The following is a 101,888-nucleotide window of genomic DNA, read 5'->3' as shown; positions in this document are numbered from 1 at the left end:
AAACACAGTAACGTTGCACTGACTGTTGAAGGCAGTGAATACGAAATCATGTGGCTCTGAGGCCTGATCTTTTAAGCTGCTCCTAATTAAATGCAGCTTTGCTCTTACTGGATGCTAAGGGCTTTCCAGGTTACCACCCGTATTAAATGAAAATTAGATACTTATCTGTATGAATGTTGCAAAGTTGATTGAAAAAAGATAATGTGTGAAGTCTGTGTCAAAAAAGAATATTGCTGATTCATTCTAATGTGCTTAGACATTACTGAACTCCAATGGTTCATCAGTACCTCATAGTACAGGTCATAATCTTTAGCAGATAAATGCTTAATCCAAGATAAATCGCAATAAATCCAAATGAGATTAGACCTTTACAGAAATATTCAATGAGTGGTGTAAAAACGTGTTTGAGTGACTGTGATACATCAGTGGGAGTCACTGACTAAATTATGTACAGAACTTCAGAGAAGGTGCAATAATAGTTAAAAGAAAAAAAAATTACTGATAAGCGTCACTTGGGGGGCTGGTGTTGAGTTTTGTTCACCAGCCTCACTTGTTAACAATATTCTTCTGATCTGCAAGTCTTCATGGTTTAAATCAGTGCTCTGTCAAAGTCACCTACTTTCTGAAACAAATGTTTTATTTATCTCCTCCTCCCCACTCCTACTATTCTGAATCTGAATAAAACCTGCAGGAGCCTTAAGGCTAAATCATTCAGTGCGATCCACTGGCATTTTCATCCCCTCTGTATTTGGTAGCTTATGATATCTGGATGATTTAAGTACTTATAGTAAGGCACATCTTTGTATAGTATTTTAAAAAATAAAAAAGACATAATAATTAAAATTAATAGTATTATGATTGACTAAATGCCTTATGGTTAGAGCTGGACAAAAAGATAAGAAAAACTGTTTGCTGCTAAAATCTGAGATTGGTACAAAAGTCTAGAATCTTTGCCTGGAAGAAATTTTGGCTGTCTTTGCATGTGACACAAGTATAACCTCTTAACCTGCCCACTACAAACAAAATCTGCTGTCTTGAAGCAGAAGTATTGCAGGTACATTTTTAGAAGTTTTTTATTCTGTAATAATAAAAACTCCAAGAAATCCTAATCTAAAAAACTGTGTTGCCTTACATTCAGCAATTAAAAAAAAAAAAAAATCACTACAAGAAATCATTACTTAATAAATTGTAACATGAACTAAATTAAAATTCTGAATGAAGCTGCCCATGTAAGTCTGAGTTCCATTAGTATTACTGAGCATACTCGGAGTTGTGATCCTGGGACACTGGCTTCATGGGAGTTTTGACTGTGTGAAGAATTAAAGTTTGTATCTGATGTCCTCAAAGCCTCTGATGTGTTTATAGTTTTTATAGGTCAGTTGCAAAGAAAAGCTTTGTAATGGCTTGCCTTGAAAAAACACTTATATTCTCTTTCCATTGCTTAAAATACATAAATAATTACTTCTGACAACATTTGCTATTTATTCTAAAAACAGTGCATACCATAACAATATATTGATCCAGAATGCTATATTCTGAATAGGCAATTTCATCATTGTGCTCTAATAGCACAGTGAAGCTATCAGGTTTTGTCACCATCTGACTTTAGCTAGTCCTGCTGTTTCATCATAAAGTAATACAAGCAAAATTCTGTATGAGGTGTTACGATTTTAACAGTGAACTAGGTAAGCCACTTCCCATTAACAAATCACACCCCCTCCATTCTATCCAGGTTTCTAAACTTCTGTAGATCCTATTGTTGGTTGCTCAGATTAGACAAAGAAACGGGGCGGATTGTGGGAGGAGTAACGTGAATTAGATGCTCAGGTAGAGGCAGATAGAGGCACACAGACAAAGCAACACAGGTGCTTTTCTAATTCACGTGTAGAATGAGCACTCGCGTCCTCTGAGTTGAGACTTCACATCATTTTCATTGCCTACAACATACAACTCATTTTTCTGAAGAAGAAACGTAAGTTCTTATTTTAGAAGGCGTTTTTGTGGTTGGTTTTGTCATGTAACTGAGGTGGGAAGTAACACGAAAATGAACGATATCTTTTACTTTACATAGTACGTATCTAAATCGTGCGTTAGCAGTATTCACTTGTAAGAAACATTCACATTTCTTCATATTTGAGCAGATCTACATAGAATTCTCTTTTCAGACTAATGATATCATGCTTTATACTTCTCAAGAGTACAGAAGACTTTTCTGTTACTATTTTCTGTTATATTTTTAAACAGCAGTTAGGAGCATCTCTGAATCTAAACTTGTATTATCAAGAAAATGCCACATAATGATCATCAGTTGTACCACAGTGTAGACCTTTTGCTATGCCTGTGGAGAAATATTTGCACTAGTAACCAGATCCTGTAGGAATTATAAAATGGTACATAGAAGATTTTGGAGTATTAAGTATAATTTTTTAAACTTTTTTTTTTTCCAGATCTAAAAAATCTAGGTAAATAACTGAAATACCATATAGTGCAAACTCAGTATACTGCAAATAAAAAAGATGTGCAAGAGATGTCATTTTCTTTAGGTATGGATAGCTTCAAAGTGAACTGCTTTTAGAAAAGCTGTTGTCTAATGGGGTGATACCTTATCATTTAATAGATTGATGCCCTTTTCTTGACTGTTGTTTGCAGGTAGACTTCTCCACTTTTAAGAATATCAATACCTCTTCAAAAGAAAGTTGTAGAGGCTGTAAATCAGGAAGAATTTCTGTAATTCTGTCAAAATATACAGAAGGAAAAGATACAGCGCACCTACAAGTACAGCAACACTACTCTGGTACAGAGAGAAGTATTTTTGTATCAGTATGCTGTTTAGGGGTAGATGATTTTTAATACAATAAGAGTTCACTGAAAAAGTCAAATTTGTTTCCGGGGGGAAAAAAAAACAAACAACAACACACCTTAATTTTGCTTTGTCTGTGTTTCTAATAATTGCATTTTATATCTCCACTTTTTATAATAATTTATGTATTTCGGGGGACGCCTGCACAAAGTTTATCACAGGTCCTTTCTGTATGTGATAGTGTGTCTCTAAAACAAGAGGGTTTTGACCTAACTAATAGACAGATGAAGACAAACAAACAAATTGCTGCAATGCTAATTTCTGAAACAGATGGCTCTGATCCAGTATTTGCTAGCAAATGTAATTCATTGTCAATCTAACACAGAATCATGTATGTCTTTCTGTCATTCTGCATGTACAGCATATAGGGAGAAATCTGGCTCAGGATACTCCACCCACAGCTAAATTTATACACAAAGAACTGAAAATCAAAGTGCATAAACAAGTAGAAATTCTGCCATCCTTACTGGAAACTGAGATTAGACCACTGTTTTGAAGTTTCAGGTACAGATCTTCAAAAGGCCTGAGATGTTAGGGCTATAGTCTTTCCTCACTTTGCGGTAGAAATACCCTTGAAATTAAGGCTTACAGCACAAGAGTATACCAGGCAAACCACCCTATAAGCTTTTAATTTTCTAGACACAACACATTTTATTTCCAAGGACTGATATTTTGTTACCTGCAACCAAGCTCGCTGAAAAGAAGTCAGTAAAAATGTAAGTACTTTTGCATCCAGACTCCTGACCAGGGCATTCAGTTGAGACTGTGGGTCTAATTCAGCTTTCTGAGACAGTCTATCTTTACTGTTCGTGTATCTTCAGCTAAATTTAGCCTAATGTTAAGAATGACCTACACAGCAAGGAAATAAACTGTTTGAAAAAATATAGGACAAAGCTTATGTTTAAGGGAAAGCTTCCCACAATGTTCTATTTGTGGCACACGATCATACATTTGTGTCACATCATCTTATCCTTTCCTTGAGCATTGATTGAAAAAGAGGCTTTTTAACCTACTCAGAATTCTTCTTCGTACATCTTTATCAGCGAGGGTCACGGACCTGGCCAACACCAGGGGAAGCACCTCCAAGCAGGAAATCAGAACCAACCCCATCCTGCCTGCTGCGCTTCATTTATTTTCATTTCCAAACCGTGAGGCACCTGGATGCGTGGCAGTCCTGGGAGGGAGCAGAGCTGTGCAGACCCGCTGGGTACGTTACCCCGGCTCCGGTGTTCACCTTCACGCCCCCACCCACGGGGGTCACCCCTCCGTGGGGCTCAGCGGCCCAGGCGGGTGCCCTCCCACCCACTCCAGATGCCCTACGACCCACACACACCTGCCGCCGATCCCGCATCGTTCCCGTGAGGCATAAAAAGCCCTTCCCCGATCGCCCGACCCGCTCCCCCTCCTCCACCCGGGCACTGCCGCTACCGACATGGCGCCGCCGCCTCCTCACGCCGCTCCGTAGCGCCGCGCCCCTCCCCGCCCCTCCCGGCTGCGCGGGAGACCCCGTAGCCGCCACCGCCACGTGCTGCCGTCGCGCTCTGCCCGCCCGCGCGTGTCTCGTGCTTCTCCCGCGGCGGAAGATGCGCGTCCAGAGCGCGGTGAGGAAACACCCCCCCTTCTGCTGCCCGCGAAGGGCCGCACCGGCAGCTGCGGAAATTAGGGGGGAACGTGGTTTTCGGGGATCGCAGCGGGAGGGGCGGTGCCTTTTGCCGCCGCCATTCCCCCTGCCACCTTCTGGGTGGGCTGCTGCGGCGCGGAGGGAAGGCCGGCCGCGGGCGGAGGGGCGGGGGGAGCCCCACTCACAGCCCCGGCTCACCCGCTCAGGCGGCGCAGCGGTAAATCCGCTCTTGGGGCGTCGAATGGCGCCGCCCTTGGGAGTCGCGTCCGGGCCGGCCCCGGGGAGGATGTGGAGGTCGGGCGGTGGTTCCCGACTGGGCTGGGGGGGGAGGGGGGCGGCTGGGCCGCCGACCTCGCACCGCCCCAGGTGCCTCGCTTCCGCTGCTAAAAAAAAGTCTTTTAAAAAGATGCGGTAACTTTGCATGGTGTTTCCTAAACTTGTGTTTTGGGAAGGAAAAGAGATGCACCGAGGGCTTCTTGTGCGATCAGCGGAGCGCTCCGCCCCCCCCCGGCTGGGGGGGTGCGGGCAGAGGCACCCAGGGTAGCTGTGCGGTGTGATGCAGGCTTTGTGGCTGACCATCTTTTAAGGACTGAGTAGGTTTAGAGGTTTGATTGCATCACATGTGCGAGAACCAGAAAGAAAAAGGTTAAATTCACCGGCGTAATGACTCTGCAAATGGTTTCTCTTTATTTCAGTGCGTATATATATGGTGGCGAATTGAAAGAGTTTCAGGCTCAATCGAGTTTACTGTGATTAGCACAATTAAGGTGTTTTTAATTAAAATTTTTACCCATGACAGTCTAGTTTTAATTGCATAGTACTTACTATGGAAGTTAGCATCGGTTTTGTGCCCGTAGCACTTTTTCCAAGCAGTGAACTTGTAATATTAAGTATTCCAAGACACTAAAAGGGTAGCTTTGATATAGCTGAAACTTATGTTTGTTTGTTATTCCATGTAATATAAAAAAAGATACTGCTAAAGTAAGTGTTATCAATGAGCACCTGCGTTAAAAGAATACCTTTCTCCAAATAATTTTTCTTTGAGTGCTTTTTAAATGTGATGGCACATGTTGAATAAGAGGTGTAGACTCATACTGGCTGGGGAGACTTGGAAGTAGGGCTGCTGTGGGGATAAATCATCTTTTAAATTTTGCCAAAGCAAGAGTAGGATAATTCATATCGTATTACTTGTTCAGTTTGTTTATCGGTTCTTAAGCAGGTCTCCCACTGGCTTCATTGGAAGGTCATTGTACACAATGGCACCCTCAGCACCATTTAAGGCTTCTATTGTCTCTTTGTGTTAGTAGAAGGCCACATAACACTATTTAACAGGTACATTGGAGGCTTAGTTTTGTGCCAACACTTGGCCTTTTCTTGTAAAAAGGGCCAGGGAGAGCAGTTGAGAATTTTTTTAATAAAATTAAAGCGGTTCCCATTGTTTTAATTTAAAAGGTCTGGAACAATATTGGAAACCTTAAACAAGAACCCTGTTCTAATGGTTGAGAAGCAGAACCTGCAACATATTCAAAGCAGAAATGAAATTGATAGTCTAATTTTACTATCCACTTACAAAATAGTAAGGAAGCCTAAATGATTAAAAGTAAATTAGATTTTTAAATTAGGTGATGTTTGAAGATGTTAGAGTATTACTACATTTATTTCATTGTTAATATTCTGAGATGTTTTAGGAAAAAGTAAGGAAAGATAAATCATACCAAAATAATTTAAATGACATTTTTTAAAAAAATCAATTATAACGTGAGCCTTATTGCTATGCAGGGGAAGAAGCCTTTGCACAGAGATAAGTCTTACTTTACTCCACCTATTGAACAGAAAAACGTAGACTAGGGATAAAGTGCTTGTCTGGCTTTGGCAGTAGAGAAGCCTGGAAATGATCTGAGAAAACGGACATTCCTGCACCATTCCAGTTCAGCATTGTTAGTGAAGTACATGGCGCAGGTGTGTATGTTTTGAAACACGGTTAATTGGGGCGGGAGGGTGGTATTGCAACACTGATGTTTTAGCTGCATACTGAAAGGACTTCTTATGGTTTTGGCTCAGTACATCAAATTTAGGAGTTTAAAAAGGATGACTTTTAAGTAGAAAGTGTGCTGTGCCATTAGTTAAGACTGCATTATGGGTTCAGGATACCCTGGTTTTGCAGAGGAAAAAGTGAGATCCTACAGTCAGAATATTCTGAAAGCTACAGGCAGGACAGCAATCCAGTGGTGGCCCTGCAGACTCTAATTTTTAAAAAAAACGGTCATGGGAAAAACATTGCTGCAGGCAGGGAACTCTTCCTGGGTAGTTTAAGGGTTACATTGGGCTAATGTGTAGTGATGCACCAGAACAGAAGTTTTTTAAAGGCCTGTCACTTTGTATTAAACGTAAGACCATATTTTTGAAAAGTAGAATTTTGGTTCCACATAGCTGCAGAAATAACTTTCTGAAAGATGGTTCCTGCTAAGATTTTGCTAATCAGAAATGGTTGACATATCTCAGTAGGGCCTTGGGTTTCATGCCAAGAGTGTGTTAAGGAGAGGCAGAAGTTGTTAGCTGCAAATCATTTTGCTGTTTGAATTCTGGGATTGTGGGTGGGAATTCCTTTTTTTACCTATTTTTATTTTGCCTGGGTATACCTGGGTTTATTACAGCTGGGAGTTAGCAACTTCTTACTAATTTTCTAGAAATAGATGTGTAGCAAATAAGTTCTTAAGTAACTCTTGTGTCAGCATTTTTCTTTGCTTGTTTCTATCAGCATTAACTAACTGTTACTGTTCAAATCAGCCTGGTACCAGTTTTGAAGAGTGGCAAAAGTAATGAGAATGGATGTATTTTCATGGAATGGTAGTATATAAGAGGAAAGAAGTAAAACTTTAATATTGCCAGTTAGATTCCTATTATCTGTAACTGCTTTTTAGCCTTAAGGGAAGTTCATACCTAACAGTAAAATCTGTGTGAAATCACATCATATTTTTATACTGGTCTAGCTGCCTGGATAAAAGAAAAACATGCGGAGTATAGCACTATTGATGTAGCAACGTATCAGGATCCATTTGTAGTAACTGTGGATTTGTTCAGGATGAATGCGGGGAGTATATAGTAATTATAATTCTGGCCCTGTAAGAATAATACTGTCCTAGGCAGAAAAGAGAGTGTCTCAAACCTAATGACAAAATATGCCTGTCATACAAAGTTAAATCTGTTTTCTTCACTTTTGCTCAGTTTTTGAAGAATCTGGGTAGAAGAATCCTGCATTCAAACAACACAGGAGTACAAACAAGATGTAGGATTAAAGAGCAAGCTGAAAAATCATGACTAAACTCGGTAACAGTGACAAAGTAATTGTGGTCACTTCCAATTAGCCTGTTTACTTCACAGTACAAATTCAGATTTTTCGAAGAAAGCATACATGCTGGTCATTTTTTAATTAGCTTTCCTTGATTTTTCTTACATATCTTAATTAAAAGTTTTGTTGTAGTTGTTAATTATGATGTACTTGTTTAGCCTTTTGTTTATTCTTTGTTCTGTTTATGAATGCTGTCTTCGAACTGCATTGCTCTTACTCAAACATCTTGCATGATAGTTTTCCTTGGGGGTTACGGAAATGATAATCAGCCTTATGCTTGCTCTGTTTCCAGGTGCCAGTAAGAGAGACTCTTTGAAAACGATAGCTCAACAAACAGACATTTTGGGTTCTACTGTCACCTAGTCCAGTTTGTCAAAGACAGAATTATAAAGCATTAAATTGCTTATCACTAGCCTGAACTGCTGGTGAGGATTTTTTTGTATTTCCCCTTCTATTGGACTTCAGAGTTATGGTTTCAGTGGGTTTTTTGGTGTGGAAGGAGGGCTGCAGTGAGGACCTAAATGTTGTACTTGCACCCTTTTATATTTTGTCAGGTTTTTTTTCTCCCCAAACTGTTTGCAGTGGGCACAGCATAAAAGCACAGAGAACCCTTAACCTCTCAAAGTAACATGTCAAATATTACAGTATATTACTGGATTCAAAAAGCAATTGACTTGTGAACCAGGCTTGGTGAACCATTTTACTCACAATGTCTTTTCATTACTTATTCAGATAATTGATGCAGTGTTTGAAGTCCCTGTAGTGCACAGAAGCATCTGCAATTTCACTGCCATAGTAAACTATTTTTTTTAAAGAAGTAACATACTTCTGTATCCTCACAGTAGAGAAAATATGCATCCTTTGTGTCCATAATGATTAAAGTTAATGCATGGGAGATTGGGTTTGGGATTTCCATAAATTAAGGAGTTTTTCCCACCTTTCAACAGTTGGGTTTTAGTACTGAAAAACAAATGTAGTTTGTGTGGGTTTTATGTGACTTTGGTAAAAATAAGCATTCTGGTACTTCCCCCCGATTATAAAAAGTAGTAATAATAAATGGTATTATTTGTAAAACTGCTGATACTTCTCCAGTTGAAGAATACATTGAACAGATGCCTCCTATTGCCATCCACTTCAGTATGTTTACTGGTGCTTCACACAGCCTAGGTCATATTCTTGTTTTCGTGTTTCTAAGTGCTCCTATAGCCTCTTCCTTCTGAATGCAGTCAGCTGCTCCCTGATTTGGTTTACATGCTCTTAGTGTCTCCCTTGGGTTCTCTCCATTCACCCGTCTTTCACAACAGTCTCTGCAAGCTTTGTTAATCAGCTCATCCATTTGCATTAGAAGGTGGGTTTTTTTCAGTGCAAGAAAAATTGTTTGCACCCCTCACTGCATGCTGTCATTACCTAGTTTGGGGCAAATTTGTCCCTGTTTCCTAGTTTATTATCAAATTTATCACTTGCTGTACTTCTAGATAATGCTACACTTTTCTGTGGTGTTTTTTTTTGCATGTGTGTCCATCTATGTTATCTGGCCCCTTGCCTGCCTTTATAAAAAAACCTTACTTTTTCTTCTTGATTGATTTCTTCCACTTGGCTCCTTTCATTTTCTTCACTGACTAGTAGTTTTGTCACTTCTGGGATTTCATGCACTATTTCCAACACAGTTGACTTTATTTGAATCATTGTCCTCCATACTTCTGTGCAATGTATAACTAAAGAGCCTTTGCATCTTGTTGTTGTTGAAGTTAGTCTGTCCTTGGTTTTCAGGTCTTTTTTAGTTACGCACACAGACTTGCTATAAAATAAATCCCTATGCACTGATGCTTTCTTATGGGTAATATATAAATTATGGATTTCCTGACCTTCCCAACAAGCATGTTCACTGTATATACTTTTGTGTTTACTTTCTCTTACAAATGCATAATTCCATATTTCTTTTAGTAAGGGTTTTTATACCCAGCTCATGCGTTTTGACATCCTTGCCAGTTTCTTTAGTTGCAGTAACCCATGTGAAGCTACTTTTGGCAAAGCTGTGGTTCATTGCTTATGCAGAACCCCACATTCTCGAAGGTGTATAAAAATGGTTGTTTAATAGAAATAATTTTATTGGAGGAGCTTTCTAGGTCAAAAGAGAAGGCCTGGCACCCTTGGGGTAAAGAAAACTTGCCCATCTCCTGTGTGCATTGCCCACTTAAAACTTCAAAACATCTGGAAGGATTTTCCTACCAGATACAGGATCCTAAAGTGCCCTGTCTGCTGTAGCCTAGCTGTAGGTTACAGAAGACTTGTCTCACCTCCTCATACATACCGATTTATGGCAGTAAGAACACCTCAGCTAACTTGATTCAGCTTGTTAAAGGGATATGCTGAGTTACCTGGTGGCTGGCTGTGTGCATCTTTCCATGGGTTTGCAGAAGGGTGGCTGCTGTGCTGTTTAGGGGAATGTGCAAACTGCATTGGGTTGCTCCAGTTCAAGTTGTGCTTTAGAGCTGTATTAAGCACCCATGACTTTGCTAGAGAGGTTATTACTCTTCCTAGATCTGAGATTAGCAAGCTTCATTTACAGAAGTTTTGGTATAAAGCTGGTCTGATACTCATACTCCTGTTTCTAGGTCTGTTACTTGCAGCAGTTTTTAGTCATTGCTCCTTCTTCAAGTAGCTATGTGTTTTGAAGAGCCTTTTTTTGGTTTTGTTCCTAGTTTTCTAAGAGAAGTCTTTATCCTAGCCTGTTTGGTTGTCTGTTGGTCATCTATTCCCTGCTTAACAGCTTTCTAACCCACTGGCAAGTCTTGAATGGGTGACAGAAAGATGGAAGTTTCAAAGATTCTAAACTACTACAAGCCTAGCAAAATCAAACATCCAAGAAAAACCTTAATTTGAGCTCGTCCCTTAGAACAGAATTGCAAGCACTGAATGCTGAAGCCTTAGAGAAGCATAGTTTCTATGGGACAAGGTTCCCACTAGCAGTCTTGATATGTAGGAGATTTTCTCCCTGCTATGATGAGAAGAGATAAAGCACTTTGTATACACTTATTGACAGCCTAGGTAGCATCTCATAATCCAGGCAATTTAATTCTTGGTTGAATCGTGATGCCTGTTTTCTGTTAGTGTTTGCAATACTAGCCTTTCTGTTAATGTACTCATTGCTGGATTTGACTGCTTTAAGGAAAACATCAGCTTTGTGTCTTGGAAGAGTCATTCAAATCCCTCTCCTTGTGCACTTCCTTTCACTCAGTGCTCCACACCATGGTTTGTACTTGGCTTACTGGAGCTCTTCGCAGGATCTCGCGTAAGCAGAGGGCTTGCAGTAGTACTGGCACTGCTCTCTGCATTTGTACTTTGACATGGTGGCAGCCAGATGAAATTAATAAATACAATAGATGAAAGTGGTCAGGGAATCAAAGATGAAAAGAGATCGGTGGAGAAGGAAAAAATAGCATTTTCTGAAGTGGGTAGCACATTGAGCAGATTGATTTGGGTGGTTTGTTTCACTTTTTCCATTCTCAGGGGAAGAGTGTAGTGTTTGACCAGAAAAGCAGATTCTGGCAGAATGGTGTGTCTAGAAAAAGAGGACTAAACCTGAACTTGTAGAAAGATGTCCTGGACATGACTGTATGTTTTGCTGAGTGTTGGGATGTATCCTTAGTGTCTCATAGTCCCTCTGACCTGCAGAAATCTGTAGGTTGCTCTTGCAGTAGTTGGCTAAGGGATCTCAGAGTCCTGAGTAGGACCTGTGTGCAGGTGGGAGGAACCTCAAAGAATGTCCACCAGGCAGTGTGTAGTAGCTTGTCACAGCGGATGTGTGATACAGAGGAAGGAGCAAGAAGATCAAAAGCAACAAATACTGTATATTTGTTGTGCAGTTCCATGTCATACTGGGCACTTTCTAGTCCAGGTAATTTACGCTGGCTGTGGATTATGTCAGGAGGTTTTATTCTTCAGGATGATTTGTGAAGCTTATCTTCTCAGTAAGTCAGAGTACTGTGATATCTTAATACAAACAGGACAGCCAAATTTCCCACTTCACTGGTGGGACCTTAGGACAAAGAAGTTGCCATTCCACATTTCCCACAGCTGGCAATGTGACTGGAGGGGTGAGAAACTTACTTTCCAGCACAGATATCTTCCTCTGGCAGCAGAAAGGACAGAAACTGATGCCAGACTTCTCTTCTTTTGTCCTCCACTGGTATGTGGGGGAAGATATTAAGGTCAGCCCCAGGCTCTGTGTGCTGTGACAGCGTAGGTTGTTCCCTTTACACAGATGGTCTAGCTAATGAGAGTACATTGCTGAACAGAGTTCTGAATCAGGGTTATTAACACGCAGAACTAACTACCCTTTATGGAGCCACATAGTTAAAAGATATTATCTGTAATACTAGGATGCTGCATCTACTACAGACTCACTTTTTGTATCTGTGTGCATGTCAATTCATCTAACCTGTTTACTCTACAAATGTTTGACTGTCAAAAATCCCAACCCTGTATTTGAGATGTATTATTGGAGATTACAGCTGGAGGTATGCAACCGATTGTCCTTTTCTCCATGCACTTTCTCAAGGGTGGTCTCCTGAAAGGCTGATTTTTTTTTATTCCTGCTGCCCACTGTGTCCCAACCCTGAGTTTAAATAGAGCATGTGGACCAAGTGCCAGGGCTGCAGGTGGGACTCATCAGGGCACTCAAGACCCAGGAGTACACCTAGCAGTGGCATGGCCCCAGGTCTTCCTCCTTGCTTGACTCCCTGAATCTCATGCTGCTCTCTGCTGATCATTCGACTGGAAACCTGCTTGAAATTTTGCCAGGTTATGTTGCTTATGTAGCGTCAAACAATGCATTTGGGATCCTCTTGTGGTATGGGACTGTCATCGGCTGACGTGTTTTTTCCTCTTGTTCTGTTAACCCGTCAGCTCTGATGCTCAGCAGTCATGCTTTAACAGAATGGTTAGGCTGAGCTGCTGGACAGGATAGGAAAGTGCTGATGAGCAAATTGGGTACACCAGAGCATATGGCCTGTCCATCTTAATCTGAACCTTACAAGCAATCTCTTCTGTAGAAATTGTTAAGTTTTTTCTGGTTTCTTAAATAGCTGAATAAAGCCTTCAGTAAGCTTGACTGCAGTGTTTTTAAAATTGTTTCTATCAGGGTCTTGTGGAACTATTCAGAGCAAGATACTACTGCATGTACTTAGATGTTGGGTTTTTCCCAACATTTATTTTTAGTATCTGGTCTTATATTGGTTTGCATAGTTGATGTAATTGTGTTTGTGAGATGCTTTCTTCATTCATTACTTAAAAGCTGATGACACATGTGCAATAATCTCTAGTTTTGACATATTTTTTTAATGAATTACTGTTATGAGCTTATGATACAGAAGGAAAGGTTAGCCCTGCTTTCCACATGGAACAGCAAGTGATAAGATTTGTGGAATTCATTACTTGAGGAAACTTTGCATCTGTCAGCAACATGTGCAATGCTGCAGTCTTTATCATGGAAGTTTTCATAGTCTGTGGTGTCATGGGCACAGGCCATGTGTATGGAGGCTCTTGATGAAAGCTGGAGTCTTGAATTTAAGTCCTGACTGATGGCAGTGGAAAGAGCAAAAGAAAGTTTGGTGTATGTCAAGTAATTTGGGTTGCTGAAGAGCGTATGTGCTAGTAAGTTTCCTAAGCATTGAAGTCTTTGTGTGCTAGCATATGGCAGCTGAGAAATGACAAGGCAGGAATAAATAAAGCCATGTCATCATTCACTAGCCTGGGATAGTCTCAGAACCAGCTGAAGAGGGTGGCTTCCTGAACGGATGATAACACCTAAATTCGCCTCATTCTGTGTTGACCGTCTTCCGGTTACCATTGAGGTCAGTGCGAGTAATTGGTTAATAGTTTCATTGTGTCTTAATTTTGAATAGTGCCATTAACCTAAAAGGTCATGAGCTGGAATTTCCACTATCAAGCCACATCATTTTGTGGTATATGTCTATACTATATGATATTTTGACAGAAAGCAAAAGATCATCCAGGCGGTAGAAGCTGAAGGAAAGAAACTGGGGAAAGAGACAAAATAGACTTGCTGTAGGGATTTTGCCAGTTGTTGCTGTTGAAATTTTCTTTGTAAAATGTTCCACAGCATTACTGATCTGTTTTTCCTTTACCCACAGAAGTAGGGCCTCTACCACAGCAGAATAAAATCTAATCTCTTATTTGACACTATTTAAAAAAGTAAATACGTTCTTTGCCCACTTAAGTGTATGTTGGTTGTCCATGCTCACTTGAAACATTTTTTAAGTTATTTTTTACTTGATACAAGCTCTGTAGGCATTTGAGCTATGGAAAATGTTAAAAATAGAGGACTGTTTCATTTATTAGGTGAGATTAAAGTTCCTGCATTGTTCGATGTCAGAAGAACAATTAAGTTTTATCTGAGCAGAGCAGGGTGTCCCTAGATGCAGGTTACAACGCATCCAGTGATACTATTAAAAGAAAGATCGTTTGTTGTTGCATTGGGGAATCCTTATAACACATCAGGAAAACTGCCTGGAAGAATATAAATGTGTTCAAGCAATGGTGTGAAATACTCTTAAACTGCAGGGTGATGGCCTGTAGCTGGATAGGTTTTCAGGTAGCTGTTTTGATGTGATTGTTGCTTTTTGCAACAGTCACAAATGGGATGTACTGGAACCCTTTTTTTTCTTGAGGCTTCTGTTGTTTGGAGTTATGGTTCAGAATCAAAGCTTCTGTTACTGAAGGGAGCATGTAGCCTAGAGTTCATGAAATAAACCTTGGTGGGTTTTTTTCTTTTGACAAGATGCTTATGTGCTTCCAGAGATGTTAGGCTTTTCTGATGTACAGACCAAGGTAGTCTTGCAAGATTTGCTATGTGTAGCTGTTACAGGTGCATTTAGTGTTGGTGTTGTGTCTTGGTCTGTGATCTGGTTCCCAGGGCTGTCTGAAGCTTGCCTTCCTTGAATTGCTACTTAATGGTTATGCTGAATTACACCGAAGAGTGCACTGTGGTGGTAAGAGCCCTCAGGGTGGCCAAAGTTTAGGTGAACTTTCATCTAGGTGAACATCAACTGGAGACCATCTCCCTTGGTCACTTGGTCAACCCGTGGTGGGATTGTGCGGGAGAGCTGAGCACGCACATGACCAATGTGATAAAGCAATGCCCATTTATTACAACTAAGAAAGCCCTTTTATAATGTTCTCCTGCACACGTGAGTAACATGCAGTACAAGTCCTCAAGATTGGACAGTTAACTTAGCCTGTGCTTTAAACCTTTTTATGATTGGATAAAAAGTGCCACATCAGCCTTGCCAGGCTTCCTGCCTTGTGTAACTGCCTCTTCCATCCCAACCCCTTCTGGGGGTTGTCTTGTCGAGTTTCTCCCCCCTCATTCAGGGTCACATCCTCATTGCATTCTTGCTCGGCTGAGGCTCTTAGTCTTGTTCTCACGCAGGATTGCTCACATGTCCATTCTCTCGCAGAAAGCCCTCTAGAATCCCAACAGGATTGGTTTGACCAAAGATGGGCTTTCTGCCTGAGTTAAGACTCCCTTGGTGGTGACTGGAGATCTGCTTAATGCATTGCTACTGAAGTGAAGAGCATGTTTTATCTTTCTCCAAAAGAGATTTCTAGAGCAGGACAGATGAGTTGTGCCTTGGAAGTGACCACTTCCCATAACTGCTTGTAAAAGGAGTTTGGAAAGACTAGCTTCCCTGCAGATGTGTAACCTTAGGTGAGGTTAATTCATCCATGCTACCTGAGGACTCATGGTCAGGTAGAGCTCATCCTGTCATACATGGTTTTTGTCCACAGCCTGGAAAAAACAAAAGCAGCCTGTGTGCTGCTTCACCTCTTACCTGCCTATTGAGTTAAGTCAGTCTGAAGTAGTGAAGAAAATATACCACCTGTGGCTGTGGAAGAGGTGGTGCAGAGCAGAAGCAGACTTGCTCATGGATGCTAACCTGCCAGCTTCTCCAGCTCAGCTGTACAGATCCCTTGAAACCCAAACATCAAATATGTATTGTTTAGTAATTGTGACCAAACTTACTAATAAGTTTGGCCTTCAATTTTTATAGCCACTAGCATATTTTGAATGGGCTTTTTTAAAAAAGTGCTAAAAATACCCATTGTTCTTCATCTGCACTACTTTAAAGGAAGCTAAAAATCTTCTGCTAAGATGTCTGACACTTTGCAAAGAGGAGTTTAAAGAAAACCATAAATGCACATGGAAATCTGAGAATTGGGTAGGAAAACCTTAGGACTTCCTGACCAGAGTCATGCAGATCCCAAGAGACTAGCTCCATCAACTGTAGAGAGCAAGAAGAGGAGCTACAGATGATTATTTTTAGTTGCCTTTCTTTAACCCCTTCCTGCTGTGTCAGAAAGGAAGGTTCAGAGTTAGCACTGGTCCTTTAAATACAGGTTTTACTCTGTTTTTTCTCTTACCCTCTCGGTATTTTACCTTTTTTGTACTCCTTGTTACAGAAGTCTTCTTTCTGTATCTAAATAATACAATAGAGAGTTGTGTGAGCCATGTTCATGAGAGCTGTTTATCCCTGAGTTTTGGGGTACCTTATTGAGGCAGCTTGTTTAACCCTTATTTCTCAAGGAGTAGAATAGAGATGTATGCAGGAAGCTTCTCAAGTCCTGAGACCTGCAAATACAAGTGTAAGCTTTGGAACAGGAGGCAGGCTTGATTTATTTAGTTAAGACACTTTAAACTTTCTTTTCTCCCTTTTAAGCAAGGGTTTAGGGGTATAGGTTGCATGATAGGGTTGACCCAGATGTGATTGAGATTTCTTTATATATGAAATTGTAATATTATTTACATTCTGCCTACTGTTACTAAAATATTCTATGCAAGTGCCAGCTGTTCTAACAAGAAGTAATTGGGACAATTAATAGCTCTTGACACTTTTTATTGTCTTTATTCTCTTTTGCATCTTCCCTGGTTCTGCATCTTTCCTGTGTAATTGCAAGTTGCAGGAGACATAACCCTTCTGCATGCTGCTTGTTGATCTCCTTTGATTTCTGCTGTACCTCTTTTCAGATCCAGCCACCTTACACTCTTCCCCAGATCTTTTTCTGATCGCTGTCTCAAAGCTTGGAAACATCAGCACATTAATCCCCCTTTCAGGTTTTTTCTTTGTTCTTGTTATTGATATTATTTGGCCTGAGTGCAAGGCATATAGCGCACTGTATTACAGATTGGTTTAAAGCAAATCCATCAACTTTTCTAAAATTAGGCAATGCTGGTTAAAAGACCCTGTTCACATTTTTTACAAGGGTTTTTGTGCTTATACATAGGTACATTAAAAATGGCTGAACTCATGTAAATCTCTCTGGTAGGTCTAGACTTCTTCAGTGTCTAGGTCCTTCCATTATTTACAAGTAAATACATTTTAAAAATGCACTTATAAATCTTTGAAAAGTCTTCATTTGCTTAGCTGAAACTTTGCTAACTGTATTATACAACATTGACAGCAATGTAGAAATGTTTTAACTCTGTGTAGGTAGGGTTGAATCCTGCTTGTGATAGGAAAGCAAACTGTAGAATTTAACATGTCTGCTGAATGCAAGTTTTAATAGTTAAATGAAAAAACAAAATCATGGGACTGAAAGCATTGAAAATTTATGTTCCTGAGCCAAAAGTAAAAAAAATTGGGGAGGGGGAAAGAATTGCCGGTATCTGTTATTGCTGTATTAACATGTTTACCTAGCAGATATGATGCCTTTCAGTTTTCAGTCTTGCAGCACTGACTGTGGGTTCTTCTGAATGTATTGAAAATTGGCCAAGCAAGATGTGTACTGTGTGACTGAGTAGATGCTGTCTTTTGCAATGCATTAGTTAAGAGCTGGGCATGGAGCATGGAGCCAAGGTGCCAAGGGCATCGCTGGCCTTTGGACACGTTGGGAAGATGCTGAATCATCTTCTCTAAACCCTTCTTGCATTGATGTGGGCCAACCTCTCCAGTTGGGCTCTACCCTGACATCCACAGAAAATCTTTGCTGAGGTTATTCACTGACATACATGTGTGTCTAAATCTGTGTGAATGTCCAGCTTTCATTTTGAAAATAAGGTTGTGGTTTGTATCACGAAGACATCTCTCTCCATCAGAGCTATTTACATCTATTAATTTTGTTACTTCTGTGCTCTGGCATGCCCCAGAGAGTGTTGTTCCAGTCTCCCAGTGTTCAAACATAAGTATCCACGGTGGGAATTGCAAATACACGTCTTCGGAAAATTGGTGTGTGATACTTAGAGCAGCTATGCAGCATCCAAATTACACATCTCATAAGGCATGAAAAAGAAAGTGGGCAAGCAACATTAAATAGCATATTTGTGCAAAAGCAGCTGAAGTGTGATCTCTGTGGGAACTGTGACTACTTGCTTAAGCTTCATGTATCTAAATTCCCCATTTAGAGTTTTAAGTATATAGGAGTGTTTTTTGTCTGGTTTTGCATCTAGTGTCTTCATTCCAAACCTGTTTAAGGAGCTAGAGATCTAACTACTCGTTTGATTTTTTTAAAAATTTTTTTCTTCTTCTGGGCACAGATCAAAAAGGTGATAATTTTTTCATGTAGATCCGTGGCATATTTAATCTCCCCAGCATCAGGAAGAATCTCGGTGCACCAGATAGTACATAGCATCAGCAGCAGAGATTGTACAGCTTGTCAGTGGGATCCACAGCAGGGGCAGAAGAGGAGGCAAGGGCAGGTCCTGTGTTCGAGAGGGTCATCAAATAAAAGAAATTAATAAAAGCTTGAAGTCATGTCAGTCATGTCTTTCACCTACTATTTCCTCAAATTGTCATACTTAAGCCTTTTCTTGTGAGTAGTGTTCGATTATCATGTCTGTTACATGTTTTATAATGAAACCTTAAATTTTACTCTTCCTCAAATACATGAATTCACTAACCTTAAAGAACAGTTAATGAAAAATGTTTTCAGTATCATGCAGTGTTACAGTCTTCATCACTCCTGCTTGTTTTCCACAGGGCAGTTGGTAGGGTGATATATTTTGCTGGCTGTTTTTAAACTATTCAGTAGCTAAACAAACTATGTTGATATTTATATATATACTTGATTGTGAACTGTTCAAATAACAGTGGGAAAACTTACTGTATAGGTAAATAACCTGCTTAGCTGTCACTTTTTCCCTCTTCCCCCCTGCTGGTCCATCCCATCTCCTGCACATGTGTACACAAAAGGGCAGTCTGCTTAACTGGACTGATTTTTTTGCTGTTGTTCCATTTCTCTTCCTGAAGTCAGACTTTGTGTTAGGTGTGGCCTAACAGTGTGGCCCAACTGTGGCCCTACCTTTTCCACCTGAGTCTGTGACATTCAGCATCACGGAGTTGCATATTTAGCTTCTCACATTTTCATGTTCTTTCATGGTTTTAAAGTAGTTCATTTTTCCTTTCTGTGTACATTTTTAAGTGGTTTGCACCCCTTCATGTTCCCTTCTGTTGCTCTTTTTAGTAGTCATGCAGTAAATTTGCCAGTGATAGGTGGTAGAGGATATTTTCAATTATTGAGATCTGCTGATGAAAAAGGGCTGTATGTGAGCTCAGTAAAGTTTGTGTTGATGTGATGATCTTGAACTGGAGATTTGTTTCTGCAGAGGTTCTTGAATTACTGCATAGGGCAAACCCTAGTGCTCGCATTGTGTAATGTCCTTTCCCAGCCCGTTGTGTTCTGTTAAATCACTGTAGTTCAAATCCATCTTTCTTAGTCTTGCATGCCTCTCCTTTGTTCCTCATCCACCTGCACCATCCCATCTGTCAAACAACAAAATACTCTTTGATCAGAATTAAATATTAACTTTATGATAGAAATGTCTTAGGAAAGAATAACACAGTTCTGGGTGTGAATGTTTAGTCCTCTGGAAGAGTGGAAAATGAGGTGATGGAAAATGCCAGGTTGTAGTTCACAGGCAGCAGCACTTAAATGGTTTGCTGTAATCATATTAGGATAGAATTAAACTGAGTTCTTTATTTTGTACTGCAGTGAAATAGGGCTGTTACTGATCACTTTTGTCTCCCTCTTGCTTTGATTAGTGTGAAAACACAAGCAGCAAAAATTACAGGAATTCTGCAGCAGTGCATGGAGAAACTGGTGTGAGAGGATCTGAGTTGGAGTTTTGTGTCCTTGCACATGAGAGCTCTGGTGCTTCCCTAATAGACTGAAAATGAGACCACTGCTGCTTTATAAGAGGTCTGTTCCAGCCACATTGCTCTACAGCTTGGCAGATGGTGGCATGTGAATGGTTTCATATTGATTGGATGGATTTGCCTCAGGGTAAGAGGAGTGTGGGTCCTTAAAGATGCACTTCTAGATTATTTTTTTTTCTTTGGGAAAAAAGTATTTATAAAACACTTCTCTTCCTATCAGAGGAGTGTGTGGTAATCAAAGCACTGAAGTTACCTGGAAATAAAAAGTCCTTAAATAGATTATCACAAAGACTGAAAATCCAAGAATACTTATTTACTAAATGATTACGTTTTTACATTAGAAGAAAGTGACACTTTTAATTAGTGTTCAAGGCATATGGTGAATGAGAAAATAAGCTTATTTCATGCAAACAGAAATCGATGCAAATAACCTTTCTCCTCATATAAAAAGGAATGACTTGAAACTCAATACATATTCAAGAAGGTTAAGTCATTACTGCATCACTTTAATATTAGTTAACGGCCAACAAAGAAAATCACTACTCTGCATATACTTAGTCAGCAAGGATTGCTATAAATGAAAGAATTAGGTGATGGTACTTTGTAGGTGATAAATCTGAAGAAGCCCTTGTCCATATAGTGCATTGATTCCTTAACCTCAGTAAATAACCTTTGGGGCTCTGTCTCAGCACAGGTAGTTGCCAGAGATGCCTTGATTCTGCAGTGATTCATCCCAGCTGGTAAAGACATTTTGTGATGTTCTTTGTTTAGTGTTCTTTCTCACACCTCTGTTTTTGTGCTTCAGTCTTGTAAATGTTGTTTGTAAAGCCTTCAGTATGAAATGACTTTTCAAATGTGTTTGTACAGCACCTAACACAAAGATCCAAATCTCATTCAAGCCTCTGGGTGTTGCTGTGGAGTGTTGAGTGAATTCATATTTTTTTTATAGTAATGGACGTATTCCCTGAAGTATTTGACCCTAAATAAAGCACACCAAAAAAATGCCCAAACTTAAATAGCTTGTGGACATGTAGGAATGGGAACAGTTTGATAACTTGGGGGACTTGGGTGCTGTTAAACTGGATCGTTTTAGTGCATTTCAGTTTTGTGCTCTGCATGCAACAGTAGTTTCATAAATTCATTTAAGCCAAAATACGTCAGAGCAGTATCTTATCAAGTTGTCTTCAAATTTGCTTGAAGGTATAGTTCATATGTTCTAACAGACTCTTCCTACATGTGAATTATTTACATGCTGAAATTTGTTTCATGTTTCCATGAAAGACCACCATTGTGCTGAACTTGATGCTAATTTTGTTTCTTTTGCAGTACAGACCATTTCTAAGGGTGTGCTCTCCTTTTTAATTGCACTTTGTTCTCAGAACTGGTTGGATTTTATCACTTAGTTCATTTTTGCTGAATGAAATACTCCTGTATAAATTTTAAGGTCCCTTTAAAAAAAAAAAATCAATGGTAAAAGTTAAATGATTTTAGGGTATTTGTGTGTGGGCTTCCTTCTGGGGAGGAAAGGGCATAAAACAGTGCAAATTTTTTTTTTTCCTCCTGCTTGATAAGTGCAGAGGGGATTTATGCTGTATATCACAACCAGCAGCTATTCCAAGAAAAATCTTTAAGATGGTTACTTGAATCTGTGTACACTGCCCACCTGGTGGTTATGGAGTGAACTGTTACTTTAAAGAATAGTTTAAACAACAGCCATGTTTGGGGCAGGCTAATCTTGCAAAGAGAGCAGTACATATAACAGGAGTCTACAGTGTGATAAGGGGAAAATTCAGCTCACTGACTAGATGTTTTAATGTGCGAACTCTAGGGAAATAACATATTGACTATTCTGTTGTGCGCAAGAAAATTGAAGAACCCTTTGCAGACAGAGGGCTTGCAAAGGATTCTTTCTGTTTCTCTTAACCAAAATCTGTGGCAAGATGTTTGAAATCAGCAGGACGCTTAATGCTGCTTTGTTAAATAATGAGGTAATATTTTGTCACTTTTTCTGGGCAGCATCTGGTTTTTTTCTCCTTTTTCATGTGTTTGGGAAGGATTCAGTTTAATCTTATGAAAGTAAGAGATTTTTTTAAAAAATCATTCTTCAATTTATTATTTTTTTCCTTTTGATGCTTTTGGAGAATTGGGTTGTCTTTTATTTGCGGTTTCAGTCGGCTGCTGTTGCCTAGGACATTATGCCACGTAAGGCTTCTAAACTGCACAGAGTAGGTAGTTATTAACGCTGAATTGGCTTCTGGTATAGTCCATCTGGGCTCTGTATGAGAGAGCTTGCTAGCGGCTACTGATGCTAAGATACCCGCAACCTTTGGGATGTATGCGTGGTGGAGAGGGGCTCAGTGATATGAGATCACTTCTTTTAAGGGAAACTGTCATTAATGAGTCAAGAAACTGCTCATTTATGGTAAGGAGAGGGAGGGGGGGGGGCTGGGAAACAACCCTGTGATTTCATTTTGATATTGGATTAGCTGTTTAAGACAAGTTTCTTTTTGTGGGAATGGAAGATTGCATTAAAAATATGCTTTGCTCAGGGGTTGCTAGCTGATGCTGGAGAGACTGTATTGAGAATCTGATGCTTTACAAATGTCACAACCGTGATGCGGTGGTCAGTCCCTTACCCTGAAAGATAAATGGTACTATTGGAAACACGAGAATAAGGTTGACTTTTTCAACAATAGGATTCTGCCTTTGTCTTTACAGAGAGAGGCCTCTGAGGACGTTTGAGCGTTTGTTTTAGTGTTCCTTGGAAAGACTGCATGTGTGGGGTGCTTTTTGGGAAAGTGGTCAGTGTGCAGAGTACTTGGATTTATAGATGGATAAGATAGCTAATTTTTTAGAGGAGCAGCGTGCAATTATTGTTTCAGAAAAATGGCTGAATCTTTTGATATGCATAACGAATTTATAGTAACAAAGTAGGCTGAAGTTGAAAAGACTTAAAAATAATTTCTGGGTGCCTTTGGTGTTATTAACCCCTGAAGAGACCTTAAGTAAAAATTTGCATTACAAATCTAACTTTAATATTCGATGTATATTTGCACAAGAATGTATGGTAATATACTAGCTCTGTAGCATTTTTGATGCCTGTGTGTTCAGTTTAATAGATCACTTAAATATTTGAGTTAAGAAATCTATCTTATGAGCTAGTTTTATCTTTACTAGTTTTTACCAAGCTACAAATGTGCTCAGAAAGATGCATGGTGAGAGAAATCCTCTGCAGCCTTTTACATTGTTCATATTTTAATTGAATTCAATGTTCATTCCACAAACAGATTGTATGGTGTATTTTAAATGCTATTTTTTCCTCCTTGATTGGTTTGTTCATAGCTAGATTTTATAAGCTTACTGTATTTCATTTGTTTTATTTGTGTGTTTAGTCTGTGTGTGTTTTGAGTGTCTGTGGCTTAAAGAAATTTTAAATGTACAGAAAGTCAGTTCAGAGCTTAGCAGTTCTGAGGGCATATTTATACTTGAAAAAAAACCCTCAACCTTCTAGAAATCTGATTACATTTTTGAAAATGGTTTTGGTGGTTTGTGGCCAGGTTATTTTTTTTTTTCCCAGGAAATAGCTAAGTGAGCTTATAACATGGCCCATCCTAGCTTTTTCCATTTCTAGCTCTTACGTTTAAAAACGTTTGCAATGATACTGATATTTAAAAAAAAAAAAAAAACCAAACCAAAAAAAACCAAAACAAAACATTTTGGCTGTTGAATGTGTGAAAGGTAAAATTAAATGATTCCTATGTATGTTAATAGAGTAACACTCAGTCGCTTTAGTGGAGATGAACGTAAATTCAAGGTTAGTTGCAATTACAGGATGCCATGCCTTATTACTTTGGCCAAAACATGCTTTAGGAAAATAACTCCAAGTAAGAGAAAGAAATCAATGCTTCCTAACTTGTGAGAATTTTGAATAAACTTGCCATGGTTGGGAGAGGGTAAAATACTGCTGTTTGGAAGTGAAGTTTTGTTAGTTTGTCAGTGGCAGCGAGCGGAGGATTAATGAGTGTGCATTGTTAAGTTAAGCACGTTCCCCTCTAAGGCTGGAAAAAAAAATTTCTTTTAAATGCTCAAAGTTTGCTGCTGTTTTATTTCCTGTAGAGCTGAAGAATAATGAAGTGGTGAAATAATTCTGAAATACTACTGTCATTCAGGGGGAGTGCTTTGATAAATAGGTGTCTGCGGTGCCTTAGCGTCAAGTGGCAGCAATACCAAATCCACTTCTAAAAATATGTATTTAAAAAAAACCCTCATAGGGCCGGAGGAAGGAGAGATGGGTTGATTATTAAAATCAATAGTACCTGAAAATAAATGCAGCTTTAAATGCACGTCAAAGTGCTTTTGTTGTGCCTTTAAGCCTAGAGGCAGATCATTAAATATGCATTTCTCCGGAAAGCAACTGTCGAAAAAGATAAGGTAGTTAAAATACGCCGGACCTGGGAGCCGGGCGTGCAGGAGGTAAGAAGATGTAGGCACTGAAGCATGGCCGAGGTATGACATCGCCGCGGCCGAGGGCTCCTGCGCCGGTGGGGTGGGAAGAGGTATAAAAAAAAACCACAATAAAAAAAAAAAAATAAAAAATACGGGGATGCGTGTTGTTTCTTCAACCGGGCCTTAATTACTAGACACAAGCAGCAGTTCAGAAATCTGGTCTCTGTTGTTGTAGAGGTCACCGAATCATTAACATTGTCAATCTGGCAGCGGCTAATTTCAATAGCACCTGATGTCGCAACGCCTCCCCGCGCGGCGGCGGCCAATCAGCGCCCGCCCGCCGCTGACAGATGGTCCCATAAATGGGTGTAACGGGGAGCCGCCGCCAGGCAGTTCCAGCAGGGCTCCGCCGCGCCGCTCCGCCCGCCGCCGGGGGCTGCCGCACGGGGACAGCGGGACCGGGGCTCTCCAAAGCAGAGAGCGTCAGAATAGCTATTTGTGATTATTATTCTTATTATTATTTATTAATTATTGCTATTATTCTCGCTGCACAAACGTCTAGCACTGTGCTTTGTGGATCTTTAAAAAATAATAATAAAAATAATTCCCTGAAACCTTTTAGCAAATCTGTAGAAGAGTTGAAGCCTTTCAAGACCCAATATTTGCCATTAAGAATGGTTATGGTAGGTATTAGTAGATTTAAAATCTGATTGTAGCGGGTTTATATAGAGGTAGATATAGAAGCTAACATACAGATTTTCCCCGAATCTGCATCATTCTCAGTCTGTGTTTTCACATGAATTTAGTTTTCTGCTACTGATTTGTTTGTACATGATCTCTCCCTTCCCCCCTTCTCTCTCCCCCTCTCTCTCGCTCTCTCTCTTTCATATTTAATGTGTGCGTATCCTTTAATAAAGGATGTACTTTGTCATTTTAAGGTAATTGCGATTTCTCTCAGAATAAAGAAAAAAGCTCATTTCTAATGCAGGGCTGGTATGTGGCTAACTGAAATGCAAAAGGAAGAGGCTTTTTTTTTTTAAGAGGTGGAGGGGGGGGGGGGCAGTTAATTTCCACATTGACATTTTGGAGATACAAATGCAGAGCAAAATCCTGGTGGGGGGGGCGGGGGGGGTGGTGGTGCAAAAAAGCCTCGAGATTGGTAATTTTCTTTTGGTGGACTGCGCAATAGGTATGGTAATTTTAAAAGAGGGTGAGGGTGATTTATATGAGCTTCAGTAAATGCTGCATATTGTATTTCAAAGAGTTTCCTGTCATGACCTCATAAAAAGAGGAGGAGGCTTGTATGTGTTGCAGCGCCTAGTATATGTCGATTTTGTTGCATCGTTGGGCAGCAGCGCTGTAAGAAGGAATGTCAGCTTTTACATAACGCTCTTTTTGCTTTTGACTCTGTGAGGGGCTGTAAGGGTCCATCTTTGTGATCACAGATGGAGTGGAATGGCTTGAAAATGGTAAGTGAACGGGGAGAGCCTGCTCGTGGGGTTTTGTCTTGCTTCTCATGTGCCTCGCGAATTTCTTTTGTTCGGGGCGGCGGATTGTGAGTCATAAAATAAAATTAGAGAGCCTTGTTTATTTTTTTTTTGTGGCTTATGTCTGCCTGTGTGTGTATATATATCTATATATCTCTTTAACGTATCTAACTGTGATGGCACTTCACGGCGTTTCCATTGAACGTTGCATTTCAGTCGAGCGAGGATGGTCTCTGCTGACAGTCACGGTGTCATTGTACCGCATGTGCCTGGCGGAGCAGGCAGCCGATGATGCCTTTTAATCTCCGTTTGTATTACACCAGCCTTAAATACAAACCTAATAATCGCCTCTAAAATTCAGGTATTGCGTTTCCTATGGAGCCGGTGCTGTAGAGGATGGATGGATGGGTGGATGGAAGGGTGTGTGTTTTTTGTGTTGGGGTGGGGGCTGGGGGGGGGGGGGCTGGGGGGGGGTGCCGTGTTGTTTTGTGCTTTTTTAAATGCCGGGAGAAGTCAAAGCCATTTATGTGAAAAATAGTATTTCTATTTTTAGGCTATATTCTCCTGGCAGAGGAGCCCGGGCGTGCTCGTCTCGTCCCCTCTTTTGTGCTTTCCTTACAGATTGTGCAAAATGGCATGATCAAATACAACTGCCGGGGACTTTGGGCTGTGCCGAGCGGGGCGACCCGGGGTGGGGGCTGGGACCAAACCCGCACAATACCCATCCCTCCTGCCAGCCCCACGGGATGCTGGGGGGTGTGGGGGTCCCCCCCCTTCTCCTTAATTTAACGTTTTGCAGACTTTTGCCGCGGATATTTATTATAACCGGGGAAACAAAGCGACGGTCTTTTCCCATTCTTACAGGATTGTCTTTGTCTAGCTGCTTGTTTTGATGGGTGTAAAACAAATAAGATTAGACTGAGCAGCCGAACTGAAAGCGATAGCTGGGAGGAAAAGCCAATGAAAGGTTGCCGGGGAAACGAGCATAGGGGAAGCTGAGTGGGGGAGCAGGTGGCAATCATGTGGGAATACTGCAAACAGTGTAAAAAAAAAAAAAAATCTAAAAAAAAAAAGCAGGGGCTACCTCGATTATCTCTGCTGTTCTTTGTGGCAGTCACAACTTTAATTATTCTTTATAAATAGGTGTTAATTACATTTCTGGCTCAGGCTTACAGTGATTTCTAGAAATCTGGTTTTAAGCATCTGTTCTTTTTCCTCTGCAAAAGAGGGTTATCTTTCTTTTTTTTTTTCTTCCCCCTCCCTGCTGTGAAATTGTACGTGCAAAAAATTGCAAGGAATCCTGTGAGGCAGTATAAAAAAAAATGTAAATTATATTGAATGAAGTTGACAGAGGTATAATAGTGAACTCCCACAGCTGATAGCTTCTGCAAATCATTTCTTAGAATTTTCCAGCAAATGTCCCTATGAGAACAGTAGGTAGAATGAATTTACCCTAAGCAGTGATTTTGTGTTAAGTGATATTGGTATTTTTACAAAATCAGATGGTTATATGGCAGAATAATCAGTTCAGGGGAGTTCACCATATCCTAGGGTTTATGTGCTGAGTGGAATTTACAAAAATAATGAGATTATTCTTCTCTTCGTCTCCAGCCCCACCTTTAGCCACAGTCTATTATATCTGCTGGAGCAATATCCACTTCCAATGTCAGACTCCTTGTGGCAACTTCACTTTTTAAACTGCAGCTGAATATTTTGCTAATTGTGGTGGTCTCTTATTGTAGTGGCAAACAATAATAGGAAATAGCTATTGGTGCTAGAAGTGTTAAAAAAGCGTAGTAGACTAGTAAGTGATAGACAGTAGCGTAAAAGATATAAAAATGTGGTTGCCCAGAAAATGCTCATCTATCACACATCAGGAGGCACAAGAGAAGCAAAGCAAGAATACAGAACACGCCTTTCTTTCTGTCTTCAGATTTTCAGATATTTTTACTTTCTTCCTTTCTCTGGTGCAGGGTTACTTTGAATGCAAATTCAAGCAGGAATGGTGGTGCTTAGTTTAAATATGAATAAAAAGAAATTAAATCCCCCTTTTAATTTGCTTTGTTTTAAGTATTGCTTCTGCTGCAATCCTTTCTGTAAAGAAGTAATTGAATGGCCCTCTGAAAACTGCACTGCTTTACAACGTAGGGGCGAAGTCTTGAGGGTGTGAGTGTGTAAAATTCTGTATTTTACAGTCTGTGCATGTGCACAGAGACGTATTCTGACATGCATTGTAGTTGTACGTGAGAGTAAAATAATTTTTCTTCTGTCCAAAACAGAGATACTGTGTTCTAAATCCGTTAACTTAGTCATGACAATAAATAAGGGTGCCTTTTATTATACACAGCTGCATTGTTTGTTTTAAGAGTCATCAGCTAGTAGTTACATTTTCATTTTCTGTTCAATTTGGTGTTTCTACAAAGATTTAAAAATAATGTAATCCTTGTTTTATGGCGCACGTGTTCCTGCCCCGATCTTCCTCTTTTCTTTGTTTTAACATTATATTAATGAATACAGCCTGCATGTACATAGTGACATTTTCTTTTTGCATGTAAAAGATCACGTTGTAAATCGTCGTATAGAAAAATAGCTATTAAGTTAGTGAAATTAGCGTTCGTAGCAATCTTGATTCAAAGAAAGATGAAAATGTAAATCCTCTTTCTGCTCAGACAAAAAGGTAGAGAAAACGTAGTTGTTTTTAGGGGTGGCTTTTTAAAAAAATTGTTGTCTTGGTGAACTACTAGTCAGAAAGGATGAGATTTTACAATTGGATATTGATGCAATGTGAATACCAGCCATCAGTTTAAAATCCTGTCCTCATGTACTCTACTAATCAAGTTCCCATGCTAGGTACAGGGATGTCTATCCACTGTTGACTGGCTTGGTTGCCTCCTTTGCTTTCTTCCTCTTTATTAATTTTACCTTTTTGAGCGCTCTCAAAGTGAGCCCCAGCTGTTGTGACAAAGGATGGCTACAATGAGCTAGAAGGGGTATACTTAAAAATCCCATCTGAATGGGTTTGGAATAGTCTTCACCATCTTTATTTGGTCCTGTTAAATATTGTGACTCTATTGAAAGAAAATCCAGTTGCGTTAATCTTGCATATATTTAATGTATTAATTTTTTTGAAATAATATCTTCTAGGTTACAGTGAAATTTTTTCCTCAACCTTCCTACTTGGTATGCTGGGAGTGTACTAATTAAATGCAGGTTATTTTCTGTGTAATTGTCATACTGTTGGTACATAACCTAGAGCCACTCCACAGCCCAAGATTTTTCAAAAGAAATGAAGTATGATTGTGTCCCATATTCTGGCAGGGGGATTTGTTGTCTTCTTTGGGAACTTGCACTTTCAAAATAATTCCAGGAAACACCCCAGGCAAGAAATGGGCAGTGGCAGAGAATATTATAGTGAGAGGGAGAGAGGTGCAGATAACTTGACAAATCCAGTTGTCTGTTTTGGCAATCTGTGTCCACTAGACAACTCATTTACATGCCTGGACACATTAAAATGTACATTTGTTTGTCTGTGGGACAGCTAACTGGATACACTCCGATGCACTGGCAAATACTGCAATGCAGTATTTTTTCAATGTCATTGGGGTTTGGGGGGAGAAGTGGGCACAAACAGCCTTTTTACAAGTGCGGCGATGTTAAAAAGCATGGTACCTCTCTAAAGGGTAGGCCAGATTTTGCAAAATTTGCTAATCTGTGATGGAAAGTCACCCCTCCCCCATTGCACTCCTATCCCTCTTTTGCTCTTTCTCTTTTTCTGAGTAGGATGGAGGAAGAGATGATTTATGTGTGTGTTCATGCATGTTCCCTTCTCATTTGAATGGATGTTCAGGAAAGTGCTGGGATTTGTATGAGAAGGGAAAGGGCGTTTTGCGTAGCGTCATGCTTTCCAATTGTTTGTGTAAATGCCCAATTACCAAGAGCATAGGACTTCCAAGTAACTTTAAAAGCGAGGCACATTTTTCATTTTCCAGAAAATTTTGCGAAGAGGAGGCTAACACTTCAATTCAACAAGTACAATAGATTTAATCCTAGTAAAAGTGTTTAATGGGGACCTGTATGTTGCCTTAGCCTTTGCATTTGAGTACATTTAACCATTTGAGATTAGGAAAGTGAGGATGTTGGAGAAACGGATATTCTAAGACTGTTGGCTTGCTTTTTCCCCTCAAATGATCAATCTTTACTTTCTAAAATACTGGAATATTTTAGGTACAGGGGCCTTTGTAGGTCACTAGCTTTACAGCAAGAAGAAGAAAGGAGGGAGAGAAGGTTTCAATGTGTCAGAGGCAGTAATTGTCTAAAATTAGCCATCTAGAAAAGGCACGAAAGGCTTGGAGGAGAGAGAAGGAGGCACTAATATGTGAAACAGCACTGTGCTAGTCGGGGAGATAATGAGTGATAAATTTGAACTGGTGCAGTGGTGTGATGCCCATTAATTTCTCAGAACCTTGACTTTGCAGGTTTGTTACTCTGTTGTTCACACCTTTAATTATAACCAGTTTTGAACGATAGCTTGGGGCACTGAAGATGAGACCTTTTGTTTGTTGTTTACTTAAGTATTCTGACAGAGTTTGCAATAGTGTTGGAACATCAGTGTTAGAAATTAAATACTTTCACATGAGACTACAATGCAGTTAATTTTTGCAACTACCTAACATTGTCTTATTTGTATCATTTACATTGCTTTCATAAATTCACTAAAAATAAGCTCAGTAGAACTGGTGTTAGGTTGATCTTTATTTTCTGTCACTATAATCTGTTTTCCGTAACCTTTTTTTGGAGCTCCCAATGCATTATTACTACTTTAGGCCCCCCAAAATTAGGGAAGAAGCTCGACTGTCTGTCTTTTACCTATTGTTCTACCTTTGACTGTGTCTTATGTGAGGACTTCCCCCTCAGTGGAGAAGAAAAACTGTAAAAGTAAAGGCTGTGAACCAGTTCAGAATTGTTAATTAAATGGGATGAAAAGACATAATAATAAAAAATAATTTTAAGATAGCTAAACCTTTGCGTGTCCTCTCTGGAAATGGTTTAGTTGCACGGTAAAATACAAGCCTGGCTTTGATAATATTTAGTCATGATGTATATAAAATTCTGTAGTACGCCTTTGTTGCTAAGGCACACATGAGGTTGCGTCAGCAATGCTGTTGTGATGGGAAGTAATATGTCCTTGAATTCTGAGAAAAAAATACTTGGTTGCATTTATTTTATTCTTTTAATATTAAAACTTTTTTATTGATATAAAAGCTCTTATACATTACAGTTGGTACTTTTTTCCCAGTCTGGAGCCATGCTCCAGTATTTTTTGGAACCAGGTGGTAGCGTATTCAATGGCTTCTGAGTATTCAGAACTCTTGGAGGTAAAGGCAATATGATAATGTACGTTTGTTTTAAAACAGACACAAATGACTATGGGAGGTGGTTCTGTCATTCGCAGTGCTTCAAGAAGGTTCCACACATAATGTGTTTCTGTCCACGTAAGTGACTTTTGCTGTTGGCAGAGGGCAGCAATGCCACTGGAGCGTTTCCAGTAGCATAAGTCCTTCAGATCCAGCCACTCTGCTGCGTACCCGGGTGCGTTCACCAAGCTGTGGAAGGGAAACCAAACAGCTCCCTCTCGTTTTTGCTTTGAGGGACGTTTGGTGAGAACGTCTCGTCTGATCCTCCATGTAAAGACCAAAAAGATTGCTGCCGGAGCAGGTAACCGTGCTGTGCCTGGGCCCTGTGTGTTGGCCTGTATTTGCATGTGCACTCATTTGGAGTAGCTGATCACTTTTCTGAGCACTGTGAAGTATTTACTCCCAGGTTGAGTGCTGTTGAAAACCTTGTGTAGGGACATGATGTATGAAGGAGCCTTGTCCTTCTTACTTTTCCTCACCTTATGAATTTCTCTCATTATTGCATACTGGAGAACTAGCAAAAATAGCAGTACTTGTAACTCAGTTTAAGGTAGACCTGACTTTTCTTGAAATGTTACGTCTAATTGCCCAGTGTGGATGTGGAATTCCAGGAACTGACTCTGTCCCCTTGTCTCTCTTGCTTCAGGTCAGGGCAGTTGCCAGAAGTCCACATTTCCATACTGCGATTACAAGTGACATTAATCTTGTGACTTTGAGAATTATTATAGCTAGACTGAACTTCCTCAGAAGATTTTTGTATTGGGGTTTTTAGTATGTGGATTAATTTAAACTCTTGATGTTTATGATGTGTTTAAGGTGTGTGGAAGTTGTCCTGTTCATAGTAGTTCTGATTTGAGAGGCTCGTAGTAAACTCCATGGGCAAAATACTAACAAACGTGTACTGAGTCAAATGCTAATCTGGGGAGGAGGCCATGCCTTTTTTCAGTCCTTCTAAACTGACATGGAGGCTCTGGTAGCCATCAGCAGTTTGATGTTAAGTAGTAGGAAATTCACAACTCGACAGCATGAAATAATCCATGTTTAGGTCACTACACAGTGGTGAAGTATTAACTCATTGTGTGTTTAGGACCAGAGATACTTTGGGTTGTTCAGGTTTTTTACTTGATTGAAGGGTTTGTGAAGATGACTGTTAGTTGCTGTACTTGCATTTTTCTTCTACTGGTCATCCTTGATCTTTAGTGGTCAGTGAGTTTTTGCTGTACTCTGTGCAGAAGAACTTGTGGGCAAAGATTCATCCTGTTATTTCTGTAGAGCAGAAGGCACAGTCACGACACCGTAGAAGTAATAATGCATGTAAACAAATGCTCCTTAAATAAAAATAGTTCTAATACCGTTCCCTGTATATCTTTGTTCCAAATGAAGTTACTGGCAGTAGATGAGTAGGGGGAAGTTGATTTTTAGCAGAAAGCGTGAATGCTGGAAATTCTTCCTAATATGCATGTGCCAGCTATACTGTGGCAATGTTGCTGTTGATTCCCTTCCTGTGAGAGCAGCTGTTCAGGGAATTAATCTCTTTGCTTGATGCAGAGGGTCCTGAAAAATTCAGTGCGCAACTACGGTGGTGGCTGTGGCCATTTTTAGTGTGACTGTTGATGGGAACTAACTCCATGATCTAGCACAGTAGCATATTGTTCTTTAGACTAACTGGGCCAGGACAAAATTATCATTCTGTATTTCGTGTGCTCTGTGAGATTCCGGAGTGCACTTCAGAATTTGACATTGTGTTTGATAATTTATAGAGCACAGTTTATATTTAACTGTAGACACACTAATCCAGGGAAAAAGAGTAGTGTATTTTTAGAATCCTTTTTTTATTGTCTGTGCTTGTCATTACCCAACTACTGAAAGCAGTGTTCACAAATGTAGATGCTCACTGGGGTAGAAATTGTTGAGTTTAATTTTCATCATTAGTCTTTGCTGTATGCAAAAATGAACGTTATTTGTGTCATGTTGTTTGTGATTATCAAGAAGCTTTGTAGCCATTGCAGCCGCTGCAGGAGCCATGTTCTCTTCCAGCATTTCAACACCAGGCTGGACCAGGGCATTCAGGCTGAATGCCTCAGTGGTCAGGGATGCTTGGGTGATATATTAGTTTTAATAACAACACAATGTCACTTTTTTCAGTTTTCCTTCTTTGAGGTGGAACAGACAGATAGAGCAGATCCAGCTCTTAAGTTTAAAGAGGCTACCTATGACTGCCAGGTATTGCAAGGAAAAGCTAACCAGTAGAAAGGACAATAACTTGGTTATTTTGATTCTCTTTAGTACTCAGGTAAGCTGTTCTTACGCATTTAGGCTGTTAGGGCATTTCTGCCTAGTAATCCATAATACTGCTGCCATTTTTCTTGTTGCCTACTGATGCCTAAGCAACATGTGATGTATGGGTTTAGAGTTGGGATGGCTGGGACGTGTGGGTCCCACCCTGTTCACAAGTGCCTGTATCTGAGCAGGGGCTGTGGTCAGCAGGGGTCCTGTTGGGTGCATTAGCAGAATTGCATTTTAGCAGGAGTGTGTTATCCATGAGGTCTGCTCAGGTATTTTAAGAGGAGTTCTGAAAAATTTTTAGTTTCTTGGTGTTCAGGGTGTGTTTGTTTATACAAACAAGAATTTGGTGAATTTGAGTATAATTTAATTTGAAAACTTTAGGAGGCATCTTTGGAATAAGGAGGGTGTTTGATTTGTACTGTGGCATGTGTTGCTTCCTTAGGACAGAGATTATTAATAGTTTATGTCCAGGATAAGCCATTAAGATCTGTTAGCTTGACCTGTGACAAATACATGCATATGTACTTGGTATTTTGTCCTTCATCGATGAATAATAATAATATATTAGTAATTTATGGTAATGGATCTTTGAGCTTAGCATAGATGCTTTTGAATTTAAGTACTACTGAGATATTTATCCCATACAGTACATTAAACCTTACTCTCATTTAAGCCATTGTCTAGATACTTTTGAGACCATTGGAGTAAACAGCTGCCCCTGCATAGTAGAGGGTAATTTCTGATCATTTTTCCACCAGAAGTTTTTCTAGTCTTCAACTTTTATTATCTGTTCATGACCTCTAAGATGGCGATGGCCATATTTTGGAGTCATTTGTTGTAACTTTGTCTGACATAGGTATGTTACAGAAGCAGGAATGCCTGTGTTTCATGAAAAGATTATTTCCATGAGCAATATCAGTGTGGTATAGGGCAGTAGACTTAAGGTGAATTTTAGAAAATATGTAAATATCTTCATTACTAATCCAATTCAGTTCTAAGATAAATATAATGTTTCTTTGCAGTAAGCTAACACTTCTGATGATGGAGATAGAAACTATAATGTTCGGCTAAGTCCTGGTTTGGGGTCTGTCTCATTTAGACCTGCAAGCAGCAGTATCCATAGAAATGCTGTTGCTAGCAGTTGAGATGTACACATGTTGATTAGTGTTTTCTAATTGCATTTACCAGTGTGTCTTCATCAGAGTCCTGTTGAGGACAGCCTTAAAACATCTTGGTTGTGGTGTACGTTTTGCTAAGCCATCTATTCCTGCCTAATATAAGTCTGTTTTTGCACAAAAAAGATGGGCAACATTTTCAGAAGAACAACTTATGGCTTAGGAGCTGAAATCCTATTGCAGTGAATATTAAAATTTAAATATTGCTTTTTAAGGGCTTCTGGAAACTGTAGCTTTTGTTTCTAGAACTTCAGTAGAAATAGTGGTAGGGGGTTGGATGTTGTTAGGCTTCACGGAGAGCCTGTGCTGTCTTTGCTTTGCTCCCTTCTGGTAAGTAGATGTTAGGTTTGTAATACAGCTTTCACTGTCTAAACTCCTGGGTTGCAAATGATTTTAGATTATTTTCTTAAAGGGAAAAGCATAAACCGGAATTGTGACAGGTCTACAGCAGCTCAAGACTTGCAGCTGTCTGCTTACATGAACATGTACGTACCCGTGGGAATCTGTGCGTCAGTACAGTGCAACATACATACTCCCGAGTCAGTAATAGAATTCAGTTACAGATTAGTAATATATAACTCAGTAATGTAGTCAGTAAACTAAACAAGTAGGTAGTGGTTAGGAAACAAACTGAGCTAAAAATAAAATTCAGAAAGTAACCAAAAATATAAAGACTTTCTTGGTTTCCTTTGCTTTTATTTCGGTGTATTTTTAGGTGGTGTATCCTTTAGACTGAAGTCCTGTCTTTGATGTTGATCTTTACCATGCTCTTGTATTGCCATTATCTAGTATCCAGGCTTTTGAGAAATGCTCTCCAATCTTTCAGGGTTTGCTTCATATACTTAATGGTTTTGGTGTTTCTTTTTTATCATCCTGCTAGCACAGATTTTAAATGTTTTTTGTTAGTCACTGTTTCTTTCAAGAGGGACAAGGCAGTCACTGGGAGACCTCTTGCCTTTGCTATGCCTAATAAAGTGCAATCCATGGAGAAAGAGGATGTTTTCATCAAATTTTGGCTTGGAGTATCAATCAAAGATCGATCTCATTTTATTGTTGAGATTGTTTGTTTTTTTCAGACTCCTCTAGCATTCATATGCATCTTGAAAGAATAAGTAGTTGATCCAGATGAAAATCCAGGAGGCAGTAAGGAGGATTAAATAAAATAAAACCTCTGTAAAATTTTAGGTACAGAGTTGCCTGGTATAAATTTGGCAGACATAGAAGGGTGATTAAAGAGGAAATAAATGTTCCTTCAGAAGGCAGAGCCTGACCGCATTGCCTTTGTTCTCATTTAAAAACAGTACACTGTGGAGTGGAGGTGGCCAGTGACCCGTGGGGATGTGGGTGGGCAGGAGCCATTGATGGCCCTGTCCTGGTATAGAAGTAGGACACCTCCCTGCCACTGGCCTTTGTTAATGGACTGTGATGTGCGGGACAGAAGGGGTTTTAACCTGGGCTAATTGTGTAAGCAGTCCAATAGACTGCAGATCTCCTCTCTGGGTGTTTTTGATGATGGCTTTCTTCAGAGCTTGTTCCAGAGCGGCATTTGAATGCTGTGAAATCAAGGCTATGTTCTTCCATATTGTCATATGTAAATTATGTTTAGTGGCCCAAATGATGACAAACAAATTCTGGTGAAACCAGTCTAAATAAAGGGCTAGCTGGCTGACTTTCTAGAAGGATGACCCTAATACAGGGATGGCAGTAAACTTCTGTGACCATCACTTAATATACTATTTTTCCTTGCATATGGTTTCATTAGTGCTGCTGAGCATGTTTGCTGCAGACTTCTGTAAGATGTTTGGAGAACACTGAAGAATCGAGCCAGACACCTCTGAAGTTTCAGACATGCATAGTTTCTCCATAGTCTTTGCAAGAGGTGAAGAAGCTGGAAAGCAGCGATTGAAAATGAAGCCCAGTAGAAATTCTTAAAGAACCTCAAATACTGTGAGTTGAGGTAATACATATGATAGAGCTATAACTATATTTGGCTTCTGGAGGAATATTTTTGTCCTTACAAGTGTGCAGTGCAGCACTTCTATTGTGCTTTGCAGAAATCACAGTGCATGGAGTGGTTGTCCATGCATCTGCTCCCCAGTCCTCTGTGTTTCCTCTGGACTTTGGGGAGTACTGAGCTGTGTGTATGCTAATTGTAGTTCTCATCTCTTATCCGTAGGGTACCTGCAGGAAAAGTAAGAGGCCATATGAAGTGTGTGGTATCATGCCTTTGTTCCTGTGTTACGTGTGGTTATTGCACATGTAGTTCTGAGTGGTTTTCTCTACTGATACTTTCGTTACTGACAGTAAAATGGTTATGACTTTAGTGTCTCCTTTTTTTCCTCACTCATTCCCTTTTTGTCCTCAAAATCAAATGCAAAACTGTAGATGACATAATTCATGGGAACAGAAGACATTTATCTGAAACTTTCTCCAAAAAAGACAGGTACATTTTGCTGGTTTGCTTTTTGAAAAAGTTGTTAGCAACTTCAGCAGTTTGCCTAGATACTCTCCTCTGGCTCACTTTTTTTTCCCTTCTGCAAAACTTGAAATAAAAATAACAGGTTTTGCCTTTCTGTCTTTTTATTTCCACCGTGTTGGTACGGTGACAGTCTCTGCCCTTAGTACCCATTTGTAAATTAGTACCTAGCAAAGCTTGGTGCTCGTATCAGTTATATCCTTCAGGCACTGCTGTGATAACAAGTAATATTGCCAATAAACTTTTAATTCATTTCACTGCGGATTGGGGACAGAATATTTTGGTTTAGCATATTCATGCAAAAGCCTATAATGGACTAGATCAGGATAAATTTAGCTATTAAAGAAAATAATTTTCTTTATTTGTGCTGAAGCTTGCCTCTTAAAATGAACGCATTTGTTGTCTTCTCCATTTGGAACATTTGTGTGCTCTGTAAAAATTACTGTGGTACCCATAAATGTGAACTTGCTGAAAATGTTTGAACGCCATTTCAACCTGAGTGCAGTGCACTCTGAAACCAAGATTTTGTAAGATAACTGTATCCCTGCCATGAGAGCCGGAGACTGCTAGTTTTGAGCTGAGACTTTCAGCTGTATCTATATTTAAAATATTAAATATGACTTTTACTCGAAGGAAGGGAAAGATGGAGCATGTAAAAGTGCATATGAGTGGGGAGTGTGTCAAAATATGGAGGGTTAGATAATGATTCGTTTCTGGGATATTGGATTTGCCTCTAGGCAGATTTACTCAAAAGCCTCGTTTTCCTCCTTTATTTCATGTTCATGATGTATTTATTAGGTAAATAATAGCAAAGTCTAGTTGTGCAGTACATAAGCTTTAATAAAAACGTAATTGACAGTGAAATTTGACAGTTGTGTTACAGAGAAGAAAATCTGTACTGGAGCTGCACACAGCATCCCTTGCCTCACCTAAGGTGGCTTTAGGAGAAAACCCACATAATGTGTATGCAAGGTTCAGGTGCACCTGCTTCTTGCTCTTGCTGGAGTTGTGGTTTTGAACCAATGAGTACTTGAAAACAGTGTTTCCTTTTTAACACTCCTATGAGAAGAAGACATAATCTCTCCTGAAGATTTTACAATCCAGTGCCTCATTCTGCAAAAATGTAGAGATGTGCTTAATCTTCGTGAGGAGGAGTGGCTGCATCCGAAGGTGGGGTGGGAGTGCGCAGCTGCTGGTCCAGGGCTGAGGGACCTGGTCTTGGATGTAGTGGCATGTTCCACTCTGTACCTATGGACAGACCTTCTGGCTTTGGCATAGCTATTCCCATACAGATCAGCAGGTGGGGAGGACTGTGGATGGATCACTCAAGGCGGCTCTTGTAACTTGGGTTTTTCCTCACCTGTAAAAGTTCTTGTGGAACAGACTTCTGCTGTGGTGACTTCCATTCAAAAGAGCGGATGCGCTGGGAATTAAAGCCTGTTTTCCTTCATAGAAGGAAAATCTTTGTGAATCTAAGTTTATTTTCTCTGAGAGGTTTTGTTTGTTTCTCCTTTTGTCATTGTTGTTCAAGAGATGGTTATGGGACCTTTGCCATGGCACCATTTGTTTTCATTTGTAAAATCAAACAACTTGCAATGCTAATTAAAGAGCTTTTTTAGATAGAGCTTTGCATTATTTATCTATATTCTTTTTTCATGGGAGAATGTTCTGAATTTGTTCATTAATGAACACCTAAAAATAATATAAAATTAGGCCTCATTAATTCCTCATGAGGTGTAATTTACCATGATCACTTTTCTTGGCATTTAGGTGCTGTGAACAATTCCTTATTCACAGATAATTTTTTTAGTTCTGTGCCCTCAAAATGGATATGGGTGCATGAATTCTCCAGTTATAAGAATTTTTTTCAGATTTTGATTTGTAGGGAAAGATTGCTTGTGGTATATATGTTTAAAAACACTTCTCTTTAGTGACTATAAATAAGATTCTTAGTTGTTACCTTTTTTCCATACATAACAAATTAATTTCTGTTTATTGTGGAATATGGGCAGTGGAGTATATGTAATTCAGGTAACAAGAATGGGTGCTAATTATCTTCTGAATACAAGCTCCTTTGGGTGTATGTATGTGACAGTCTTTCAGTTCAACATGCAGACCTTCTTTTTAGACTGCTAACAAATTTTGTAAATATAAAGCATGTATATTTACATTTATCAAGCCACTGGCTATTGCTTATGCATGCAGTAGGGAGATAAGACTGTCTTAATCGGTCTGTGGGTAGTTTTCGAAGTGATTCATTAACTGTGCTTTGTAATGGTAGATGGGTGTCACATATTTACTGTAATAACTGAAGATTAATGTCAGTTAGTCTAGCTTATTTAAGCATTGTAATAGTTGTGTTTATACATACAGGTATTCTTTGCATTATTGTAGGAGCTAATATTTCAGTAGGAATAAATTGAAATTAATTGAATTAACTAAAAAAAATGACAAGTATTTCTGGAACATTATTTGTAATGTCAGAGTTGCTATAATGGATATTTGTTGCTGATATTTTGTAGGAGGGGTTACACCAAACCTTTCAGTAAGCAGTATTTTGCAAAACACTGGCAAAGCTTATGCTGTCTTCCTGAGCAGCAAAGCATTTCTTTGAAATCTGTCAAACTAAAATACCTTGTACTTCGCTGATACATTACCATACTGAGAAAAGTAGTACACCAAGAAGTCGTTTTTAAAAGTAGCAGTCTGATGAAATACATCCAGAATTTGAAATATGGGTTGCCCTAACTTATAAATTGCAGTCTCTAAATTCTGTCACAGATAGTATTTTTTCAATGTTACAAAGATAGAATATTCAAATTATTGGTGGCTAAATTATCAATGTCTATCAACAGTGACTGCAATTTGTACTGTAAAGCTGTATATAGAACATGGTATTTCAGTATTGAGAATCTGGCAAGTTGTTGTCAAAAAACAAAACAAAATGCCTCTTTATACCAGTAGCATGTGAATGTCATCACATGTGATGCTTGCACTGTAATACTTCAAGACCAGTAGTAGCTGCCTAAATTGGGTCAGAGAAGGTCTACATAAGCATAGCGATGTTGCTAATTAAGTGGCATGTATAGAGTTGTAAGTCTAATCTTCAAGAGGTAAGGGTATATTAAAAAAAAACATTGGGGTGAGGTCACTGTTGGATTTTCCACGTGTATTTTTGACTTTATCGAAATAAGCCCTTGATGAGTTCCTAACAACTTTCTTTAATTTTTTTGTAGAATTGCATTAGTCCAATGCTTCCTTGTGTTATTACCAGTAATTAAAACATAATGGAAGTTAACTGTGTGTTCAGGACACAACTATCTATTTTAAAATGTTCATATTGTGATCTAGGTATTGAATTAAAAATCTAATTCTTAGTGTTGTGGATAGGAAAAAAACAGCAAATGGCATGTTGAAATCTATTCTTTGAATAAATAATGTTACTGTTATGTAATGTGCTGACTGACATGAGATCAACAACTACTTTAATATTAAAAACAGTCATGGACAATGAATGTCCTAGTGCATGCATACTGAACTACTAACAGTGGATTTGAGCTTCAGACATGCAGGAGACAGGACAAAATGCTTGGAAAGGAGAGTTAAGGACTTACCTCTTTGTTAACATTAATAATTTAAGTCTTTACTAATGATGTGAATCAGTATGTACATCTAAAATAAGTATTATTCCTTTGTGCCCATAAGAACTTTGAATGCAAGTTCTGGTACATAAGTGCTTTTGCACAGAAATTGCTCTGTAAATGGAGGCTTAAAATTATGCAGTAAAAAAATTGCATCTGAAATACTTTATCAGAAACGTTTTTAATAATTCTTCAGCATTTCTCTCTATCCATTATCTAATTTTTATACAGCAAATCGATTTTCAGTAACCTACAACTTGGCAATAATTTGAAGGGCAAATAAGTGCCTTGATTCTCTTTTCTACTATTGAAAAATCAGGAAAACTTAATTGGAGTTGAGTGAGAGTAAGAAGAAAACCTGGCACCTAATGCAACATTAGTTTATGCCAAGATATTTTGATGCAGTATGATATGAGGAAGTCTAATTGTTGCAGAATAGATATTTTTACAGAGCAGCTTACTGTTAATGTTCTGAATGTTAAATACCTGAGTTGAATTCTGTTTATTTGCTTGGTGTGGAAGGTAAGCATACTGAAAACGTAACTAAAGAGTTTGCAAAATGCATAAATAGGACACCAGCCAGTTCTGAATCTTGTTTTCTTTCACAGATTTTAAAAGATCCAGGGTCATTGTTTATCATGGGGGACTATAGATAGCTTTTGTGTCTGTTGCTAATAATAGATGATGTACCTTCCTCAGTGCATTGTGCTGAAGTCCTGCTTCTGCTGTAACTGAAACCAGTGGTGTGGTATTCCTGTCTGCTTTAGAAGGGCAGGGTCAGTCCCTAAAATTGCAGTTTACCTTGTGGGTTTTTTATGTTGGAAAGAATAGGGTCAGATGATGTAAATGCACGCAGAAAGCTGCCGTTAACCCTATCAGCTGCTTCACTCATCTTCTGACCAAGTCTTACTGTCAGAACTGGAATTGCCTCCTCCTCCCCATTTAAATCAAGTTGATGCAGATACAGCGTATATGAGCACACTATGCTTAGCTGAAACATGTCAGCCTCGGGGTGCAAAACCCCATCTCTGCAGCAGGCTGTTAGTTAATCTTAGAACTGGTGTTTGTCTGCTGTGGGGTCATAGAGGTGCAGAAATCGGAGGATGATCTTCCAGCTGGAATCCTAGGCTAAACAGACTTAGCATCTGAAGCATTTAGTAGTATGTGCAAATAGATACATGTATGAAACCAGATTGAAAAAAGGAAATACAGCTGATAACCAGGTGAAAGGGAAAACCTTGAAGGGAGGAGTGTATGGGGCTGGTACAGTTTGACAGAGGATGTCAGCAGTGCTTGGTGCCATGTGGCTGGTAAAATCGTCAGGGGGATTCTGGTTTGGATGTGCTGACTTCTTTCAATAAGTTACTATTTTTGTGGAGTTTATTTTCAAAATGATTCTGCTGTGTAGTTTAAGGCCTTTCGGTTAAGCACAGTGTGTCAAGGCTTCTTTTTAAAAATTGTTAAACCAAGTAGCTATTCCTGGGCTTGATAATTAAAAAAATGGTAATTCAAAACTTATTTCTGCTGATAAAAATGAGCATTATTTCTTAAATGAGGTATTAAACTAACACTGAAGTATTTCAATTTAAAAAAAAAATCAGAATATAACCTATTTAGTCTGAGCCACCCTCATGCAGTTAATTTTGGAATGGACACCCCTTTTTTGATGTGTGTCCCCCCATCCTCCTGAGTTACAGGCCTGATTTGTCACAACATGTACCCCTCGATTTAAAAAAAGAAAGCAAATTAAGCTGACTATAATAATAACAGGATCAGATGAACACAAGGCTCAGAGTATGTGGTGTCTTATCCTTCAGTTGTCCCTGTCCCTGGGCAGTGGAGTCTCTTGCCCAGGGCAGCAGTTTGCATCATTAGACTCTAAGACTTTGGAGGGAGGCTGAGCCCATCTGAGGGATGCTCTCTGGTAAGAGATAGCAGTGAAGCTGCGGATCACAAACTCCACAGTAGACAGCAAAAGCCACCATTTGCATTGCTTTAATTTATCCAGAATTGAGAGTGAGATGATGTCCTTCCCTTGTCAGCACTGCTGACAGTGAAGACAGTCTGGAAACAATAGTAGAGGCAAATGCTATATAGAAAAGGTTTGAAATACCCAGGTCTTTCTGCTTCCTCTGTCTGCCTGTGCAGTTTGCAGTTGAAAACTTAGATTCTTCAGTCCTCAGCCTGCAGATAAACATGCAGGCAGCTTTACTCACGTGACCGGTGGTACTGGCTACAATGGGGCTACTGTCCTGTACGCACTTTGCTAAGCTGGATTCTTATTTGTCATTTTTTCGGAAAGGTCTATTTGAGTCTCTTCTGTGAAAATTGGAGTTTCACATTTCAAGATAGATGTGCTTGTTAAAATTCCAGCCTGCACCTGTGTCTGATAAGCCTTTCTCTGATTAAACCTTTTTGATTCCAGTAAATATCTAAAGACCTTTGTATCTCAAGTTTGCAAATCCAGGGCTTTATTATTTAAAGAGGTGTCAGTTCATTAGTGAAAAATGTAACTGGAGAATATAGGTCATCACTGGAACCAGTAAATGGTATGTCTTGGGACACTGAGTTTATTAATTGAAGGCAGTCTGAATGACAACACGTTGCAGATTGACTGTGCCTGGTTAATGTTGTTGTCATTGCACTCTGTGATACAGTTATTAAATAGGTAAAATATTTTACCTTTTCATATAGAGCCATACACTTACTTCATCTGATTTAATGGAACTATAATTTTAATTATGATTATTACCTTAAATTATAATTAAATTTCTGTGGTTTAAATTTACATTTGTGAAAATGGCTGCATGATGAAAGCAGAAATCAGCTTCGCATTAACAAAAAAAGAAGGTTTTTTTAACTGCATCTTAGTATATGCTCACAGCCAAAGACTAGCATGACCTACTTTGCAACAATAACAGAGGAATCAAGCCGGGGTTTTTTGTTGAAGTATCTAAATTGGCCATGAATGCTACCTACTCATTCGTTTGTAAGTATCTTTAAAAATAGCTATTGTATCTATGAAACTTAAGGGTTTTTTCCTCTTCTCCTCTTATTTTGATGTAGATAATTAGCACCATGGAGCCTCAGGTGTCGAATGGCCCTACTTCCAATACAACCAATGGACCCTCCAGCAACAGTAGAAACTGCCCTTCCCCCATGCAGACAGGGGCTGCTACAGATGACAGCAAAACCAACCTCATAGTCAACTATTTACCCCAGAACATGACCCAGGAGGAGTTCAGGAGTCTCTTTGGGAGCATTGGTGAAATAGAATCCTGCAAGCTCGTGAGAGACAAAATTACAGGTAAGTCCTTCATATTGTTGACTTTATGTGCATTAGGGTCAGTTTACATTTGGGGTCAGCAAAACCTCAGTGCTTCCGTTGCAAGTGCTTAGCAGAGGGAATACTGTAAATATTCCTTCAGATGGTAAACGTTTGGTTTTCAGTGATACATGCTGGATCTAAAACAGCTGGAGGTGAAGCCTTTTGTCTTTCAGCCTCAGTACAGATGTGAGGGGAAGTACAAGCACAGACAGTCTGCATGTGTGTAACACTGCACCTTCTTGCAGCAGGGCTCAGCTGATGGTGTTACTTTTTCCTGATCATTCTGATTTTTATTTAACATTGACTTGGAGTTGTAGGAGGGCAGTCTTGAGCCAACTGACCGTTCCTAATTCTGGTTTAGAACCTCACCATACCTTCATCAAATTTTTGCCTATTAACAACACTGTAAAGATGGTTCTGCATGCCCATCATAGCTTACGTACTGTGGTGATCTGAAACAGCAGTAGTCTGTAGTTGGGAGCTGCTGTTCTGGATTTCATTCAGATATTTGTGGATAGTGGTTAATGAACTGTTCCCTGAAAATGTTTTGATTTGCCATGATTTTTTTTTCTGCATGAAGTGAAACTGGTTGGTAGGTACGTTCAAAATAAGAAAAGCCTCCTATTACAGATAATAACTCAGAGATGCCTTCACTGTTGCTTAGAGATTTGGATGGGTGCTGATGCACCTAGTCTACTCTGTACCCTTGCTGCCACAGCCAGGGATTCACAAATGCACAAGAAGATGATGGGATGAACAATCAGCTTTTACAGCTTGCTTTATAGGTTAGTTTTATAGGTTGTGTGTCTACTTGCACTGTAGGTGGGGAACAGCTGAAATTTCACTGCTGTTTAGTGCATCGCCAGAGCTGTTATGTTTATCTGAGAGCACCAGCCTTGGGAAGGACGGAGTTCTAGTAAAGGAGCAGTCTCATTTCAGATGCACTCCTGGCAGCTTGGGTGTGTGCTCTGCGGACAGAGGCACCATGTAAAGATGAGGAATTAAAATGCAAATCTTGTACCGACTTCCATAACAGCCTGGCATCTGTTGGGCTAGCAGCATTAGGATGATCTGCTTAGTGCTTTTAAACATTCAATGCATCTTTTTTTATTTACTTCCTGACATATAGTAATGTTCTGGTTGAACACAAGGCACATAACAAATGTGGCAGTAGCTGCAGGGCAGCTCATGTCCTCAGTATAGTCCAGCAGAGCTTTCTTCAGCATGTTGACCATGATGTATCTATTTCAGTATATCTTCTGATTGGGCCACAGCTTCAGGGGTATTAAAAGGAAGAAGACTGAAAAATGGAATTGACTTTTATTTATTCTTTTTTTCTACTTAAAGAAAAATCCCTTATCCCACTCCAAAAATTTCTGTGCAAGTAACTCAAGTCGTCGTCTTTTTTAAGCGTAGCTGGCCCAGTATCCCAGTGTGATGCACCACACTTGATATCTGCCACCAGACCAGTTTAGCTTCAGACTGTTGCTTTTCTTTTATTCTGAAAATAATCAGAGAAATAAAATCGCAGATTGTTTCAGTTACTTCATACAGAAGTTAATACCTAACCCTTGTCTACAGGAGTCTAGTGTGCATAGTTTGAATTTTGATTGTGGCAAGGTCCTGTGATTTGTGAGCTTTTTTGCTTCACAGATCCCTCAAATTCATGGTGATTTCCTTGCAGTATAATTTCAAGACTTCAGATATTCAATGTTGTTTTCATAGAGAATTGTCTGTCTTTGGACAGAGAGCCATTACTTCATCGGCTAGGAACAGTATTCTTTTTGTTTTGTTCTATCTCCAGGCTTTTGTCTCTGTATTTGAAGATGTGAGAAATTTGCTATATGATCTTCTGACATATTCTTGGGTAGTTTTTTGCCTGTGCTTTTTCTTCTCATACAAATTGCATAAATCTTTATGATCAGTAAAATACTTTAAAGGAAACAATTTTGAAAAATACACAGATGCTTTGAGGACGTTGCCCTTAAGTCATAGCCTATGTGTTGTTTCAAAGTGATACAAGTACAAAAGAACCACATCTGAAAAAAAAAATATCCAAAGTCTCTGCCATTTTTGAAAACAGAATTTAATCTGCTGAGGTTTTCGGCTTGGTAATCAAGGCATTGTGCAACATTACTAAGTTTTAGGATGTATGTTCATCCCTCATATTGAATTCAGTTAGTAAATCGAATGCAGTTCTCCGCCAGCACCAGTCCATTTTTTTAAAGATTCTTAGAACACTGAGAGTAACAAAAAGGAAATACACTGAGGTCATACCTAGCTCATCTTTCTGGATCATCATGTAAGTGCTCTTCATTAGGCTATCTGGAGTTTTATGGTTTTTGGGAGCGGAGAGGTGGAAGTATGCCAGTAGGCTGTTACAGGAATGACTGGCTCTCAGGGTACTCTGCTTTTTTCTTGTTAAAAATCAAGGTAGATCTTTTGACAGTGAAAGCTATATTGCAGAAACAGTAAATTCTTGAGCTATTCTGGCTGAACTGGTGAAGGTCTGAAACCACTTAGATTTTGTCTGCTTTTGGATATTTCATCATTTTGAAAATTTTATGGCTTTAATCTCAGCTAAGCGTGCGCTGTTGTAGTATGCCTCTAAACAAATGTTGGAGCTTTTCCCTTTAAAAATATGGGTTGTCTTTATAGATAGTAAGTTTTTCTCCTTCTTGCTAAGGTAGAATATCAGGTAAATCCAAGAAAGCTGGAGTAAAAAGCTGTAGAGAGATTGCTTCAAGAAAAATAGAAAAGGTCATAAATCATCATCATAATTAGTTACCCTGGAAAAACCATATTAGAAAATCTTGAGTTATTTCTGAGGTTAGATGGAATTGAATTGGTTCATTCAAAAGATTCCGTTTCCCCTGTCCTGGTAAGGAATTGCACAGGTTTTGTGAAATAATGTTTAGGCTCCCAAAATGCTTTTATCAAGGAGTTCAAAGCTAAACAAAGGCTGTTAGACATACAGGATCCCTTTGAGAGAATTTATGATCTGAACTCTTATTAATTTTAGAATGGATTAAACAATATATGTCAGGAATAATCATCTGCTCCAAGTCTTTTTACAGTCTTAGAACAGTAGTAGGGTTTTTAAGAAAATTGATTCGTGATGTTACCCCTCGCTTTGGAAAGACACATGTTTAAACAAGCATATTCCTTTACTAAAAAAATATGTTAATTTGGTAGTACACCGTACTGAGTTGAATAGGAATGACAGCTTCTAAGACAGCCTTTAATTTGGTATTCAAAACCAAAATTGTAAACTTCGGTTTTGTTTGGTAGCTGCTCAGAACAGGCAGGATATACAGTAGCATTTTTAAAAGATGCTAATGACTTGAAAGAGGAGATGGAAGTCAGGCATACATTTTAATTATGGGGGAGGGGTTGCAACAGAAAAATGTTTTTTTTACTGCAGAGATTTTAAGGGAATGAGACAAGGAAAAACAGACTGAAGATAGTTGCTTTCATTTGGCAGGGGTGTTTAATAAAAGCAGAACTTGTGGTTGTAAAGTGTGCTTATTAAATTCTTCATTTACACTACCTAATTAATTCTAGCATTTTAAATTAACAGTGAAACTGGTCCCTGCTGTACCATTTCATAGCTACAGCATATTTCGTCCAACAACCCAGTTGTTCAGGTTTAATCAGCTGCTCTCAAAAAATGAGAAGGAACTTGAGTTTAAAAAAAACCTAAATGGCATAAACATTTTGGAGCAGCATTACATGAAGGGGGGGGGTGTCTTCACGAAGGAATACTATGGCTTCGGATATGAGTCTCCGTGCTTACAAGCAATGCTAAGCTGTGTAGTGTTGCAGATACTCTTTATTTCTTATTTTGTCTGAAGAATCAGTGATAAATATCTTCCTGACTTGGGCAAGAAGAGTGCTTGAATTCATCAGAGAATCTTGAGGGAAGAAATGCTGAACTTGTTTTGTCCCATGTTTGAAAACAAAAGATCCAGTCAGTGTAGTGTCTGTCGGAGACACTGTACTTGCTGCTGGCCAAGTGAGTTGTCCTTGTTGACATAGTTTGTGTGGGGGAGAAGGGGTTGTCTGTTATTAATTTTTTAATTGATTCGGTGATCTTAGATACAATTCTTAAGAGCTCAGCTTTGTTTCTCTGTAATCTTAACAGGTATTCTTCAAATGATCTTTATCTAAAGTCTTTAGATCTCAGTCTTTCATATCTTAAAACGATCTAGGCACACTGTAAAGCAGAATATTGATGCAGAATTTCTGTGCATCACAATTTATGACAGTTTGCATATTCCTGCTGTGTGGCACAATTTGATGTTCTTTGCATGCATAATCAGGAACTTCATTGCTCCTCTGCCCAAAATGCAGCTCTGTCTTTAAATTGTTCCTTTTGAATTTGCAATTCCTTTAAGATTATACACAAATATTTACATACTTCATTTTAATTTCAGGTATTTATAATGGGGCTGATGCAGACTCAGATTAAAACTGCAGTTCAGAAATAATCGTGGCATTGTAAGTGTAATACAAATATTGACGATCCCAGTGAAAATTCAGGACAGGCAAGCTATTGACTCAAAGCAGTAGCATCTGTGTGTTATCACATGTTAGGAGAAAGAAATACTGATTGGTTTGCCTGTAGTCTAGAATCCATTCCTCACTCTTCAAACGTTCAACCATACGAACCCGAAGCTAGCAAAATGGCAGTCAAATAATTTATTGTGAGAGTACAGGAAAATAGTATCTTAGAATGTATGAGAAGCATTCAGTGTTCACTTCTCCATAGAAACCTGTAAATTCCTAACCTGGGAGGATGGTTCTGCCTGTGCTGAGCAAGCTACCATGAACCCCTTCTGGTCCAGAAGTATGTTAAGTTGGTGTCATCTGCCTTCTAAAATTTTTTTCCTATCTCCTTGTATAATGAGCAGTTTACCAGCACATACCAAAAAGGTGCTGTTGTAAAACAAAGACCCAGGTTTTATTTAACTAAGCATGTTCAGTGAATGATGGCACTGAACTGGTGTTTCTATCTGGAACATGCTGTTCAGAGATCGCGTGCTTGGAGTTTCTTGAAATTTTGGAGCTTAATTAAGCAGCCTTAATTTCAGTATCTGGAATCAGTAACTCCCTTCTGAAAACAGTGGATGGAGATCTGTATCCTTGGGAGCAGAAGCCGTTAATGGCACTCTGGCAGTGACCTTACGAGGCAGGAGGTGAGGAAGCCAGGTATGATCATGTTCTCCAAGTGTATGGCCCTCCAGGAGGGAAGGTATTGGAGCTGATGGCAGGTGTGCAGTAGCAGGAAAATACTACTTAAGCTTTCCTTAGTAAACAGACAATCTAGTATTGGCCCAGTGTTTGCAGCGGGCAGCAGCTGAGACTTTTTATTTACTGGGAGGTTGTGATACCTAATAGAGTAGATGAGTGAGAGGTCACGGTGTTCATCTTGGGATCAAAGAGAGATTCTAAAAACTCATCATAATGGAAAGACAGAAAGCAAAACCAGGATTAATGGTGAAACATAATTATAGGAAAGAGGCCTTTTGGTAACATAGTTCATGATAGTAGGTTACTGTTGCACGGTTAAGTCTGCATTGGAAAGACTTGGACTGGCAATTGCAGAGATTAATAAAATTGTGCCACTTTCTCATGGGAGGAAAATATTTCTTTTATTCAAGGGAACTACTTCAAAGCTATTTATGTTTAGGAGCTGCAGATAGCGCATGTATTCACGGAAAATTTCACATACAAAGGATACCAGTGTTTTGTATATGTTTTCTATAGGAATTTTGTAAAAGGGCATACCAGAGTGTTTCCTATTGGAAGAAAAAAATGACCCATATGCAAATAAATATAGTTTACTGTGAAACACAGCATTAAGTTACCAGATCCTGAATGACCAAAAGTCTAATCTGAGCATAAACTACTTTTGCACTTGATGTCCATTTCACTGATTGTGCTTTGAAAGTCCCTTCCATTTTGAGATATTACTGGTTCAAGAGGTTTTCCCCCACTTAAAATACATTAAACAGATAGGATTATAGAATGTAGGGATTATGTTAGATAAGACTTCTAAACTCTTTAAAAAGTATGTAAACACTCATGCCTTATGGCATAAGCCCACCTAATAACAGGGTTTAGGAGAAAAATACCTTGTAGAGGTAGCTTATTCCCTTGTTGACTTGGAAGGGTTTTTTAGTAATTCTCTGTAAAGCAGCGGTAACTAGTCACTGATCTCTTGATCATTTATTTGGTACAGATCTTGTTAGACTGACTGAGTGTTAGCAGCAGTTGCTTTGCTCCAGTAGTAGAGAAGGATTAACACAACCCTTCAAAACAGGAAAACAACCTAGACTTATATGTGTTGTGATGATCACCATTTAAAAAGTGAATATAATTCTGGCATTTGGTTTGATTGCATATAAAGGCCATATTTAGTAGTGCCCCTCAAATTGGCTGTATATGGAAGCTCTGTAAGAAGCAGTGCAGTTTTCTGCATTTGACTTCTTTGAAAGCAAAAGACTTAGTAATTGCAGAAATAGGAAAAACACTTCTACAGCAGAGTACTCTGCTAGAGTTCTTTTCTCCTGAAAAATAATACCAAATTAAGTGAATTACCTTGGGATTTTCAGGAAGTGACTTGCAGATTGGCTTTGCTGTATTTCAGTAGGTGCAGGAGATCTGTATGGGAGTTACTACTTCGAGTTGAATGCACGGACAAAATCCAGCAAGGAAGGAATGGTCAGTGTAGTATACTAGGAGCTGAAAGACAAATGCCCAAAAAAGAAGCATAAAATGTGTTAGAGATGAAAAAAAAGGAATACAGAGCATGCTTCAATTTTTGGTTCTAATCTTTATCTAGTTCTTCCAAATGCATGCAGACAAAATATTAGAAGACATGAAAAAACCAGCATGCTTCAGTCTTTTAAACCTAAAATTTAGAATTATTTTTAAGACTAAATACATGGCTCTGAATGTCATTAGGGACCTTTAAGTTGATCTTAATTTGGCAGCCTAGTTATTTTTATAGCTGCTTATTTCCTGAAGTGTATCTGTTCTTGAGTAGAGATGAACCTGATTTCAGTGTTCCATATCCTATTCTGAGGGCTGCAGAATCAAGACAATCCCCAAATATTTATTATCAAAATGAACATTTGCATTAAGTATCTGAACTAAATTCATTATCACTGTGGGAGAGGGAACACAGAAATAGTAGTGAGAGTCTTGGTGTTGGATTTCTAAAATGTTTGGTATGGCTTGATGTCTGTTCCAAACACTGAGTAAAATGGACAAATTTTCATCCGGCATTTTCTTCATTGCCTCTCTGCAGTCATCTGGTGCATACTCTGTGCTGGCAAACAAAAGAATTTTAATTTCTTGAAATAAGTGTTGGGGCAAATAGGCAGAAAGCAAGTAGGCATGACCCTTGTGCTGTGAAAGAGCTTTCTAATTAACTTCAGCAGTTTCAATCCTGAGCTTGTTCTGAAGTGTAATATTAAATGCCTTTAATGCATACTTATTCTTAAGTTTTAACTGCTTGGTTTGAGTAAGTCTAGTGAGGATGGATTAGCAGTATGTTTTTTCTCAACAGCACAAGCACATCTACATGTCTAGAATTGTGACCCAGATACAAGGATATTGGAGGCTTTTCAGTGTGTAGGCTGACCTTCTGGTCTGAGACGACTCTTACATCCTTCATATTATTTGCATTGAAGGTAACTGTCTACTAGAGAACAACCAGGTGAAGCAGTTCTGTTGAACCAGACTGTCATCAAATAGAGGGTTCCACCACCCTTAACCTCCAGTGTTGTCTGTCCTTTTTCCCTTGTTCTGCCCTTCCCTCTAGAAGCACAGACCCTGTGCTTCAGCACTCATGCACAACTGCTTCTGCTCCTAACCCTTTTTCTTTTCCTTTTAGCCCAAGGAGATCAAGGAGAAAGGGTAGGAGAAAAATGAGAGAGTTCCAGGAAATCTCTGGGAGAGTGCCAGCAGTGTCCACTACCAAAATGCTATTGTCCAGTTGAGGCAGGGTCTTTCAGGGCAGCAGTGGACAGCACACCAGGAGATATGTCTCAGGGTTCCAGGGCTGACTTTACCCAGCGTTCATCTGTTCCTTGCTACTCAAGACCTTCTGCCCTTCAGCCCTACCGATGAGCAGCACAGCTGCACTGTGGAGGTCACATCTGCCTGTCTCCCCAGTGCTTTTGCTTGGCAACTTTTACAAGAACAAGTGTGACCCATGTAGAAGCAATCTAAATGGTTTTGAAAGTAACATATACCCATTCTCCCTTTTCACACAACTGCTTTTTACTAGTGCTGTTAGGAATTTCTTCTTGGCTTTTAAGATGATGTTTAGCAAACTTGTGACCAGGGTTATTTGACCTTGTTTCTCAGACTCAGTGAGCTGGTAAGTTCTTGCACCTTCTTTGTTGCAGAGCTGATCTGTCATCACATCAGCAGCATGCAGGTGCTTTTCTCTACAGCCGGAGGAGCCCTGCAAGATCTTTACCTTGACTTGTAGGAATGGTCAGCCTGAGGTCTTCAAATCAGTATTGGGATCTGCTGCCCATGGGAGTACATGTCCTCAGCACACCTGTCTTTCTGCTAGCTCAGTTTGTGCAGTCCCTATACTGATGAAACAAAGTATGTCTTCAGACTCAATTCACTTAGACCCCATCCTTCAGATCTTCTTTGCTCTGGGAGTTATTTTAACTGTGACTTGAACAAGGACCTATTTACATGATCAAGCATCCTGTTTTCTTTGTCAAGTGAGATGCCATCTGTAGAGGGCAGAATTCCTTTTGGAATATCGACTGCTGTGCCTCAAATCCTTTCCTTCTCTCTTGCTCCCAGAAAACTCCAGCAGTTCAATCCCAATGCTTTGAAATTCAGGGTATCATCTTAATTTGCCTTAGGGTTAAGAGGTGTTAATTTCTAGTTATGTTATGCACAAGAATATATGGAGAGAGGGATTTACCACTGTTTTCTACACCTACACATCCTTAATGCTGTTCACTGTCTATTCTTTTCTCCTGCTTAAAGGATAGTTTCTTTTGCTGCCTGAATTAGGAGACCAGCAGCCTTTGTATGCAGCTCAGTGGTAATTCTGTGCTTATCGTCAGTGCTGACAAGCTTCTCAGTAATCTGTTGGCTATTGGAAGTTGCTCTGATGCTCTGCCTTTGCCAACAGGCAAGCATACATCTTTAGATTTCAGCAGCATCCTACTTTGTGTCCTGTGCTTTGTTCTGGTGTGGTCACTGATAGGGTATTGCAGCCTCTGACTTTTTAAACCATTTGTGGTACAGCCTGAGTCTTGTTCATTCCCTTTTGCATCTTTGCATGCTTGTTTAGGCAGGTTTTGTCCAGGTGCCATGTTTTTCATTTTGGTGATGCTGCAGTCTTGTGCTCCCTCTCATCCCTGTGAGACTTTGATTCTAAAAAAGAGGTAAAGAAGGGAAAAAGGCATCATGTCACTACAGTCTGAGTCCATTTCTTTGGCTTTGCTCACTGGCTCTGTGTTGGCAGACTCACTGCTGGGGTTTGTTGGACATAGCTGCTGTTCTCCATTCTTTCTGAGGAGGATCTGTCATTGACATTGCAGATGCTCCTACTTATCCCTGCTAGGAATTTCAGTGCAAGTTACTGACTTGCAGGTGCTGCTGGAGACAGGATATTGGAGTAGGCAGACTTCTGCTCTGACCCAGTACTGTTGTTCTTATGACTCTCAGTATCTGCTTAATCAGTGGAATATATCAGCTTGAGGGGAAGAAAAATGAATGTTTTTATTCTTTTTATTCACAAGAGCCCAGACTGGCTTTTTTCAGTTAGATGGGTTTTTAAGGGGTGTTGCAAAAGCAGATGGACAAAAAGCTGCGTCATACTCACCTGCAAGCAAACAAATGGCAGCATCACCAGCATGATTAATTGTTACTGTACTAGAGGGGCTGCTGTTCCTGCGGTAGAAGGTCTAATGTGCCTGCTTCCCTGTATGGATAATTGTCTGTGCTCACATGCATTTTTAAAGCACCTACGGGCTTCCTCTTGCTACAGCATTCTAGGGTCCACAAAATGAGGCTGCCTGCCTATTCCTTAGGATGCTGATGGTTAGATGTAGGGGGTGTTTTAGCTTTCCCTGTTGTGAGGATGGTAGGTAGGGCATGAGAAGATAGGACATGTAACAAGAAGTATTCTTCAGCAGTTCCTTTTTTAGACTCCTCTGTTCTCCTACATGCTGTATCTGTGTCATTTCTATTTACCAGTACGTATTTCTCCCATTTCTCTACTTTTTTCTCTAAATGTTTTCCTACTGTCTTAAATAAAAATAAAATCCTGCAACCCCGAACATGAACAACTTGATCTTGACGGGTAACATTTTTTTTCCGCTTATGCTTTCCACTACACTGGAATAGCTGCTTTAGTTAGTTTTGTTTATTGGTGGGATTGTGATCCTTGTTTGTTCTAGGTAAGGTGTGTTTAGGTACTCTGCCAAACTGGAGACAAAAGGGAAAATAAGTATATTCTCCCTCTCCTCTGTTCATGACCTACATGTTCAATATTGTGAAAAGCCTTTCTACAGGAGTTGTATATCATAAAACTTCCACTGGGTTTGGCGGTGGTCAGCCAGCAAGAACAGCTTGTAGTCATGACATCTACACATGATGCATCCAGTGTCATATATGTGGATAGTGTCATAGGGGAAGGTGTTGGCTGATACAGATGAAATCTGCCACCTTTAAAAGGGAAAATACTTGCTTTTCAGTGTGGAGAATATTCATCAAGGAGTATATTCATGTTGATGTTCTTTTCAACAAGATTATCAAGATAGTAAGTGGTAGAACTAAGTAGTATGTGCACACAACAAAGTCATAATATTTTCTCCTTTAAGCAGTTTTCATTACTGCTATTACCTGCAAGTACCTAAAAGGAATCTTATAGACATTTGAAACATAGTTAAATTCCTGTTCTTGCTTTAAAGTTCTTGAAAGTTCTGTCTTTAAAGGCAAAGCAAATTTATTAAGTAGGCTCACTGCGGTCTCAAGTATTGATGGATAGCAAAATTTTTACAGGTAGCACATTTCAGAATATGATAAAGTGGCTTTACTTTTCTCAGCATCTTTCCAGATGCTGTGTAAAGTAATCTACGTAAATCTAACTATTACAGATTAACCTTCTTAGCTGTCAGGTTGCAGCTTTTATTTACGTTTTTGCTGATCAGATTAAAAATGCTGCAGACACAGGTTGTGTTGTTAATATTAAATTTTCTATTCCGGTCCCTAACAAATTACTTTTCGCTGTGCATTGGAAAAACTGGTTAGTAGAGCTCAGAGTTTAATTAGTAGTCTGTTTGAGGCAGAATAGGTATTCTGAGTCATTGTTCAGAATTACTGTGAAATTTTAGTGTTGTTGCTTTTTTGGTTTTTGTTGTTTGACAGAGGCTGAGGTACAAAACCTTAAATGTTGCTGAATTAAATCATTTAATGACAAAATTAATAAGGCTTTTTGAATTTGTAGTCAGCCAGGCTTCAGTTATTGTTGCTGCAGTATGTTATGTCCTATTTAATATCCTTGTTTTGCAAAACAAACTCTTGTTTTTCTCTGGTTTTGTGTGCTTCTGCTATTTCCTTTAGACTGGAAATGTTATTGGCACTATTTCTACATAAAATGCTTCAAGATTTGAGGATGCGCACTGGGTTTTCATATCCTAACTGTGCCTTGCCTTTCCTAATTCTTCTGCTTGTGTAGTTCTTCTCAGCAAGAGAGCATGTTCTTGGCCTTTTAACAAAAATCTCTCTCCTATAAACCAAGTTCACTTCGTTAAGCCACAACTAATTTTCACTCTGCCTGTGCAGTTCTCAGACCCATCATAAAAGTGGGGACCTTGGTCAGTGCACAGGCTCTATTGTGGCTCTGTCTTCTACTTTTCTCACCATCACTCCACCACTCATTACTATCATCTTCTCGAATAGTGGGTCTTCTCCTAAGCTTTGACTCTGGGTTCCTGGCATCACTTTTTTTTGTGCAAAAATTTGGCACATTTGCACCAAATTGTGCACATGGTACAGAATGGGATCACTGTGATCTGAATTTAAGGTTACTTTGAAGCCTGAGCAGTGAAAAATCACTGTTTCTTTTGCTTTGCTTTTCTACTCCATTGTTCACTATTATTTTTAAGTTGCTTTCCACTTCCATCTGAATTTCAGAAATACTAGTATTTGGGATGTGATACAGGAAGGGAAAATAAGTCTGCTGTAATAAAATGTGTACCTTTTCCATGACCTGCTGCTTCACACTGCCTTTTTCTTTGGTTTCAGACTGTGTCATTTTTTTACTGTCTCAATTTCATCCTCTCATGATAATGGTATTAAGTAGCACACTGTAATATTTCATATCCAGTCATAGTCTTTACACATTTGAAGTATCTATAGGCTTTTGCATCTCCTTTTAGTCACAATTTTACCAAACGTTAGCATATTTTAATGTTTTAACACACTGGACACTTCTAATCCTGTATCTTAAGGTAGTCTCAAGACTTAAGTCATTCTTGACTTAAAAACCTGGTGGTTGCTGAAATTTGCCTTCAGTTTGTTGCTTTATTTATCTCCAGGACATAATTTCTTGTTATAGTTGAGTGCACTCTTCACCATTCTTTATGTATGACTGGTGCAGTGATGCTGTATATCCCTTCCATGATGTGACATTGGCCTATTTGGGATGTAAAAGGATTCCTCCCTTTCATATATTGCATGCTTTATGTAATGTAGCAACTTCTTTAATTTCTGCTGCAGACTTCTTTTCACAATGCTGCTTGTGATTTTTTATGTGCTGGTATGTCCCTTTTTTTCTGGGTCTGTTTCTTTTTTTCTTACTGAATATTGTTTTAACTTGGCCTGTTTGTTTCTAATGTCTGTATTCTTGTGTTTAATTTGTCTCTTCTTCAGTGTTGAATTTACTATTTGTGATAGACAAGTCATGGCTGTTTCTTGTCCATTCATGCCTGTCCCCAGAACACTAGATTTTTATAGTACAGTCCCTATTCTGTTCTGGGACCAAGCGGGGAGGAGTGCAGCCGTGCTCTTCTCAGAACAGCTGCTGATTCAGAGGCTCTGTGCTCCTTGAAGGACAAGGGAGGAGAAGATGAAAAGAAGGGAACCAAGAGATGTCAACTTTGGGGAGGAATCCAGATATTTGTTCAGAAATGAAACTCAGTTGTCTTATGTATGTCAGGAGCAGTAGCTTCTGATAATGTACTTAATCAGTTTTTTGCAGTAGTATGGACCCAACCCATGCTTAAAATCCAGTTGTACATTTAAAGAAAGTTGATAAAAGTAGAAAAACAGGAGGAGAATATGTTCTGCAGCATTAAATGTGCATGTTGTTTACAAGATACCATGCACAACTCACACTGGTCCAATAATAAGGTTTCTGTCTTAGGGTGGAGGAGATGCAGTTTTAGATCCCTGTTTGAGTGACTGTTACGCTGTCCAAGTTCATCCTGGAAATCTTGATGTCTTTTGGTTTCCCTTCTCCAAATAGGAGTAAAAGTGCTTTCCTCAGTAATGTTTGAGGAAAGGTGTGTTACATAGATAAAATGCTTCCATGCTACAGTAATGGGAACTGCGGAAGTCTCCCGCCAAGTCAGCAACATCTGTCTTAAACTGCCACTTAAGGTTTGCATGCAGATTAGTCCATGTCCTCAAGTACAGGAATTACACAGCTGACTTAAAACTGTGTAGTATGCAGGTAAGAGCAGAATCTTGTTTCAGGTGAGATACAGAACATCTGAAATGCTAGAAGCCTTTAAGAGACTGTAAGGCACTATTTATGAGAGTTAGGTATGTTTTATATTGCTTGTGTGGTCAAGTTTAAAATGGAGTAGTTGCATGTTTTTGAAATGTCTGTGGGAGTAGGATTTTTTTGAAAGGATTGAGTGGTGCTGGGCAGCAGCAGGCTCTGTCAAAGCATGCTCCATGTTTTGGGTGCATGTGGATGGATGTGTGGGGCTATTCCAGAATGAGAATCACTACTGTATCTAATTTTGAGGGATAGCAGCTACTGTCAATCAGTATTTAATTTAGAAGAGAACTGCTACTGCTTCAGCATCTCTGAAAATCAAGACACTAAGTTACACTAAGGGATTTGTCAAAACTACAGGGGAGGACAAAACTCAGTCTCCTCTAGCACTGCCTCGTTAAGTCAAGCTTTCTAGCTCTGCAAGGAGCTAGTTGAATGATGTTGCTTTCTGTTGTGGGGAGCTTGCACTTGGATTTAGGGAGGGTCTTGCTTTGGGTTTGAGATGACAGTGTTCAGGTCCTGGTTGTTCTCTTCCAGACAGAGATGTGGAGGGGTTGCAGTCACCTCACTAGCACTAATCATCTGATTGCTTTAGCTACATTCATAGGATTTGTTTCACATTTTGGGTAATGCTTTGTTTTATTCCTTTTTTTTCCTAGGCTTGTTGTCATGGTATCTGGCACTTCCCATTCAGATATTAAAATTGAGTGAGTGGTGTCTGTATGTCTGGTTCATTTTCCCTCTTACCCTCTCCCCGAGGGAGAGTTTTACGTGGGATGTAGCATGCTGTTTGCAAGGGCTTCCTTTGGGGTTTTTTTAATCACGTAGCAGTGTCTCTGTTGGAGAAGGCCTGGTGCAAAGAAGCCCCTTCCACTTGGCCTTTATTAAATCTGTGTGCGTGGAGCTCCTGTGGGAGCTCATTGTGAAACTCATGACTCCCCTCGAGCCCCCCAAAAAGGCCCATCTCCTCTGCAAATAAGCTTTTATCTCAGTCTCTTTGGCACTGCCAGGATTAAGGCAGTGACAGGAGTTTTCCCCCTGCAGGTTCCTGGGGGGGGGGGGGGGGGGGGGGGGGGGGGCAGCCTTTGCTATTTGGGCTCTGATGCCTATGGGGAAGAAAGAGTTTGCTTGAGGAATCTTGTCCCATCTGAGCAGGTTTGTGTCAGCATGTACACCTTTACAGGTACTCTAGCCAGAGCTAGGCTTCAGCCTGTGGAACACAGGGATTTTCCCTGAGGTTGGAGTTTGCGTACTTATTTGTTAAACTGTAAACATGGATTTTTAGGAGGGGATCTGTTGTAAGTGGATCCCAGTGTAAGTCTGGAACCTGGATTTTCTCAGTAGGATCATAAGAAAAAGAATCTACTGGCAGTCATTCTGCTGATAGCTGTTTTTAACCAAGGATAAATTGTGTTCCTCAATTGTAGGTGCACTGTAGCATCAAGGCATATCTGGGGCTCTAGATTCAATTTCATTTAATTACAGGTGACTTTTCCTAATCTAGAAGGAGGATCTTCTCAAAAGAACTAACAAGGACACTGACATACAGTAATTTGATGGAAGGTTCCCAAACAAAACTTGGATTCAGTTATCTGCCTGTGAAAGGCAAAACCCAAGATTTTTATTACTCATCCTTCTCTAATTTTTGCTTTGAGACATTTTTCCCTAAACTCTTGCAAAAGTCATACTTATATTGTAATAGGAGGATACTTTCATGTATAACATGTATTATGTCCAAGCCTGTACAAATATAAGGAGTCTATATTCTAAATAAGTGATAGACTAAATGGATGCTGTGATAGAGTTGTGCTAAGCAAAGAACAAATTACCTTCATAGTTGGATTACAGTGAATTGTGATGGTGATGGCATTGGCTTAATTGGTCCTGGGGACACGGTGTGCAGAAGCTCCTTCCTCCCTGCTTTGCTGCTTCTCTGACAGTAAGGTGCATTGCTGGGGTGACAGCAAGTCTTCTCCTTGATAAAGGCATGGACTATGAATGAGACTGTTGTTACCGGTATGAAAAAAGCAGCTGATATGGAGCACTGAGTTTGAAATGGTCTTATGATCAGATCTCCTTTGCCCTTGATCTGAATCTTCTCTCCATAGCTTACCTCCTTTTTTAGGTAAACGGCTCTATTTGTTGATAACTGTCATAGAAACAAAATAACAACAAAAAAAGCAGGCAATTCACTTGACCCTCTTGGTACATTTTTGAATGTATTTTCTCAAGGGTATTTATGTAACCTTTTCTGAAGGTCCCTACTTCATAGTTTTTCATACAAGTTGCAGTCATTCTTTGTCCTTCCAAGAATGTGTTTAAAACACTTCTGAAATGGTTTGGAGGCTCACAGGGTTGTGCTCTGCAATGGGACTACCAGCTGGAGCAGGGCTTACCTTGAATGTCTCTTCTGCTACTGCTATTTAGAAGCTGGAAAGCATGATGAGTCTCTTGCCCATCTCTTGCTGCTTTCCTTACTAGCCATCCATAGGTGGTATTTATTAGGAACATCCCCAGTTAGAGAACTGTTAGGGAAGGTTGAGAGCATGTTCAGGTCTCTTGGAAGAGTCACAGGTGGACAGCAAGTTGAGCTCAGCTGCTTTGATAGAAGCTCACCCTGGCACTGGTTTAATCCCTGAATGTTTGGCAAGGTTGGAACAGGCAAAAATTGGAGCTGGGAGGCTTGGAGAAATCATGGTGAGCACTATTTTATCTTTTGGTCCCAAACTCAGAGTGACTGAAGGCTGTTACTGTCTGACGGCTTCTGCCTGGCTAATATGAGATGAGCTGTCAGACGTGGCCTACTTCTGAAGGAAGGGATTGTGTCAGAGAAAAGCATCGGTGCTCAGTGGTGTTCATGTTACGGCTGTCAGGCGGGCAGCTTTAATTAGGTTTTACATTTGGGCAGGGGACAACAAAACCACAATTTAAGGCAGCTTGCACTGTTGCTGTCCTATTCTGTGCTTGTTTTCATGAGTGAATGTTTATAGTCCTGACCATAGTCCTTTAATGTGACTTTGCCTTCCAGAATAACATATTTTCAAGACAAAAAGGCTGTTTCTAAAACTACTTTTAACTTATCTGGTCACAGATCAGCAATTAAAAGTTGTACTATTCTATAAGTTGCTTTTAGAATAGTTTCCAGCAATAGAAAGGCTTCAAATTTGTCTGAGAAAATAGTTTCCTTCTACTTTCCCTGTGGGAGTGATTGCGGTAGGAGCTGTATGGAGAACAACCACCAGGAACAGTGTATTTGTAGAGTTTCAGAGTAGAAGAGATTATTGAGCACTTAGCACATCTCACCAAAACCTTTCCTGGATTAATTTGTACTTGAGCTACAGCATAGCTTTCTGAAAGATAAGTCTGAACTTTCAGAACTTCCAGCGGTAGAAGAACTGACAAAATGGTTGGTAGGTAGCTAAAATAATGTTACCTTCAGTGTCAAAAACAGAGCAAATGCCTTCCCAGGAAAACAGCGTTTGTTTTGTTTCTAGTCTGGTTTCTCTTATTTCAACTGCCAAGCAGTGGGACTTGGGATACATAACTCCATGTTTTATCTGCTGGATGGGCATTATTTAAAAAAAAAAAAATCAATCTGTACTTCAGATGAAGACTAATGTAGTACTGTTAAGGTTCACTTTAACCTTTTTTGATAAGGTAGACAGATTGACCCCAGTTTCGATTGAAAGAGTTTTTCAGTACTATAGTCTATTCTCATGACACCATCACCAAGGCATCAGTATCTTGAAGCACATACACCAGCACTGGGCATGGTACCTCGGCAGCGAAGCACGCAGTCAGATCAGAAGCAGCAATTTTTCTTTCCCTTTTTGAGCATGAGCATGTGGCTTTTATGCAAAGAAGAATCACTTTAGCCCCTTTAGCACCATTGCAAGCTGAGATGTGGTTGATTATCCATCCTGTATCGGAGTCTTTCATTTCCCATTTGGAAAGTATGTCACAGTTAACTTGGTTTGTCGGGATATAATCTTGGGTTTGTGCTATCTAAATGTATATATTTGTAGTTTACTGAGGAGATTAAAATTACTTTGCACCTTCGCTCTGTCCTCTTTGTTCTTACCCTCTCATCCTGCCTTTCTGCAGTTGATAATCTTCAGAAGCAAGGAATTTGGTTTTTTCCACTCATCCATGGAAGTAAAAAGCTTAGGGCCAATATCTGTTTCCTGAGACCTGTAGAAAAACATCTTTCTGGTGATTTTCTATTCACAATTCCCAGTTAGATATCTGTTGGCTGATTTTATTTTTTTTAATCCATTTAATATGTGCCATGTTAATTTTGGTTCAGTCAATTAATAAGCAGCACCAAATCAAGTGCTTTATAGAAGACCAAGTATATCAATGCTATTAAATCGACATTCTTAAAATTTGTAAGGCAAACTTGTAATCTCATCAAGAAGTATGTCAGTTTAGTTTGACAGAATCTATTTTCCATAGACCTAATTTGATTGACATTGATTTTATTACTCCTCTTAATTCTTTATTATGAGAGTCCGGTATTGAATATTCTGTAATTTTGCCTTGCTCAGCATTAGACTGATGGACCAGTAATTACTTGGGTTATCCAGTCCTCCCTCTTTGAATTTCAGTGCAAAATTGTCTTTCCCCTATGCTCCTGGAATTTGTTCAGTGCTGCAAGAATTACTGAAAATCACAAGAGTGCCGTTTTCCCCTTTTTTTTTGGAATCTATTCTGTGCAAGTAATCCAGATCATCTCATTTAAATGTGTATAATTTTAGGAGCTCCTGCTTAACATCCACTTGGGTTGCTAGTTAGTACTTCATATAGCTTCTTCAGGTGTATATAACATGTCTCTTTTCTCTGTACTGTTACTATCTGCTGATGAGTCAGCGTGAATGTTAAGGGATCTTTTTTCTGTAATCCAAAAAAAAGCTTTTGTTACTCAAACCTTTACTAGCCAGAGACTTTTTTCTAGGTGGGTTTTTGCTTGTTTCTCTTGTTTCCTGTGATTTTTTTTTTTCAATTTAGACTAGTTTCTGTTTCCCCTTTATCTCTTAATCTAAACATGGAATTGGCCTAAACAGACTGGTTTACAAAGGCAGGTACAGGTCTTTAATTAGCGCTGCCTTTTTCATAGTTGCAGGCTTTTGGGTGTTATGTATAAATGTTTAGAAACAGGGTGTATTGAGGGTTTTTTCCATATCCTTTCTCATGGTTTGTTTTAATCTTGGTGATTTTTCGGCTCTGAAATGGATCCTTCAATCGAATATATGAAATACATGCAAATACGAAATACATGCATTACCAGCTTGGGCTTGGCTTTGCATGTGTTTTAAGACTGTCGAGTCGTTGATAATTTTTAACCCTGTTATTGCTTTTAGACCTGTTCTTCACCACATCATAGGAGGTCGACAACACATTTTCTGCAAGCTACATAAAACATTCAGAAAGAGCAATGGTAATAGTGATATATCAAGGTGTTGTTTTAGGATCATCTAGAAATATCTCTTGCCTGCCCTACTGAATCGCAGCATGCAATGCACTATTGGGTTCCAAATCACAGAAAATATTTACTATTTACAGTGCTGTTCCTGGGAAGTGTAGCATGGGAATGAACTTCAGTGTCTGTGTGGGATCCCACTGAGAGGTCCAGCTGCTTGCTTCGTGCTGCCAGATTGCGTCCAAAGAAATGTTACCCTTTTCGAGTACATGCAATAAGAGCACACGATGGAAAAAAAACCATACATGAAAGTTCATACTGCTTCACTGTATTCTGGAAAAAATCCTTCTCCATTTTCTACCAGTAACAATTTTTAGTTATCTCATATCTAGAGTCTGTGTTCTGTCTGACATAAGGTGTATTGCTCTTGAGAGTAATTTAAAATAATATTTTTAGCTGGATATATAATTTTTTTGGTTTCTTAGCTGTAAATGTTTAGCACACTAAAGCTTTATTATGTCTGCCAGCAGTCATAAAGCTTTTCACAAACTATTTTTTTTTGGGTTCATTTTTTCAAGGGATTTTTTGGGGGGAGGAGGTGTCTGTCTCCATTAAATGATGTTTTTTAGAGGAAGTGCTTGAAAATACAAAATAAACCAAACAAAAAATATCCCTGAAGTGGAAAGCTCTTAACTGAATTTTTTTTCTTCCTTCAACTTCACTGGTATGAAGTGAGGCATATGGCAGAAAGCAGCAACAGAGATTTTCTGATTGAAACAATTGCACCAAGATTTCAGTAGGCTGCAAAGGGTGTGGGATTTGAGGAGGTTTTTTAAGATAAAAGGGGATTTTCTTGAATTAACAGAAATTCAGTGCTCAGAATGTTGAACAGACTCACCATTTTTTGTGAGAATACAGTACAGCCAATACAGCTATTAATGTAACTGATAGGAAGTCATAACCAATAGCTTCTGAGTAACAAGCCTTAAATTCTGTTACAAGTTTTATGTATTTGATGTTCAGGAACACAATCATGTTTCTGTGTGCCTGTTGTCATACAATTTTTGCTTAGAACAAGGTAATTGTTCTCTTTAAACCAGGTGCTGTAGGCATGCATGCAGACAGCTTTGGTCATCATGTTGGTACTCCTTACCCTTCACCTTGGAGAGAATTTTCCAGTTGGTAGTGAGAATCAGATGATGGTATCTAGGTAATTTGAACAACATTACTGGAGAACTCCAAGGAAAGGAGTGAATGGTCTAGGAAATTTTCATATCATTCTTTTCTTGTATTGCCATTATTTCCTTCGCTACCGCTTGTGTTGTCTGTGGGTTTGTATCCATGGTCTCTTCCTTAAAGAAATGAGAATGTTCCTATGAGGAATTAATAAAAATCATTGTATACATTGTAGAGGCTGGTCAGTCCATGTGCTGTGACAGTAACAGTGGCTGGATGTGGAAGCCCCTGTTAAGACAGACTGACATAAATCCCAAGGCCTTGCTTCAGCTACTCCTGTTATCTGAAGGTCAATAGATGGTTAATGGGAAAAGTAGGGACATGAACTCTGGTTATCCAAGCCCTGATCCTTGTCTCCCTTCCTCTGTAAAAGAGGTTTGCTTCCTAGAGGAGAATTTCTAGAGAAGTCCTTATGCCTAGGACTGTTTAGGATTAAATATATTAAGGATTTGATGTGTTCAGTGGCACAGGGATTGGAGATGTATAAAATATTTCGGCATAGCATGGAAAGTATCTTTACAGTATTTTTGCTCCAGGCTTCATCCTCTGTCAGACTTCAGCTCATTGTTGGTTAATGTCGTGTAACTTGGGTGAGAATATTTTTTTTTATTTTAATTCAGCTCTCCAGGAAGACTGGATATGTTTTTATACTTTTTTTCTGAAGTTAAATTGATTGGATGGAATTGCTCCCTGGATATAGTGTACATAAAAACAGCTATTTCTTATACCTGTGCCTGCATGTGGGCATTTTAGGCATGAACTGCAGTGTTTCCATGGATTTTTAAGGTCTTCCATCACATAGTTAGCAGCTTTTAGTGCTTTGATCTGATGTTGTAAGACAGAAGCGCTCCCTGTATTTGTGTTACAGCAAATGCTGTATTTTTGGTGGCTTCTGACTTTGAGAAACACACAGATGCTTTTTTGTAGTCCAGGAGACAAAGAAACAAAGCTTTGTGCTTGGGAGGCAGGATCTGTGCCTCCAGGGTACATCAAGGCACTTGGTGTGCAGCTGCTTTCCCAGCCTCCACTTTCTCCTGGTGAGCAGGAGCTGGGTTGCCCTTTGCTCCTGCAGATAGGAATCTTCTTCCACAAGTGCTTGCCCTTCTCCTTGAGAGGGATTTTCCACATGTCTTTTTCCTTTCTTGCTGCCTGTGAGCAGGAGCACTTAGATCCCCTGCACATCAGTGCCCAGAGGCAGGTTGTCTCTCGCTTGCTGTTCTCCAGATACACTGAAGGGTGTATGAGAGAGAGCGTGGTTGAAATAAGGGACTGCTCGCCTGCCTGCTTGGGCTCGCTTATTCTTGAAATTTGATTATCTGTGTATGTGCCTTAAAAAAAAGATAATCATAAGAATTGCTGTGTTTTCCAAATGTGCAAAATAACTTCAGTAGGAGGCTTGAGAAGGGAGGGAACTGGAAGTGGCTGTCTGTCACATTGCATTAATAGAATTGATGCTGCAAAACTGTTTCTTGGCAGTCGGGAAAAGGTACCTCTCTGGTTTGGGTTTTCACAGCCCGTTGCAGACCCAGGGCTCTGTCCCTGCGCTGTGTGCACGGGTGTCTGTAGTGCTGACAGCGTGGCCTCTCGGCTCCATGTTACTTATCCCCGTTATTAATCAGGTCTCCTCTTTCTACTGCAAACACAAACACAGATCTTGCTAGTAAAACAGAAGCTGTTGAAATTATTTTGGCTGCTAAAGTGGGCTCCTGCCATCCTGTGTGCAGCAGCAGTTGTACTGTTTTGGTTTTGCCATCATCTCCAATACACAGAGGAAAGCTTTAAATACGGTGCGATTTGATCTGTCCTTTCTCCTATTTACCACTGAGCAATAAAATGAGATGTAAAGGTGGCTGTATTTCTGTCAGCTGCTTCAAGGTTGGTGTTAAAACACTGTTTCCTAATTTTTGCATTTTAAACACTTAGGAACTTGTTTATAAACAGTAGCAAAATTATGTGTGTGGGGAGGGGTGCTTATCATTTTTAAGAGGTGGCCTCATTACTGCTACGGCAGGTCAACCAGTTACGTTTATTAGAAACTACTACTGCTTTCAAGCCTTATATGTGCTTTTTAGTAAACTTCTGGGGAAAGCAGGGTAGGAGGTTGCTTTTTGTTTTTAAAGTTAGGATCTTAAGAGCAGCAATTTTAAATGTTTATCTTGTCTTGCACTGTATTAAGGAGATAATGAAATGGTGAAGAACAGCATAGAGACCATAGGGGAGAGCAGAGATGAAATGAAGTGTATAAGAAAATTGTGTTTCCACTCTTGGAAGTTCCTGTGCTTAAAAAAAAAAAAAAAATACTGAGTCCTTTTTTTCTTTGTTTCTTGTGTTTCAACAGGGCAGAGTTTAGGGTATGGATTCGTTAATTATATTGATCCAAAGGATGCAGAGAAAGCCATTAACACTTTAAATGGACTCAGACTCCAGACCAAAACCATAAAGGTAAGATAATACAAAACACATTTTGCTCAGTTTGGGAAGTGGAAAAACCGTTTCTGACAGTTCCTTCACTATTTTAACCTCCATTGTAAGGGGCACTTGACTAACAACTCCTCCTTGGAACAGTGGGAGGATGCACAGAGGATGAAACTCCTCTGAAATTGCTGCTGTTGTTGAAGGGGGGAAAGTAGCACAAGGCTCCTTAAAGTATTGCAGTGAGGCTTAAATGTAGAATAAAGCAGCCGTAGTGATACTGTTATCCATAAGCAGAGGTGAAGTATGTGACACTGTATCCATGTTACACATTTTTCTTGTGTTTTAATAAGAAATACCTTGACACAAAACTCTCTTTTAGTGACACATTAGGCGTTAAAAGTATGTTTCTCAAGTTAGAATGTCATTCTCAAAAAAACCCACCAAACATTTTTTCTCAATTTCCACATCCTTAGTTTGATTTATTCTTTCAAAAGCTGGAGGGATTAGAGATCCCACTGAACTCTCTCATTTCATTGTTGTAATAGACCATTAGTTATTCAACAACCTTCTTTAGTGGTCTCACAAGAAAAGCAAGTTTCTACGCTGTCACATTTTTTACTGCATGGCTGCTAAAGCTTTTTTGAAACAGCTTATGGAAGATTTTCCCATCTCGAATTCTGACATAATACAGTTGAATGCATGTGAATCAAAAAATTGAAGGATAACAAGCAGTAGATCTGATTCAAGTTACCTGAAACTGCTTTGATCATATTTGAATGCTGGCTATTGATTTGTACAATTTCCTTAATTTTTCTTCTGTCTTTAATTTGTATTTCAAAGCCCAAAATGTTAAGAGTATGAAAATATAATTTTTACTTTTTAAAATATTCGTTCAAATAATACCAGTGATTTTTGCATCTTGCAAAAAGATAAACTATGGTCAGTACCTTATTTGTATTTACTCTTTATGACCTAAAGGTTTTGGTTTGGACACAGTGGTATTCCCTAAAGCAAAAATATTTTTTAGATTCCTGTGTATCTCTAAAGATTGTTTCAAGCAAGTTTTTCCCTGGTCTGTTTGATTAGTGAAAAGCAGAAGTTCCTAGCTGAGGGTTATGGAAGTGTTGTTATAGCTGTGTGGATTAGAGACAGCTACTTCCAAACTTCCCTCAGACCAGCCAGGTTACATCCCATAGGATATGTATGTGGGACATGTGTCAAAATGCTTGCAGCATGGTTTTGTAGAGTTAAATAGAAGATCTTAGAGGAATATGTAAGGCAAAGCAGCAGAATCTACCGTCTTATCTACTGCTGCAGGTGGAAATACATGCTTGGACTCAACAGTTTCTGCTTACAGTGAAAAGTTGAGCAGTAAGTTGCTCTCCAGATTGCTTTTAAAGGCACATTATCAGAAAAATTATATTTTGAGAGTACTAACCTATCGTCTAAATACTTTATTAAAAACTCAGTGGAACTTGAAAAATCTAGATCAGTTCTTAATGCAGCATTTTTATATTTTGGACGTCATTCAGCGTTAGGATAGACACTACATTTCTTCTCCAAAGTACCTATGCTGCTTTGTCTCCTGTTTCTGATTTTGTGAGCCAGAGCAATGCTATTGTATTCATAATCTGCTATGGTTACAGGAAACATAAGGTACAAAAAGGCCTCCAAAAACTCCAGCCCACCTCAACTATTATTTTCATTTCTCATGTGAGATAAATGTAAAAGCTTATGCCTTCCTTTTTATCATGTACAGTAAATTCTTGTTATCCAGGAACGTCCCATGCTAAAAATACTTGCCAAAAGTTTTTTCCTCAATTTTTTTTAACTTGGTGTAGATTTTATGAGTACAAATGCTTGTTAGGTTTAGGGTTTTCAAGTTATTAATAGCTAGTAAATGTTTATAGAATACATGACATTTTGTTGGGCTCTTGAAAGCTGTTAAAAAAAAAATAATAAGCAAAGGGGTTGACCTAACGTACATGCACAGGAGCTGGGTAATTTGTTCAGCAATTGGGAAGATAGGCGTAAGCTTTTTTAAATAAAACTGTTTTCAAGTGTTTATGCAGTTCCTTAAAACTAACCCAAGGGAGCCTTGGACACATGGATGTCTAATTGGCAATTTCCAACCCAATTTTTAATTGCAGAATTGCAATTGCCTCACCTTACCCCCTTGGTTTTTTTGTATTTTTAATTATGTTTTGCTCTTAGAAATCTTAATAAATTAGGTCTGCTTCCCTGGTACTGTGTGATGGGGATGGAGGTTTCCCAGTGTTCATGCTGAGTGGTGAATCATGTGTTTTTACTGCTCCTGGCAGCGCCCGTGTTGCCAGAGATGTCCCTAGTTTCCAAAGGGTTGCAAAGTGATGCAAAATCATACTCGGCACCACTGAAGTCTCCTGGCTTGCCTGTTGCCCCATACACCCCTTTCCAGCATCTCACTGTGATTCATTATAAGGTAGAAGTATTTTAATTCATGGAATTACTATATGTATTATCTGAGCAGATTCCTTTAGTCTAGCTAGATGCCCTCTACAGTTGTTAAAAATGCACTTTCAGTGCATTAAAAAAGCCTATTTCAAACGAACATATAGGAAGGGATTTGGTGGCATATAGTTTTGTAGGCTAAAAAATATTTAATGAAGTACTAGAATAACATTGAACGGAACAGTATTGAGCATTACTTTATTCTGTTTTCTTCATGAGTGTGGTGGTTCTTTACGCCCCAGAAAGAATCTGTGATGTCCTAGGGATGGATGGATGGGCTGAACCTTGGCCTCTGCCCATGTATGCTGGGTAGCTGCAGCCCTTCAGGGAGCGTTTCTCTGGCTACCCTTTTGTTTGGAAGCTGTTTTGATGGAAAGTTGAAATGCAGAATCTGTGAAAGCCCTTTTACAGGAGCAACTTACTTCTGCTTGCCAAGGTCACCTTGGTCCTGCTGGCTGTGTCCCGTTTCCTTGTTCAAACGGTCATGGTCTCTGCTGTCCCTTGTACCTAGACTGAACATGAGCTGGCTCTGGGGGGGTGATGTTTGCACTCATTTTTTGACCATACAAGGCTTAATTCCTGTTTTAAAATAAACTATATATATGCTCTGCATGTGTCCCCAAATTCTGTCCTTTTCACTTCAGTAACATTTTTGTGGCAGCTTAATGTTCTCTCTCTCCTGATGCCTTGCAAAACAGCCATGCAGTCACAGGAGGAACTGGTTTTATAGCAGGATCAGCAAAACAGCTAGGCACAGTCTGCTCTCAGATGTGCAGACTAAAATAACTGAAGAAAGTTTTTTTTTATTATTTCATTGTTACAATAAATAATCCCTTTTCACTGTAGCAGCTAAAATATTCATGTGCATTTTATTTAAGTCAATGATGCCCTTTCAAGTCAAAGTCGAGAGGTGACTATTTACAGAATATCTGTTTGGGGAAAGCATTTGAAGGAAGTGTTGTGCGTTTGGTGGTAATAGGTTATACACGTTATGTTCCTTCTCAGCTGATTGTAGTGCATGTTTTATTTACGCCATTTCGTAGCATCATCATCTTGCGAGGGAGAAGGGCTTCACTTTATTTTTACAGCTAAAGCTTGACATAATTCTACAAAACAGCTTAGAATGAGGGAAAATACAGCATGTGTTGAAATAAATACATATTCCAGAAATTGAATCTATTTTTAGAAATTAAATTTGCCCATCCATAAAAGCATATGAAAGGTCACTGCTGCTTTTGAAGATTGCCTGGCAATTCAGTTGCATCAGATATTCTAAGGAAAATAAGATGCATGATGCATGGGGTACAGATTGCTTAAACTGTGCTGGTTTGCCCTGAAAAAAGGACAACCTCTGAAAGGATGCAAAGGAAGCATTTTACAATTTACACGGGGATTCAGGTGACCTGGCTTCATGTTGTGGGGATGCTGGAACAAGGGCAGAACAGAGTTTTGAAAGGAAGTTTGAAATCTAAAAAGAGCCAATGACCCCCTGAAGTGCAGTTTTGTGTCCCACTCTCCTTCCTTTTCTCTGTTGCCTGAGAAATAGGTTTGTTTCTTTTTTTTCCCCTCACAGGAGCAGGCAGCACGCTGTGATGCTGCTGGAGCAAAGGGAGAAGTCTCCAGTGAGGGGAAAAGGAATCTGGGTTCTCCAAGCCATTGATGCCTTCCAGTTTTTAAATCCATCAAAGCTATGGGATGATAAAATACCAAACAGATAGGATCATTCCTCTGTGGTCAGAGGCTTTCTCTAACTATTTTAATTCTCACTTAAATGAATAAATAACATAGCTCCTGCTATTTTAACGCTTCCTATTGTTAGTTCAGAATATTTATTTCTGCTTTACTCTCATATTTTGATTGATAGGGCTGAATGGGCCTACTTTAAAAACAGTGAATAGGGCTGTGGGAGAAAGTACTCCTGTCTTTTGGAAATGAAGTAGTAATGTTACTGCTCAAAGATCTTCCTGTTTATCTTGGTTTGTCTGGTGTTTTTCAAAATGCTAGATATTTCTATAAAATCTAGGCTATAAACCTGTCCATGTTAATTCTTGTAATTGTCTGCAAAACTGCAAACCAAGTAGGATAACAAGTAACAGTAACCTCAGATTTATCCATTCTGTGAAGTCATTTTTCAAAGATTGCCTTCCAGTTGTGCTCAGCGGTACAGGAGGAGCAGGAGGCACAAGGTAGGGAGGAGGAAGGCTGTGGCAGCAAACGATAGGGAAGAGCTGCATCCTCTGCACCCCATCCCAGCCTGCCTGGGAGAGGAGTTAAACCCAGCAGTTTGAATTGCAGCCAGAAAGGGATAGTTACGGTACCAGAGCTCTGGTGTTGGGTGCCCTTGGTGCGGTACTCTGCTGAAAACCCTGTGTGTTCCACCCGTATTCTCCTGTAGCCTCCCCTGAGCTGAATGTCCACCACCTGCAGCTGCTTTTCCCAGTGAAGAAATGGGATGTTGTGTAAGGCCAGGTGGTAAGGGGAGAGGGTGTATGGGGAGATCTGGGGATACTGTGATTTGTGGGGAGCTGGGGAAAACAAAATACAGGGGGGGAAAGCATAGAGATGGCTTAGTTCTGTGAGGGAGAGATGATGGAGGGTCTGGGGGGTGGGAGATACTGGGAGGAGCTGAGCGTGTTGGGCTGTGGCAGAGAGGGATTTGTGTTTGTTTCCCATGTATGCAGGTGCATTGGACCCCCGTGGGTTCAGGGGCACAGCCTGTGCCGCACCCCCTGCGCTCTCCCGGTTGTCAGCTGCCTTCAGGAACGCTGGGCTGCGTTTCCCCCGAGCTCCAGCAAAGCTTTGTAGAGGGTAGAAGTGTAAAAAGCGTGTACTCCTTTCCTTCCCTGAAAATTCAGATTAGAAGCATTTGCAAGCTGCAGATCTGGGATGCAGTTGTTTTAAAATTAAGGTAATTGCTTGTTCTGCTTTGTGGTAGCTCAGAGTTAGTCATCAGAGGGGTCATCTGCTGTGACTGCTGCACCCCAGGACAAAGCCTTAGACAAGAAACTTGAAAGATACCACAGATCTGGAAAGCCTCAACTAAATTTACTTCGGTTTTGCTCTTTAGGAGACTCTTGTCTGTGTAACCTTTTGGACTTGGTAGTGCTTGTTAACAAATCGTTCTCCACCCTTTGTGCCCATAGTGAAGCTGCGGCTCGAAGGACCTTTCGGTGCTGTGTTTGAAGGTTAAAATTTGGCTCTGCTGCTTTCAGCAGGCACCAGAGTGTCTTTACCTGTTAGTTTTGTGCATCTTCTCTTAATCGAGATTTCTCTTTCAACTGCTTCAGTTTTGCCAGTGAGTCCTTTTCATTCCACAGAGCTGGAGCAATTATTTCTTAGCCCTGCTCTTGATAAAGCTGGAGTGCTTCTAGGTTATTATCTAGGGATGTCTTCCCTGAAATGATGGGACAGACCACTGTATCTTACCTGCAATCATAATTAATCCCAGTAAAATTTACCACTCAGCAGTAAAGTGCATTGTCACTCCCCTCTATCCCCTAGCCGAGGGCTTGGAGAAGAGAAAGGACAAAGCAGTGCAAGCAGCGGATGTGAAAATATTCCAGATTCTGGTCTTCAGCCTGTGGACCAGAGGGCTTTTGTGTGTTCTGACAAAGCACATAGCTTTCACAGGAGGGTTTCTCAAATCTGTGTTTTGCGCAAAATTAGGGCATGGATGAGGGCCTGGAAGTGGCTGTGGGGAAGCGTCTTTCCTGGCTCTAGCCCATCCTCTGGTGTTAAGCAGATTTTCATTTCTACTTCTGTGTGTGAAACAAGTGAGATTGTGCTTATTTACACGTGTGAAGCTCTTCAAGCCGGTCGTGTTAAAGCACTTCCAGTGCATACCAGTGGAATAAGAGGCAGCAAGTGAAGGAAGGCTTGTCCCCATTTTGCATGTTTGGACCTCAGGCAGAAAGAAGCGAAGTGACTCACCCCAAAAGTCATGCAAGAAATCCTACATCTCGGAGTGTGTCACGCCAAGAGACAACGCAAAGTCTTTCAGAATTAAGGTCACTAAGAAGTTTAGTATTTTGGATGCTGCACAAACTTTCTTGAAAGCTGCCCAGGGAGTCACTTAACACTGACTGCACCTTACCTGCTTGTGGCTGGAGAGGTGTCCCAGGGATTGCGGGTACCACTGGTGGATGGTTTGGTGACCCCGTGGGTGCCTGTGCTGCCATGCAGCACTGATTAAAGGCCCTGGATAGTCTCATGTTCCTCAGGTGAGTAACACTAGATGCAGAGCAAGACAGACATCTCCGTGGAGGAATTTAGTTTTTGAAAGATGCGAGCTACTAAATTGCTTGTCAGCAGATGTTTTGATGGGGGCAGGGTGGTCCTGCTGGCAGAGCACATTGTTTCAGGGAAGGATGATGCTGCTCCTCTTTGAAGCAAGACAGGAGTTGAATTTTGGGAGGAGGCTTCTACAAATGGAATTAATGTTTAAGAAGCCCAGAATTAGCATATGAGCTGAGGGTATTTATCACAGTGAGCAGCAGTGAAGTGGTTAAGTGTCAGTGTTCAAATGGTTGCTGTTACATGTCCAGCACCAGCCTGTGTAAGACAAATGGGATGCATTCATGCCTCTGGGTGCCTTTGCTGTGGGCTCTGACTTGGAAAGACCAGACTGCTTCAATTTACCTTCTGAAGAGTCTCGAGGTTAGAAATTTTGCAAGAAGTTTATGTGGTAAAATGGGTACAAAACCAATAGGGAAGATAATTACTTTAACTTGGAGGTATTTTCTGCACTCCTGAACAAAAATGTGCGTTACCATGGAAGATACAAAATTATGGACCTTATGACTCTGCAGTAGTGTTTGGAGACAGTGGTGCAGACTCTTGAAATAGCTGTTTATACTGAAGAGAAGCCCTTACATAGGCTAATGTTCAATGTCAGATGAGAAATATCCTAGCAAATGTTTTTCACAGTTAGTGTGTATATATATATAGAAACTACCATCGGAGGCCAGCAACCCATGAAATGAATTGCACAATATTTTATTATCTTCCTTGCAAATTTGACTGAAGAACTCCTAAATGATCTTATGCAATGAAATATAACACCATTGTTCGACCTCCAAATGTCATACAAGTGGACATACACTTTAATGCTGAGAAATGCCTGGCTCAAACAGTAGTTTGGTGTTCTCTACCTCATTTATTTGATTTTTTTTTTTGTGGTGGCTTGGATTTCCATATTCTTTTCTTTTTCAACACCCTATTTGATTACAGGGTGCTAACACTGCCGTGAACCAAAAAAAAAAAATGATTCTCAAGTGTGAATATAAAGAATTAATGCAGTGTTCTCACCCAGTGCTTTGCAGTTTTCAGTGATAAAATGGGAGCCATTTGGCTCCCATTTTAACTTTCACAACATAAGGAGCTTCTGGTCTGGTGGAGGGTCAGGGTTGGCAATTTCTTTCTTTAATAGCTTATACACAGGAAGACTTCCCGTCCTCAGTACTAACTGAATAATAGCTTGAAAGCAGGATGGCACAGCCCAACCTATCGATTTGTCATTGGCTGAACCGAGAGGAAAGATCAAAAAGATTCAAAAGCAGATAAATAATTGACATTACTAGCCTTGAGTCCGTTCAGCTCTCAACCTTTTCTCCTTGATACTAAAGACGGCTGAGTTGCTTTTGGCAGCTTCTTTCTTTGGCCCAGGCTCCCCTGCAACCTAAATGTTTGATTGCAGGAAGAAATAAAAATTAGAGCTGAGCAGCGATAGGTGTTTACGTGTGCTGTGAGTAGATGGATTTGTGAGTACATGCAGTCTCTCCTTCCACTTTGTGCCTGCATGGCCCACAAAAGCGGAGCATTTTCTGTATGTAAAGTATATATATAAAATGTCAGGCACTCGGTGCTCTGGGCAGTCATTTTTTTTGCATATTCCAGTACTTTTCATCTTCCTTGTAATGTGGCATTTGGTTAATGAATGTGCCAGAGTGAGAAAACCCAAAGGAAACCCCTGGCTGTTTTCCCAGGAACTTTATTAATTTTGCAGCTCTCAGTTTTGAGGAATAGGTAAGGTCCCTACCCCCACTCCAGAGAGGCTCGTAAGTGTTTTTTAAACTGTTATTCCTAAAGCAGGTTAAACCGTAGGTGTCTGAACCCTTACAGTACCCTCTCAAGGTAAGACATTTGTAGAGTGCTTTTCCAAATGCCCTGGCGCGGGGTATAAATGAGAAGCCATCAACAATGAGACCACCAAAGCAAGCACAGTCAAAGCCGGTGATTTTTCAGCACAGTACTTGCAGGTGAAAGCACAGTGTAGCTATCCCTGGTTTCCCAAAGCACCTGGCTTGATCTTAGTTACATGAAAGGCAGGTGGTGCCATGTGTGTTCTGGTCCTGGAGCATCATAAGAGTGTTTGGGACCAGTAATTAAGTGACTTAAATGCTGCACCCCATCAGGAGCTCGTGGGCTGTGAGATCCCGAGTTGCTGAGACACAGAATAGTTTCTGCCCCAATATCCTTCTCTATTCAGCACTGATCTCGGCACCTGGAGGCTTCTCTGCTCGTTACATCTGCTTGTGCCTTTGTGTGGTGCCTGAGCTTGCCTCAGTTGAGGCAAATGTTTTATCTAACCTCTTTTTCACATTTCTTTCCCTGAGTTTTTCCACCTCCTCTCTCTGGCCTTCTCTGTAAATGTTAGATTTAAAAGGTTACGTACAAACATGTAAGTTAAAGAAGTTGCCAAAAACCTTAAAATGTAGAATCAATTTTAGAGTTTGTCTGCTATTATGCAGAGAAGACACTGGAAGCAAATATTAGTCATTAACATCATTTTCTGTGTTGAGTCAACATCTATTTTTAGGTGTGAAGCACATAAAGACAACTCTTTGACACGTAAAACATAGACATCCATTTTGACATCACTTGTGTTTGGGCTAAGGTTCAGGAAGAGGGGAAGACAACTGCTGAATGCATTGTATTTGTGATGGGACCCCCCCATTTCCTTTCAAGACACATTTTTAAGACATAATGCGGGAATGTACCGATCTGTTTATATTTAAATAAATCAAGATAAAGCGCAAAATACTGAGGATTGGATCCAGTGCTATTTCAGATGTGATGAAGAATAATTCTTCATGATCCATGCTGAATACTTGCCATTAGGCTTTATCCAGGAAGTATTTTTACTATGTTAAATGTGTATTCTAAATGTATATATTATTTTTAAAGTGCAGAAGGCTTTTTATGCACATATTATAATTATAAATCTGATTCATAGGTAGAAGAGCAGTTGAGTCTTGATTTAATGATTTTCCAAGCAGCATACATGCAGTGCCTCAGCTAGATTTTGTTTGCTTGGCCATAACATTTTATGGTTTGGTTCTGGGATTATTGTGCAAGGGAACTTCTCATGATAAATTGGAGATATGACAATGAGTGTCAGTATACAGTTCCCTGAGCAGATGTTCATTTAGTCTAATTTCACCAGTACTTTGCTGTTCATCCAGAACAGATCTTGCCAGCTCAGGATGGAAACACAAAGAGGGATAGCACAAAAGATCACTCTGCAAATAACCTGATCTCTTTCAGGCACTTGGAGAGGGGGGAAAAGGGAAAACATGCTGGAACTTCGGCTGTGTCTGAAGGTTATTACACATTGGATACAGTAAATCACCCATAAATCCACAACGGATGGGGGTGAACTTACAAAGCTGTGTGTAGGAAGTTGCATGTTAATTTACCTCTGAACAATAGTTATTTCATGACTGCACTTAGAGAACCCTTGTGTCTGTTTTTAAGGTCTCTCTAGCTCTTCGTTTATTTTTCCAGCCTTTCCTGGCTCTGGTTGTGCAGAACAGGTAGCGCCTGAACTCAAGGGTTATTGCTTGTGAAAGAACAGAAAATCTACCTGTTTAAAATGCAAGGGGTGCCTCTAGTTCACTAATCTGCCTTTCCTTTTCTTCAATCTGTAGGTGTCGTATGCCCGTCCAAGTTCAGCATCGATCAGAGATGCAAACTTGTATGTCAGCGGCCTTCCGAAAACAATGACCCAGAAAGAATTAGAGCAGTTATTCTCACAATATGGGCGCATCATCACCTCACGGATTCTGGTTGATCAAGTCACAGGTTAAAAGAAAACTTCTCTTGATATATGCATGTTTTTCTGGAAATAGCAAAACTGTAAACACTTGCTGGCAGTTGGGTTTTAAGACAATGACTTTTAGTATAAAATGCAGTACCCGGTTCTTTATAAGCGTAACTGTTTGGAGGCATAACTGCTGCCTCTTTAATGAGGGAATCTCAAAATGCAGAATGTTGTTTACTTAAAATCATTGTATTAAATATGGTAGCGGCTGATTTTGGAGAATACAGATGGGGAAGAGCATTTTTCTTTATAGGACTTCCCTTAATTCGCAAGCCATGTATTCTATGAAGTCAAAACCAATATTCACTTTGTTTGTTATATAGATGAGGCTGTTCATACAAATATTCATCTGTTCACATATTTTTACTTCCTAGGGGTTTCTCGAGGTGTGGGATTTATCCGTTTTGATAAGAGAATAGAGGCAGAAGAAGCCATAAAGGGACTAAATGGCCAGAAGCCTAGTGGTGCTACAGAACCAATTACTGTGAAGTTTGCCAATAACCCCAGCCAGAAAACAAGCCAGGCACTCCTTTCACAGCTGTATCAGTCTCCCAACAGACGCTACCCTGGACCACTTCACCACCAGGCTCAGAGATTCAGGTAATTACCTGGAAAAGAACTGAAGTTCCACCAGTGACGACAATGTGGGGCAGGTGCTATGCAGGAAAATATGCTTTAGTTGCATAGGCTGACCTGATTTACTTTGTAAAATTAAATATTCTTTCCTGGAGAATGAGGAGGAAAATCTGCTGACAGCTGTAGTCATGTTGTATTTACTAAAACAGCTGAAGTACTGTACCATCAGATCTCATGAAGGCTCACAGAAAAAGGAAGGACAGAATAGAGTTATACTGATAATCAAATGAGCAGCGGCTATCCTGTTCTTTCTCAATTTTTTGGTAATGCTCTTATTTTCTGCTATATTATTACAGTTTTGATGCAGCTTAGACTTTGATGTTAATGACAGTGGATTGGTAGCAGGAAAAAAGCTGAGTCTGTTCCAGTCAGCAGCAGTATCATTAAATTTATTAGCCTGAGATATCTGCTCTTAGTATAAAGAGACCTTGTATTAGACTTTGCTGTGATTCTTCAGATACTTTCGGGCATATTTTATGCCTTGCATTCTGAATAGACTGTTTCCATTGGACGTATAAGCCAGAGTTAGCAATACTTGATGTTCTCATTACTTCTGTATTTGATGATGATTTTCAGGCAACCTAGCATTCAAATAAAAAGTCTGCCTTCAGAAAAAACTCGGACATATTTGCATAACTGCGTTGCATACTGGCTTTAGAGAATTATTCAAAAGTAATTGTAGTTTTTCAGTGGTGAAAAGTGCTAATGAATTAAAGATAATTTTAAAAGTCAGTCATCGGATACATTAAATTTACACGTGTCTTTGTGTCTTTAGCACGCAGCTGTATCCATTGAGGTTATCACTGAATAGATAGAAGGATTTTATTGTGCTCCCATGGAAAGCAGATGATTATATTCTACAAATTTGGTGGTCATTTAGGGTGACATATCATGTAGGATTAATACTAAATACATGTAATATAGTGGGGAGAACGTGTTATGTTAAAGCAGTTAAAATCAAGAATTTTTCTGGTTCCAGCTATTCTGGATTGCAATATTTTATTTCTAAGTTAATTGTAAATATAAGGTGAACAGTTGAATTATTTGCAAGAATTTCATACTAATGTTGTATAAAAAAGACAAATTGGAAGTGGATTTTTGTTTTTTTAAAACCAAGCTCTGGAAATGAAGGTTTTCTCTAAGACTTGTAGACAAGTTAAAAAGGGCTTTAAACACTGTGGTGGAAATTTAAGCACAACCTCAGACTTAACAAAGCAGGCCGGGAGTTGTTAGGCTCCTTAGATGTGTGGGAAACTTGTTGAACGTTTCTTCTTTGAAAATGGAACGCTATTAATAATAGTTCCATTGAGCGATCTTGCCATCTGTGAGACATTAACCCAAAGACCCTCCTTCTCTTTTCAGGCTGGACAATTTGCTTAATATGGCCTATGGCGTAAAGAGGTAATTAGAATTCCACAGATTGCCAGATGTCCGTGTTGGCACAGATTGGTGCTACAATTTATTTTTTTTAATTCACTAACTTTATTTTTTTTTAATTCCTTCTTTTCTTCCACCAGCATGTCAAATTCTTTTTAAGTTTGGACTTCAGTTGGTTTTGTTACTTTGAAGGCCACACACACAAATTCTGTGGGGTTTTCTTTGAACCTTTTTTTTATTTACAGGTGGGCTTCTCAAATGGTTTAGGTGCAACGGCTACAAGCATTCAAACTGCATTCGCCCTGCTAAACGGCGCTTTTTCCAGAATCAGAACTATTAACTTAAGGTTTTAACTAATCTCTAATCTGATAATGGAAAACTTAACAGTCAAAACCAGAATTATGCTACTGTTGTCTAAATCTCAGTTAAGACCTTCTTTCTCCTACATCTGACTTCAAGTTTGACTTGAAAATACAGCTGTGTGCACCTTAATCAGCCCTAAGTTTCTTTTGTTGCAGGTTTAATACTTTGAAATTTTCTCAATGCTTGAGATTTCTTTTCTGTTTAAAATAGTTGTGTGTTGTATGTATGTGCACGCATGTGTGATAAAGCTCAGCTGATTTGTAAACATTTATGCTGTTTCATGAGTATGTTCAATGTTTGATCTGATAGCTAAAGTGAGTTGACGTGTTAGCGTTTCTCCTAATGGCACACATCAACGCGAGTGAACCTTACAGCAAAATAAAGGTGTAGTCTTATTCCTGATGTTACCGTAAGATGTCCAGCCATCCCACACAGTTAAGATGAGAACATACTTCTTAATCTTCTGAAATGGTCTGCTCACCACACTTGAAAATTATTTGAGCTTCTTTTTAAAGCTCATCCTGTAAAATGGTATGGTAAGTATATCTTTACACTAGCTAGTAGTGGACAGTAACATGGGTTGTAACTGCCGTAGTAGCTATCGTACAAATGGCAAATCTGAAGACTACTTCCAAAAGCAGTAGCCAAAACAGAGGCAGCATATCTCCCCAGAAGCACTACTTCTGGTGTTCGTTAGTACATCTGTTACATCTGCAGTATCCTTAGTGGTGATGGTGATGCGATGAGTCAGAACTTACTACCTGATTTTATCACGCACTGCTTCTGCATTCTCCCATATCATTTGTTTCTTGATACATTGCCAGAAACCTGGCAAAACTCTCCACCTCGGTTATCTGTCAGGTACAAGTCAGAGTCACAAGGATGGGTTTGTTCCAGGAGTTTTCCCTAGGATTTTGCTGCTGCTTCTTCCACAGAATTGCACTGGCATTTGGTGCAGGACAAACAGGGCTTAGGCTGAACTAGTGAGGCTTTGAATTGATTTCATGGGACCTGCAGAGGGGAAGAGAATGACACACCTGCCTTTATGCATCTGCTTTCTTAATATTCAGAGTCTGCAATGTTAATTTTAAATCACAACAGTGTTTTGTATTTGTAATCGGTCAGTTTGTAGGCTAATTTTAAATTATCTCTCCCAGAAAATCTTGAAAACTTGTACTTGCACAAAAAAACCTGTATTTACAGGTGTAGGGTCACCAAAAAATTTATTGATAGAGGTTTCTGAAACATCTGTAGTACAGCATTCCTGAGTTTGGGGGTTGGTTCGTTCTTTCCCTGTCTTAAGTATGTGGTATTGATGGAAAATGAGACGTGCTGATGCGCAACAAAGGTTTTATTGATGCTAATTTCAGACCACTTGCTCGTAACAGAGCTACTTATGCAATAGGTTATCTTGTATTTAAGACAACTGCACTAGTTTTGTGCATGGTTTTTCAGATTTACAACAGCTCCTGTGCACATGGTAATAAACAGTTGAAAGTTGCACAGGTCCTATAAAAAATTTTAACCATTTACATCAGTGCAGTGTTCCTTAAAAATGCAAAACTTTTTCACTGTGACATTGTGGAGATTCTACAATAGCATCACTTGCAGGGTAGTGTATACATTAGTCTTGTACTTATGTGTTAAACATTGCAGAAGAGGAGTGTTTGCTGGCTTATGTATGTTACTAGCACAGTTGGCACTTTTCAGCAATGGACTTAAAGTCCCATCTTGCAACTTTGAAAAAGTTGAAGCTGTTGGCTTCTACAACCTCTTGGTCCTGGCCACCTTATTTCCAATCTCACATACAGCAGAAGGAGCAGTATAAATTGACCTCGTCCAAGCCATCTTTGTGTTCAGCAGCTGGGGAAATACCATGGGTTAGAGCTGTGCTGAACTGTTACATGGTGTTGCTAGTTTCAGTATGTGGGAAAGAAACTAAACGATGCTGAGAATAGGGTTTGAAAAAATTAGTTCAGTTGAAAAACTGCCATATATTTAATAAACTGTCTGCAAACCTGTATGCGTGTCTGAGGATCCGATGCTGTGCGCATTTGAACTGCTCATTTATAGCATAACTACACCCCAGTGATGTTTCTCAGCTTAAGATGTATATTCCAAGTGTCTTTCCCTTGAATATACATATGAAGTGCCATCAGGAGTCAACAGAATGGTGAGCAGCCATCAAGTGTGTAGTTTTTTATGGTTATTTAATACACACTGCGTAATATTGTTCAGACTGCTAAATGTGAGTAGAAAGATGAGAAGTATAAAAGGAGAAGTTTTGGAGAGCACAAGACCTCACTCAGCAACACTGAGTCGCCCCCTCCACTCCCTCTGTCATCACTCAGAAAATCCTGAGGATTTATTACTCAGTTCTGGTATTAAAACTCGACATACAGAAAGTACATATGAAACTGGATTTTTATTAAGACATTTCCTCTGTGCAGTTGTTATTTTAAAACGCATCCCAAAGTGTAGCTTCAGAAAGCATGTCACTTTTTTTTCAAACTGATGAAGGGGAAATTGTGTTGATCCTGAGGGCTGGTACTGCTTAACATCTTCATTAATAACCTGAGTCATGGGCTGCAATGCACCCTCCTTGCATTAATGGGTGACACTAAATTGGTGAGGGAGCAGGGGCAGCGCTGTGCTGTTGGCCATGCCTGCCACTGGGGAGACCTTGACAAGCTGGAAGAATGTAGTGAAATTCAGGAAAGGCAAATGTAGAGTTTAGCCCCTGACTACCATCTTCAGCTACCTACAAGGGGCGTTAGAAAGAAGATGAAACCAAGCTCTTCTCAGAGGTCAACTGCAAAAAAAAGTCAACAGTAAGAGGATGCATCAGGCAAAATTCAACTGAATAGAAGGGAAAATCATTCCCAGTGAGGATGGTGGTGCCCTGGAGCAGGAGCTGCAGAAGTAGAGTTTCCATCCTTGGAGACTTTCAAACCTTCCCTCTGCAAGGCCATGAGCAGCAGATCTAATTTGAGAAGTTAGCCTTGGTCTGAGCAGGAGGTTGATCAGATGACCTCCATAGGTCCTGCCCAGCCTGTGTTATTCTGTGATGCTTCTGTTTTCATAAACATTACCTGGCTTTAGCTTCCCAGTTCAGATGCTCAACTTAAAGAAAATGGGTCCCAAAAGACTTTGCAGGGGGAAAGCTAGGGTGCTATATTAGATTTCTAGGAGCTTGTGTCTCTACATTGACTATCCAAAGAACCTGAGAGCCTGTCACAGACATAATGTCTCACAGTATGAAGGTATTAGTTGACATGCTCATTAGTTGTATTTATGCACTGTTTTACTTGCTCTACAATTGCTGCATAAATCTTCTTTAATATGTGGCCAGCTTTAGGACTTCTTTATTAACTGGATTTTTTCCCAGTGTGTGTCAGTTAAGGACTGTGTTAGGAGGAGAATTAAAACCTACTACTTACAGACGTCTTTCTAAATCTAATAGTATTTTTAGCTAAGCAGGCTACTGTTATAGCTGAATCCCGACAATGGCATTTCATATTAGTCTTCAAAATAAGTCTTGAAGTTTTGTTTGGGTTTTTTCACTGCAAACTAGTAAGAGGCAAAGCATTAGATCTCCACTGCCCTGAATGATGATATTTTAGTGATGGGAGTAAGCGGCAGATTCCTACAGGCCTTTTGAAGTGAACTCATGTTTATAGCAGCATGTGCAGGCCCTTTGTGACTTAGACTGTCTTTAAGCATTTCTTTTATTAGATTTTTGTATCCATCCAAGTAAGGCTTATCCTTGAAGGGAGACTCATTTATGCCCAGATTTGGGCCGTTTATTTAGTACAGCTCCCCTCCACTTAAGTAGGAGTTAGAGACCAAGGGTGGCTATGTAGTCATCTTCCAGGGATAGGATCAAGAACCTTCATTAACATTGGCTTATTTATTTTAAAGTCTTGGTTCCATGTGGCTTGTGCCAAGAGATATATTTAGAATAGACCCCTCTTTTTACTTGGTAGGTTTTCTCCGATCACAATTGATGGTATGACGAGCCTTGTCGGAATGAATATCCCTGGTCACACTGGGACTGGATGGTGCATCTTCGTCTACAACTTGTCTCCCGACTCGGATGAGAGCGTGCTGTGGCAGTTGTTTGGTCCCTTTGGAGCAGTCAATAATGTCAAGGTGATCCGTGATTTCAACACCAACAAGTGCAAGGGATTTGGCTTTGTCACCATGACCAACTACGACGAAGCTGCCATGGCGATTGCCAGCCTTAATGGATACCGTTTAGGAGACAGAGTATTGCAAGTTTCCTTTAAAACCAATAAAACCCACAAATCCTGAATTTCATATCCTTACTTACTAAAATATATATATATAAATATATATACGAACAAAACAAAAAAAAAACTCTTCAAGGCTTATATTCAACCATGGACTTTATAAGCCAGTGTTGCCTAAGTATTAAAACATTGGATATCCTGTGAGGAACAGGAAAGGATTTTATAATGCTTAGAAAAAAAAAAACCTTTGATGCATTGAATGTTCTTTCATAGCTGTCGTTGTTGAATATAATATACATAGATAACAATGTGCAGGGATTTTTACCCGGCCAGCTAGTTTTACTACCTTCCTTGAAGGTGGGTCTTTTTAAGATGACCATTCACTCATTTGAAAAAATAATAAAACAAAAACAATTTTTACGAACTAATGGGATTAAAAGTGAGAAAAAAGATTTTTGTTTTCTTTTCTTCTTTTCAAAACATTGATTGAATTAGATTGGTAAACCCCCCACAAATTAAAGAGGAACAATAAAAATTGCAAAAAGAAGAACATAATTTTGCAACTTTTTTTATTTTTCCTTTTTTCTTTTGTATCATGTGAACTAAACAGTCTTCTGTTAGGGAATGGGGTAAAGGGGGATACCTGATGACATAACAATTTAAATAACATTAACAATGTTGCCAAAGAGGTGGTCTCTTTGCTGAAAATGGGTTTCAAGAAAAATCTATTTTTATAAAATATAAAGAATTTTTACAAGAGAATCTGGATTTGAGAAAAAATATTTTGACTGGCTAATTTAGGGGAAATTGACAACTTTGTCATGTTCATACTGCACTGGTAACTTTTTAGAGATCAAGATGTGTGTTTTAAACTGGATTAGTAGATTGTTTTTTGAAGGATGGGCTACAAACAGATGATCTTCGTATCTTTTCATAGCATGTAATAAAAATATTAAATACAGTACGGGAGAGTGTTCTTCCCAGGCACGCAGTTACCCACAGTCAAAACCCAAAAGCAAGGAGATGAGTTGCAAGACGGTTTTTCTTTAAGTCATCAGTATGGGATATCAGCAGAACAAAAGTTAAAAAAATTAATTTTTTTGATCAAAAACTTCCTTGGTTTGAGCAGTAGGTGCTACAAAATTATTTACATATCTTAGTATCATAGTTAAATGTAATGTGTTTAGAAAAAATACATTTGCTTTAAATTTGTTAAGAATTTTCAAATTCACTTTATAGCCCAAGCTAATATAATTGGGCTGTGTTGGCACATTTGGAACACTGTTTATGTTGCTTGAAACACTTATTTATTTAATTGCCGATGTGATGCATATGGCCAAAATCAAATATAGCTAGTTTGGCTAGTCTACTTATTTGTTTACTTAAACTATGGGAAGAAGCATATTATTGTGTCATTTTGTTGTGTGTGTATGTGTATATATAATATAAATATATATATATATAAAGTTATTTTTTCTTTTGGTTAATTTATTATAAGTTGTAACACTTTGCTAGTTTTGTTTGTATATGTCTTAAAATGTTTTCTTATGATACTTAAGTGACAGAGGTATCAAGGTAACTTGTGTAGAAATATTGTTTGATATATTGTCATGTTTGTTGTGAATATTTTTTCTTACTGCACAGTAGAAAAGAAAACAACTGGGTCTTTATTTTAATGTAATTCAGATTGGGGAAAACAGAGCTAAGGGAACAAAATGACTGAGGGGGTGCTCTCCCATGTCCAGTGCACTGATCATTTTAGTATGTTTGTGCTTTGTATGGTTATATATTTAAAACAAAAAAGGGTCATGCTCTTCCCTGAGTACTAGAAACAGTTACTCGCTATGCATAATCTAGTTGATAGTTAAATTTGCTATTGCTTTTCTTGTCTTGTTATATAAAATCTTTTCAATACAAGTTTAGTCTTAATGGTAATAAAACGTTATGGTTATTTATAACTTGTGCTTATTTTGTGCATTTTTTCCATGCTATACCCACTAACTGCATGTAGACTAAGTATTGTTTTTTCACACTGAAGAGGCAAACTTTTGTAGTAGACAAATAACTAAAGCAAAGGCTGCATCATAATTTAATCAGTTTTTTACTTTAACAATGTTAGATTTTAGTTTAAAGGAACACTCATTCAATGTTCAGGGAAACCTTTATACATCATCTGCTATGAATGAGCGCAGTTTGCTGGGAAAGTTTTGATGCATTTGCTAAGCATTAGTGGGGAAGGCATGTCAGAATCTTTTCTCTACGATGTGTTTTACTATCTGAATAATAATAATAATTTAAAAAATCTTTCTTAGGACCAGGCAGTTGTATACTTTAGTTATAATGAATGACTTCATGTTAACCTTGCTAGTTTAGATCATTTCTGAGGGAAAGTATTGTAAATGTTTTTTTCATAACCTTGTTGTGTTTGAATTATTTGTACTTTAATTGTCCAGACAATAAATGAAAGTGTGTAGAATGGCTATGGACTTTCCACCTTTTTAACCGTGTTCAGATGTTCTAGTAATCCCAGCTGCACCTCAAACGAGGTAGATCTTAGAGTCTGATTTCAGAAGCAAGGTCATCAAGAGAGAAACATACTAGTCAAACCAGATTGAGCATATTCATTATTTGTTTTTCTTTCTGAAGGTTAGAAAGAATTGGCCATTTATGATGTTGAACACCAAATACCAAACTGTAACTGTAACTTTATTTGAATGTGGAAGATACTGAAGGATTTCTACTATATACAGTATTTTTACACAATGAATATATCAACACTTAACAAAAGTAGCGAGCAAATTTCAGCGTTAATACAGTTTTTTAAGCCATCATTTAGTTTGACTTTTCTATGAATATGCTATGAATGTCATGCAATATGAAACAGTGTACATACTATCTGCTGTACAACAGTCTATATGATCACATTCCAAATTTGATTATTTTCACCATGTGTTATAACAAGAGTTGATACTTCTTTCAGTTGACTTGTTTGAATCCCATTAATACAAATATTCACTTCATGTTTATGTTCTGTAACATTCGCTAATGGCGAAAATCTGTACCTTGTAAAACTGCAGCGTTGAATTTCATAACTGAGATTAGGAAAACTCTATTAGAGGGCTGGATGGACTGTGTAGTTCTTCAGCTCCTTCACCTATTAATAAACTCGTGTTTTTGTGAGATTAAGTTACCATGTTGGTTATAATAATTAATTTCAGGCCACAGTATGAGTTTGTTCTTAAATTTACAGCTTGCTTAATTCAACGTTAAATCAACCTGACTGTGCCATAGTAAAATGCAGAAGTTATTAATTTGTTCTGTTTAAAGACTTGGCTCTGAAAAACATCATCCTTCATCTATCTTTATATATGTATATACACACATTTTTGATGATATACATATATACATACCTTACAACATATATACAACCCATTTTAGAAAAAAATACACTTTTTCTTTAAGAAAGAACCATAGTAAATAGTGTTGTAACAGACACTATACATTATAGCATTTGTTAGGTTCATCACCTAACTTTTTTTTCCTGTCCTTTCTTGTGTGTACCTCGCACTGCAAGAAGAGTAGTGAGATGAAGATCACCACCCAGTCTGGATGCTCTGGAGACAGAAATGTGACACTACAGAAGGGCATTTTGATGTTGACTGAAGAGGTCACTTTTGATGCAGATTATTTCCCCGCTTGAACTTAAAGGTTGGCTGCTGATCTGCATCTCACTCGTGTAGGGCACCTATTTCTCCACTCTGTACTGCTTGCAGTAGTGAGATGATGTGAGCTGTAGGAAAGCTCATATACACACGTAACACAAGAGAAAGGACTCTGCCACTTTGAAAGGTCTGGTATGTGAAGTTCAGTCCCCTTATCAGAGTATGGCAAATGCACCCTGGATAAGTCACAGATGGGGCCTTGGTACACTACACGGATCCTATGTGAGCGTTTTTAGAAAGTCTTACTGCAACACAATTTCTGCCCAGCTGGGATCAGAACCAAATTTTGCTAACACTCATTCAAAGTAATCAAGTTTTATATTTCTTTCCTGAAAGGGTAATCACTCTTTCTGCAATTAGCAAGCCTGCTGCATAAATGGAAAATCACCTGGGGGAGGGTGTTTCAAGTGCATTCACTTTATATTCCACTTCAGTGTACCTTGGGCACAGTAATGGGCTTTGAATGAATGGAGAGGCGAGTGTATGCTGAAAATGATGGCTGGCATGTTCAAGCTAGAGAGTAGCTCATTGCTGAAATTTTTACTGTGGGAAGTCAGTTTACCTAGTGACACTGAATTTGTAGCAACCAACTGCAGACAAGGACACTGGTGCTGCTGCTGGTTTCTGTGGGGATGGTTGGGCAGGGGTCTGGGCGCACAGCACCCAGCAGCGGCTGCTACCTGGGTACTCGCATCAGCCTCAGATTACTGGGGAGAGGCACATGCGGAAGGTGTGTTGGGGAACCCCTTTCTCCATCACCAGTAGCAGAAGCCAGGCAAGGCAGTTAACTTACACATCTCACTTACATGACCACGGATGAGGGTAGAGGCAGGTCAGCCTGTGATGACAGAGGCGATTTGCTCCCTGCCCTGGAGATCTTGCAGACTGAGCTCACTGCACAGCAGTAATTCATTGTGCATACGGAGCAAAATGAACAATCAAATCCAGCATAACTTTATGAAAGCTCTGACATCTCGGACTAATCCAGTAGCTCTCTTCTAAAAATAACTGACGACTTAAACCTAGAAGATGTGATGGAGCCAATCCAGCTGAGCTTCAGTAACTCCTAAGGGGGCAAATTACTTGGAGACACAGGGGAACTTCTGCAGGAAGGAAACAAAAAGCAACAACCATGCACAAAGACACACATAGCCACACCCTGTGGGATGCTAATCCCGGGCATTGCGGACGTGCAGCCCCCTGGCCCTATGCTAAGGAAATGACTTTCATCCCAGGTGAACAACCAGGAGAACACATAATGCTGGTGTGACGGGCACTGCCGAGGCCTTTCCCAGAAACTCAGTATGCCACTCTGGTGTGCTTGAGAAATTCAGATGGGGTCAAGTCCAGTAAGGTACCAGGGTGACCAGGAGAATGGCAACTTAGTCTACGAAAAACGTTACTGAGCTTAAATTGTTTCCAAAACCTGGGCTTCAAAAAGCATGGTCCCTGTAAATCTACCAGAGAGGAGCATTATAATGGGCAATGGGAAGGAAAGCAACCAAAAGACCAAGTCATACAAAGGCAAACTAATTTGTCTCGCCCACAACTGAAGATACCAGACTCGTTCTTTCTGACTAGCAGATTAGCAATTTTCTGAAATACTCTTTCAGTAGAAATAACTGGGAAGATGAGGACATGGCTACACACACACACAAAGTTAAACAGCTGCTTTTCAGACAAGGTTTGAAGTTTTCTCTGCCATGGCCCTAAGGTACCACTGATTGATATGTTTAAACACAAGTCCAGCATATTTTAAAGGACTTAAAATATTTCATCTTGAATTTCATTCAAATTTTTAAATGTTTTGAGGCTGCAAATTACTTCTTGTGCAGTAGCAAAAAAAATCTAAAACCTCTGTCCTATTCATGCCACAATAAACCTGCAGTCTTAAAGTAGTGGGGTTGGAGCTGCCAGCAATCGTCACCCAACTACTGCTACTTACGGGCAAACACAACCTGAACCAAGGCTGGTTGATATTCCCCCCCAAAAAATATAAACCAAACCAATGTGGTAAGTGGAGAATGCATTAGTATGCCATCAAGCCCAGAAGCCCTCAACATTGCACATTGCTTTGGGGTGGCTGTGAGGTCTTTGTCACCAAGTGTCTTGTCCCCAAACACTTGAGCCATCAGCCTCAAGGTCACTTGTGCTACCGTGCAGCCCCACGGCAGGCAGGAGCCCTGCTCCAGCCCCACCTGGCTAGCGCAGCATCCTCACTGGAGCAGCTACACCAACAATGATCCCCACACACCCAGCCTTGCTCCAGTGTCTGGAGGACAAGAGGGATGGGTTTTACTCAGTTCTTTGTTAACATCCCCAGTGGCGGCAGGGAAGCACCCTGGGGACCTGCCAGCCAGGCATTGCCTTACCTAGCCCATGTGGCACACAGCACTGCATCAATCCTTAAAGTAAGGAACCAAATTCCCTAAATTTAATTTCTGATTAACCAGCAGACCAGTAGCCATTACTTGGGCAAATAACCGCCTTATTTTATCCTGCTTAAACCACAACCATTAAGGCCCTGTGTTCTGCTCCCTTCCGAGGACACTGATGTGGACCCTGTCCTAGACGAAGCCCCTTTTTTTGTGCCACACGAGGCTGCCAGGGCCATTGGTGATGTAGGGCTGGTGAGTCTGGAAGCGCTTGACCACTGCTGAAATTCTCTGCTCAGCCTCACAGTTTCTCTTCCAAGAGCCAGACGTGCAGCCTGGGATGGCTGCATGGCCGAGGCAGGGGTGCAAGCCACCAGTGACAGCTTTCATAAAGACATGAGACTTTATCAAATTAAGAGGAAACAAAACCGAAAATTCCTCTAAACTTTGCAAATGAACATAAACAATGCCATTGAAAGAGCAATCGTTTAAAAATAAACCCACCAAAGGAAAGAAACCCACCAAAGGAAAGAAACCCACCAAAGGAAAAGGGGCTTAATGCAGAGGCTTTGTCTGTGCTGTGTATCACTGAGCGTGGCTGAACTGCCCAGCAACCTTTATAGCAACATCTGGGGAACTTGACACTGAGGCCCAAAATACTTAATTTTATTTAAGGGACTTTTAAATGCACAAGATCATTAGCTCTTCAGTCTGCACATCAGGACTGACTAGAGCTACCACAATCCATTTGCTTTAAAGCAGTACTTACATTTTTGTTGGAATTGCACAGGTCCCGACAAAATGATATGCAAGAATTAGCTTTTTATGAACAATACAATTCTGATTTTAAATCAGCACATGAGACACTTAATTAATTTTGTAGGATAAGGAATCTGTTGCAAATATACAGCAGCACACCCACACATCACCATCTGCTGTGGAGAATTAAATGTACAACTCACAAATGAAATCCTGCAAAGTTGGTGCAAAAAGGTCCTTGCTTGAATTTAAACAAGGCTGTGGAAAACCTGCAAACACATTGCAAAAGATCATGAAAACAATAACAAATTTGTCCATCTGTGAGTCAGTTCTAGCAGGGTTGGGGTTTTGTTTTGTTTTGTTTTTTTATATTGGTGTACTTGCAATAATAGTTGCAGCTCACAATGCAAATTGTGTAAAGTGTACTTGAGCTCTTCTCCTGGCCAGAACAAAGTCATTCATGGAGGTGCTCCCAACAGGCTCTGTCACATTACACCAGGTCTTCTATGTTTAGGAGGAAAAAAAACACCCAAAAAAACCCACAAGAAATTCCATTTTTAATAGTCAGTTTAGCCACAATTTTGAAAAAAGAATGGCAAATCTGGCAATTGTTGTGGATGTTTTATTATTAGAATTATTAACAAACACTGTTCTACTGAAGTGAGGAAAAATAAATATCAACAACTACTGCTGCCATGAAAAAACTCTAACAAACACAAAGATCTGTATTCCTTTGACTCCCCTGAAGCCAAGAGTTCATTTTCTAATTTTGCTTCCTCATTTTCTTTTAACACACTGATTTGAAATATGCTTTTAATTTTACACCTAGTAGAACCACATGGCACTAAGCTATGTCTCCTGATCTCCTGGACTGAAGAGATGTCCATGAATCTTCATAGCCAAGAAAGGCAATGAAGTCTCTTGACCTAATACATGCCAATAAAATGTGTGGTTACGTATGAGAAGGCTGGAGCAGACTGAAAGCAAGACTCTTTGTATAGTTCCAGCCCCTGCCTTTTCTGTGCCTAGCATCAACCCCCAGGACAGCCGAGACCTCCGAGCACTCGCTGGCAGCTGTGGGCTGTAAATGAGCCCAAGACCTGCTCCTCATACTCTCACCAGCTATATACCTCAAAAAAGTAGTCTTTTGCAGCAGGATGACTGAAGCCATACCAGTGATCCCTGAAATACAGATGCCCTTCTCTTGTTTTTTAAATAGGGTGCCAGGAAAACATGATGACATGTTCTCTGGTTACTACTTCGTTTTACTAGAGCTACAAACATGCTGTCACCAAGCCCATCAACATCTGGAATTCTACCTGTGCAGCCCCAAAACCATGTAGGAAATAAAAGATACAGCGTTCCTCTGCCACAGCCAAAAACTGCTCTGGGTTGATGTTCTTACGGATTTTAGCAGGAGGGTTTTTTTGAAAATGAAAAGATTTCCTAAACTTTTTCTGAGATGCATGTGCTTTCTTAACATGGACTTATCCCCTCACACACCTGGGAAGTACTCTCAGTACACACACCCCGAGTATAATTTATGCTAAGGGCCTGTTACATGTTTGACTCAGATAAAGTGTATCCGTAATTAAGAAATGCAGCATCGGGGGTACAACGTGCATGTAAATTTGAAGAAAGGATTCTACCAACTGAACAAATGTCGCTAAAGACTATTTAAAACCACAACCTAATCAGAAAACTACGCATATATATGTATTTATATCAATATCACTAAACCCTTTGACATCCTCAGCACTGCTAACACTCTGACTAGAAGCCGACTTAACACAGCTGCCTTGGGCACACTTGCATGCATAAAAAATCAAGTGACTTGATTAATCACTTAAAGTTGCTGAATCATGGGCTTGCAGCCGTGCCTGCATAGCCTTGGCTATCGACAGGAAACCGTCAGCGTGGGATTTAGATGAATTTCTATCAGCTGGTCCCCAGACCTGAATGGCCCTTATCTTTGACAGCACTTTTATGAGAAATAGTATCTCTGTCCTGAAAAATGAGCCTTGTCAAAGGGGTGAAAGGGTGTGCATGAGAAGGGAGTCCAAAGGTAAGTGTCAAAAGGGAAGCAGATTTTAGAAGAAGAGGTAGGAAAGCTGTGAGCAAGAAAATCCTGAATCCACTCGTCAGCCACGTCCAACAGCACAGCTAGAGGCCCCAAGGCTGCCAAGGAGCAGTCGCAGGTGAATCCCAACTTGAGCAAACCACATCTGAAATTCAGCAGCATCACCAAGAAGAGCAGGAAGAAATGAGGAGCATGTGATACGGGTGGGGATGGAAAGCAAAAGCAGCCAGGCAGTCTATCTATCAGAAAATTGCATTCTCATTCTCAAAGTCACCGTAGCACCAGTGCAGCCATACCAGGAAAACGGGAACAATTCTGGGTCTCTAGGGCATGAACTATGCTGCCGTGAGTTTTCAAAAGTCAGAGAATCTGGGAAAAAAGAGCAATTTGTCCAGATAAAAAGGTAATTTTCTAGAGGACATATTTTATCAGACACTTACTGTGGAGGTTCTCTGCATAACTCATCCTGCCCAGTGTCCTGCAAGCTTCACCTCTTCTCAGGAGGGCTGGAGGCTTTGGGAGAAGGAGCTTCCTTCCTGGGTCTGGAGAAAAGAAAAACCCAGAAACAATTCACTGTCCTCTGTGGGGACCCTCTGCAGCAGCCCTGCTGCCTGGCCATGTGCACCAGATGGAAATGGTGCTTTTTGACATAAGAGTTCAAACCCTCCCACCCAAAGATGTCATCCTTTGGCCGGATTTTTAGGTGAGATAAACAGCCACTGCTCCTCTGAAGGACACTGACCCATCTGCTTTCTGCTAGGAAATCAGTAAATGTTTGGTTAAAGAAACAAAAAAAGGAAATCAGACGAAGCCCTGGTGAGCTCTGGAGAGTCAGTCTGTAGCTGCTGCCTTCTCCACCAGCTTTCTCCCGCCTGCCCACACTGCCCGGCAGATCAAGGTTGTGGTGGGGTCGAGGCGGGAGAGGGGTCCCTGGAGGAGACACTTCCTCAGTTGCTGGTGCCTTCTTGCCCAGCAGACCATAATAGAAAGAACCATGATGACACATTTGCCAAATCCTTCCTGTCAGGCAGCTGGTCAAAGCTTTTGCTTTGCTTTTTCAGAGTGTGAGCAAAGTGTCCTTGAGTGAGTGTCTAGAATAAAAGGAAAAGGAGGGCAAGCAGCCTTTGTGCCAAACCTCTTACGTTTACTCCACAGTGTGACTCTGCTGCACTTGTGAATGATCATATTAACATATATTAGAGGAGTTCGTGTGCCGGTAATGGAAGAGATTGTCAAACCACAGTATCTTATCTATTAAAATAACCAGAGTAATAATATCATGTCAGCTAGATTTAAAAAGAAGAGAAGGTGCTGAACTGGTTGTTCACTGCCTAAAACCAGTATATCTTTGGCTACACACACATATATTTCAATAGAAACTGACTGTGTGTGTATTTTCAATATTAAAAGATAAAATATGGTTCTATGCCATGTTATAAACTAAGTTTGTGCAATGGAACAGATTTTTACAGCTAAGTTAAAACCTCTTGAGAATAAGAGGTTTATAATGGAAATGCTGACAGACTCTTAACTATAGCACTGGGATCTCTCTTGCTATTATGACCAGATAAACCAACAAGGTAATTCAATGTAGTGTTCCAGCTCTGAGACACTAACACACTCCTTCTGGTCCCAGGTGCTGAGGGAAAGTTAAATATAAAACTTAATGAAACTGTGGTGACTGACTACAGGGCTGGATGGTTGTCCCTGCACCAGGGAAAGGTGAATTTCTCTCCCGGGAAGGGTCTGAAAGGCGGGTGGTGACCGGCTGGTTCAAGCGCAAATGATGGCTGAAGCCTACTGAAGTTTTCCTCAGCTAAAGTCAAATGGCTGGCTAAAGTCAAAAAGCTGTAAGAATCAAACCCAGTCACTGTACACATATCGGACCAAGAAATGAATAGAAATGCAGAGCACTTCCAACACACCCACCACACCTCCACACGATGGACGCTGAGGGCATGAGCAGCCCTCACGGGGGCTGAGGGGCAGAGACCTGCAATCCTTCCCCACAGAACTACCCCAGAAGTCTTCAGTTTAGCAACCCAAGTGGTGGGGAATCCAACTCCACTCACAAAATGATAGCTAGAGGGAAGCTCAAGTGTGGATGGACATTCAGTGCTTGCTCTGTTTCCGGAGCCTTCCCGCCGGCCTCGGAGGCAGGAGGTAGCCTCAGGGTTGTGCAAAGCCAGCATGGTGGTTTTCCAGCTTGTGTCCAAACAGACAACAAAGCCGCCAGCAGCAGAAGTGCAGTTCGTGCCATGCTTTAACACCCAGAAAACTTTGCTACACCTTTTTGTGACATGTATAAAATTACTGATACTACTAGGAGGTGCATGCACTGCCTCTACCTACACATAAAATCCTGAGCAGACTTCCTGAGGTTGGTGGGCTGGTAGCACTGCCTAGTGTCAAGACCGTCTGACATTTCCAATTACACGATTCTACTTTCAGCTGCTTATAACTGTCATATTTTGACCAGTAACTTGTCATTTTCCATCCTGGGCATCTGCCTCAGGCTGAATTTTTTTGGAAAGCTTCAGCCAAAACAATATAGTTATTCCCAAGGGTAAGGCCAGGGAACAATGCACTGTTTTGTAATGGTAAAAGAGAAAAAGAACTGACATCCTCTTCTTTAAGATGCACCACGGCTCCTCACAGTTTGGATAGGGGAGTAGAAATTTAGTCAACTTGTGACCTTTGTATTAAGGATGTGCCTTTTCATTACTGCCATGAAAATATATGCAAGTGATGCCGGGTGAAAACATTGGAAAAAAAACAAAACAAAACAATCTGACTTCCTCAGCGAAGATTTTTTTCAGTGGGAATCCTAAAAACTCAGGATCCTGTCCTGTTGGGGTCCTCTTGCCCTTTGGCTTGTCCAGGATGGGGTAGCCCCATCCCACTGACCCGTCAGCACGGAGCAGCTACTTCCCTTTGCAGCACTCACCACAGCGCAGGCTCACACCATTGCCACCAGGAGTTATAGGGTATGTGTTAACACCTGGTTAGAGAATCAGAGCAAGATAGTGCCTATGGTCACAGCTCCTCATCACCACGCCAGGGCTGCAAAGGTCACCTGTATTCTGACATCAAGACCATGAGGGGAAAAAATTCAACCATGCTGGCACAGACGGAGAGTTGGGCCAGGATCCTGGAGGAACTGCAGCCATAAGGAAAAGAAGGAACATTTAGGTAAGTCCGATGGCCTGGCAAAGACGGCAGGACTGAGCAAACTGCAGGTGTGGGAAGCTCGGTGCTGAACAGAGAAGGGGACCGAACCTCAGGAAATTAAGCCAAGCAGGGGGGACTGGGACTAGTCAGGCAAAGAGACGGGGTAAGAAAAGACAGAACTGGAACAAGGATGAGATGCAGGGGAATGGACAGAATGATTTGCACCCACCAGAGCTGCTGGTTTCCCAGGACTGGGAATGGGATCCAGGAATCTGAGTCTCACTGTCAAGAAGCTGCCAGAAAGAGCTGTGAGATCCCGCCATGCCTGGTCAGAAACGGCAGGTTTTACAGCCCCTAGCTCGGCGTGGCTCTCCCTGAGTTCACAGCCCACCAGCAGGATTTGCAGCTGGAAATGCTCCGCATTCTGGAAAAGAGATGACAAAATGAACAGCATACATTGAGCAACGCCATGCAAAACGTCTGGGTTAAACGACCCTCCCAGGCTCACAGAGCAGGCTTTTGGCAGAACCAAGATCTGCAGGGCTCCATTCAGATGGCTGAACCAGGACAGCATCCCGAGCCCAGCTGCATTCCTCACAGCCCTCTCAACTTCCACAGCAAATGAAGCAGGGACCTGCAAAAACAGCATCCTGTACTAACCTGCCCTCCTAATTCACCCTGAGAGCCAGCCTCTCCGACACTGAGTGTGGCAGAAAGGACGTGTGACACTAACATTGCAGCATGATTTGCATGCACAAGTGATGCAGGCAGCTTCTGTTCAGGGATTCCCTAAATTTTGAGTACAGGAATTCACAATCCTTCATTATGTCCTTTGAATACAGAAATCCAGGAGAGAGAAAATGGAGGGTGTTTTCTTTCTCAAAAGTTGTCTTTGAATGGTGCATCCTGCCTTTACAGAAAGCTGATGTTTACTACTGCAATACATTTATTTTGAAACTCAGTTCATCTGCTGTAAGAAATTACTCAGACCATTAATTTTGGAAGCCAATGCTGAGAGATCACGAATGTTAAGAATTCTAATTATGTTGGGTCTGGGAAATTTAATGAATAAAAGAGACTTTTCATAAGCATCTCAAGCCATAATATTTTTATGCTATTGGCATTAATTAAAATATCTGAAATTTTTAAAGGAACTCTCTCCTTCTCCCTGTAAATTTTTTACTTCTACCATTAGAACAGAAGCATCATTTTGCTAAAGCCACAAAAAAATAATGTTCTTGGTGGCTGATCATCTCATTTATAATCGTGTCATGGCAGGAACAACCTTTCGCTTGAAATTTGTTTATGCTTCAAAAATTTCCCCCTAATAACTTCTTCTCCACCCCACCCCCACTTCCCAAGCACTAGCAGGCCTGGATTTGTCTTCTGTGCAGAGCTGGGAAGATAAAAGTCCAGATGATTTGGCACCGTACAAGGGACTGAACTCTCAGTGTCTGATTAATGATACTATCCATCTCAGAAGGTAGTGATTCCCTCCTTCAGAGCTTAGGGGAAAAAATAGACTAACCTTTGAATTCATACTTCATCATCTTCCGCTGACATTTGTGGCTTTCTGCAGGACACTGGGGCTGCAGCTCTCGGGCAGTCCCGCGGGCTCAGCAGCGGCAGCAGCGCTGCCTTTCTTCCCACACCAACCAACACAGTAAATGCTCCGTGAAAGAAGGGGGCACCAGCTCTTCTGCAGCTGCTTTGTAGGCAAGGCGGGTTCACAGAGGTTCAGTGCCATGTCCTGCGTGCCTGACAAAAGCGTGAGCTTTTCTGGGGAACCTCGCTGCACTGCAGGGCAGGCAGAGCACGACTGCCCACGTCTCTGCTGCTTATGCTGTGACCAGTCGCAGCAATGCTGAATGAAAAGGCTAGAGAGAGCTTTGGCATGGCTCTGAGGTCTTGTGAAGTGGACTCATTCCCTGGCTTGAGAGTTCAAATGAGCTCAGAAAGATAAAAGGCACGTTTTGTCTCTGATCTTAAGCTCACAGGATTTTATTTGGATTTTTTTTTTTTTTTTGTATCTAAATATACAGTCACTTGCTAGTTATTAATAGTGGGACCTCACCTTATTTGATGCTGTTCTCACTTCTTAGAGTGTCTAATTAAAGGAGGGACACAGAAACTGACATGTGCTGCTCAACCACTTGGCTTGATTGAGAAAATGGAACCAGTGGATTTTCCAGCCACCAAAAATGCCATGGACTTCCCTTGGATGGAACCAGCGCTGTGCCATTGCCTGGTCAAAGCAGGGTCAGACACAACGAATATCAGGCATGGTGAAGAAGATGCCATGCCTTCAGAGGCACTTAAACAGTCTTGAAAAGATCAAAATCGTAGCCACCTGAAAAGCAAAACCAGCAATTTGCAGTGGATCAGGGGAAACAGAGTTTCCACAAGAACAGCAAATAACAAAAAGAGGAGGTTGCTTTTTATTTCCGCCAAATTGGGCACAGTCTCCTCTGTCTCAGAGGTGCTTGGCACAAGACAAAGCTACTCCTGTTGGGATGCTGTACACCGGTACATTGCAGAAAAGAGGCAGGTCACTGCTTCCTGGCAGTATTTTCTCCTCCACAGCAAATATGCCGATTCAGCAGGCTGCAAGCTTGCTTGTGCTTATTTCTGTGCTGGGTACAGCCAGGTGTCACACAGGTGAGGTTGCACACAGACATACAGGAGGCCCAGAGGGCTTTTATCTGTTTTCTCCACGTGGCTGAGAGAGCACTCAAAGGCACCTGCTGATTTTGTATGTTCAGTGCCATGGAGAAGAAAATCAATGTGGGAACTACAGATGGCTTCGGCGTTACAGGGTAATCCACGCTGTTTTCAGATGGAAACAGAACTGATTTACTCTTAATGGCTTAACTTTACTGACCATTATATTTTGTTTCATTATTCAAAGGCAAACACTGAAGAAGCATTTTGTGAACATGCCTGATTCTTTCAGGTGGAAGGAGGTGAGAACCATTTGTGTAACATTTCAGACACTTCTTTTAGTGATTTCACATGGTTTCAGGAAGATTTTCTCCTCTCTGATACCGAGTTGTCTTTAGCAGGGCTTTTTTTTCCCTATGCCTTGGGATCCAGCATGATTTCATTGTTTTTTCTGCACTCCAGTGCTATCAGCCATCCTCAAGTGTTTGTCTCATCGCCTTCAAGACTGCACCCCTACCCAGGAAGACAGCGAGGGACAAACTTTCTGCTCTCTGCAGGTTCTTCTCCCAGTAAACTGGAAAAAAAAAAAGTTTGTTTGGCTCTTATTCTTAGCTAGCTACAGACTCCCCACCGAGACCCCCTGCCCTGTCAATTGCTGAGTAACCATGCCTGCAGCAAAAGGAACCCAAACTAGGGAATTATTCTGCAGCAGCAGAAGGATCCATTAAAACAGATTATGCCCTCTGCTCCCTTTCAGTACTTATCCTGCAGGATCGGCCTGCCTAGGCACTGCCCCAGGACACACACACCCAGTGCTCTGCAGAGTCACCCCGGAGTATCCCCTTGGCAGGTCTGTAAGGCTCATGTGTTCAGCAAAGGGCCAGGCAAAATTCAGGCCAGCAAGGTCTGTGCACCGAGGGACCCGGCTGCCAGGTGATGCTTTCAGGCAGGCTAGTCCAGGAAGCTGCTGCGATATTTTTTTAGCTTTCTTACCCTTGGCACACAGGCAGCACAACGGCTCTGTATTTGATTTGACTGAGCCTTCCTCTGAGACTTCAAGGGGAGAAAACCCCTATGGTATTCAGGCCCTAGAGAAAAAAGTAAAAAAAAAAAAAAAACAACATAGTAGTGATGCCCTGGAGTTAATTCAGCATGGAAACTCAGTGGCATCAGGAAAGACCCGCCCTGGGGCAAGGAGCAGGATTTCTGCAGGCCCTTGGAACAAGCCTTTGGTATTTACATACCCTCTCCCTAGAGCACCTTGGTTACAAGGCCTTCATGTCTGTGCTGGGCATGAGGCCAGTGCCTGTGGGTGTCATTGCCCCACTGAAGACCCCATCTCAGGCTCAGCACCTTGCTTCCAACATTGACTTTCTGGAGGTACCATGGCTCTCTTTCCGCCAGCTACACCAGGTGTGGAGTCTGTGGCGAGGTCCTCTGCTCCAGCTGCTCTTGCTCTGACCCTGTGACTGCCGTGTCACCCCTGGAGATGCTCATCTCTTACCACAGAAGCTCCCTGGGCTCTTCTGTTCAGTGCCTCAGTGTGCCCAAGTGTGCCTCTAGGACTCATTTTTCTTGAGCACAGGAAGCCAGTCTGACTGGAAGGATCATATCTCTCCTTCCAACCTGCTGTACAAAATACAACGTATGCAGTCCTTGTCACACCTATGAGCTCAATGCAGCCACTTCCAGCTGAGCTATGGCCGCTGATAACAACACACAAGCTGCTCTGTGGTGTGTCAGAAAGGGACTGTAGCTGACACAAGGACGCTGATAAAATGGAGTTACCTTGGCTGGACAGTGAATCATCCACCCCTTCTGCTCTGGAAAGCACTGTGCACGGTTAATGCCACGTGGTTAGACCTTCCTAGGCTTCTTCTCGCCACTTTGTTTAATTGTGTGACATTAAAGCTACCACCTAAGCCAGTAGGACAGGCGTATGCAGAATGTACCTATTTACCTTGCAGGTTTCTAAACCTACTGAATTCAAATAGGTTATGTAAAGCAGCAAAATCTACACAATTTAAATTGGCCTGACTTCTGAAAGCTGCAGGTTCCAAGACCTGAAAGAAAGCCCGCAGCTAGACTGAGTATCCAAGGGAGGTCCTTTCGGCATACAAAGATCAAGCACTAACTGAAATTCAAACATACCTTTATGCCTAGTTTTTATCTAATTTCAGTTTCACACAAAATAATGTTGCCCTAGAAATAAAATTTCCCCATATGTCTGCCACAGCTCTACAATGGCCATTTAGTAGAGCAGTAAAGGAAAGCGCCAGGTACTTGACAGCTCTCTTTTGTGTCACTCGCAACATGCCTTCTAATTCTAGAGAGCTACTGCCATGTACTCCAACAGGGTTTCTTTGCTTTCCTGAAGCAGTTACATGACTTAAGAGTTTGGTCATCTTTTCTGCTAATAGAAATTGTATATAGGAACAGGACACAAGCAGAAAGCATGCACATTAAAATCTAGCTAGCTCAGGACACCAGTAATATGATCTACACAGCTCTGCAAAATGAATTTTTATGATTTTCCCAGCTTCACATGGTAGCATTAATATTTCATTACTAGATTTCACTATGATTTTGGTCCTGTTACTGTCTCAGCCAATTTATTGCTTGAGAAGGTTATTTTTAATCTTGAGCAGTAACTGAGAATATACCCTCAGAAAACCTTTCCCAATGTGGAATTTCTTTGCTGTTTGATTATAATTGAGGTGATGCTGTATCCATCTCTTTATGAGAACAAAATATATAAGTCAATTTTAAGAGGGGAGGAGGACTTATCTTTCAGTTT

At 40.1% G+C, this 101,888-nt stretch overlaps 1 protein-coding gene across 2 annotated transcripts; it reads left to right on the top strand.

Moving 5' to 3' along the window:
* Positions 1 to 22,293: 22,293 nt before the first annotated feature.
* Positions 22,294 to 87,496, top strand: ELAVL4 (ELAV like RNA binding protein 4). Of its 2 annotated transcripts, none has more exons than XM_074906245.1 (7): positions 22,294 to 22,425; positions 43,995 to 44,235; positions 67,027 to 67,130; positions 77,522 to 77,675; positions 78,069 to 78,294; positions 79,693 to 79,731; positions 84,057 to 87,496. In XM_074906245.1, the coding sequence occupies exons 1-7, from the start codon at positions 22,309 to 22,311 to the stop codon at positions 84,382 to 84,384; spliced, it is 1,209 nt and encodes a 402-aa protein (XP_074762346.1). In that variant the 5' UTR covers positions 22,294 to 22,308; the 3' UTR covers positions 84,385 to 87,496. The 2 variants fall into 2 exon arrangements, with proteins under 2 accessions (XP_074762346.1, XP_074762345.1); XM_074906244.1 differs by having other exon boundaries at positions 84,036 to 87,496.
* Positions 87,497 to 101,888: the final 14,392 nt, after the last annotated feature.

Source organism: Athene noctua, chromosome 5 (genome assembly GCF_965140245.1).
Source record: "Athene noctua chromosome 5, bAthNoc1.hap1.1, whole genome shotgun sequence".
NCBI lineage: Eukaryota > Metazoa > Chordata > Aves > Strigiformes > Strigidae > Athene > Athene noctua.
Note: the sequence above shows the minus strand (reverse complement) of the source record. Positions and strands in the feature narration are given on the sequence as shown.

What these genes read in the sequence shown, in the direction of transcription:
- ELAVL4 (XM_074906244.1), top strand. Translation starts at nt 22,309, where the DNA reads ATGCTAAGATACCCGCAACCTTTGGGATGTATGCGTGGTGGAGAGGGG. An exon ending in TCTGGTTGATCAAGTCACAG is followed by an intron (nt 77,676 to 78,068) that starts GTTAAAAGAAAA and finishes TTTACTTCCTAG; the next exon opens with GGGTTTCTCGAGGTGTGGGA. An exon ending in CACCAGGCTCAGAGATTCAG is followed by an intron (nt 78,295 to 79,692) that starts GTAATTACCTGG and finishes TTCTCTTTTCAG; the next exon opens with GCTGGACAATTTGCTTAATA.